Below are 144179 nucleotides of genomic sequence, written 5' to 3'. Positions count from 1 at the left end.
AAAAAAAAAAAAAAAAAACACTTTAACATTTCTACTTTAAACATTTCCCCCCCTCAGAGCCCATGTTGCTGGTTTACTTACATTTTCCTATGATGCACTGGCAGTTGCACCACTGCTGGACACTCCCTCAATGCGCTTCACCGGACCCCTTCTCCTGCAGGGCTCTCACCTGCCCTCAAGCGGGGTATTTCCAAGTGGCCCCCGAAGCCTTTAGCCGGTTACGCGTTTTTCCGGTGGTCTTCAGGTGCAGGCGAGGGTCTCACAGCTTCCTTGAGTCGGCGGCAGGGAGCTCAGTCCATCGCAGAGCTTGCGCAGGCAGAGCTCAATTACCCATGTTACAATGAGCAATGAGCCTTACAGAGGGCACCAACTTGTCGGGGAGAAGCTGGATCCCCCCCCACCCCCAGGGCAGTGGGGGGCCAGCAGCCATACCCTCACCAGCTATGGGAGGCCCCAACACCTCCCATATGGCCCCCAGAAATGCAACAGAGTGGCAAGCAGGCAGCAGCATGTTTTCAAACTGCATTTATTTCTAGGCAAAAAAACACACAAAGCATTGTGCACACCGCGAATTCAGGCGCCGTCTCCCCCGGGGCTGTCTTGCAAGTAAGTTTTATAATCACACTGCAGGCTGACCTCACAGAATTGGATCAGCTCCCAGAAACCTATCTCCTCCTGTTATTGGCTGCAGAGTGGTGGGTTACATATGTAGCCCTTATAGAGAGCCTGATAATTGGATATTAACCTCCTGCGTCAGTGGGTTGATTTAGCTGTGCCAGCCCCCATTACCTAATTCTAATCTTGTTGCAATGTGACTTTGTTCCCATAACTTTTTAGCTGAACAAGCAGTTCGCACCTGGGCTCTGGCTTGTTACAAGTTATGTTTCAATGTTGTGCGTGTCCTTGAGAAAATGTCTTTCTTTCCCAGAAAGAAAAAAAAGCACACTGGGTTGCCGTGATTTGTTCGCATTTGTGGATAATTAAAAAATGTCTGTCTGCAGAAAGCAATTTTATCTTGAATTTGCGGCCTTGGCAGGTCGGACTTCTTTTGCAAGGAATGTTGATAAGGCTCCCGCAGCCAGTGTTCAGTGAGTGAAATGAACTTAGCTGTAATTTTCCTGAAACATAGCTTTACACTGTGCATTTAGACCATGTTAATTCATATAGGCATTTGCAAGCCTTTAAACAGGGATTTTTGTGTTTGTAGATTCTGATATTGCAGCATTGATTCTAATGTAGCATAGAAGTTGCACTGTTGGTGAAGTGGGTGTGTTTCAGCATATTTGTCACCCATGGGTGCGCTGGGGCCTGGTTCAAATGATAAGTGCGCTCCTTGTCCTTCCTGTTGTTCTTCTATGTAGGTGCTTGGGGTGCGGGGGCATGGATTTGGTCTCCATTTTCCCTCTTCAAGGTATACTTGTGAAGCAGTCGATACATTGGGAATTATGTGTGCATTTTTCAATGTTCAGGTCCCTGACTCTGTGTGCAGTCCAAGCTGCCCTTCAGGATCTAGGAAAGTTGCCAAAAAAGGAGCACCTGCCTGCTGTTTCCTGTGTGTCATCTGTCCCCAAGGAGAGATTTCCAATGGAACGAGTGAGTGATCAGAAACATTGAGCTTGCATAAAAAGATGTTTCTAAAAAGTTAGAACAATACAATAATTTTCTTTATTGGCTATTTCAGATTCTGCTGAATGTTCCAAGTGCCCCTGGAATCAATGGCCCAACCAAAAGCAAGATTGCTGCATTCCAAAGATCACTGAGTTTCTCTATTATGATGAGCCCCTAGGAGCCACATTGGCAACAACCAGCATTTCCTTTTCCATCATCCCTGTTATTATACTGTGCCTCTTCATTTATTACAGGAACACCCCCATTGTCAAAGCCAACAACCGTTCCCTCAGCTACCTTCTGCTCCTGTCACTCGCCCTCTGCTTCCTCTCCTCCCTGGCTTTTATTGGCTATCCTACAAAAGAAAAATGCCTCATTCGACAGGCAGCCTTCGGCATCACTTTCACTTTTTGTGTCTCCTGCATCTTGGCCAAAACGATCATGGTGGTTATAGCCTTCATTGCAACAAAGCCCAACAGTGACTTAAGGAAATGGATTGGGCCCCAACTGTCATACACCCTCGTCAGTGCCTGCACACTCATCCAGGTTCTCTTCTGTTTATGCTGGTTGACTCTCTCTCCACCTCTCCCACAACACAACATCATCTCTAAGCCTGGCATATTAGTACTTGAATGTAATGAAGGGTCTCCCATTGCTTTCTGGTGCATGCTGGGATACTTTGGACTTCTGGCCACCAACAGTTTTATAGTGGCCTTCCTGGCCAGAAAACTGCCTGGCAGCTTTAATGAGGCAAAATATATAACCTTCAGCATGCTGGCCTTCATCAGTGTCTGGTTCTCATTTATTCCGGCTTATCTCAGCACCAAGGGCAAGTACATGGTGGCCATGGAGATCTTTGCCATCCTATCTTCAAGCTTTTCTTTGGTTTCCTGTATATTCTTCCCCAAGTGCTATATCATCCTGTTCAGATCAAAGATGAACACAAAGGAACACATGATGGGGCAGAGAGCAGGTGAAAACAAGAAGGAGAAAAGGATGTAAAGCCAAACGTTCTGCCCCAGTTCAGTTTTCATTACTTCCTTGTGAAAGGCTAATAACCTAATACCCATGGATCTATAATACAAGGACAAAAACAAATAATATCACTTTTAGTTGATTTCGTGAGAGCAGGATCCAGCATTAAAAAACAGGATACATCAATGAGGAAATATCTCCTGATTCTAGGTCCCCCAGCTCTATTGTGAGTTTCCTTTAAACTGTTCAGTATATTTTCAAAATAATTTGGTAGAGATCATTACATGGGCAGGTGCTGTACCTGACAGGCACATGACACGTAATCAAAGGACGCACAGAATATGACATATAACCTTGCATTTGATGAATAATCAAGTTTATGGAGTGGAGACCTATAGATACACATTTCAACTATGCGTGTCCAGAGATAATCATGTAGACACTATTTAGCCTATTGGTATACAAACTTAGAAGTATTCTTTTTATGTTTACTGCTTATTGCATTTGTAATGCGTGTAAGCCCTGTGGCATCTCAGTAGCTGTCGATGATTCCTAAAAGTACAGTTGTAATCCTTTTCCGCAATGTACGAGGTTGGAAAATGCCATGGCTGTCTTCGTAGATGGAATTCCAGGACTTGGAGACCAGGAACTGAAAGGAACTATGCACAGCTTTGGTGCATTTACATCAGACAATACTCTCCCAGGAGGAACTGTTGGAATGGATTTCTCTGCCTGGTTGATAACAACTTACTTTGTAGGTATACTGGAGCTGGAATGTACAGACTCTTACAGACTAGGATGATGCCATAAATGACTTCAAGGGAAGCCAGTGCAGTTTCCTCTGGACTGGTCCGGCATAATCTCTCCCAGATGCATTTCTGATAATTCTCACAGCAGTTTTCAGGAGGACCTGTAGATGACACAAAAGGCTTTGATTTGTCCCAAGAAGCTGGGCATTGCAGTAGTAATACCTACGGTGGTACAGCTGGCCCCAGAAAGCAAAGGGTGAATCTTGGTCATCATGAGATGATAATATGCAGAACTCAGTTTGGCAATATCCAGGGCAGACATAGATGCTCCAAGGAAGCTCCCTAGATTTCACGTTATTCTGGTTCCAAATTGAGATATCGGGGATAGGTACGAGCAGGAATGTGCAGAAAATCCTGGCTCTTCACTTTGAGGACTACTTTCGAAAGATCCTCCACCCAGACATTATTTGCCTTTTAACAGTTGATTGCTTGTAACCCTGTATCCTGCCATGAAACTAGTGACATGATGCCTGCAGGTTTGTGTGTGCTGCTACAAACGTACAAATAAATAAATATATACATCCTTTCCCTGTAATCACTGGAAGGGATAGAAAGGCAAGCCTGTGTTTGGCCGGTTGGGATATAACCAGCTTGGCTTCATTCTGGCTTCAATGTTGTCATAGATAGCATTGGTAATTAAAATGTACATTTTAAACATGTTTTTCTTTTAGCCAACCAATATCTCTTAGATTCCATAACTCCCAAATGCCATTTCATCATTCAACCAACCATCATCCTTCGCTATTCAGCATGTACGGATGCTTGAAGCTGGCAAGTATCTCTCAGCGGCTTTGAAATCTAAGCATGCAAAGATACATGAAACTCTGGTGTAGTTCCACAGTATGGGCAATGTTATGGAGTCAAATGCCCTGCGGTGTATTTGGTATATTCTCACGGACATTAGAGAAGGAAAGGGGTCATTTTGAGGTGCTTATAACTTTGATGTCATTTGACCTATCAGCACATTTTGGGGAAGAGTTCTGAAGTTCTGCCAACGGGCCAAGGTTGTAAAGGGTCCAAAACTTTCATTTCCCATTCATGTTCCCAAAGAATATGCTTGTTTTACCTACAGAACAAATTATTGGAAGAGTTGTCATCTGGTTCCGAAAAAGTATTTTCATCAATTGTGGTAAACATCTGTGAAGAAGGATATTTTTTGAATAAAGGAAAAACTCAGTTTGATCGTATGGATGTGGATCTGTGCATATTCACAAATGCCTCTATGGAGTTGCACCCAATCAATCCACCATGGTAACCACAGCAACAGTAACAGAATCAGATGTGTTTGTGTGCAGGGATGTAGAAATTGACAGGGACACCGACAGTGTATCCACACCCCAAAATATGTCCTCCTAAAACGGTATGTGTCTATCTAAACAGTATGTTACATTTAGATAAGCTACATACAATACACTTTCTAACAGAACATTCATTGGTGTTAGGAGCTGAGATATGTGTAAGGTATTTGGCACAACACAGAGGTATAAAAGTGGTTGGGTGGGGTGAATTAATACATTTAGGAAGGAAACAGCTAGATGGGAGCCTGAGGAGCAAAGAAGCAGAAGGTAGTGGAGAGTAGAGAAATGTATTTCTGCTCGGTTATTTAATTGTGGAAATGAACAAAATGTAAAAAAATTAACATATTAATGAGGTGAATCCACATTATGTGAGAAGGGGAGGACTCAATGGTGGTGTATAATGGGAAATGGTTAGTCAAAGGAACCCAGCACCCCAGATAGGGAGACATCAGCATATTTTATGCACATCAATTACAAGCCTTAGACTTGCAAGTATGTAGAAAAATGGAGTTCCATGACTAAGGTGGATACATGTAAGCAATTCCCCATGGAAATCGTACTTGGCAAATCCTTTATATTTATTGAATGCACTACATGATAAGAAAGGATACATCAAACTAAGATAATGGGAAGTATTTTAAGCTGCTTTGGGGAAAGTAAGGTTCATAGCAGGAAAGATAAAGAAACAGAGATGGGAGCCTGTAGGAATGGCAGGGTCAGGTACACCATTCCAAAGTATCCCTGTTACAACATAGATGGGGAAAGAGGGGAGAATGCCAATGAGTTTAGGTGCAGCAAAATTAAACCCCAATCCTCCATGTGAATCAGCTGCAGCAACAGAATCCCGGCACTAGAGCAGACAGCAAGGGCAACCCTAATGCATGATTATTCAAGCATGCATAGCCGAATGCAAATACAAGCCTGAGACCGGCAAGCAATCAGCACATCTGCATCCCCTACTATATGGAAGTCCCACCGAGACAGTTACCAGGAGCGGGTGCTAAAGGTGCTGGTAGCCTCATAATAGTACAACTACCATGGACACCTGGGGATTTGAGGACATTTTTTTAGTGAGTTTCCATATATAAGATAAGATCCAGAGAGGTTAGCTGAGGGATTAAAGACAGGAATCCCATTTTGCACCCCGTGCTAGGCTGATATGAATGAGATCATGAGGGTGAAAATGGCTGCCAGAGGTGGACCAACATTTGACTAAAGAGAGATGCTGACCGACCAAGACAATATGATACAGGAAATCCAAACAGTGTGCCCAAGTAACAAGGATTGGGCTAACATTGATAACTGTAAACAAAGAAAGACTAATTGTATTTATAAAATCTTTTGCAAGTTATATTTTACTCATCATTTGGGTATAGATAATCCACAGGAGATGTCACAGAAGGCTGTTGCTGTCATTTGTGTTGTTGGAGTTGTTACCAAAATTACAACAGCAGTTGGAAAACATCTGCAAGGGTTGAAACGGAAAACCCTGAGGGAACTGGTGTCTGTGGAGAATCATGGTACTGAATGTGAGGAACACAAGAAAGAGTTAACTAAGATTAAGATTAAGTTAATGTCTCTTCAGTTACAGAACTTGCAACAGTTTATCCAGCTATAGATGTGGGCTGTTTATGCAAACATGGTTTGTGGCGAGCCAGAATCACAAGACATAGTGGATGACCAAGGGAAAGGGTCTAACTTCACTCATTTGGACTCAAAGGATAATTAAAATGTATTTATGACAAGGACTGCATGTCGCTATTGTAAACAGGAAGGTCATTGGAAGTTTAAGTGTCAAATAAGCTTCTGCTGGACATACTCTCTGAACCTATATTTCCAAACATAAAAGAACAAAAAATATGTCTGCCTCATGTCAACCAACAACACAATGACCCTCATTTCAGTTTTGCTGATATCCTGGTGGTAATTCTGCCAGGATACCGCACATCTTAATACTGTGTCTGGCATGCGGTCCTGTGTTATTACTGCCGGATCACTAGCACCGGGTTGACAGAGTGGTGAAAGAACAAAGAAATATCGAGGCTGAGTACCACAAAGGAAATACACCAATCATGGGCTAAAAAGATTCACAGATCTTTTTTTACTGTACAGTTTACAAAGCAAAACAGATAGCTATCTGGCTCCCAACACATCGCAGTGTGTACCAGCCAACAAAGAGATGTGAGAGAGTGCTGAACATCTAAACACTAGCGTATTTATACATTTCATGCAGTATTGTCCAGCCTCTCTTCAGGTTAATTATTCGTGGTCTAGAGTTCGTTCCTAGTTCACATACAGCTTTTACAATATTATGCAAAGTATTACATAAATTTGCATTTCTATAAAGACACAATAGTGATGTATGTTCTCGGATCCCGTGGTAAGCCTTATTCCAAATTTCTTCACAATGTAGTTCACCTAAAGCATACACTCGAGGTTTTTCTTCATTGTCCCAATGTTTATACAAGAATGAGGCTTGTGAGCGCAGACAACACTCGAATGACAGTTCATATGAAGCTCAAGGTTTCTTTGCTCAGTCTAAACAGTCGGCTCTCGGACAACCTTAAACATTAACAGAACTCAAAGATCAGAAGGCTTGGCTGCAAGTCGAAAACATAGTCCACAATTTTAGAACGTAGAACAAACGAGTGGAAATTAAAAATGGCAGGTGAATCTTAAAATGGCGGCGAAGTTAACCCACAAATCGGAACTTTGCAACATGGTTTTTCATGTAGCGCAAATAGGCTTAGGCCAATATAAATACTAAGGAGGCACTATATAATTACCGTTTAACAAACCCTCCTTTTGGCCTAAGCCAAGAGCCTTACTAAAAATATTTGCTTTACTCGTAACTCCACGTTTCAATGTCCGTACATCCTGAATCACATTCATCAGATATATCGATTGTCATCAGATCCTTGACAGTAATATCCTCCATTACAAAAACATGAGTCATCTTCTCAGGTGTGTGTATTGTTGGTCCTAATATTCCTACAGTTTGAGCACAACATCCTCCTAACATCGGACATAATGCAGGAAGACATTGTATGAAACAACAATAGAACAACAGAACACCAAGGATTACTATTAAGACTGAAAAGAGTTTCCATCCCCAAGACTGTAAAAAGGCCCAGAACCAAGTATTAAGATCCCAGTTTCCCTCGGGAACATGTACTTCTGTACTCAGGACGTGCAGATTTTGTATTGCCTTGAATATGGTAGGGGAGGAGTCAGGTACGAAAAAACAACAAGCAGATCCCACCAATTTACATAATCCACCACGCTCAGCCAGGATGACATCTAACACCATCCGGTTCTGTAGAGCCACTAATCTAATTGTTTTCTGTTCTAACATCATGTTGTAGAGTATATCGGTGGTCCGGTTGATGGTTCTCTCCAGTACTCTTGCTAGTCTTCTAATATCCTCGGAATTCATGATCTGTCCCCAAAATGCCACAAAGGATTTTGCTACATCACCCATGACTTGTGAAGGAGTATCACTGTTCTCGTCCCGCCTTGGACGAGCCCTGGAAACCTCAGAGGTGCTAACTACATATACCCCTGTTAGCAAGATACCCAAATAACAATTATCCTGCCAATCCCTACCCAAGGATAAGCTCCATTGCCACAAACTAAATAAACAGGATCACCTAAATACAAGGGTCTGTCCTCACTAGTCAAGTTTGTAATATTAGTACAACCCTGAAAAGTATCCATTGACTGAGACCCATTCCTTTGTATGCAGAAGGAAGCAGAGTTGGGGCTGTGATTAATAGTGTAGGAAGGAGGCGTGGCACCCCGGTTGCCTACGGGAACCATCTTGAAAGACATTAACAATTGGAAAGGTCTAGAAAATCTATCAGGAGGCCTGATAGAAGCGACATTAAGCTTGCTCCTATTTTCGAAGAGGGAGCATCCCAGATGCGTCAGGACTCGCCTTTCAAACTCATTTTAATTAGTCCCATCAAAGTTTCCTGAGATACTGTCATTACATTACAACGACCAAAGAATAATGCCTTTAGAGAGGCATAGCATGCAGTAGTTAGAGGCAAAGGATTAATATACCAGCCCAACCCTTTTTCCCCATGTTGTGTATAAGTGATTTCAATCCGGCACACAGCCAAGTCAACGCCTAGCATGTAGTGCACAACGGAAATCCTTATTTATTTTTGTCTAAAAATTCTTTATTCTGAACGATATACCACTCCTATCACGCCCTTCTCCTGGAACACCCCCCACCCCCGGTCACACTGAACCAGGAATCAGGCTGGTTTGCAAAGGTAAATATTTATTTATGTATATAAAATGTAATCATAATATGTTAATAGGTACACAACAATCACCAATGGGTTGATGTAACATTCAATGATCTCTTTAATACACGAGGAGTAAGTAGTAAGCAAAACAATTCAGCACAGAAAATAATACTTTTGTGTGGGTTCAGATCAGATAGCACTGTGGTTATAGGTTTACCCTGCACACCCCTCAACCCCCAATAGGTAATGTAAAGAGATAGGAGGAGAGAACAGGTTTCAGGAATGGCAGAATTCAAATAGAATATCAATCCCACTTTCCCCCTTTCAAACATCAGAGAAAATGGCATTGACTGTCAAGCTGTCAAAATGGATTTTAAATGTATCCTTAGAATGTACTGGGCAAAAACACCAAATATGGTCAAAATGACTGAAATTGTGATAAATTCTTATGGGAGCCAATTTAGATAGTTGCACACAAACACAAGCAATGAGTTAATCTGAAGAAAATATTTGAAATCTTAAAATTCAAGTCGGAAGCAATCACAAGCTCTTTTACATCTGTGAAAATTACCCCAAACGAAAATTTGCTGCAAACTTTTCACTGTGCGATATTCACGATAACGCATTGATCTGGAATGCCGTTTTAGGTGTGATTGATAGATATGGATGTTGGCTACAAGCAGAAGTTGAAACTTTGTTTCTATAACAAAAACTGAGGAAGTAACAGACGTTTTAGTGGAGGTCGTTTTTTCGAGATAGGCGCGAGAAGGGAAAAAGGGAATGCGCTTTTAAAAATGACAAATGGGTTTTCTTAAGCTAGAGGATAACTATGAACAAAACGAATACCACACAGGAACACAGTCACTTGATCAGGTGACTGCCTGCTAAGGAACTCGCCTTTTTCAGATGAGAAAAAGATCAGTGCAGAGATAGTTTTAACAATACTGGTTATGAAGGAAAGATAGGATGGGTTCGAGAGAGGTTTCAGACAATGCAAATATACTCCTAACGATACAGGTTCTGAATACAAGAGAGGATGGTTCTAAGATAGGCCTAAGACTATGCAAAGTACATATGCTAGTGACACAATTCTTCCTATTTATACTCACTGGATAACTTTTAAATGGGACCGTCAGTTCTGGTCAGGGGATGGGATCTAGTTTAGGAAAGAAAGCTTAGCACATCGGACTGGGCACTGTCAGCAAGGCGTTCTGGTCACAGCACGGCACAGGACTGGATCGGATCTGCCCTTCTTGGTTCTGAGGAGATTTATTTTCACACAGCCCGGCTGTATTATGATGCTCCCCCTTATGCTTGTGGGGTTCTGTTCTAGAATTGAGGCCTAGCTGAGAATGGTTCAGCTATGCAATAGGTCTTTTGCTTTGCCATGTTTCTGGAGTCTGGAGCAAGGAAGATGTAGAGTTCAGCAGTAGTGTGCTCTGCCAGCATCAGGATAGTGAGTGAATCTGTCTCCTTATGTGTGGTGAGCTATCTCTATTTATGCTATGAAATTACATCATAAAGGGGAAGTGTGGGCTGGTTTAGCCTAAGCTTGCCCCTTTGAAAGGTGATTGGGTCAGAGTCTGCTCTCTGCCTTGATAGGAGGAGAGAAACAGAGAGTCATCTTTATGGTGTGATTTTATGATGCTGAGAATCCACCCCTAGCCCCTGGAACACAAAATCTACTTTTGGCAAAATACATGTTTCCACATGTGAAACATCTCTAAAAATCACATATACAGATTACATATTTTACATAGCTGCAATTCCTTAAAACCCCGTAGCTGTGGGATGTTGTCTCCGCTTTTCACAGAATGTTGCCCTTTTCACTAGGAACACAATCTCCAATTTTTAAGCCAATTTCTACAAGTGTGCGTGTTGAACATGGGAATAAGTGTATAAAGTTTCACACTTCTAGCGGAAATACATTTTGCGTAAAATCACATTTCTTGTCATTGCTGTCCAGAACATGTCACGCAGTTCGAGCCCCTCTTCACCCGTGTATCCAGAAATTACATTAACAACTCTATTATTTTTATATTTTTTCACAATTTTAAACAGTAAGTTATCAGTCATTTTAAAATATGTTCTTTGTACATGTTAAGCAACAAATGGTTGTTTGGCTCCTCCCCTTGGTCTCCCCCTGGAAGCCCAAGAGCAATCCCCCCTGTTTGCTCCTTGCAGAGGCCATTTATGACTATCTTCACACTTCCAATTTCCTGCTCTGCAGCTTGTCATTGTTCCTTTTGCCTCTGTAGACCATGTTCTTTCTTACCCTGTGATTAACACTTCTATGTGATTTCCTGCTGGGGAAAAGACCTTCCTTCTGTGAGAAAAACCTGTTATTCAAGTTCTGCGGCTTCAGCCAGGTTTAAATTAATTGTTAAATTCTGTGGCCTTTTCCTTAGCACAAAACAAACTTGTTGGATCAAATAGCAGCTAGAATTCTCATTCACGATTTTAAATCATGGGATCAAAACAATTGCAATATGTGTTACTATTAGTAACAGGCCTCTTAGATTGCAAACATTTGATTTTTCAGTTCATACTTGTTAAAGTTTAATCAGGCAGGCCCCTGACAGCTGTCATCACAGCAGCCCTCTGCTGCACAGAGATTTTTGATAGATCCACAGGCAGGCCACTTTTGCTGTTGAAGTCTCTTTATGCTCTCAGCTTTTCAGGACCTTGTAAGTTCATAATAATTTCTTAAACTAAGTGAACTGTAGCACCCAGCAAGAATTTTGAATATTTAAAAGGTGTTCTGTGCGGGCATTCTGAAGTTTCAGCAACAAAGAAAAAGTGATTTCTAGCAATCTTGGGAGTTTCAGTTAGCAAAGCACTGCTTTTTCCTTCTCCACTCCACTTTCAATTGTGGTGGAGCCCAGTGACACATTTCAGAAGTGAGAGCTCTGTTCCACCACTGACAACATGCGTGGCAGATTGGGCAGCCATCTTTTTGTGCGTTTTCAAAGCGTGATTTTCAGGGGTTTTGTCACGCACAAGGGTTTTGCGGCCATTTTGCTGTTTCTGATCCCATCATATCAAATTTATACAGCATAGCAGAGCAAAAATGGGACAATACATCCCGCATGTGGTACATGTGAACATATCCAGAAATTAGTTCTGTTCAATATCGCATGAGTCGCATTCATGATTAACAAAAGCGTATTGTTGTGATAACTCTGTCCGTGTTGGGAATGCCTAGAAGATAGAGTGTGCAGGTGCACGAAAGGAGAAGCAATAGTGGGAACACTCGCAGCGGGTATAAAAGTTTCAGGTAGACGCACCCCCTCGATGTACCAAAACCCAAGAGCAATTACTACTGTCAGACCAGTTAATATAATTACAAGAAAACAGTACGCCCTCACGGACCATGTATTTTTGTGCCCAATGTCTTTGTTAGCCACACAATCGATCGGTTGCTCCATACGGGTAGAGTAGCGACAAGCATTGTTCCTCAAAGCTCTTTCCCAGAACGTTTCTGCAATAGACTCCATAAGTTTGTTGGTTGGTGATCTTCTGACCACGTGATTTTTCTTAATTTAACATAGTTCTTGCGGGTCCCAGCCCCTTACTTGTGTTTCAGCACGAAAGTGGCAAAGGACAAACTCAACAGACATTTCCTGTAGGCACAGCCGTGCTGTGCTGTAAGTCTAGTGCCGTGGACGCAGATTGTACCTGAAGACTCCAGGCACTGCGTGATCTGCGAACAGTGTGTCGTTGCTTCCTGATGGAAGTGGTGCAACAGAGGCAAGGTTGCTCAAGAGTGCAGAAAGATCCAAAGAAGAATTCAGAGACAAAGCAGCAGTCTCCCTGAGCCCTACAGGCCCAGGAAGAGTCTCCGAAATACCCTTGATGTTATTCAAGACAGATTGATCACCAGAATCGGAGCAAGTAGTTTCCTTCTCTTCTTCTCCGTCATGTGGCAAAGGGAAAGGTATCCTCTTGATGTGTGTAGCATGTATCCAGTGTTTTCTTCCAGCTACTCGTACAGCAGTCTATGTGGCTAACAGGACCTGAAACGCTCCTCTCCAGCGCGGTGCAATTCTGGATGCTCTCCCAAATTACTTTGTGAGCACCCAGTCACCTGGTCGAATTCTGTGACCTGGCCCCTCGTATTTAACTGGGAGGGCTTCTCGCACCTTTTCATAAATCAAATACAAGTTTTGAGTTAACTGGTCACTGTATTCAGCAAGAAGCAAATGCTCCACATCTTTCAACACTTTGGGTCTCGGTACATTCCAAATATTTGCTTGCCTCCCCATTATAATTTCATAGGCGGAGAGTCCAGTTCTAGTCTGTGGGGTTGTTCACATGGATAGTAGCGCTATAGGTAAGGCGTCTGGCCATTTCAAACTACTGCTGGCACAGACCGTTGCAAGTTTATTCTTCAGGATACCATTATGGCGTTCTACAAGTCCAGCACTCTGAGCGTGTCTAGCCAAATTGAACCGATTATCGATCTGTAATCCCACGCATACTTACAGGATGACAGCAGCGATAAAATGTGGACCATTATCCGAACAGATGACCCTTGGCAAACCAAACCTAGGAAAACATTCCTTAAGCATGGTTTTCGCCGTTGTCATTGCTGTAGCATCTTTCACAGGGAAGGCTTCAACCTACTTGCTAAAGGCACAAATGACTACCAAGACATATTTGTAGCTATAACAGCGCTCCATCTCGATGAAGTTGAAATGAATGACTTCAAAAGGCACAGAGGAGGGACCAAAACTACCCCTTGGTGTCGTCGTACCCTTCCCCGCATTATGCTGTAAGCAAAACATACAATTCTGGACAAAACGCTCAGCAGTTTTTGAGATGTTGACATTCACCCAGACAGATTCTGGTAATTTACAGATTTTCCTAGCACATATGTGAGTGGGACCATGAGCCATTGTGACCATGGCGATGACATATGCATCGGGTAGCATCCATCTTCCTTTTGAACTGTCTACCCAAAACCCTTCCTCGTCCAAACTTGCTAAAACCTCAGCCCAGTGTTTAGGTTCTTCTGGAGTGGCATCAGCTTGAATATTCTTTATCGAGTCAATCCCTTCATCTACTGTACAAGTGTTTGCGGCTTCCTTCGTAACATACATTTCTGAATATAAATCAGTAGGAGTCTGTTTAGCTATCCTGTCAGCAAAAGCGTTCCCTCTCCCTACATCATCTACTACTTTCTGATGTGTGGCACACTTCTTGATTGATAGTTGAGTAGGAAGCGCAAGTGCTGAGAGTAGCTGAACTATCAAGGTGCCATGTTGGATTTTTGTTCCATGTGAGGTCAAGAAACCTCATTCTGCCCATAATCTACCAAAGATGTGAACCACCCCAAAGGCATACTGGCTGTCGGTAAATATATTCACTCTAAGCCCTTCGGAAAGTTCACAAGTTCGAGTCAGTGCGATAATCTCTGCGGCCTGCGCAGTTATGCAAAATTCTCTTAGTTTCCATGATCGTGCTTAGTGTAGTGTTGGCATAAGCAGCAGTGGATGTACCATACGGAAGTTTGAAGCAGGAGCCATCTCAAAACGGCTCCCCTTGTGGATCATTCAGAGGTGTATCATTTAAATCAATCCTGCCTTCAGTTTCTTGCTCTGTGGTATAAAGGCAGTCATGTGACATTTCGTCATTGCAAGCAATTTCTTGCGGACGAGGTATCAATTCAGCTGGATTCTATACGCAACACCTCTTAATTTGGATATGCTTTGCAAATAAGATCAGTTCATATCTTGTTAATCATGCGAAAGTAAGGTGTTGCGTTTACGTTCTATTTAATAGAACGTCTACAGAGTGAGGTACCATCACGGTTAAAGTATGGCCTAGAACCCTGCCCACACTTTGTTTTTCAGACGCAGCAGCGACAGCTCTCAAACATCTCAGCAAATTGCATGCAACAGGATCAAGTGTGGAGGAAAAATAACCGCACCGTCTATTCTTCCCCCCATGTTCCTGTGTTAACACAGCCAAAGCACATCCATCATGTTCATGCACATACAATTTGAAGGCCTTATCATAATTCGGTGTGCCCAAAACCGGTGCTGAACACAGTGCAGTCTTGAGCAGATCAAAAGCTTTCTGGTGTTCCAAGTTCCACGTTAGTGGCAAAGAAATGCCCTTCTTTGTCAATGCCAACATTGGTTTTATCACTAGTGAAAAGTTTGGGATCCACTGTCTACAGTCAGAAGCCATTCCTATAAAGGCTCTGACTTCCTTCTGTGTATTTGGGTCAGACATGCTAACAATGTTTCTAATTCGTTCAGGTGTCAATCTTCTTCCCTCCTTTGACAGGAGGTACCCTAAATAGGCGACCTCCTGTCGAGAATACTGAAACATTTTCAATGAAGCTTTATGCCCATGCTTTGCTAGATGAATAAGCAATAATACAGTGCCTTCCTTGCAAGTACTTTCTGAGTCTGCAGCTAGGAGAAGGGCATTGATGTATTGCAGCAATGTACAATTAGAAGTCAACTCAAGTGTATCGAGCTGCTCTTTCAAATCCCTACTATAAATGCTCGGACTCTCCGTGTACACTTGTGGTGCATGGGTGAATGTAAATGAGCGTCCCCCTTGGGTGAACACGGCCAAATATCTACTATCCATGTGTATGAGAAAGCTAAAGAAGGCATTCTTAAGATCCACCACACTGAAATGAGTAGCAGAAACTGGAATCATTGTTAGTTTCATCGTTAGATCAGGCACAATTGGAAATTGTGGAGCAACAATCTTATTGATAGCGGGAAAATCGATAATGAAACGGAACGGAATTGCATTATCCCCTTTTTTATGCACCAATAAAATCGGGCTATTGCACAAACTTCCTGCAATTTATTCGATTACTCCACCTTGTACAAAATCGGAAACTATACACTTCAAAGCTTGCTCACCATCAACTGAAATCTTCTATTGTGGCATTCGTGGCAACTTAACTCCTGGTTTCAAAACAATTTTAACAGGCTCAATTTGCAAAATACCAACATCATTGTCATTAACTGCCCATAAACACGTCGGAACTTCACTAAATTCTGGCGGAAAAGGTCAGTCAAAAACTGTGAGGCAGAAGATTGCTGAGGTGAAATCGTCAAGCACACTCCTTCCGAAGAACAATGAATTACCACATTTAATTCCTTCAACAGATTCAACCACAACAAATTCTCTCCACAGTTCGTTGTCAGAAGAAACAGACAGTGATCCGTGAATAGCCCCAGTGAAATCGGTGCCAGCCGAGAAACCGGACTAATCACTGGCGTGCCAGAAAACCCTACGGAAACGTTATTCGGTCCTGACCGTGGAATGTCTGGAATCTGTTAATGATCAATGGAACACTTCTGTGCTCCTGTGCCTATCAAAAATAGATGCTTCTTATTCCCCACCATCATCTCAACGTAGGGGACTTTCCGATTAACGGGAATAGGGGTCGGTTCCAGACCCTGCTTCGGGCTGTCCTAATGAAACAATATATCGTCAAAGACAAGATCATCAGAAAGATAGGCAGTTGAACGATTAGCAAAAATATTTCTGCTATCTATACTAGGTTGCTGATAATCTTGCAAGAATGACTGAGAATTTTGAGCGAACTGGCTTCTACCAAGACCCCCTACCGCAGGGCGGCCTATGGATCGTCTACCCATGACACCATATGTGTTATTCGACCTTTGCTGAAGGATCGGGCATTGTGCTTGCCGATTACCCTCTTGTCTGCAATAAGCACATTGGTTCGCATGTACAGGAGCCAACGGCGTATTACTTTCTGGAACGAATTGACCTCGGAACTCTGTACTTTCACCTCTAGGCCCTCTGACCATCTGTTGCAATAATACCTTGTTTTTTAGATCTTCCCTTTTCTTTTACGATCCTTTCTTTTTCATTATGGACTCTATTCTCATAATACTGAGCCATATGCAATACTTCGGACTGTGATTTAGCTTGCTAAGCACTCTCGGAAGTCATAATTCGTGACTGGATATCAGGCAACAATCCACGCACAAACTTATCCACAAACAATCTTTTCCCTGACTCACTGCTTAAATCCTGTCCGCTAAAACTGAGAATACTTGTTCGAACCGATTAAAGAATTTGGTAGCACCTTCAGATTTTCCTTGGGTACAAGCAGTGATTTTGTCCGAAACAATCCTTCTCTCTGGAATCAAAGTCTTACATTTCAGTACTATCCTATCGGGCAAAGTCAGTATCACTTGCGGTGGTCTTTCGCCAGCTTTCCTTTCTCCATCTAACCTAATCAAGTTAACCCACGTATCACCCAGCCCTGCTGGATCATCTACAATCCTAATCGGTTTCCATAAATTAGCAGGTAGGATCACAGGAAACAACAAAATTATATCACCCAAAGTGAAAACTGACGAATGCAGAAGAGATTCTATTTCCTTGTAAAACCCTGTTGGATTGTTCCTAATGTCTGAAATCGACTGTCTAATAATATTCACTTCCTGTCTTGAGAATGGGACGTGAACAAACTGTGATACATAGTGAGCTTCAATATCAATGGCTGCTGCCCCTGTTCTGACATTAGCCGAAATCTCAACTTTATTAACAAATGCCGGAGGAACCTCTCTCATAGGCAGCTGAGAAGTAGGCAACTCCGAACATTTACTAAGCAACAGAGCCAAATCGAGCGCTAAAGTGGTGGAAGCAGTATCAGACGCAAAAGCTCTCTTATAAATATTCAATAATTCTGCGGGACAACAAACCTTTTTCTTTATACATTCATCCTGTAGGTATTATACCATTACCTGTAGCACGTTTCTCTGCATTTCTGGAGTATACTGACTATACGTATCATATACTTCTACGGGAGATATCGACATATCTGAAATCCATCTAAGCGCATCCCTTGTGCAAATTCGCGTTTCTTCACTCATTGACTTACAAGGAGGAAGAGACTGCTTCTTCACATAAAAAGCGTTCAAACTATCACCATCTATTTCATCATTCTGCAACCATTCTAACTTCCTTCTAAACTCAAAAACCCTCTCGACATGCTCACGTACCTTCTCTGCAGTGTCCCTTGAATAGGCTAAAACCTTCAAATCCCTCAACCCTTGTGGGACATCTGTGTCCATCAATCTATACCACATTACAGCCAAATGTATCCCCATCCCCTCAATAAAGACATTCTGATCGGGAATATGTTTTAGATTAAGGAGTGTAGCTAAGACAGTAGATTTTTCACCTTTCTCTATACATTGCTTGGCCCATGCATTCAAATCTCTCCTCTTCTCTTTGGAAACTGTGTTCGAGTTACTACTTTTGATTCAGCACTCACCCTTTTATCAGCTACAAGCGAAGCAGAACCGCTTGGGAAAGAGAGAGTAGACACATCCTATACAACAGGTAGTGAAGACACTACCGCTGGCAACAAAGACGGATTTACTGGAACAGTAACAGTCGGTAAAGGTGAAGGTACAGGCAGAGGAACAACAATAGGAAGCAGAGCAATAACTGGCGGCGGAGGAGCAACAGGAAGTACAGGAATTGCTACGTGAGTGGGAGCGACAGCGGGAAGAATAGGTACATAAGGAGGTGGTGCAGTGGCACCAGGCCTACGTTCATTTAAAAGTTTATCAATTAGTTCATCTGAGGCATGAAAATCTTTAGACGGATATATTTTCTGTATACCAAGTTGAAAAGCCCTATCTATGTTTCTAACAGACTCTGACTGTTTTTGTTGATCATACAATAATGCCTTTTCTGAATTTGACATATGACGACGTGCATGCTTCTCTTTACTCTTAAGTTGCTGCATAGCTTCTTTTTTCCAATTCTATATCACATCAAATGCTGCAGGTCTAGATTTTCTCTTTAACAATATGGATTCTAAATACTCTATTCGGGCAAGCTCAAAACTACCATTGACTGGCCACTGAAGTTCGGAAGCATGTCTAGTTTGTCTGTGCCAAATATCGTTGAATACTATACTACCAATGGCGTACTTACAGTACATAGTACATGCCGGCGACCCCTCCTGTGGTGCCCGTCAGCCAAATTCCAAAGATTGTCTGTCTCTGCTGAATAACGCCCTGAAACAGGCAGACAATTTCCTAGGCATGTCAGATTACTGGTGTTACCTGGAGTCGTTTGTGATCGCAAGTACAAATCTACAACCAAATATCAGGATACTTAGGAATCGGGGCACGACTCACCTGATTCAAAGGACAAAGGGAGGTCCGATCGTATTACAAATGACAAAGGACCCTTGTGGTTGGTGATTTTGGCAAAACTGCCCACCTCGTTATATGGACCCTCGTCAAGATGCCGTCTCGGACCGCGTGCTCCCTGTTCAGGGTTCGGATCGTGCAGAACTTTTGAGGTGTCGCGTGTCATCCAAAAGGGGCCCCAATTTTCCCACCGTCTGATCCCGGTCTGATAGCTGCATCTACTATTCAACGAGGTGGCATCAATCTTGAGGGTCCCTATTCGGGCGTCATCTGAAAGAACAAAGAAATATCGAGGCTGAGTACCACAAAGGAAATACACCAATCACGGGCTAAAAAGATTCACAGATCTTTTATTACTGTACAGTTTACAAAGCAAAACAGATAGCTATCTGGCTCCCAACACCTTGCAGTGTGTACCAGCCGACAAAGAGAGGTTTCTATATTTCTTTGTTCTTTCAGACAAAGAGAGGTGAGAGAGTGTTGAATATCTAAACACTAGCATATTTATACATTTCATGCAATATTGTCCAGCCTCTCTTCATGTTAATAATTTGTGGTCTAGAGTTTGTGCCTAGTTCACATACAGCTTTTACAATATTATGCGAAGGATTACGTAAGTTTGCATTTCCATAAAGACACAATAGTGATGTATGTTCTCGGATCCCGCGGTAAGCCTTATTCCAAGTTTTGTCACAATGTAGTTCACCTAAAGCATACGCTCGAGGTTTGTTCTTCATTGTCCCAATGTTTATACAAGGATGAGGCTTGTGAGTGCAGACAACAAACGAATGACAGTTCATATGAAGCTCAAGGTCTCTTTGCTCAGTTTAAACAGTCGGCTCTCGGACAACCTTAAACATTAACAGAACTCAAAGGTCGGAAGGCTTGGCTGCAAGTTGAAAACATAGTCCACCATTTTAGAATGTAGAACACACAAGTGGAAATCAAAAATGGCGGGTGAATCTTAAAATGGCGGCGAAGTTAACCCAAAAATCGGAACTTTGCAACGCGGTTTTATGTGTAGCTCAAATAGGCTTAGGCCAATATAAATACTAAGGAGACAATATATAATTACCGTTTAACAATGGGGGATTTGCACCAGTAATTTGGGTAAAACTTAAAACAATGTGCTTAAGGCAAGCCCGTCTGTGCCTGTTCGTGCTCGGACAACACAGGTTGGGCAGACCCTTCCCGATCCTTGCTCAGGCTAACACTATGGAGAACATTGTTTTAGAACGCAGCACTTTGCTGGCACTGGCACCTCCAAACACTAAATAGCCGTTGGGCTTTATTAAACACTGCATAATCATGAAAACAAAATTGCCTACGAAGCTGAAATGCAGGCTTCTCAATACACGCTCACTAGTGGCGCATTTTATGGAATGCTTTGAGTTAGTCTCTCATCTTCTACCTGATTTCTTGTTCCTGACTGAGACATGATTGGCGGAGGCTTCTGGCCCTTCTATTGTGCAAGCTCTTCCTTCTAATTATGCATTCACCCAAGTGGATCGCATGGCAGCCCATCCTGGTGGTGGGGCTGCCATGATCCATAAAGCTAACTATACAGTTAATTGCACAGTCCCTAAGCACTCTTTTAAAATGGAGTGCTTATTAGCTGGTATTACCATTCCTCCCACTTCAACTTTTACTATTTTGGTGGTCCATCGGCCCCCTGGTGACAACAGTGTGTTTTGCACTGACTTCCCAGCGTTGGTGTTGGAACTTCAGGGCCAATACCCCGATTTGCTCGTTGTGGGCGATTATAATCTTCTGTTAAACCCTGCTTCAGTTGGGCAGGTGGCTAACTTCATGGCTTTGATGCTTGATCTAGGTCTCCCCCAGTGGGTTGTTGAACCCACCCACAAAAGGGGCAGTGTCCTGGACCTGATCTTCGCACCAGTGGAGTCTATCAGCACTGGTTCTCCCAGTCCGGTAGTCTGGTCTGACCACTGTTTGGTCCCTTGTTCTATTCTTCACAGGTTACCTTCTCCGCCATTGGCTAAACCCTCAATATTTAAGCGCAGCTGGCGTATGGTATCTAAAACTGAGCTCACCACTTCTCTGATGCACATTGTGGGCAGGCAGCAAACTGCTCCCTGGCTACACGTAATGCTGCGTTTAAAGTGTCTGCTTACTCGTTAGCGCCTCTCAGATTATGTAAACCGAGAGCCCACCCCCTGGAGTCCAGGTTCTCTGAGGAACTAAGAAGTGGTAAATTGCTGTGTAGACAGGCTGAAAGGAAATGGTGCTCTACATATTCCCCTGACGCCAAATCCGCTTTTCGTTATATTCTTATGGCCTACCACAAAGCAATCATAAATGCAACAAGGCACAAAGTGCCCTCAACCTAAGGCCATCTTTGATCTCGTTCATTCTTTGTCTACACCCGAGAAGGCACGTGCGCAGGTGCCTCCATCACAGGCCTTAGACTTTCTCTCCTTGTTTTTTGTGACCAAAATCACCACCATTCGTGATGATGCAGACAGGGAGTCACCTCTGGTCCCCTGCCACATGGCTCATGCTGAGCCTCCCCGGCCCCAGGGACAATGGTTTACATTCCCCACACTGATGTATTAGAGGCTATGCAGCGCCTTAAATCAGCTTCACCTGCTGAAACCATACCCTTAGCTCTCCTGAAGGAAGCCTCGGGTGGCCTACTTACTCAAATTACTACTGCCGTTAATGCTTCATTTATTACTGGTGAGATCCCCTCGACACTTAAGCATGCTTTGGTGATCCCCTTGCTGAAGAAGCCCTCTTTAGATCCTGAGATGCTGGCTAACTATCGACCCATTTCGCTTCTTCCCTTTCTGATGAAGCTTCTCAATATTTTGATCTGTTTCAGTCTGGATTTTGGCCAGGGAGTGGCACAGAATCGGTCTTGAACTCTGTGATAGATGACCTAGTGCGCTTGGTGGATCAGGAGGGTGTTGGAGTGGTTCTGCTGTTGGACCTGTCAGCCGCATTTGACACGGTTGACCATCGCACCCTGATCTCCCGGCTTCCTGGTGCTGGTCTGTCTGGCCGTGTGCTCGACCCGTTCATGGCCTTCCTGGCTGATCGTTCCCAATCAGTTTCTATTCCCCCTTTTCTTTCTCATCCAATCACACTGTTCTGTGGTGTTCCTCAGGTTATGCACTGTCACCCATTCTGTTTAATGTTTATATCAGGCCTCTTTTGCTTCTCATTCTGTCTCACGGGTACCGCTATTATTCTTACGCTGACGATACCCAAATTCAGGTTCGCCTTGACCTTACTCAAGCCGACACAGCTGCACGGCTGAGAAAGTGTCTCGAAGATCTCAGAGCCTAGATGAGAACCAATTGGTTAAAATTAAACGGCAGTAAAACTGAGGTCCTGGTCATTGGGCCTACCTCCCTCCTCTGTTTTTGGACCGCAGAGTTCTGGCCCTCTTCCCTTGGCCCTCTCCCCGTGCCAGTCTCGTCGGTTAAGAACTTGGGGGTCAGAATTTTGGCATCCCTAGCCATGGACGAGCATGCAGCAGCAGTTTGCAAAACTGGGCATTTTAAGCTTGGGATTCTGTGCAAGGTACTTCCCTTTATCCCAGAAGAGTGTCAGGCTCCGGTGGTGGCAGCGTTGGTTTTGAGTGGGCTCGATTATTGTAACTCACTCTACTTGGCTCAACCTCGTTACCTTCTAAATTGGTTGCAGCTACTCCTAAACACGGCTGTCAGAGCTATTCTTTGCCCTCCTTTTGGTGCTCACATGTCTCCTTTGCTAAGGAAACTCACTGGCTTCCTGTTGAAAGTCATATTCTTTTCAAGGCCATGTGTATGATATATCAGGCTTTTTATGGCCTCTGTGCTGAATATCTGCAGGAGAAATATGTACCTTATGCTCCTACATGCTTGCTGCGTTCTTGATTCGTCCTTCTAGTGGCGGTTCCTCGGATCCAACTTTCACGGACAGGTGGGCGTACGTTCTCAGTAACTGCTGCCAAAGCCTGGAACGCTCTGCCTTTTACCTTACGTGGAATTGAGGATCATCTTACACTCTTATTCTAGTTTGTACATAAATATGTTAATCCTTCCTCTCAATCAGCGCCAAGAAGCCTTTGGTGTATATGCGCTCAATAAATTCCTTTAACATAACATAACAAATAACACAGTACAATAGCACACACACAGTTTCAGTCATTAAAGTGAGGTAGATCGCCAAAACCAATGGGTCATTATCATTACTCTATGAGCACTGATTGAGCCTACATCCCTCCTTTAGTAGGGGATTCTGGATCTCCAGCATCTTCTATCTGCACAGTGCAGCAACTGGCAACCACACTTAACATGTTAGATGCACAACATCATGGAGCAGGCTTTTACGGTACTAGAAACAGGTTTTTGTGCATGCGTAAGACTGGGCGGACCTCATAATACAGCCCTGAAATGTGGGCCCATTTTGTAATGACCTATTGTATGCTGGCCATCATTGCAATATAGTGCAATTTGCCCCGAGTGCCCTATGAGGTGGGTCAGGGCAATGAGGATGATATCCATATATGAAGAAAGTGCAATGTTGCGGATGGCAATGTGATGAGAGACAATGGGGGTCATCATGAATATCCTAGTATCCCTCCGGTAGTTCTATCAGGATACCGGGAAAATGACCTTCCATTCCTGGAGCCTGATATCCTGGTCATTTGGGGATTTTCCAGGTGCTGGAAACAGCATTCATTCCCCATTTCATGGAGTCCCATAGGCCTCCAAGGGGGAAATTGGCCGATATTTCCAGCACTATCAATTCTGTGCTGAAAAAACCGGCTGTTTTCTGCCGGTGGGGGCCTCCCGTACCTCATCCCTTGGCTGGACGTAAATCTGGTATCCCACACGGGCAATTTGTAATTTGACAGTACGGAGAAATTGACAGTCACAGAATTGCCGTCACTTTTACCACCACTTTTCCTGCACCGCCAAACTTGTAATGGGGGCCATGTCATTAGGAACTTTTATCATTAAAATATTTTTATCAAAACAAAAAAACAACTATTTTTCACATTTTTATTCCCACATTCACGTGGTTTGTCTCTCTTAAAATACTTTATGCCTGTAGTAGAATTGTTAGATGGCAGATCTGAACATGATTTGCAAAATTATTTTCAGTAACAGTACAACCGCTTGGTGTGACAAATAAATGGGTCCTTTCCAGTATAACAGCATAGCATGGAATAAGTCATTAGTTGTCGTGCACCCTAGAGGCAATTATCAACTGAGTCATTATCCCCATTCCTTTGAGACCATCTATAGAAATCCCTTTATCATCCTTGCAATACATCATATTCCTATAAAAGGAGACCAACCCAGGGGCCGCTACCACACTCTGTGATGGCTTCTTAGACTGATGTGGGCAGAGCACCATTCTTCATGCAGGTAAGAGCCGGCTCATGATTTGCACGAGAAAACTAATTACCCAAGCAATGCGCTCTGTCGAGCCCAAATAAAGGAGTGATTGCTGTTATTGTCTCTCGAAGACTGGTTTCTGAGCAAATCAGTGGGCCAACAAATTGATGCACATTCCCCGCTTCCACGTTGATAGATGCATGTATGTATATGTGTGTGTGTGTGAAGCTCTCCCTTGTTTCCCAAGGCTAGGTTCGAAATCAATAAATAAATAAATAAAAACAAATACACATGTTCTGATCTGCTGTGCCCGCCAACCTCTCATTGGTCATTTGATTAAAGTGTTGACTTCAGGAAAGAACTAAAATAATGTCGAAATAGCATGACAGCTCGCCCCTCTTTTTATTTCACCCTGAAACGGTGGCATTACCCCTCTGATAAGCGAACAATACACCTTTTTTTAAGTATTATCTAACAGTGGCACTGGTGCTAAAAATTGAGCTGGTGAACGGAGTACCAGCCTGATTCTATAATACGGAAAAGGAGTAAGCGGCCTTTGCCCAAATCCATTTTGCATATACTGATTTTTTAAAGGAGTGAAATTGTTTTACCCATTTGTTGCGCCAACGTGAGAGGGGATAAACCATACATTGCTCTCTCCAAACGTGTCTGTGAGCCTACAACTTAATTTTTGACCCCAGCCAAGGAAACCAAACACGCGCAATGTCTTTTGCTAATTTCTGTTTATGCAAAAAGAAACAAAAAACAATGTCGCTGAACTTTTCATATGTGAAATGCACATTGCTTGAGGGAAACCTGTTTTCTTTCCATGCCACACAGAAAACTTACTACAAGAAGCGGACTGCTTCATTTTTACCCCAGTGCAAAACATGGTATGTAATTAGGAATTTTGGGACAAACCGTGTTTGGTCGGTTCCCTATTGAAATTGATTCCATGTCGCTTTTCCGACAGTAGCTTTTGCGATGGAAATCCATCGAAAAAACTCATCTTCATTTTTTAAATTTATTTATGCCCCCACCATCCCTCGTTTGCCTGTTTTTAACCTCAGCATAAACTCCTCCACATACCTATTAACACCTTACTCCCCCATATATATGCATTTTTTATGAGTTTTTCCATGGGGTGTTTTCAGTAAAAATGCAATGGGAAAAACACTGTCGGCAAAAGGATGTTGTAGCTTAACACAGCATAACTGGTGCCAGTTGCATTCTCTCAATGCTTTCCAGGGGCGCAAGTCCACCAGATAATCTGACCCCAGTCCATCCTAGCATTGATCATCTCAGGTCATGTATGACTTTGTTTCACAATTAGATATATTGGAGTTTGAGACATACCGACCTATATTACCCCTATAAATTGTAAACGGAAGCACACGGTATGATATAATATGTAAGTCAATTACAACACCTCTCTTCTTGTCTCGGGAAGATAGCTCAGAGGCAACAGGCTCACCTTGGAAGCAAGAGGACGCAAAACAACACAGGTTCATACCCCCCGTCCATGCTTAGAAACCTCTGGGTATTAATAGCGTTATATTAACCCATTACAATTACAAAATTACACATATTAAGTTTATCAAAAGGCATTTGACATTTTCATATATAGCAGGAGATAGAGTAACATGAGTATTACATTGAGGGAGATGGACAAAGTTCAAAGCAGGACAGTCAACAGGGAAATGCAAATTGTAGCTCAGAATTTGAGCTGTGTCCTCACACCGCCAGTGTTACCAGGGAATAATGGTGACATTTTCTAAATAGTTAACAATAGCAACATGTATCCTTCATGGCTGTGTTTTTTCCATTATCACTGAGGTTCTAGCTTTCGAAGGAGAGTCTACATTATTTGTGAGCATACATTATCCTATTCTACTGTATCCTTGTATACTGCTTCTGTTCCTTTCCAAACTTTTCATTTAGAGCCTTACTGTGAGGGAGATATGATACGTCATGTATAAGGTGCCTGTACACAAGTATTTCTAAGCCTGACAAGACAAGGGAGGGAAGTCAGAGGGAGGACAAGACAAACGATCTTACTAGGCCTTGTGTCATCCAGATTGTGCAAGTGCGAGAACGAGAAGTGCAAGGGGAAAAGGAGGGGGAAGTGCAAGGGTGAGGGGAAAACAGGGCTGCAATGCTCTGAGTAAGTGCAGCCAGGGCAGTGCGGCTCTGGGTAGTACAAGGAGAACAAGGGACTGTAGGGTTAGAGTTACAGCCCCTAAGTGTGTGGTAGGTCCAGAGACAGTGTAAGGGTGACTGACCAAGAAAGAGCCTGGTACCCAGTGAGACTCTGAGGGTAGCCAAACAACCAGTCGGTACAGCAGACATGGAGGTCAGGTAGGTCTGCAGAGCAAGGAGAGTGTGAAAGCAGAGAAGAGGAACATTTTGAGCAGCTTCCAGAACTTCAGGTGGTCAGGCTCCATTTTGAGAGGAGCGGGAATGCCATTCTAGAGGTAAGCACCTACAGAGGAAAGGGATATAGCCCCCAATCTCTGCCTGGAGAAGCGTCTAATCCAGCAGTGTGGAACCAAAGACAATCAAATCCAACGATTTGCTCCATGGTGTAGCACCAAGTAAAGTAAAGGCAGCAGAAACACCGCAACACTCACCCCAAACTGTGACCAGAAAACCAATGTGACATTGCCCTCATACTTCCCCCTGGTAATCTGGCTTAAAAGGTTAATGCAGAACATGTGCAATAAAAAGAGGAATCTTGCAACTCCCTGGAAAGTGAGCACACCAGCTTCTCAGACAGGACCAGCCATTGAGAATGACATGGCTGCTGTGTAATCTGGGGATAGAGTTGAGGCATGCACCTGTAACATGTCTTTAAGTCTAACCTGCTGGTGTGTGATTGTGTGCATATTCCTTTCTGCTCCACCCATGGCCTAAAAGCTGCAACAACCCCCCCATACTCCTCAACCATGCAGGCACTGTGTGTGCCCTCCGTGAATTGCACAGTGGTGCCACACCGACCCCCTCTGTCCCATGCTAAACCTACTGGGAAAATGGAAATTAAACACTGTTTGTGTTCTATGTGGCAGTAATGACACCTCACAGCACTGAGGAGAGTTGGGAGGACAATGTCACATGATGGTCACGAGCCATGTTTATTTGTTCGTTCCCAGCAAATGAGTATAAGATTTGATGTCTCCTTGCAGTAACTCTTCTATTTCTTTATTCATAAAGGATGTCAAAGCACATTGATTAATTAATCTACAGTCACCTTGGAAATGGATGCCTCATTTCTCTGTTTCTTTGGAAGTATGACATTTGGATTCTTTGGGAAGGCTTTCTTGCTTCAGAGAGCCTATGCCTACTGGCTGACCTGCTGTCTACTGCCTAGGTGCGTCGCCAGTCACGAGGCGCCTGTGTGTTACCTTAAAAAAAACACCATCAGCGGCTTCTCCAGGGACGGGGATATACTCATTGGCGGTATGTTTCCCGTCCATGATGCCAGGATGTACGGGGCCATCACATTTAAAGAGAAACCAACATCCTCCACATGTGAAATGTAAGAAAACGCATTATTCGTCATAAATGTATTTATTCATTTACATTGTGTATATAGCATGAACTAGACAAACACGTGTATCAGAGCACTCTACAAATAGTCATAAATATGAAATGTTACACATAGATAAGACCTGTTGCATAAAGGAACCAATCTTGTAAATGTAAAAACTAATGTCTGTAGTAACATAAAAAATACACTCAAAATGTATATCATAACAGCATATAAACATCATTCATAAATTGAGATTAACGCAACCTATGTAAAAGTCATTTTCTAGAACCATGTTTTGACCTCTTTTTTGAAATTTCAAATACTCTGGGATTATTCATATCTCAGCAGGGAATGCAGCCACGTTTTAGCTGCAGCTCCTGCAAAAGACTGGTTCATAGTTGTTAACCTTTCTAATCTGGGAATTTATCATGGCTCCAGAGATTTTAAATGGTTCTGAAAGATATAGAAGAGTCTGGTAGAGGAGAAGTCTGTCTACGTTTTTGTTTGAGTGGAGGATCATCTTTGACAAAGGATATGATATGATAGTCTATTTGTATAGCGCCTATACACAATGGGGCTGATTCATGGAATTATTTGCACCGAAAAACAATGCTTTGTGCGCCATTCTCGAATGAGGATATCACAAGGAGTTCACAAATACTTGAGGGATCGAGTCAGGACTTAGATGATGCCCCTCTCTCAGAATCAAAATAAGAAGAATTTAGAAGACTGGCTCAGGTGTCAAATTAGCCGAATGGTGCTGGAGATAGTGTTGTGGACCTAACTGAGTGGTTGAAAAGGCGTTGTTAGAGAAGGAAGCAATGACTAAGACCTGCCGCAATGGGTAGAAGCGCAAACGGAAAAATAAGGTTCATGGTGAGGGCCTTAATACGAATGATCTCTGTCATGAACCTAAATCTAAGAATCAAAAGTGCTGAAAAATAAAGAATTCAGGTAAATTCAGGCTCGAAATTTCATCACAAACAATTCCTAAAAATGTGCTTGTCTCCAATCACAGGAAAGAGTTGACAGAAGTTGGTTGAGTAACAAATCAGGCAGGCCTTCTGGCTAGCTACATCAGCTCCTGGAGTGCAGAACTCCTCATATGATATTAAGAAAAAGTGTGGTCTTTGTTGCTGGAAATTCTGAGCCACATTTTTCAGAAGCTAGGTGTGACCGAGGATAACCTCTAGTGAAGCCGGACCTCCCCGGATGTTGGATTGGAACAAGAGAGGGCATATTTGGCAGCTACGACACATCCTATTTCAGGAAACATGGCAGACCCATCATTTTAAGATAGGTGGCTTTTTGATAGTAGAGCAATTAGCGATCCAGGATAAGGGTGGGAGGCAGGCTGGAGGACTTATGATTGCCATTTGGCACTATAGTTCAATTGATACCAACTTCACTTTGTGGTATACTGGTAAACTAGCTGTCATAGTATCATTAAGGTGAAGCACGTCCATGGAGGAAATTGTGGTGATCAATATCTACTGGTCAGAATATAACAGTCTTTTTGGAGACACCATCTGATCTGTTGTTGAGAATAAAAACCACATACAGTTCAGCAGGCATAATATTTTCAGGTGATCTCAACTCCCAGTGTACAACATCATGTCTGGTGGGGTCTACACCAGCATCTAGAAAGCCTACTATAAATGGTGGTACATGGTTGGCTTTCTTCTCTGACTGGAACCTTTTAATGGCCAATGGGAATGTTCAGGGGATATCCCCCCATCGTTAACTTGGTCCAGGGTCCTGCAGGGTTCAACCATAGACTACCTATTTCTTTCTGAAAATGTGTTTACTAGGTGTGAAGATTTCCGTGTCATCGCTGGGGGCAGCAGTGATCACAATATGCTGTCAGGTATCCTTACTGACAGAACATCGGGGGCCGCATTAGGACATCTCTCTGATCTGAGATTGAATAACAACTTAGAAAGAGCGGGCAATGTCCTGACTGACTGGGAGTTGACCAGAGCATGCAATCTAACTGGCTTTTTTTTTTGTGGGATCTGGATTCTCGGGGATCCTATGGTTCAACAAAGAGCACACTCTTTTCACAAGGAAACATGGCTCAGGAAAAGAGTCCAGAGGAAATGTATTAGGGGCCTAATACACACAACCAAAACTCACCAAGGATACCAATCAGAATTAACGATTGTGCGGAATAACTTTAAATATTGGCCTCGCTCACATAGACATCTACGTTACCACCAAGACGGGAAATAATGTTGAGAACTCTAGCGAATAATAATTCACAGAATTGTTGGTCACTGGTAAATCACTTCAAGGAATCATGAGTAACGTTATAGCAGATTCAGCTTTGTGGGAATATGTTGGTGACATTTACAGGCGTCCTACAACCTCAGTAATTGTAGATAGACCGCATACAATGTGGAAGTTGACCCTGTGCGAAGATATTATATGACATCTAATTAAGAGATCTTCATCTTCCAGGGCAGTGGCCCAAATGGATTGACCATTTCCATACTTAAAATCTAATGTAGATTTATGGTCAAAACCTTAATGATTTTTTTGGCAAGGTAGTGAAAGGTGAGCTTCTATCAGACTCGTGGAAGTTGGCTATTTTTCTTTTTTTTTATTCTTTATTGTGCATTTGGTAATTCAACCTTTTACACATCAACATATGGAGTCCACAGGTGACCTATCACGTACAAACAAATGCAAAAAAATATTATGGGACCATGGCATTCAGCAAATAGAAACTGCTTTCATATTATAAAATCCACGGGATAGTAAAAGAAGCATCAAAAATGTAAAAGCTGTGATAAGAGGAAAAGGTTAAAAGAGTAAAATACATTAGTATGGGTTCATAAAAAAAAGAAAGGAGAAGCAGCTAGAAGCAGGTTGTTATAGGTAAAACAGTCAGATAAATGTGTCATTGATGCAGTTCCAGATGTGGCAAGCCGTCGCCGTGATAACTAGGGATTCGGCGCAGTATATGGCATGGCACTCCAAAAGTGGTTGGTCCCATAATCACCAAAGTACAGTTTGGTCACAAGGCTACAATTGGTGACCACGTGTCGGGCAGTTTCAATTTCTCAATTGCATATCCTGCACAGACGTTTCTCCCTGGGTACACCAGTCCAGGCACCTGCGTTAGTGAAGACTGGCAGCTTTTCAATGAGCAAGTAAAGTATAAATCGTGTGAGCGGAGGAGAATGGCATTTAGTGAGGTAACTGTGGGGTTCATTGCGAAAATTGCCTTGGTGAGTATATTTCTCGTACTTGACTTTGCCTGACAGGTAGGTAAGTGACTGGATTTTTTCCCATTCCTTCTTCCTGTTGACATGGCACAAAAGGTAAAAGTCAATGAAGGAAGCCGAGGGCTTGTCCACCCCTATTTCAGGAAATTGCTTCTAACCATGGGATTTATCTCAGTGAACCAGCAGCTCTCCTGGTGGGCTTTGACTAACACTTAACAGAGGGTTGCCATTTCCCTCGGGGTAAGTGATATTTGCCCAATGTCTGAAAACTGAGATTTTCCAACAGGCCAGGAGTGATGGAAGACCCAGCTCAAGTCTGATGTACTCCACCAGGGTGGCAAAGGGTAGGCCCAGGAAGGAACGTAGTATTTTAGCCTCTAGGGTCATAAACCACTTGATGGAAAGTTCCGGATAGGTCTCTATTCCAGTGGGTATGATGGACATCCTATATGCTCAAACCATGGCCTCAATAGAACCTCCCTCAATCTTATTTATAGTCCTCTTGAACGCCAACCACTTCTTCCAGGCCCTAGTCTGGGTGTTGTTTGACAGATGTGTGGTGAAACGGGTGTTCCGTAAATGAACGTCCAAGTATTGGTACTCACTAATACTCTCAATGGTGGGGTCGCCCACCCTCCAGATGTAGTTTTTATGTGTTGTGGTCTTCTTCCCAAAGAGAACAATCGTAGTTTTATTGGAATTTATCACACGGCCATTTATTTTGTCGTACAGTGAAAGAGTATCCAATGATCATTGTAGGCCAATCAGGGTTTTAGCTAGGATCGCTGTGTCATCCCCATATGTAAGGCACTGCAGGCTCTTATTACCACAGGTGGGAGGATGGTTGTCTCCGAGCCATTCAAGATGTTAATGAAAATCTGCAGCGTAAAGGTTGTACAAAAGGGGTGTTAGGGCACAACCCTGTTTCAGTCTCTTGTTTGTGGGGTAGAGTTCAAATAGGTCCCCCTCCAGAGATAAGTGAATACAAATTTTCGTATCCGAATATAGTAGTTTAAGGAACTAAAGGAGGGCGGGATCAATGCCCCAGCTGGCTAGTTTCTCCCAGAGATTATGCATGTGACGCCATCAAAGCCCCTAAATAGTCCACAAAACATATATAAAGTGAGGAGTCAAGATATTGCCAGGAGTCTCAAATGAACGTCTGTATAACCCAGATTGGGTGGGAAGTGCTGTAATTCTTTCTAAACCCCATTTGAGAGAAATGAAGAAGACCCCTTTCGGTGGCCCAGCAAGTCAAGAGTTCCAAAAGTATACTTGCAAGCATTTTTTCGAGGAGCAGTCTAACATTGCGAGCATACAATAGTTTGTGGGGATCTCACGGGGGACCATTTTGTGTACTGGGACCAAGATTGAATGTAACCAAGTCTCGGGAATTGACCCTGTGTCACAGACATGGAAAACAAAGAGTAAAATAGGTTGGCCCAGAGATCAGGGTCAGACTTAACAACCATGTTGTTCATGCCATCAGGCCTTACCAGGCAAGAAGATTTCATTTTGCCAATGAGGCCCACATAATCTGTTTCTTTACATTGGTGCAATACCAGTGATCTAGACATAGGTTTTTTTTGGAACTTTGTCTGAGGCTTCATTAGGTTTCCAGAAGATCTTTGTTAAATAGAAATCCCAGACCCCCTCATGAATAGGTGTGATTTCCCTCATGGAGGCAAAACTGATCACATGCCAGCATTTCTTGGAGTTGTTGATGAAGGACCAGATTGCACTGGTGGTGCCACGGCGATGGCCACTTAGCCATTGCTTATGGTGAGATTTAACAACCCTTCTCTCTTCAGCTCCAAGGTTGTTATTTCGGGTAATCACCCTCAGGGCTTTATTTTTCTCCCTCTTCTTTTTTACTATTTCCACATCGTACATTGCACCAAGAGTGGGACTAGGTTTCCACTATAGGAGGTGTCTACCCTTGGCATGGCAAAACATGCTGACCAAGTGATCAAGTTGCCAGTCATGTGCCTCCAGCCTCTTTAATTGATGTTTGCTGTTGTTGGCCACCATCTTCTTGATATTTCTAATACTGGCAACCGTCCAGAGAAGGTGGTTTCCCTGTAGATTGCCCACTGGGTTAATAGTCAATTTAGCCTTAGGCTTGTTAGTGCAGGCTAAATCAATGGAAAGAATTGCGTGGTTGCTGACTTTGGTGAGGCATATGTCTAGGCTCGGTTACAGTTATGCATGGTGTTGTTGATAAAAACAAATTAAATTCTGCTTTTAAAGGGTCCATACGACCATGTGGGTCTATAGCACCCCTTCTTAGTGAGCACAATGGCCATATCAAATTCTGCAAGGACGTTGCTCCAAACCCCTCCCCATTTGCCACGTTGTGTCTTGAAGACCCTCACTGGGCCCGGGGCTGTGTCAGCCACTCAATCCACATTGACGTCTCCTGCCAGAATGATGGGACCATTGTGGTTGGTCGCACACCACTCCTGCAGGCTATTTGTGACTGCAGAATTAAGGCACACAGTGCAATCACCTCCCGGGGTTCGTAAATTGTCATTAATAGTGAGGGGTGTATGTGGAAAGGGGGATTTTGCATGACCCTGCAAAGAAGGTTGCTGTGTGTCCACTTACCCTTGTGGGGTTTCAGGTTGTATTCAGCCTTAGTACCGATGCACAAGCTGCCTTAAGGTCGCCCTGAAAGCGGGTTCCTTGACAGATTGAAGAGCAACAAAAAGCCATCCAGATCAAAAGGGCTTTTCAGCCCAGTCTCATGAAGAAAAAAGGTATTAGCATTCAGCAATTAAGCCAGGCCTTGTCTGTGGACCAAAAAGGAACGATGGGCATGCAAATTCCAGGAGATAAATCTGGTTTTGGGAGGGGAAGATATATCTGTGGGTGTTAGGAGATATGTTTAACCACATGCCGGCTAGTCGATTGCCATTCCCTATATGTGTCTTTTTTAAGGTGGCTGTGTGGGGGGCATTGGCTAGACCCTTTGGTTTCAAGTCAACTACAGTGTCCAATGCTTTTAAGGTCTGAAGATAGCCACCTCGAAACCAAGTTTGGTAAAATCCACAGTAAGCTGGCAAATCAGCTCCTCTGCGTTGCTAGAGGCCACGTCGCCAGGGATGCTAGCTCTGGGCAGTACAAGAGATGCATTGTCAGCATTGGTCAGATTGATGAGTGTTGGGATTAAGCTGAAGAGTTGGAACCGCCAAGTGATGTTTAGGAAGGGGCTGGAGTCGGTGGGGCTTTTTTCAACAATTTTTATATATTTCAGCTCCAAGGACTGATTTCCATCAGATTGCCCAAACTCAGCCTGGTCTCTACGTTGTGTTGATTCGGCCTAACAGAGCTTAGCTGTTTGCAGTCCCGGGTGGTTCAAGTCGACCCAAGCACTACTCTGTGTAGCCTTTGCCACATTTATGCAACCTCCAATGTGCTGATGATTCTGCTCGAGGGCTGGTTTCAGACTCTCACCAGTTCTTATTTCTGGTACCCCAATGCTGCTACCCTTATCAGGCAGTCTGGACGTTGATCTAATGGAGGAGGCGGTAGGATATGGCTGGGGACTACGGTTATGATCAGCATTGGTCCTATTCCCCCATCCAAGCTCCTTACGGGATTGTTCTGGCTTCAAGATCTCCAGCATCCTTGAGTACCCTGGATTGGTAGCCCAGCCATCTAGGGGGACTTGTAAGTGTACCTGCTTTACCATGCCATCCCCAGCTCTTTGGTAATAGTATAGAATCCTTGATTTTGCATAGGGTTTACTTTAGGTTCAGGTGGTCCATGGGCAGCTTTCTGGTGCCCCTTGGTTTTAGGTACATTCCTTGGTTGGAGACTTATGTCCACTTTGTCAGGGCTCAATGCTGCAGGGCTATACAACATGAACAATTTAGCGCAGAGCCCTTTCAACGCTTGGTCCTCGGTATATGGCGACAATGCTAACCATGTCTTCTTCTGAGACAGGTTCTTTGGCGGGATTCTTTGCCCTCGAGGGCCAGAGATTATATGGGGTATAGTGACAGTATCCCATTTGCTGCTGGGGGTTTTGGGCCCCAGGGTCATAACGCTGCATATTCTATTTCAGCCGCTGGGCTTTTTCCCTTGAGAGGGGTCCCCTAAAGCCAGCCACCGTAGAACCTCTCCAATAAGCGAATTGGTGTTAGTTTGGTTTTAAGCCAGTTTTGTGATCAGCATAAGTAGGGCTTTCAATTTGGCCTCAATAGAAAGGATAGTTTGAGATGGGCCATATACTTCCACCCCATAGCTTTCACAGTTGTTTGCTATGCTGTCCTCTGTCGCTCCATCAAGGACAGTATCGTCATTGTTCAAGAGGGGGATTGTGTCCGCAAATTTTGTAAACCACGAGACGCTGAAAGGTTGGTCGCTGGAATCTCCCCCCCTGCAGCGCAATCAGGGCCCAATGATTTCCCCCTAATGTTTTCAAGCAAATTTATGAGGGACCCATTGTTGTCAATAGTAAAGGAGTTGCTGGATTGGGAGCTAAAGTGGGTAGGTCTAGAGGTTCCTGTACGTCAGCTTCTGTGGTGGTAGAGCAGTTGGGGCTAGTTTCTGATTAGGCAATGTTGCCAAAGTTTTATTGAAGAAGCCCATGATGTTTGACTGCCATGCTGTTCCGATAGGGTCTCTTTTCTTTCTTTTTGCATGTGGGTACATATTGTTTTTTCAGGCTAGGGTGGGCGGGCTGCGCCTTGCTTCTCTCTCAAAGCCGTGTTACTGCGTAGGCCATATCTGGCTTTTCCAGAGTCCGTCATTTGGGTGGGCTATAGGGCTGATGTAGGTGAAAATACGAATGTAGATGCCAATTCCTAGTAAAGTATTAGGAAATAGGCTGAAGCTACATAGATCAGGTAGTGCAAGAAGGATTGCCGTCCTAATATAGAGACAAGCTCTGCAGAAAGTGTGCTGCCCAAAACGTTCTTCAATTGTGTGGCATAGGAAGTCCAGGGGCCCCAGGCGGCACAGAGGGTTCAGAGCCCGGAAGTCACTGTCACTGAAAAGGGCCTGAGACCCCCCCCCGCACAATTTCCTACTACCCCTGCACCAGTGAGTGAATCACTGCGAGCACCAAGAGACCAAGAGATGGCGTACTCCTCTCTTATAAGAAACACTGGCCTCACAACTGACCCCCAATTGCAGTAGTGCTGCGTCATCGACCATATCTGACTCTAGAACAGGTTGCAGAATGCACTCACTGCTGAGTGTGGAGTACAGTCAGGATTGCCACTAATGGTAGATGGTCTTGTCAAAAGGAGAGGGGCTAGGGTTCACGCTTAGACATCCAGGGGGTCAGAGCAGGTCCAGGTGGGAAAGCAACAACCATGGGAACAGGCTGTGTGCCAAGAAAAAGTGCCCAGTGTCTGATCCAATGCGTTTTTCTTTCACTGCCATTCTGTTTGCAGCCACCTCAAGTTTCCTCGTTCTTAATCATGGACGGTAGCAGCAGTGGGCTGCTGCTGGCTGCTGCTGCGGGCTGCTACAAGTGCTCGTCAGGATCCAGGCAATCCGCTGCCTCCGAAGGGATGCTGGAGGACTCTGACACTGAGTTGAGGAACAGCCGAAGGGAATGCTAGAGGAAAGCACATAAAGACAACCAGTGTTAATATATCAATGTGTCAAGCCCACCGCAGCTAATCCGTAGCCACCTCTGACACACCTAAAGTTGGCTATTATCATCCCAATCTACAAGAAGGGCGATCAGGTAGATCCCTCCAAATATGCCAGATAGCTCTTCTGGATTCTGATGGCAAGATTTTTATGGGGGCTGTTTGGAGAGATTATGAAGTCTAGGCAATAAAAAATAAAATCCTGTCTAAGCAAAATATTGGCTTCAGAAGGAATCTCTTCACCTCACTTAATGGCTTAGTGATGTATATCGTGTCAAATAAGTCTATGATGAAGGGTGGTCCCACATTATATGAGGCATGGATAGATCTCTCCAAGGACGTTGACACGATTAACAGGGAGAGCGCCTTTTGGTAAAGCTGGACTCATGGGGCCTGCCACATTTTTTTTCTGGCAATACTTGTGAGTATGCATGAGGACTCTAGCTAGTTAGATTAAATGCTCGGGGGGGTGCATGTCTGGCTCTGTTCCAACAGGGAGAGGTGTGAGGCAGGGGTGTATTATTGGCCCCTGCCGCTTTAACCTTTATTTAGCTAACTTATCAGAAGCACTAGACCATCACTCATTGGCTAATCCGAATATAGGTTCTGAATCTATACATTGGAAGCCTACAGAGATGATATAGTCCTCAGGGATTGTACACCAATAGGCCTACAGTGTCTTTTGAGTGTTTTTGGTAATTATGCCTCTATAAATGACCTCCTAATAACACCAACTAAATCTAACATTGTTGCCTTTAAAAGGCCTCTGAACTCTTCCCCAAACTTCAAGTGGACTTTCTTAGAGCAATCGGGTCCTTCAGTAAAAGAAGTCACATATTTGGATTTCAAGCTGTGCTCTTTCTCAACACATGTTCAGTTTGAACTTGACGTTGAGGGCAAATTGGCTCAATTGGTATGCTAAATGAAAAAACAGAGCCATGCCAACTGTATCTTTTCAATATCTCCCCTGGTAAAATGTTACAAATTAAAGGTCATTCCATTGTTACTCTATGGATTGGATATAAAATCTTAATCCCAAGTAATGAACTGGTCCAGAGTCGAAGGACAGAAATGGATTCTTCCTCAGAGACTTCCAATAGTAAGCGTAAGGTACCAATGTTGACTACAATCCTTACAGATGTATATGGATTGGAAGATCATCTTGTTAAACAGATGTATATTGGTACTTCAGTTTGATTCTTTGTATGAAGACATATCTTCCTTGTTAAAACAGAGAGCTTGCCCCGTCCTGTTTCAGTTGGAAAAATATGTGATTCAAATCTTGCAAAAGAGTGATTGAGTGGTGAATGACCTAATTATGAACTCAGTGGGTGTTAAGATGGCTTTGGCACGCATTAGCTCGATTCGAGCAATAACACACATGCTGTTATGTATTTCGTATATGTGAAAAGTTGTATCTTCGACAAAATCACAATAAAAAAATAAAAATAGAGGAGTCTTAGTATAATATGATCTGTGTGTAATGCAGTTCATACTGAGTCCTCGGATCAATCAGGAGCCAAGGCATCAAATAAAGATTTGAATGTGAATGTGGACTGGCCTATTGGGCTTTGGTGGAATTCACTTGCAGTGTGCAGTCTTGACTAAACACCCAGAATGGCTGCAGAAGAATCAGCGGCTTGTGACCCTTTCTGTAATGTTACCACAGACATAATAGGATTTCAAAAGCACTAACCTGTTCTAAAAAGACCTAAATGCTGGATTATGGCTGCCCCGTCTACTTATGTTAATTGTGTGTACAAACCACAATATTTATCAGCCATAAAAGCTGACTTCAAAACTGGATTCTCTTCACTAAACAGTACTTGCATACAAAGCTGCAAGCCTTAAATTACCCATCCAATTTATTTTAAATTGAAATAAGTCCATCTTAAACTATAACTGCAATTACTGGCGTAATATGCATTTTCGTGATTAAGGTACAAGCTAGTTGGAAAATGTAAACATCAAAAAACGATAATTGTCAGTCCATTTTACATGTATAGGAATTAATGCACCAAAGACATGTTCCCAAAAAATCCAGTAATTACTTTAAATATTCCTATAATTGCTGCACGTAAGTGTCTCTAGACACCTAACATCAATAATAGACATCATGAAAAGACGTCTCTTCCTCTTGGCTGCCCCATATTCACCAAACCAACAGTGAGATCTTCCAAATTCTAAGCCCATACTTGCCCTTTGTACTAGCTGAATACAAACAGTGGCAGAGCCCAATGATCTCCTCATGTCACCAGCAAAATGAACTTTCACGTTCTTTCTATTTCTAATAAAACAGTGTAATAAAACAGTTCTAATAAAACAGTGTAGAAAATGTGTCTTACAATTTTGCAATTGGGTTTCTCTGTATAGGGATTAAGGCCTGTGCCACATGGGGCTACCATTGGCAACTACAAACATAGATATGCAATATAAATAGGTTGATGGAATGTACTTACATAACATCAAATACAATACATTGCTCTACAATGTTCTTTATATTGAATTCAGTGCACAGAGGATCTAATCTCGTTTGAAAGACTAACCTTATTAGAGGATACTTCTTTTACTCCCACTGTCTTCGGCCTGTCATACAGTGGCTAAAGTCTTGCCTTGTACTAACCAGAGGGGGCAGACCAGCATTCAATGAGTAGCTAAATCAATCCAATTCCCACTGAAATGTGTAAGAATAATCCAGGTCTCAAAAATATGGCTGTATTCCATTAAGATGAGCAAACTTTGAAGGCCCTCTCCTTCAAAGCTGTATTCTGCATTATGCTCTGATATCTTAGGCCAAGGAAGTTGTGTATAATACACTGTATTACTGTAGGGTAGTCATAAAGCCTGATCGAAATATCAAGTCAATGAAGCAATAATGGAGCGCACGTTATGCAAGAAAAAAACAGCTTTAATGCATGCAGATTATGTCCGGGACTATGTCAGTCAGCTCCTTACAACTGAAAACTGGAAACACTCCCTGCCTGCCCACATTAAGTTACTGCATGTAAAGATAAAACCCACAAAATGTAAATACATTTCAAAATATCAAACATATGCTAGTCCTGCTTTCCATATTGGCTCCTATCTATTTAAAAATCTAAACACGACCTACACTATTCAACATCATTGGTTAGTGTATTACCTGTGTCCATCCTAAATACAGCTCTCTTCAAATGGCCTAATTGTGCAGTCAGCAAAAAATACTCAAACCTGATTGGCTGGAGTTAGACATGCAACATTTAATAAAATGTCATCACATCACTGCCCAGAATACATTTATCGAACTCCTCGAATCCCCTCGAAACAACCCAAACATGTAGTAAGTGTGAACAGCTAAGCCAGCTCCCATAAATTCAGTCAACTTGGGAATTCTCCCAGTTCCAAGGCCTTGTAGAAGTCCCTTTTTCAACTCCAATTTTGAAACATGTTACTATCCCTGGTATAAATTCTCCTGGCTATCTCTTGTGAACCAGGTGGCTCCATGAAAACATGACTGCATTGAAAACTAATTGATTCATTTATTCATGCTACCATGCCATTCTATTGTAGACCCAGTTGCCCCAGCATCCTCTAGAGGGCAGTATAACCATGATCTGTGACCATCATGAAAATATGTCCTTCAGCTATTTTACTTATCTATCATTGAAAACACAAACCGTTATTCTGCATTTCACTCGAGGCTCCTGAGAACAGCTTAAACATGCAACAATAACTAATATGTATACTGCTCCTCACCATCCCTCCAAGGCCCTTGGCCCACTGAATGTTCACTGCGAGATGCTGAAATGATGTTTTATTGAGTGGGATAACAGAGACTCAAATATGCCATCTTAATGCAAAATGGCACAATTCTAGCAAATGTTGTAAGGGGTCCTTATAGCAATGAAAACCAGTAACAATAACTTATGATGGCCACCATTCCACCACTTGCTCAGTGGCCCGATGTTCTCTGATATATGGCAAAACTAAATTCTCATCCAAAATGGCCTGTACTGCTGTAAGAAAAAACGGGCACACTAACAATAAGAAATGACACAATAGAATGTCCACAGCATGTACTTCTAGGGCATTGAAGCTGCATTCCAACATTCCCCCCATTAGGCAATTCATTAACTAACCTTCAAAGTTCTTCCTGCTGCTTATCAAAATCAGTCTTGGGTACCCATACCTGTCTGACATTACACAGGTCCCCCCCTTGATATTCCCCTGGGGCATATGTCAGATAATATTAGTCCCCATTCCCATGAAGGGTTAATATACTCTTCCCTTTAGTTCTCTGTGCCCGAAGGGGGATCAAAACATGTTCCTAGTGGGCCAATTGCTCTACCCTAACCATGCACATTACCTTCTCACCATTCCATTCATCTGTCTGCGTGTGTACATGTTTCAAAAGGGGGGTGGCTTCAACTGTTTTAAGTGTGAGTGACATCAAAGGCATTCCCTTGGCCACAGCTTTTTTTCAGCAACCCATAACCAGCTGGTAGGTGCAAAAAACTACAAGAAACAGAATGAGCACAGGAATTAGCACTTTGAATATGTTGCCCATCCATGATTATACCAATGAAAACATGGACATGAATCAATCTTGTCCAGTTGCCCCTTCTTCCTTCTCCATCATAGTGTGTAAGGTGTGTAGTGAGTGCATATATTGTGGTAAGGAGTCATTATCTGCATCATTTGAAGATATGAAAGTACATTAGGAATTTCATATATAAGTATGCTGCTTCGTTTGCCATGGATTGGCAGCATTGTTGCCATACACAATTGGGTCGGTATTGTTGCTGTGGGCTGTGCACTTTACTATTGCAACTACTGAGAGACAAGTTAGCACATTAATTAATGCTGCATGCTTTACAGGTGAGCCATATGATTTTTTGAAACCTCTCCTGTGTCATCTTAATAACCCTGAATGTACCGTGGAAACCACATGTGCTGAAAGTGAATAAATGGTAACGTGGCACCCTTTTGACATTTCCAATGCTTCTGTAAGGGCTATAGGTTCTGCTGCCTGTGCTGAATAACATGCAGGCAATCTCTTTTTACCATGACCTCTCATTGCCCATCGACAAAGCTTCCTACCACTCCACCAGTGTGGCTTTTTCCCGTGTTCTGTTCAATTGTCGATGAACCATCAATGAAAAGCACTTCCCCTTCTTTGAGTGCATCCTCCCTTATATTGGTACCCTCATCTGTCATGCCTTAACACGTTGTGCAATTGTGTACAGTCTCATCTAGCTTTACAGATTCAGCAATAAACATTGCAAGGTTTACTGTGTGGCATCTGACAATGTGAATGGAGGAGTTGAACAAATTTACTTGATAGCTGGACGCTCTTTGTTTGGTGAGGGTAGACTTGGATTTCTACAGAATAGAAAAAACCTGCATGTTCCACCTAAAATGTTTCTAGGCATCCCATTGTGATTGTGCAGGATATCTGTGCAGGATATCTATATTGTGAAGGTTGATGCTGTAAGAGCCTGTTCGCATGGGAAATTACCCTGCATTACTGGATCTAAAAGTTCACTGTAGTAAGCCAGAAGACCAGGGCAATTTTGACAAAAATGGCATCCGTGGGGGCTTTACTGCAGCTGCGAACGCAGCCCGTGGTAAAAGCACACCACAGTAGTTAAAAGTAAACCACTGCCACCAGCCTTTCATTGAGGAAAGAGTAACATACAATTGTTACATGAGAAGCTAGAAAAGGGGGATACTAAGTAACCCCTCCAGCACCCTATTGTAAGATAGTGTGTGCTGGGTCTAGAAAGTTACAAATGTCAGTAAAGTCAAATTCACTTAACTGCTCTTGGAAACATTAGTTTATCCAAGAGAAGGTATTTAAACCTTTGGGAAAGCTGAAAGACTTCCTTGTGCCACTGCACTGAAGGTGCCGTGTGACACAATGGAAAAGCTGATGCCTCTGGAGCTTGTCAGACTCCACAACCAAAAGAAACACAGTGGTCACAATCTCATTAAAATACATGAGAGAGTACAAAAAAAGGGTCTCACTCTCTCAGGTTAAAAATTTAAAGTTCTAAAACCCAGCAAAGTTGCCGGGGGTCTCTAAGGTGGAGAGGAATTAGCACATTTCTGAGAATTCTCCCTAACAACCTGAACACTCAGCCGGTGGGTGCCGTTATGCCCGGCAGGTCAGACCCCCGCTCTCAGAGATGTAGTGTGGCATTGTAGTTTGGCGATCTAGAAAGCGTGCTGGTATGGTGCAACCGGCACCCTTATTACTCGACCACCACACTTGTAATGGGTTCTATAGTCTATACTGGGACTGCACTCATCCCCCACTGTAAACCCTCTTCATCTTCCGCTTGATCGGGAAATCTCTCGCTCAAATCCACCTTGCTATACTTAATAATGTTACTATCTCTATCTTAAAAAATATATGTCACACCCTCCATTCGTCTGTGCCGACAGCTGTGCCGACTCTCTCCTTGTCCCAGCATCACTCTTGCTAGTTCCTCCTTGGCTTTCATTAGTGCAGTTTCTAGGTCCCTAGGTTCTTTATCCAATGTGTTTCATAGGTTATCTTTCTGTTCTTGCGGTGTCCCCTTCTTGAGGTCTGAGGGGGGCAAATACCAAGGATTTGTTTACCCTGATGCAGTCTGTAAAGGAAAGCACCCATAAGTGGGCGGTGGGTGGCTGTACATATGCCTGATTGGTTCACTGAGGGTGGTCATGGGGGCGTTCAGTATGTCATCAAATATTTTCCATAATTCTAAAATAATCTGCCTTTACTTCAACTGTTTTCCTTTATAAGGTGATGCCAAATATGTACACATATGTTACAATATGTCCTTCTCATTTGTGGATTCCTTGGGCCACGATTTAAACATTCTGCCTTCAGTCCCCTGAACCCACTCGGGGTGGTACTCCAGGATTTTCTTCCCGATAGTTCGGGAGCACATCACACGTGTTTTACTAGAGTACTCATACTCCTTCCTAAATTTAATCTGTTTAAACCATATTCTCTATAGACACTGATCATGCAACGTCTTTATTTCCACTGCCCCTACCAATAACTAAATCCAGTCTATATTCACACAACAAAAAATCAAACCTTCACCCCCCAAAACACTGCTACTAATGCAACCATCCCCAAATAACCCTGTCCAACCAACAGGCTACCAATGCCCCACACCAAACACTTCTATGTGCACAACTGTTAGCGAAAACAATAATAAAAACACATTTATTTTTACAATGGTGTAGACCTTCCTCTGTCTCTTCTCTCGAAATGAGGGAACTCAAATCTCCACACGCCCCCTACACTCTGGGATGGAGGGATACTGGGTCTTTTGTATAATTCTTTCCTCCTCAAAGGGGCTATTTCCCACATCAATTGTTAAACTTTACTACTACTTAGGACTTCATCTTTCACAGCGGTGGAGGAGCTTCATCTCACTACTAGTCAAAATGCATACATTCTTTCGCAATCTAGCCTTCCCTCATCATTGAGGGGTTTCCCCTTCTCCTTCTGTTCACTCCTCTTCTACAAAATAACAACAAAGCCAACAGAAACTGTCACCCCACTTATCTTTTCCCACAAGAGTGCACTCACATTCTAGCCATTCTTCGGAGGTCCTCCGATGCTGCGTCCCCTTTAATTGCCAGCCCAGCTGGTCATAGCACCCTTTCCCTTGGATCAGGCAGGCCTTCAGAGGATCACGGTACCTATGAACCTCCTCGGGGTATGCAAGTAGACTGGTCTTTGCAGATAGGCACTGTAACTCTGTGTGTGCAGCAGGGGAGCCCCAGCCTCTCTGTGGCTTTGGAAAATGATCTTGGAGTCATCAAATATGCAGATAAACCCAAAAACCGATCACTACATAATAATCCATGGGGTCAATAAGCAGTGCATATCTTTGCAAGAAAAAACAAGTTTTATTATTTGCAAATATGGCCTGGATGGTCAGCAAGCTCCAAAGAACTGGAAAACTGAAAGCACTCTCAACATGTCCATTTCAGTTACATGTTTTAAAGTTGTAAACCAAAAAATCTACATTTGCAACATTTATCAACTGCAAGTCCAACCCACACCTCCTATTGGCTAGCCCATATACAGAAATCAAAACAACCGCTATTGGTCAGTGGAGTATCGGTGCCCGCAGGAGTACAACCCACTGTGAATGACTTAATTGTGTAGTCAGCAGAAAATACTGATTGGCTAATTATATTCAGGTAATTTGTTGCAACAATGGACATCCCCTATTGGTCAAAACAACTTCAGATAATGTGTGATGTGCTTGCCCCTCAAATAAACCCAATTGTGTGAGTGTGTGCAAAGAAAACAATACTCTGAGTCAATTAAGTGGGCTTTCTCTTGAGATGAGAAAACCTGGAAACCCCATGCAGCTTCCTCGATCTTGCAGCTGTACTCCTTTGCAACACCTATTGTGACTCCCATCTTAAGCCACGTTTCTTCCCTAGCACGCATCTTCCCTATCACTCTTGGGAGCCAGATGGAGTTATAAAAAATGCAGCTGAGACACTGTTCTTCAGGATTCAATTCTCAGATGTATTTTCTCTATTCTGTGTGTGTGCTGCAGTTCCAATGGTGTAGCCTCCTTGCAATGGGGGTAGTATAACTCCATCCTATTTCCCTGCCTTGGTAATGCATGAACACTATTGTTTTCAGTAATTTCCATCCTGCACTAATCTAATCATTGAGAAAGTGCTTTATTCACTGCTCGTGTGGACTGCTTGGCCTTGTGTTAGGCAGAATCACCTGCAGTACCCTTTGGGAACACTACAGGCAATTAGGACTACAGGTGTGAGCACAATTTCACCTTTGGTACAAGTCTGTACTACACAGTAAAGTGGTCCTGATGGCTGAGCAGCCAGACTTATCTCAAGAGTTTAAGTGAGCAGTAGAACAAGTTACACAAAGGACCAACAAATACATTGATTCAAGTAAACACTTACTCAACATTTCTTAGTAAAATAATATACATTTATTTACTCAATCATTTAGAAAACATTACACTAGCATAGGCAGCTCAATATCACCCACTAATACACCACAAAAATCCAACCGGTAAGTACCTGAACAAGTTTAGCTAAAAAATGAAGTAGGAGCAAAATGGCACGTCAGATACTTAATAAAGGGAGGAAAAGACAAGGTTATAAGAATAGACAGCCCAAATGCATTCATAGGCAAGGCAAAGGATTTCAGTTAAATACAATCAGCAATTCCTCTCAACAGGCCAGGTCCCAAGTCAATGATTCAGAGTCTTTTGTATAGGATAGCACAGTTCTGGTTTATAACGGTTAAGTCTTTGCCACAGATTTTTAAAGAATTTAGCTAGGCGAAAATTTTGACAAATGTTAAGGGAAGGACAAGCCTTCGTAGTTGAGGAAAGTTTTAGGCACTTTCTCAATGGCCGAAAAGATTTCCGGACCGCGTTTGCACAGTACCTTTTTAAATGAAGAAAGCTGTAGCTGAGGCAGTTGTTCCTGGCAGTTCGAGCAGATCTCGCTGTTCCTGTGCTTCAGTCGTGGGGACAAGAAGGAGGGTGTCAGGAGGTCCCTGCACTGCCCAGGGAAGAGGCCAAAAGCTGTAGAAAGAGGTTGGTTTAAGTTGTGAGTGCCTTAAAGTCCCCCTGGTATCCTTCCCTCTGGCTATCTGGTTTTCAACAGCACTCTGACCAAAATAGGACAGTGTCCAGGTGGCTTGCGAGTTGGTTGTTCCCACCAAACTCAAAGAAAAGAAGTTATCTTTAAAGGGCTTCTCCGTCTTTGGATTTTCAGGCAATTCGGACCTACAGGAGGGCTTCACTGGTCATCCAGGAGTTTCAGCAGTCCTCTTCCTTCCTCTCCTCTTCGGTTCTTTCGTTCAGTGGTCGACTCTGCTTTCCAAGTCCCAGAGACCTGCTTTTAAACAGTTTTCCCCCCATTAATTCAGCCTGGCTGTCACTCAGCCAGCAGGGTGGCTGTCCTTGCTGGACAGACAGGCAGCCAATCACACCAGAGTGTATTCAGGTCTCCTAGGAGACTAAGCACAGGGAGTTTCAGGCACCTCCCTCACATCAGGTCCACCCCAGAAACTCTGGCACCAGAGAAGGGCTTCAACACAGAAGCCCGCCAAAGGGCAGGAACAAAGGGACCAAACCTGGTTTGGCCTCGCAGAGTTACACACAAGAAGGACTTTTCCTAAAAGAAATGGCAAAAAAAGATGACCTGTTTTTACAGATAGGTCTGGGGCGCCATATTGAAAAACATGGCTACCCTGATTTTGAGCTACCGTTGTTAGCGGTTGTGAAAAATCATGGTAGTTGATGTTAACCACTGCCACCAGCCATTTAACATAGGAAAAGGTAACATTTTACTGTTACATGAGTGTTTTGACTCAGGGGTAGCTATGCAACCTCTCCAGCACTCTATAGTAAGATAGGGTGTACTGGGTCAGTACATTTAAAGAGACTAGTAAAGTCAATTTAACTTTACATGCTCTGAGAGACAGTAGTCATTCTCAGGGAAGGTATTTAAACATTTGGTGAGTCTGAAAAGACACCCCTGTGCCACTGCACTGACGGTGCTATGTGACACACAGAAAAAGATGATGCCACTGGAGTTGTTTAAAAACTTCATAAACAGAGAACACAAAAGTAAAACACATTGAAAATGAAAAGGTCAAATACCCAAAATATGGCAAAAGAGCTGGAGGGATCTAAGGTAGAAGGAATTAAGCACTTGTGTGAGAAATCTCCCTAACACTTGTCCCCCCCAGACTAAGGGACAGGAGGATCTAATCCCCACCACGATGGATCTCCTGTTGCAAGTCAGTTAAATGGCCTGTTGAGTACACCAGCAACCTTTTGTAACCCTTGCTACGAAAACTTTTATCAGTGGTTTTAATTTGTAAACTATATGACCTACAAACCTGTTGTGGTACATCTCTCTTTTTTAATGTATAGGGGATCTGATCTAACAGTCTCTCAGAAGTTGTAACAACAACCTATGAACCTACCATAGGCTTTTTCAAGCAATCCTTAGAAAGGAATCCCTTAGATCTAGAGGGGCCACCATGTTTCCTCAGTACCTCTCTCTCAAGAGCAGGTTGGGTCTCAGGTATTTTGGCTGGAGGGGATGTGGTCAAGCAAGGTACATGCTTCCACTTCCTCTGAGATCTGGTTTTACCTGGCTTAGAAGTTTCCCTCCTAACACTAGGATTTACATTGGAGTCTTCAGTAGAAGCTCAAACAGTTTTAAGGTGTTTAGCCTTAGACCTATTGTTCCTGGTTTTCCACCAGCTTTGAGAATTACCAGTTCTCACAGGCCTAGAGAGGGGAACAATTGGTCTATCCACCTCTTCCTCAGAAGCAGGGGGAGTCAAAGACTTTACAATTGGATGGGCAATGATGGAGCTTGGTTGGGGCTTCTATTTCTCTACTATACTAGCCTCAGATTTGCCTGGGTTAGTGCCAACTTACTAACACCAGGGCTTGCAGTGGGGTTCTCTGTAGAGGTTCCCACAGACTCAGAGTACTCTCTTAAGGTTGCCTCTCTAGCCAATTTGGTTTGGTTCTGTTTTCTCTCACTGGGAGGCCTGGGGGTACTGGATATCACTCCTAGAGCTTTTAAATCATTCCCCAACATGACTCTCCCACGCATCTAATTCTGGACACAGACAGGGATCCTCACTGTCATATTATTACACTGAATGAGAGCTGGTAGAATTGGAACCATTTGCACAGGGCCTCCAGAGAATTTAGTGGGACCTTTGGGTGCCTTAGCAACATCCTCAGGCTTGATAAAGCTTTCATCCACTACTGCTCTGCTGGCCCCAGGGTCTCTCCTGGCAGGAGTATCCTGGCCATTGACAAGAACACTGTCCATATAATACCCTCTAGAGTTCTCTGGAATGGAGTTGTACACATCCATATTCTGTTTCTTACCCAGACCTATGGACTCTAAGGATACAGTTGCCCAAAGACCCAAGGGTGCTTCTGCAAATAGTTGAAAGTGGGCACTAGCCATTTGTACTTCTTCCTCTGGGGAAAAGGCTAATGAGGCAGTGCTGAACCCTGCAGGTTTACCCTTGCATCTGGGATCTCCTTGCACATGGTCAGTTGCCCACAGACATAGCATTTACCAAATGCTCTCTGGAATGGGGGTTTCTGCTGACCTCCCTCTGGTTGGCAACCAGAGGACTCACTAGTCCTATTTGGTTTCCCATGGGGCTTTCCTTGGCTATGCTTGGGGCCCTCTTCTGATTGGATGGATTTAGATTTATCTGTAGTCGCACCCTTGTGCTGCCTCCCCCATCCTTTTGGGAGTTGCCTCAGAATCCTTATGAGTGGCCCTGTTGGCTACCCATGAGCCAGCTGCTCTAGCTAACTTTTTTGGATCTAATTCCTTAGAGTCAGCCAAGTACTGCCTCGGCTCAGGAGAGCAGGCATCAAGCATTGTTTCCAACATAAACAGATTCCTCATACCTTCATAAGTGTTAACTCTGTAACCCTTAACCCAACCATCTACGTTTTTCAAACATTCAGTCACCCAGGTAGCCCAAGGGGTACCATCATGCTTTTTGGGGGTTCTAAACCTCTTAAGATACTGAGAAGGGGTCTTCCCAAATCTAGCTATCAAAGCTAGCTTCACTGTTTCATACTCCTGTTTGTTTATAATGTCACCCAACTCCATTACCACATCAGTTGCAACAGGGGGTAGCTTAGAAAAAAGCCAAGGAATCAACTGATTCCCTGTAATGTCTTGAATCCCATGGTTATATTCAAAAGCATCCAACCAATCCAAAATATCAAGCTTAACCTCATACATACTTACTGCATCTTTGGGCATGCAAGGCCTCTTAGGACTGGAAGACCTAGAAGACTCTGGGAGAGAACCAGTTTTAACAGATAACTTTTTCATCTCTAGTGCCTGGTTCAATTCCATCTCTCTGAGTTTAAGTTCTTGATGTTTGCATTCAGTTTGAGTTTGAATACTTTTAAACTCTTTCTAAAGAGACAAATGAAGGACTTAATGTTAGACCTGGTGGGGTCCCCGTGGTCAGAGGTTGAAGCCTATGAGCAGGGAGAGGTAAAACAGGGCCTACATTTGAAGACTCTTCTTCCTTATCCAGCTCATTCATAACATTAGAGCTGGGCTCTGACATATTATCATCTTCATCAACATTTTCCACATTTGCTGCACGGGTGGTGGTTTCAGACCGAATCCTCAGACTTTGGTATTCTAGCAACTTTTCTATCAATTCAACCTGTTTGCCTTTTACAGTGAGATTCCTAGCTTTACACAGATCTATCAATTGATAAACAGTTAAAGTCACTAGGGTCTACTGTCTGTAGCTTTCCATATCAGACATGATAAAATAATTGCATTACTAGTGTTGCTTTGCCTTGGGAGGATTATTTGAACAAAAGTAAAAGTAACACTCTAAATGTAACAAGTATACTTTATCCTCACTGCTGTAAACCATTGTTAAGCAGAATCACCTGCAGTACCCTTCGGCAACACTACAGGCAATTAGGACTACAAGTGCAAGTACAATTTCACCTTTGGTAAAAGCCTGTACTACACAGTAAAGTGGTAGTGATGGCTGAGCAGCCAGACTTATCTCAAGAGTTTAAGTGAGCAGTAGAACAAGTTACACAAAGGACCAGCCAATACAGTGATTCAAGTAAACACTTACTCAAGGTTTCTTAGTAAAAGAATATACATCTATTTAATCAATCATTTATAAAACATTACACTAGCATAGGCAGCTAAATATCACACACTAACACACTACAAAAATCCAACCGGTAAGTAACTGAACATGTTTAGCTAAAAAATGAAGTAGGAGCAAAATGGCACTTCAGATACTTAATAAAGGGAGGAAAAGACAAGGTTATAAGAATAGACAGCCAAATGCGTTCATAGGCAGGGCAAAGGGTTTCAGTAAATACAACCAGCGATTCTTCTCAACATGCCTGGGCCAAAGTCAACTGTTCAGAGTTTTTTTGTATAGGATAGCACAGTTCTGGTATATAACGGTTAAGTCTTTGCCATGGATTTTTAAAGAATTTGGCTAGGCGAAAAGTTTGACGAGTGTTTAGGGAAGGACAAGCCTTCGTAGTTGAAGAAAGTTTTGCGCACTTTCTCGATGGCCGAAAAGATTTCCGGACCACGTTTGCACAGTACCTTTTTAAATGAAGAAAGCTTTAGCTGAGGCAGTTGTTCCTGGCAGTTCGAGCAAATCTCGCTGTTCCTGTGCTTCAGTCGTGGGGGCAAGAAGGAGGACGTCAGGAGGTTCCTGCACTGCCCAGGGAAGAGGCCGAAAGCTGTAGCAAGATATATGATTAAGGTGTGAGTGCCTTAAAGTCCCCTTGGTTTTCTTCCCTCTGGCAATCCGGTTTTCAACAGCACTCTGAAGAAAATTCGACCAGAATAGGACGGTGTCCCGGTGGCTTGCGAGTTGGTTGTTCCCACCAAACTCAAAGGAAGAAGTTAACCTTTAAGGGCTTCTCTGTCTTCGGAGTTTCAGGTCGGAGTTTCAGGCAATTCAGACCTGCAGCAGGGCTTCACGGGTCATCCAGGAGTTGCAGCAGTCCTCTTCCTTCTTCTCCTCCTCAGTTCTTTCGTTCCAAGTCTGAGCTTTTAAACAGTTTTCCACCCATTCATTCAGCCTGGCTGTCACTCACCCAACAGGGTGGCTGTCCTTGCTGGACAGACAGCCAGCCAATCACACCAGAATGGATTCAGGTCTCCTAGGATAATTAGCACAGGGAGTTTCGGGCACCTCCCTCACATCCTCACATCCTGTTCACCCCAGACACTCTGGCACCAGAGAAGGGCTTCAGCACAGAAGCCCGCCAAAGGGCACCAACAAAGGCACCAAGCCTGGCTTGGCGCTCAGAGTTGCACACAAGAAGGACTTTTCCTTAAAAGAAATGGTGAAAAAAGATGACCAGAGTCTGTTTTTACAGATGTCTGGGATGCCATATTAAAATACATGGCTTCCCCTGATTAGAGCTACCATTGTTAGCGGTCGCGAAAAATCACAGTAGTTGATCTAAACCACTGCCACCAGCCATTTAAAATAGGAAAAGGTAACATTTTACTGTTACATGAGTGTTTTGACTCAGAGGATGCTAAGAAACCCCTCCAGCACTCTATAGTAAGATAGGGTGTGCTGGGTCAGTAAATATAAAGAGACTAGTAAAGTCAATTTAACTTTACATGCCCTGAGAGACATTAGTCATTCCCAGGGAAGGTATTTAAACATTTGGGGAGTCTGAAAAGACACCTCTGTGCCACTGCACTGAAGGTACTGTGTAACACACGGGAACAGATGATGCCACTGGAGTTGTTTAAAAACTCCATAACCAAAGAACACAAAAGCAAAACACATTGAAAATGATAAGTTCAAAGACCCAAAATATAGCAAAAGAGCTGGAGGGCTCTAAGGTAGAGGGAATTAAGCACACATCTCCCTAACACCTGGTACAGTCATTTACTATCTCCATGGCACCTCCCGTCTATTTAGGGACCTTGGCTGGGTGAAACACCAGTACATTTCTAATTAAATGAACAGAAGCTTCAAACTGCACTCTTACTGACAAAAGCTGCAACTTCTAACTGGGCCAAAAAACTCTTGCTAACGTTCCCATTAGCCGTTATGTTATTAACAACTCAGCCTCTCCCCTACATAATGCTTGCACTGAGTAGCACTCCAGCCACCCTTTTCAGTTTAGGGCCCTTCAGGAACATGCATATGTAATGGATGGGATCATACAGAATAATTCTTAGTCTAAATAACAGAACCAACTCGGGAAGATGGCAACGTACTGTTTCATTAACAATTATCTAAAACAGGGAGTTTACAACAAACATCAACGGATGTATGCTCAGTTTCTCAGTGATCTTTACACCAAACATAGTTTGTATTCCAAAGATACGTCAGAAGTGACATCATACTATATAGCAATAATTAAAAACCTATCAAGGGTCGAGATTGGCTAAGGGAAACATCTAAGTATACTTTTCTACAGGAGGCAGGATTGTGATTGGCTGTGCATTATCAGGTGAACAACATGTGCCTACCTCTAAAACATGTAATCTCCAGAAACATTAGGTACACAGTTTCTCATTGGTCTTCACACTATAAGGTCCTTCGTCATATGGACTAATACAATTAGTTGGCATGCTTTTGCCAGGTCTGGAACATTCGGTTCATTTAGCAGCACGTACGTCCAGACCCAGATGCATGGAGATGAGGCACAACACTACCTCCCCACCCAATTAGCCCAGCATCTCTCAGCCCCCATTTGAGGTTGTTCTAGGTGACATTTTCTAAAACGGACTTTCCAAAAAAGTTCAGAGGAAATGTGTTTGATTCCTTGTGACGCTGGAAACTGTCAAAATGAGGTAAGATTGCAGAGTAGGTTCATGTATTTGTTGCAGATAGCTATGTGAACAGGACAGTTCAGGGGTTCCGTGCTAGCAATTCCTTCTTTAAGTAATAAAATAAGTACCACTGAGGTTAATGAAAACAAACCTTGATCACAACAAGCCAGCTGACCTAATAATAAAGGTAGACCTTGCCTAGACTTATTTAGGAGGTTTCTGCATGGCAGCAGTGGCCGGTAAAGGCTGAAAAAGACATTTCTTTCCAATCAGTCCATGTTTGTAACAGTGAATGCAATGAGACAATGGTCTGTTATTTATTCAGCAAAACCATTTCAATTGCCAGTGCTTTTCTCATTTGTCATAATTTCATCTATTTCAATAATTCTGAGAGTATGTACTGATTGCAGGAACATCCAAGTCCACAACTGGTCTCAAAAACACCTAACCAATCCGAAGAACCCCTTAGAAAATAAAGAGGGATTTCCTGCGTTGGTCAAAAACACTTGTTTTACATTAGAGGCCTTGCTTCATTTTTTTTAATCCTTAAGTGTAATATTCTATTCAGTTGTCAATGAGGGGTTGTGTTGAAAATCTGTGGGAGCTCTTTTACTGTGACTGCTGCTTCCTAGTATAAGGAGGGGCTTCATTTTAAATAGAAAGTGGTCTGAGTATCCCGAAGAACTTCTGTGACTTTAAGTACATGTTTTAACCTATTAACCTATATTTACGCTCTATCGTTTTCAAAATGTGAAAGATATGTGCTTGTTTTATTAAATGCCTGCTAAACATGTACAAGGTATCGACGCATTTCTAAAAATATTATTTTGAATTCCAATTCATATGTGTACATGCATGATGGGCTTCTTCTTGGAAAGATGCCTCACCGGTTCTTCATGTGCACTGACAACTATCTCAAATGTCCTGATGCTTTTAATAAAATGATATTGTATTAAATAAACGTGAAAAAAACTGTTTTTCATATAATTAAAAAAAACGTCCTTTGTATTTAACTTATGTCAATTACTTTGGAGTGGTTATTAACACAATAATCCCAATTTAAAATAGGTTGTATACAATGTTTAGGATTCCCAAATGCAAATAGGAATTTCATCCAAAATAAGCAGGACTTAACTTCTGAAGGATTCTGCAGGTATAGGTGTGCAACCCCTGCACCAATAAAGGTGCAAAAAGGCATTTGACAAGGTTGGGTCCTGGCCCCAACCTTGCTCCTGCTATGGATAAGTAGAGTAATAGAAAAAACATGTTACAGGCCTTGACTAATGCCCCAATCCTATCAGGAGAAAGGTACCCTCTTCTTTTATTCGCCGACAATGCAATCCTTTTTTTAATAACTCCCTCAGGCCTGAAGAAACAGCTTCAGTTATGCTGTGAGTTTTGCATGGCCAGGGTTGTCAATATCCATACCGGCAAAACAACAGTCCACGTTATTTTACCACAAAAAAGAAAACAGAGGGCCTCATTAGGACCCGTGTGGAATGGGTTAACGTGTTCCGCTAATGGATGCGGACTCATTAACACCATTCCGCATGATTAAGAGGTCCCCTCACAGGACACGGTAAGGACGCCTGGCAAAACCAGGCATCATTACCGGGTCCCGCAAGGATACCAGGGAGCTAACAACGGGCCGCTCCTAATCGGCCCGTTGTTAGCTCCCTCTCCCATTCCCCATGAGCCCTATGGGGGCTCAAATGGGAATGGGGAAGGTCCGGGCCCAGGTTCCCTGAGGGAGGAATTACCGGGCCTTCCGAACTTGGAATGGCCTGGTAATTCCCCATTCAGGGAACCCGGTAAAGGAGCCCGGTTTGGCGGCAGCCATGGAGCTAATAGCTCCATGGCTGCCGCCAAACTCAACTCGTAATGAGGCCCAGACTCCTTACATAATCATGCGAGAAAGTAAAACTATTGAGCAAGTCACTTCATATGAAGACCTCAGAGTGAGATCTGCAGGCACATACCAAATGGGATCATCATTTGGACAAGGCAGAAGCCACACTATCTAGATACTGTGGGGCAATTACAAAATGTGCATGCACTCCTGGTAATTGTGTTATGACTGAGACCATTATTGGATGCCTACAAACTCCAAGCTAGTCAGGCCACCTTAAGCGTGTTAATTGCGGCACGGTATAAGTAGCGGAGAATGGATTCTTAAAAACATATTTGGGGGTTACCAATCAATACATCCACTTTATTACTACATGAAGAACTAGGTCTGCTTTATCTTGGACATATTGTGGCCCTCAGAGCGGTCTTCTACTGGATCAGGTTGTGGTGCATACATGAATTGCACAAATGTAGAGAGGCCACAATGGATGTGCTAAACCAGATGGGCGGGTCTTCACTAGCATGGTGTGAACATGTTAAAAAGATCCTCTTTGAAAGAGGGCATCTGGTTTATTGGTTACCCCCCACTTGTATTAATGTCAATACTAAAGAAATTAACAAGAGTGATTTCCGTGCACACAGTGCCCATGATTTGCAGAATGCAATCTCAACCTCATTGTCCCTGAGTACCTACTGGGGAAACATGCTCTTTATGGGCTATGAACCTTATCAAGATTCATTGAAAAACCGAGGTATATGCATACTCTATATATTAAATTAAAGTTTGGCACACTCCTGGTTAGTTATAGATCGAACTCATGGGACGCTAGAATATAGAATGTATCGTATGCATCGCATGTATAGCACAGATATGGTTGAGAGATAAGTACATTTCCTCCTTGCCTGCCCTTTGTATTTGAACTTTAGGAGGTTTTATCTAAGACTGAGGTTTCTACGTTTAAAAGTTGCTATACTAGTGAGGCCATGACTCTCTGTAAAAAGGCCAACGATACAGCAGCAATAGCAACATTTTAGCACAGATCATGGCTTAGAAGAGCACAACTCTTAAGTTCTGTTAATGAAGCTTTGTAAATTGGCTAGATGCGGACCATTTGCCCAGTATAATATTACATTGTGACATCAGGTCTGTTCCGTTGGTGTGTCTGAAACTCACTGTAGTTGGGTGGTTTGACTTAGCTGTCGTCTTGGCCAGATACTGGGGAGGTATTAGGCTAACTTCTCTCAGACTGCAACTGTACATCTAGCTCCATAACATCTAACAATTGAGACTAACTTTGCAAAAGTATGTTTATTGAGTACGTTCACTTTGTTAGTTCATCTCATTAGCTGGAACTTCCTTGGGGTGTATTGGGGTATTGAGTGGGGCCTGTGCCTATGAATTGAATACTGCTTTTTATATCCAGGCTGTGTACAATTTTGAAGGGTTTGGAATGTTTATATGTCAACGGTTTCTCTTGATTGTACACATTCATGGCGTCATGCCGGATAAAGTTTCTGATGATGATGAGGATAACTCAACGGATTCTGCAAAGTGTGCAAGATTCCAGTTGTTTTCAGGCGCTCCTAGGGATTTGTCATTTACATTTATTTTATGCCAATGTTTGGGAAAAATAATGCTGATATTGTGGGATATCTCATGCTGGCCCTGGGGGATTTCAACACTGTTTTTGGGTGAGTGTCATGACATGTTTTTTGGTTGCTATATTTGACAGTTTTTCGAAATCGGAATGTCTTTTCTAAATGTATCCATTTGCTCTGTTTTAATAAGGATTGTTTTGGCAGGATCACTCAAATAAAAACACCCAAAAATCGAAATCATTTAGCAAGGCAACTTCTCTGACAGTATTTTAAAGTGGCACATGTGTTCCTCATTGTGGAAATAATGTGTGGAAAAGCATTAAAATAAATGTAGTCACTCAAATAAGGTTCTATGTGTTTCAACTGAAATGTAACCGGTCATAACACATATCCTCAGCAGCCCTCCCATCGAACCCCTGTTCTGTGATCCCGCCCAATGAAGACAACCCCTAAACCGAGCTATTGATGTATTTCCCTAGGGGGGGGTGTCATCTCCATGCCCTCCTCCTTGCCCCACCCACTTCTGTCCCCTATTTATTCTAAATAGGGGCCCTGCCATCAAACCCAGCCTGCACTAAGCCCCCTGCCAGCATTCCCCTTCCCTACCTCCCCAGCACCACTAACCCCATGCTATGCCCCAAACACCCCCTCCAGCCCCACATCCCCCATTTTCCTTACTTTCTCAACTGCCGATCTCCCCGCTGTACTTCCTGGCTCTGTCCAATGGAAAATAGATTAAAGAAAGCAGACTTCACTTTCAATTCTTCAGTGTTGTTGTGAAAATGATCTGGGGTTTTGTCTACCCATATTCAGCATGGATGGATTTCATGAGTGTATCTTCCCTGAATATGGGTAGATCCCACAAATTAGTAGAAAGAAATTGAATGTTATAAGGAAATATATGGCTAGTAAAGGAGGTCATTCCATCGAAGGCTTTCTTGAGGTATATAAGAGCTGTGTCATTCCAAGTATAATGTATGCTCTTGAAACAGTGGAGAGTAAGCATTTGAGCAAACTCGATCAACTGGAAGGGAAGCTTTAGAGACCTGTTCTAGGATTACCTAACGCTGTGCCTATACAAGCAATAAGATGTGAACTGGGGCTGATTTCCCCTTTGACCCTGTGGAAAATTGAATGCTGCAAACGTTATTTCAGAATAATATCGGGGGACGGGGAAGAAGGAAAACTTCTTAATCTTATAGGAAAAAATAAAAGCGAAGGCAGGTTCAAGAACACATATATTGTAAGTTTACAAAATACAGTCCTACCCTTCCTTGAGGCTTTAGGCTATAAAGACGCTTCGGTGAAAGGCAACAGTGTATGTATTTTGAAAAGTCTTAAGGAAAAAGCTGGTATCTGGGACTTGAGTGAAAACCAATCTTAACTCTATACTAGGTCACGATACGCAGCTTACGCTCTACAAGGTCTTAAACCTGCAATTCCGAGAGAATATCTATTAAATACTGGTAATAGGGCTTTATGAAGATTAATTTTGTAATTACGCCTGAACACGCTTCCCTGTAATGAAGTAAACGGGGCATGGACAAATACTCCCCGAGTGGAAAGATTGTGCAGGCATTGTGATATAGAGGTAGAGACTGTAAGACATATTCTTACTATGTGCTCTAAGCTAAAGAAATGGTATTATAAAGGGTATGCTCACATAGTTGGAGATCTTCTAATGATCGAATCTGACCAATTTTGGTCAGTTATCTATGATGGAGAGATAAAGGTTTTTATTGGGTAGCTTTTTATATTTGTAAGCAAGCAATCTGTTAATGTACTATTTTACCTGTCTTTTATAATTCAAAATGTAGATGTTTTCCTTATCCTGATTTCTCTCCCTTTCATGATGTATTCTTAAACTGGAAATTATTGTCTATAATATGTTTGATAATTGGTTTTATGATTGATATGTAATTGTTTTTGTTAAAATATTTCTTTTTGTAGTGTATAAGGTTTTAATTAACCAATTGCACTTTAAACTAAATAAAAAAAAAAGATTAAAGAAAGCAGACTCCACTTTCAGTTCTTCAGTGTTGTTGTGAAAATGATCTGGGGTTTGTCTACCCATATTCAGCATGGACGGATTTCATGAGTGTATCTTCCCTGAATATGGGTAGATCCCACACATTAGTTTGACAAAATGTATAATGAAGTGTCAGTTTTGCAAACACTTCTGATGTGTTTTACCATCAAACATCTTGGATATTAATGTATTTCCCTGGCTTACCTACCCATACCTGTAAAGGAACCTTCTGAGTCAGCCAGTTGATTAGATTCCTTAATACGTTTTGTGTGGTGTTGCAGTTCGGGGTGGTTGAGCACCACCAGTAGTACACAAGGAGTGGCGGTGACAGCAATATTATAGCAGAGGAGCCTTCACATCATGAGTGTGGGACTAGCGGAGCGTTGTTGCACCAAGACCATTTAGGGATTTTGCTGGTTATAATGGGGCTCACGGGAGGGACATCTGTACACAGTTTTGAAAAATAAATGATATCATTGTATAGAGACAATTCATTGCAAAGTTCCATATTGCAGATTGTAAATAATGTGTCAACCACCAAAAAAAGTGACTCCTCATGATATAAATTACAGGTTGGTGCCTGAGAATTTCCGGTGGCTCCAGGCCATGGCTTTTGCCATTGAAGAGATTAACAAGAACCCCAACCTCTTACCCAACATCACTTTGGGCTTCAGGATCCATGACTCCTGCATGATCATAGCGCGATCTCTGGAAGGGATCCTATGGATGCTAACAGGGCAAGAGGAACCAATCCCCAACTATCAATGCTGGAGGAACCGCCCACCTGCTGCTTTTATTGGAGATGCCACATCCACGCGTTCAATAATTATGGCACAAATTCTAGGTCTGTACAGATACCCTCAGGTAAGACTCTGCAACATTTCAATTTCATACTGAGTTATTACTAAGCGGATATGATTTGTTTGACTGGGGCAATCACCAATTGACTATAAGTCACTAAACCTGTGTGTTGCTCCTCTTTTGATGTGGTTCTCCTGTGAACAATATATTGGCCCTCATTACGACCCTGGCGGAATTCGGAAAACGATGGCGGAAATGCAATACCGCCATCGAATAGCGCTCGGTGCGAGTATGACCCGTCACCGCAAAGTACGATGCCATTAGCGACACCGTAGTGAACGCCAACGCTAACTGCACCAAGCACGCGCGCGCGCGCCATGCCAAACCGTAAACACCACCATGGCGCAACGGTACGCCAATTCCGACCCCAGCGGACATGTACCTAACGCCATCAAGCATGGCGGAATGCACCATTCCGCCATGGTGAGAAGTACGGCATCGCGAATCAACCGTAAACGGCCCCACTGACTGCCCGTACACCGCTCCCTGCCCACAAAGTACAACTCCCCGTAGGTGCAACGAAGCCACAATGCAACCAGTGAAATGCACAAGTCACCCATGCATGCCAACGAACAAATGAACCTCAAGAGGGGCCAATGGGAGCTGCAGGGCACAGATGGCACGAATACAGAAGCCATCCCAATGGACATGACCACAGTCCCCCACCAAGAAACGCACGCAAACACAGGCACCTGTGACCAGCAATATTCAGAAAATCACAACATTCCACCAGTCCACCTGGCTGACCGGCATCTGTCACACAAAACCCAATCCCCCGCCCCTGAGCATGACAACATTCAAACTGTCATATTGGCAGCCCCCATCCCTGACCTCACGGGCTTCGTAGGCAAACGCGCCCAGTACAGGACCACGCAACAAAACTCCGAAGCTGGAACCCAATGCAGATCCCCTCACAATACATCGCTCCCCAAATAGGAATATGCCACATCACTTGCAAAGAAGAACGCTACACGGCCCATATCAGAATAGAATTTTAATGCACATCAATATCACCAAGCCCATACAGCCATCAGGCCATGAACTCCAAAACACATTTCACCATTGTGGGCTGCATCCGCAAGAAATGACCAGCCACTACTTGTGTGACGCCCTGTTCCTTCATGGTACACAGGGCCACATTCACGTACGAAAAGGCAACATGGAAGCGCACAGAACCGCAGGGCCGTCCCAATGGGGAGGCACTAGTCCAGCTGAAAGGCCGAAATGTTGCTCCGAGCCACCAGTACTGCGTAAGGGCATGTGGCCCATTGGCGATCGTCCCATAAAATCGTAATGCTGCTCCACTGATTAACACGAAGCAGCAGGTGTCGGGAGTAAAACCCATCTGCAGGAGTGGCATACAGATGGCAGTGGCAAAAGGGGAGGAGATACCTGTCAACCAAAAGAAAAGAAACAGAATAGAATGGCCATCAGAACTACATTCGAACAACTCACTTCAATGATCACACTAGATCCACAGCCATATGCATGCAAGCCCACTCCAAAGGATCATCACCACCCCAAAACCACTTGCGAATCATAACTATCTATATCGAGGTGAAAACACCATCACAAACGAGTGTACCTGTGCATGCGTCTGTGAAAACAGAATCCTTCAGATGGGATTGGTAACGTGCATGGACACAAGTGTCTGAAGGCGCGTCGAGACAGGGAGGGCTCAACAAGGCCAGATAGACGATGGTCCCACTATGGCAGCCCTGCATCACATAGCGCAGGGGGGGCGGACAGATCCCAAGAAGCCCTGTACATGGCAAACTCTGTATCAAATCACCTGCCCATGCATCCATTCATCATTCCCTCATCCCGTAATGAAAACGCCTGAATATTTACTCACATAACATTAGAAATATCCATTGAGTCTGTGCGTTATGCAGCCTGCAAAATCCACAGTGCCCCAGCACGTAATTCCAGTCTAGTGAAGTAACATGTATTTGGGAACGTCCTGCCTTATCGTCCACTACGCAATTGCGCATCCCATACTATTCATATCAATAATAGCATTCTCGCCATGGCCCCTGTCCCAAGGACATTGAACAATAGAACGTTATATTTGCAGTCAGACCTGTGGGCATCTCCTCGCCTGCAGCTGAAAACCGAAAGCGCCGCCCTTCGAATTCCTCATTTGCAACATCACGTCGAAGAGGCATCTGTGGCCGTTTGAAAACACTAATTAATCCATCGAGTGCGGCTGTGTGTGAAAATGGCAACTGCCTTCACCCACGAATGGGACGCCCCGCCCGTCGTTGCAACTCGGTACAGTGATGAATGAGGGCCCACCGTTACTCGAGTACTACGTTCCACTGACCCTTCACAACTCTGTTCGCGACTGCACAGATAGTATGTGAAACAATGGGACCACAGCAGAATGAACATATCAACCAATGTTACACGGCCATCGGGTACAAATACAAGATTGCAATAGCAAGATGCCATTCCACGAATTGCAGCGTTGTGCGCGGGACGTGCTCGGCCAAAGGGGAGAGCAGTTTGCACAGGTGGAATGAATCACCACAGGTGGAGGCCATTCAGCCTGAAAACACATAAATTGCACACCCAGTCTCCTCCCACAACCACACCCACTCCGAAATGCTACCGGCAGGACTCGCGATGTTGGCCCTGGGGGACCTGATAGCACTGCAAGTACTCCAACTCCAAGAAGAAGACGAACACCAACTACAACCGGCCGCACGGAGGAGACGCAGGAGGAGGAGGAGGCCAAGGCAGGGCCAGCAAGGGCCGCCAGCACAGCCACTACCACCACGCAGGCAGCCCGCAATCCCACGCCTCCGAGCACATCCGTTCAACCTCACTGATGAGCAGATCCACACCCTCTACCGTCTGGACCGGGACACCATAACCGCCATTGTGGACATGACACAGGCTGACCTTGTCAGCATGATAGATAGCCCAACCGCCATCCCACCCCTACTGAAGGTGGTGTCTGTACTCCACTTCCTGGCCACAGGCACCTACCAGCACACAGTCGGACAGTTGCATGGCATTTCTCAGCCACTGTTCTCACGGACACTATTGCAAGTGCTCGATGCCCTCCTGAAGCACGCAGACGACTACATCTCCCTACCACGCTCGGAGCTGGAAATTACCAACACAAAAGTGGGATTCCATGCACTTGCCGGCATACCGGGTTGCATTGGTGCCATCGACTGCACCCATGTGGAATTGGTCATCCCACATGCCATGGAGGCCCAGTACCGCAACCGAAAACAATTTCATTCTCTGAATGTACAAATGGTGTGTGACTCCAACAGGATCATTACACATTGTTGTGCCCGATTCCCTGGATCAACCCATGATTCTATGGTCTTGAGGAACTCTACAATACCACGCTACATGGAGCGACACGCAGGGAACAGATCCTGGCTACTCGGTGAGTCTCATTTCATGCATGTTGATGTGGGGTATTTGATTCGGCAATGACCTGGCAGGAAGGGGGCGGGTGGGGTGTGCGTACGTAGCAATGGCATTCCACATCATACGTTTATCGTCCACATACAGGTGATGCTGGATATCCACTGAAGAGATGGCTCCTCACACCAGTCCGGAACCCACAGAACCAGCATGAGGAGGACTACAACCATGCCCACTCACGTACCCGTGTAGTCATAGAACAGGCATTCGGCCTACTGAAGACTCGTTTCCGCTGCCTCAGCAGGTCTGGCGGGGCACTCCTGTACCGCCATGAGAAGGTTGCAAAGATGGTGATGGCATGTGTCATGCTCCACAACATGTGCGTACGTAGAAATGTGCCCATGCCCCCTGACGCAGAACTGCAAGCACCTGAAGATGGTCATGATGAGGGTGGGGATGTGGCAGCACCTCAGGGAGTCTGCGAGGCACCGGAGGCCCGTGACATTCGTCAGCATCTCATTGATGTATGCTTCTAGCACTCACGCCTGGTGGCTGATACATGGACACGGGACTCGTGGCACTGTGTGTGTCTGGGACATGCACAATATGGACTGTACGCCTATGATGGCCTCGTACACAAAGATCAATGTCCACACATCTCATTGGTTGATCGTGCACTTTTTATGGCATATGTGATATCATGTTGTACACCCTATCGACCCGCCACCCAAGTGAGCCCAACACACCCCCTCCACCCTCCCACCTCCCCCCCGAACACCAGTGTCCAAAGATGCTCATCGTCAGTGGGCAGTCGCTATTGCAAGCCCCCTCTGCGGGTATCAGGGGCACCCCTGCCTGTGGAGCGCAGGTTCCTCCCAGATCTACGTTGGGGGCTGCCCTGGACGGAACTTGCAACGGATGATGTCTCTGCCTGCTCACGTCCATGCATGTCCCTAAGGGTTTGTGAGAGCTCAGTGAGCACACGGCGCACAGCGGCAAGTTCACCACATACGTCTTTGGACGTCGCATGCAGTTCCCCCCTCAGGCTCTCGGTGCTTCTCTCCATTTGGACTCTCAGGCTCTCGGTGCTACTCTCCATTTGTGCCCTTAGTGTCTCTGTACCTCTCTCCATTTCTGCCCTAAGTGTCTCAGTTGATGTTTCTATGTCTGCCTTAGTGCCCCCACATTCATCGGCATGGTCCTTGAGGAGCGTGGCCAGTTGCTGCTGTTGCACTATTAACTGGTCGAGGGACTGTTGCCTCTGCTGGGCCATGGCCATTTGCGGGGGTGTCACAGAGGGGCTGTTGTCCTCATGTTGCCCTGCCACAGGGCTTGTGGGGGATGGCCAGTCGTCGTCTTGTGGGTGCCCCTGCGTGGTATCCTCATGTAGTACGGGATGGGACAGACAGGGGGATTGGGACAGGTCATGGATGGATCTGACTTCGACATCCCCGTCTTCTGTGTCGGAGCATGCTGCCATCAATGGGGTGTCACCTATGGTGCTGCTGCCACCGGAGGCAGTGCCTTCTGTGGCATCCGTTGGGGGGACCTGTGGTGGTGGTGTTGTGGGCATGCTGGCTGCTGGGGTGCCTGTTGATGTTCCCTCCTGTGTGCTGCCACCTGATTTGTGCTGCTGCCGTGTCTTGATGCGTGCAGCTGAGGTGGAGGGTCTTTGGCCGTTGGTCTTGGCCCTCTTTGCAGGTGTGCTGGTAGGGGTGTCCTGCAGCTCGTCGTTTGGATCGGACCCTGTGGTGGAGTAAAGGAGGGCGAGGGTTATTGGTGGGTCTGTGGGAATTGGAATGGCATTGTATCACATGCATTGGGGTGGTACCTGAGGGTGATTTGGGTCGGGGCCTTGGAGGTGCTTCCATTTGTGTGTGGAGTGAGGGTGCAGTTGTTTGGCAGCCTGCAGTTAGGGTGTGCCTGCTGCACGTGTAGTGCGTGTTTTAGGGGTTTTTAATTATTTATGTATTTATTGTGGGTTTTAACGTGCGCTATCAGGACGATGTGTGTGGACGTTCTCCTGGACATGTGTTTCTGTTGCACTATGGGGACACGTGGTGCTTCACATGGATGGACTTTGTGGTTTTGGCATTGTTTCATTAGGCCCACCTACCTGATTCTTCGGATGTCTGCACTCCTTTCTCCATCCCTCCGACTCCCTCTATGCTCTCCATTCCGATGGTGGAGGCACAGATTTCTTCCCAGGGGGTCAGCTTGATGGGTGATTCCGACCCTCCCCCGGTGGCTGTGGCAATGTTGCGGTTGGCAGAGAGTATGCTGCGGACGCGTATCCGCAGGTCGTCCCATCGCTTACGGCATTGCTGTGGGGTGCGGGGTGCGGTCCCCACCGCACTTACCCGCTGTGCCACCAGAGCCCATATGGCCTTCTTGTTTGCGAGTGCCGTCCTGGTCATTTGCGTGGAGAAGACGACGGCAGCATTCTCCTGGAGGGTCTCTGTTAGCACGGTGAGTTCCTCACGGGAGAAGTGGACCTGCCGCTTGCGGTCGCACGCTTTCTTCGCTACTTTTCCCATTTTTCTTGGTTTCGCTAGGGTGGATGACGGGTTGGGTTGTGTCTCAGGGTAGTGATTTTAGTGGTTGTGTGGTTTTAGTGGTTTTATAGGTGTACGGCGGGTTGTTTCCCGTTCCGGGCCCGTGTTTTAACTTCCGTTTCCATATATTTCCGGTCACCGTACTTTACGGTAGGCGCACACTGCGGTGTCCGCTGTGATGGGTGGCGGTATTGCACCTAGGGCGCCGTACGGCGGCGGTGTGGGCCGTTTTGGGTTCATTTCCGCCATCGCGGACTTTGCACTTCCGCCATGCCGTGGTGCTCGTGCCCGATGGGTCGGAATGGGCCGCACTTTGCTCCTTCTTGCAATAGCGGAAACGCTATTTACGCTGTGGCGGTCCGGTCAGTCACTTTCCGCCAGGGTCGTAATGAGGGCCATTGTAATTAGCTAGTGTATGGAGCTTCTCCTGTTGCCAACTGGGTTGTTTCTGTGCATCTCTTATATGAGCATTTGCAATTGTCAACGCAGCGAGAGAGAACTGTGCACTGTTCATATCAGTTCTACACTTATGTGGTGTGTGGACACCTGCATATAATATATTCTGAATCATCCAAGAAAGTTCTTAACAACTTCTTGGACATACACCTCAACGAAGCCCCCTGAATATAGCGCCTTCATTGTAGGGGATGTAAACGTTCATTTACCATGTCACCACTAAACCATTGACTACATGCATATTAACATTATGAGAGGGAGGCAGGGGGTTCACATATAATCAAGCCCACCTCTCATCTCTTGACAAAGGGGTGGAAAGTGGAATGGAGAATCAATATTCTGACCAATATCCTGTATATCCAAAAGGAAAATGGTATTCAGGAGGACAGCAATGATTTCATGATTAGCACCAGGGCGGGAGAAGCCAGCCAATCAGGTGGCTAGGAACGCAGGCATGGACCACTGATGCAAGCCTGCATTCCAGCCAGCCTGACAGCCGGCTCCTCCGTACAGAGCCCCGCCTTTCCTTATCCATGGCTGCCATTTTTGTAAAAGATTTTACTTCATTGAACGGGATGCGCGCGGCATCCCATTGAATCAAGAAAAGTCCTTTTTTTTTAACCACACTGGTTACCGCTTTGGCAACTCAGGGTATTAATAGCATTAAGCCCCGGTTGCAAGGGCTGGAATGGGGGTTAACAGCCCTGAGCCCTTGCTGTGCTTGGCCCGATAACTTGGGCTGCCGGGCCGGTAACGCCCTATTATTTAATATGTTATGTGGTATGCTCTCACTGTGGGACAATAGCTTTGAATTGGGATGCAGAGGAAAGAGAGTTTAAGGCATCTGGTTCTGTAGAGAAGAGAAAATGTGCCACTGACAAGGAACACTGTTAACTCTTGTGACATCTTGGAGGACTGTCATAGAAAGATAGGGTGCTAGCAAAGGGACGTAACAAAAATATCCCTTGCTTGATCTTTTCATTCCAACTACTGTCCTATCTCCCTTCATCCTTTGCCATCTTAACTCTTCGGATGCGCTGCCAATTGCAATTGTCTCCCCTGCTTGATTATAGCTCACTTCTACTGCACCCTAATTTCGTTTCGACATGGCTCAGTGAATGGAAACTGTTGTTTTACATGTTACTGATGTTCTTACCTCCAAGCAACCTTCTCTTCTCATTCTCTTCAAATTAACTACATCGTTCTATGTGATGGATCACTCTCTTCTCTGCTCGTCTTTTTCCTCAGTTGGCATATTTTGCTCTGCTCTCTCTTGGATTTCCTCCTTTCTTAGCACTCACTCCAAGTCTATCTCCTGGGCTGGTGATTCCTTCTGCCCTCCCTTCCTATTTCACTGTTAATGCCTCCAAAAGTAATTAATGATACCGCCAGAGGTAACAGTGATTCTCCATCTGATTGTGAGATTTTGTGAATTCATATTTTGAAGTCCTTCATATCGCTGATGGGAAATTCCTCCAGAGGAAATACAATCCCAGGTAATAACTAATGTCTTTTGTAGAACAACCGTTTGGTATTACGCTTTAATGCGTTTACTAAACTAGAGTTATGAATACACAGGATGTAATGCAGTTATTTCCTGTGTTCACAGTTACCTCTAAACTCACAATGAGGTCCATCATCTATAAAAGTCAGCATCTGTTCACATGAAAAAACAGCTTTTCACACATAGTAAAACAATTTTTGGAAACGCAAGTGCAGATGCTTGTTTTTCATTTATTCCTATTTCAGTTTCCTTACTGCTCATTCAGGATGTTTGTCATTGTAATTTTAATAATTGCGATTGTTGTTGCATCGATTCCTTGTCTGCTTTAAAATGGTTATAGTACTCTCAGCACTTTCATGCTGTTAAATGTGTGACCAAGGCACTATAACAAGACTTAAAACCATATGGCATAATTTGCAGAACTCACCCTTAAGCTATAATATGAAGTAGCCTCACAGCATCCAGTAACGGCTCCAGACACTTCATTTCATCAGCCAGTATCTGCAGTACCACCTCCATCAGCCAGTATTTTATTAAGTCAATCATAATCCTGTAGCTGCAGTGGTTACTCCATCAAGCAGTCAGTATCTGCTGTGGTCATTCCATTTGACATTGTCTAAAGTCAACACTTTATCCTTCATTATCTGCAGTCACATGATTACGCTGTATTTGCAATGATCACACCACCAAACACCAGTAGTACTAGCCTCTGCATCTGCATGTGTCTGTGGTATTCACTCCATCAGCCAGCATAGGCAGTACTCATTGTATCAGCTAGTTTTGGCAGTGGTTACTGGATCCCACAGTTTCTAATCTAGTCACTCCATCAGATTGTATCTGCAGCTGTCGGTCCATTTGCTATTGTGTGCAGTACCTAGTTCATAATATGATTTCTGCAGAACTCACTTCATAATGGGATTTCAGCAGTATCTGCAATAATTTGAGAATTAGCCTTTATTATATCATTAGAAAGCAAACTGTAGGAGTGGGCCTTTCATCGCTGTCACCCAAATCAGGCCCACCCTTAAAGAGTAATTGCATGTTTTGTCCGTAAGGCAAGTTTATTGTAAACATGTCCAGGAGGGGTTAGATGACATCAAAGAGTCAAACTAACCTGTCTCCTTGAACCACACAAAGAACACACATTTTATACAATTTGCAACCGTTAAAACACTCCCAGAGGTCTTGTTACAAAGTCAACCTCTCCCACATGATTGGTTTAACCTATACAATGTAACCATAATCCGTTTAGTTCCCACACTTCTTATTGGATACATTCATCTAAGCACAATCCTCTTTAACTTATTATTGCATGTTTCATATTTACATTACACCCCTCTCTGGGGCCTTTCCATATTTGGACATAGCCTCATATCCTAGTTACACAGTTTGCACAACTTATAAACAATTTCAATGATCACAGATCTCCATCTGGTTGTAAACCTTTACCCCTACTTGTGACGCACACATCTATTCTATAGAAATTAAATTGCTATAAAGAGGAAGGGAACAAACACATTTCCTTTTGATCTATTGTTGCTGGTTTTATCGCCCACACATGTTGGTGTCCACATTTCATTCTAAACTATTAGACTTACCATTCCAGCCCACATGGTCCCACCCCACATCTTGAAAACTCAATTGAAAATCCATGATATATCAGTGCTCCTTTCCCCACATCAGATTTAATTGTCCGGCCATAAAATCCAGCCCTACCAGGTGGCTGGAATCCCTCTGTGATTCATTAACAGACTCCCATATACATACAGAGATTGCATCTCCCCTTAGCAATGCACCAGAACGTAGAGTGGCCTGCCCGAAACTGACCATCTGATATTCATTGCAACTGCTGTTGTATTTCCCCAACCTTGTAAAACTAGTTTATCAGTCACACAAGTTCAATTGCCCAACCCAGATTTTCTGCCAGCACAATTCCTAACTTATCAGGGCATTCTGCGGTAAAACAGATCTGTATATTCATACTGCCCAAAACCTATTTCCTTAGAGACCCCCATGTATGTGTACCTATACTTGTTTGTTCAGGACTATCTCACACTCATTTTTCGATTGCAAATCTCCTACCTTGCATGCACACGTAGAGCTCCTCGCTGCCCGATTGTTGGGTGCTACGTTGCACAACACACCTATATTGTGTTTATATTGTATCAGCGTTCTGACATTTATCTTGCTGCACACATGCAATTCGAAAAAGTATCAACTAAAACACAAAAAACACTAAAAATAACACATATCTCATTCCCATTAGCTATACTAAATTGCAGCATCATGTCAACATCGCTGTCATCGCAGCCACCAATATGGCGCGCGCAATTCAAAATTCTCTTTACCCGTGGGACCCTTATCAACTACCCCAACAACTACACATGGTCACCCAATCAAGCTGTATCTGCAGTAGCCGCTCTGCAGAAGTCATTTCTTCAGTCAATATCAGCAGTTCTGATTGGACAGTTCATCAACCTCTACTAGCAGTAGTTATTCCATCAGCATGTATCTGCAATAATCAATTCCTCAGCTAGTAACTGCAAGTCACACTAGCATTAATTATCGTCAGTAAACCCTACATTAGACCATATTTTCAATAGTCACTCTATTGGCTTTTCTCTGCAATAGTCACTACATCTATCATTATCTGCATCATGATGCCACAAGCTTGTCTCTGCATTCTCTCAGCCACTGTCTGCAGTTGTCCTTCTATCAGCCAGCATCTGCAGTAGTGACTCCATCGGCAGCTGCATCTGTCAGCATCTGAGGTGCTTTTTCATTCATTAAACACTCCATTAGACATAGTCTGCATTAGTCACTTCATCAATCAGCATCTCCAACAGTCATGCCACTGGATTGTAGTTGCATTTCCTAAGCCACTATCTGCAGTAGTCAACCCATCACCATTATCCACATTATTCATTCTGCTAGCCATTGACTGTATTAGTCACTCACCAATCAGAAGCTGCAATGGTCATGCCATAAGCCTATCGCTGTCAACTGCTGTCATTCCATCAGCCAATATCTGCAGCAGTCACTTCATCAGCACTTATCTGCAGGAATCACTGCAGCAGTCAGCATCAGCAGTAGTCCTTAAGTCATTGAGTATCATTAGTAGTTACCACATTAACTACTGTCTGCTAATCAATCAGAATACGCAGCAGTCATGCCACCAGGCTGTATGTGCATTCCCCCACCAACTATCAGCAGTTGTCACTACATCATGGTTTCTTGGCAGTAACAACTGAGTCAGCTAGCAACTGAGGTGGACTTTTATTCATCCAGTATCTTTAGTTGACACTCTGTTGCACCTTGTTTGCATCAGTCAATTCATCAATCACATTCTGCAAAAGTCATGCCCCCACCTTGTATCTGCTCAACCACTATCTGCAGTAGACACTCAATCCATTTTAATCCCTCAATTAGCGATTGACTGCAGTAGTCAATTCACCAATCAGCATCTGCAATGGTCTCTATCTGCAGTAGTCGTTTTGTAGGCAAGTGTAAGCAGTAGTCACTGCATCAAACAATATCTAGAGTAGTGGCCCCAATAACCTATACCTGCAACAGACATCCAAACATTCGGTAACCACTCTAATCACTCCATAAGCAATTTTCTTGAGTAGTAATGGTATCCAATAGTATTCCCAATAGTGAGGCATTCAGCCCATATTTGCAGAAGTCACCACATATACCTGTATCTGCAAGGTCACTTTGCAAGTCACTATCAGAAGAAGTCACTTCATCAGCATGTATCTTTCTTAGATACTCCATCAGCCACAATACGCAGGAGTCACTGGAGCAGGCAGTGTATGTAGCAGTCACTTTGTCAATCTTTATCTTTTGCAGTCCTCCCATCAGCAACGATATGCAGTAGTTATTCAGATAACTTCTGACCTCATTCGTCAATGCTCAGTCAGTTTTTGCAGCAATCACCTCAATCACTAGGTAGCCGCTATCCCCGTAGACCAGTATTGTGCAGGAACTGGTCCTACAGCGTCCTAAAGACATGACACACCTCACTTTGTAGGGTGCAGAACACAAGCCTGGAAGACAATAGACTATAATCACAGATCTGAAATCACATGTTTATTTGTTTTAAATTACTGGTACTAGTCCAAATGTTTAAATGTCTTAAAGCTTTGTGATTCAGATCTATCTAGGCTCCATGGCAACTGAGCACAGTCATTGTCTATGCTTAAAAAATTAAAACACATTTAACACACGGTTGAACGTTAGTCAACTACTCTACCACAGCTCCAGGAGTGGCAACGCATACACAAAATGCCTCCAGACATTTGTTTTTTCGGTTTGTTAATTTTTTGGGGTGTTTTATATAGAGCTAACATGTCAGTATACAGCTGCTTCTGGGCACCTGGAGACACTGTAGTATAATGCAAAGCAGAAAATGACATGGCTCAGACAGCCCATGGCAAGCAGAACAATAGTCATGAACCCTCAGGACCTAGGCATCTGATAAGGACCCTGAGAAAGAACCCCAACATCAAATGGTCTTCAGCGCACTGTTTCAAAGGGAGGGGTACCAAGGAACCTCTAAACCACTCTCATTTAAAGCTTGCCTTAAATCTGTACATTCTCATTCAGTGCTCTTCCCTGCAACTGTCCACTGGCGGCCCTCCAAGTCCCCTATCCTTCGTCTCCTCTACCGGCAGCCTGCTTTATCCTGAATGTTCTGGGGCGAGGGTGGCGCGGGGGCAGAGCGAAGGTGTTCCATTGGTGTTTTGAAGACAGGTCACATCTTTTGCAAATGCTGAAAATAGCTCTTCATGTGTTGTCAGAATGGCATTCAGATGTATGATAGTGCACTAAATATATATGTTTTATTTAAAACAAATGTCATTAACTTGTTTGTGGTTACAACATAACCTTAAAACACCTTAAACTAACAGTTTATACGGTGTATTCAAACTTATCACAATAAAATGAATACACACAAATGACCATACAATTCCTTGTTACAGTTCAATATTAAACACTTTTAAAATTGATAATCTTTATTAAAAATGGCCAAACATGGTATGTGCTAAAATTCAAAAACACTGTTTCTCCTCAATAGAAACAGGCCATTGATTGGTCACTTTGTAGGTTATCTATGGCCATGTAACCATTGTATCCCTTTCTATACAGTTCTTTTAGCTTGCCACAGGCAGTCAATTAATGTTGTGCGGTTTCTATTTCCAATTTACAAATGCTATATAGGCACTCCTGTCGGGTATATATTCCCAAGCTCCTAGGCGAGCGAAGGTAGGTAACTGTTCTAAATGGAGCAGGACCAGGAATCTCCTAACCTTGGCATTATCAATTTTAATCAGGGGTGTTGCTAGGTCCAGAAAAGATCAGGGTCTAAGCTAATGTTGGGACTGGCGGGACTCGGGGCTAGCTAGCATTTTGGTTGTAGCACCTGAGCTTCTATTGGGGGCTATAACCAAAAGACATGGGGCTATAGCCCCATTAGCCCCCCCACCCAGAAACGCCTCTGATTTTAATCAAATATCTAGTTGGAGCATTAATCGGGAAACTCTGTTTTACGTAATTCGTAAAAGAGATCTTCTTGTTCAACTCGGACAAGTTATTATTTCTATCCCAAGTCAGGGCCTTCTGCTTGATATCCTTTGAAGTTCTAGCTAAATTAAGAGGGTATGTGATGGTAAAGTCAATCTCATCAAAGAAGGCGCGGATTTCCGTCAGTCCAAGGTTTAAGGGATTTATGTGGTGAACTGACTTCTAATACCTGCAAAATATTTGAGTGCATAGATCTGCCAAGTTCTCCAGAGAGCCTTTTCAACACAAAGATTCCAGTCGTGATTTCTTTCCGCATCGACAAGGAAGTGAGTCCCGGTTTGCATTGTATCGACTCAATCGGGGTGGATTTGGACAGACCTAATGTGGGAAGCTATAGGTTTCCCGTCCAGCGTCGTAAGCCACTGGATCTCTTTGCTCATATACATTTCAAAACCATACAGTGCACAGGAAGTGATGCAAGAGCCAAACACTTGCAATAGACCTTCTAAGGAGTAGCCACAGCTGTGAGAGTCACATATTTTAACTGCATTACATTTCCTTTGCACTTTTACCATTAGATCACGTGCTCAGATGCTCGTGCTGAGAGAGTCTGTAATGGGAATGCCCAAATATGAATATTTCTTAATAACTTCTACTTGCTCATCATTTAATCCACTATTTAAAATGTTCTTTTTTTTTAATTCCCTTTTTTTCCGGACTTAACCACTATTCCTTTAGGTTTTCTATATATAATTTAAACAGAATGATTAGTTTGAATAGTGGAGGTAAGCAGGCCTTCCTGGTTTAATCTGAGCTGCAATCTGGTATCTGAGTACAGTAATCTAATACAAAATAAAACACCAGGGTGAAGACCCCAACAGTTCAATTTCGCCCATGATGGACCGTGACAAATGACTTACTATAGCCTATGATACATATGGTAAGGGAAATTTCCTTGCTCAAGAGGGAGATGCGAATCAAACACGTTAGAGACCATAAATTAGCCAGAGTTATATGATATGATAATTGGTTATTTATAATGTGATTAATACCCCAGGGTTTCTAAGCGTGGACCCAGGGATCTAATCTGTTTTGCTCTGTGGCATCTCGCTTCCAAGACAAGCATGTTGCCCCTGAGCTATCCTCCCTATGCCCCTTCTGAAACCGGTCTGTTTTTTACTAAGTACTTTGAACTCGACCATGCACGAGTTAACCTTTTCTAGCAGAAAGGAGGATACAGTCTTAGTTATTGTACCATAGCCAGTATTCTATAGTACTCTGGTGCATCACAAGGACCCTTTTTGAACACTGGGATAGGTGTGGATTTCCTCAAACTGGAAGGTATGGCCCCTGTTGCTATAATAATGGTAACGATATTGTGTATGAAACGGGCCCAGGTCTCAGGATCATCCTTAATTAAAATATTGGTTTTTCATTCTAAGCCTGGCGGTGCAGAAATAAGGGTGGCGGTAGCAACGTACCAGCACCCTTTTTGGACCACCAGACTACGAGAATGCCTGCAAGAGCCAGATTTTCCAGCAGGTCTGACCTACCGGGACTACCGGCCCCTGCAGGCATGTTTCTCACAGAAGCAATGGCACCATTAGCAACTGTGCTGGTCCTTCTGTGTCCCCATTCCCATAGAGGCGTTTGTGTTCCCACTGCCGGACATCCTGGGCTGCCGCGACTTGTAATGCCCCGGTGGCACGGGACTATCAGGCGGTGGGAACAGTGTTTCGAAGTTGGCGGAAACACTCCATTGGCACCGGCGGGTTACAGCCAACCTCATGATGAGGCCCATTGTGAAGGTCGTACGGCCCTGGAGCTCTAGAGACTTCTAGTCTATTAATAGCCTCCACAATGTCCTCAACCGTAATGTCAGTGAAGTTTCTTGCCTTTATACCTTCATAGGCCAGAAGATGCTTTCAAGCTCAATACGCGCCAACTCCAAGCCCAAACTTACTAATGGGGACAGAGTACCAGAGCATGTGGAGAAACACGTGTTGTTGCAATTGTATTGTTGGGCTTTATGATGGTAAGGAGTCCCAAAGGAGTAATTAAAGATATTTGCTCAGAAAATGTCATATTTTTATTTTAAGAATGTTAAAATGCCTTTGCCAATTTCTGGATAATGGGAGATGGGTGTTGGTTTGATGTTGACAGTGTGATTTAAATACTGCAGAGAATGAGGACTGGATACATTTATCAATTATCTGAAGTAGTCTGCCTTCGTGTTCATCATGATGATAACTAACAATGGTCAATGTTCAGTAATTAAACACTCATAACATTTTCAAAACATTGTGATGGTAAATGCTGCTATTGATTTTTGTTTTTAAGATCAGTTACTATGCATCCAGTCCCCTCCTTAGTGACCGGAACCAGTTCCCTTCCTTTTTCCGCACCATCCCTAGTGATGACTACCAGTCTCGTGGGCTGGCCCAGTTAGTGCTGCACTTTGGATGGACCTGGGTGGGTCTCCTGGCAGATGATGATGACTACGGCCAACAGGGAATACGTCTACTGCAGGAAGAGCTAGCCAGGGCTGGGGCTTGTGTTGCTTTTTCTGAGAACATCCTCACAAGTAGGGCTGACAAGAATGCCTTTCACATTGTCCAAGTGATCAAACAGTCAACGGCCAATGCCATCATCATTTTCTCTGGTGATTTGACGAGGATTGTGGAGGAGATGCTGAGACAGAATGTGACTGGTAAGATATGTGTTGCCACAGAGGGTTGGTCAACCTCAGCTCGCCTGTCTGTGGAAAAATACTCTGAGATTCTCACTGGCACAATTGGTTTTGCAATCCACAGTGGAAGGATGCCAGGCTTCGAAGAGTACCTCATCAGCCTTCAGCCATCCAGCACTCCAGATCCTAAGTTCCTTCAAGAATTGTGGGAAGAATCATACGGCTGCAAGTTTCAGCATGGCCCAGGCATCTCACTAAATGTGCTGCATAATGACACTGTACTATGCCCTGAGCCAGAAAAGTTGGAAAAACGTCAATTAAGCCCCAGTAGTGACACCGCATTTGGATTCCCCTACAAGATCTACAGTGCGGTTTATGCCATTGCATTGTCTTTACAGGATCTGAGCATATGCGTGCCACAGGGTGGCCCTTTTCAACGGGGGACTTGTGCTGACATCAGGAAGTTCCAGCCATGGCAGGTGAGAATGAAGACTTTCTTTGAGGTCCTCACTGAACACATACCATATTGCTAATGAAACGGCAGGGTTTTGTGTAACAATGTTTTAATAGCCTTATTTGTTTAACACCTGTAACCCAATGGTGGAGGGTTAACCTTGCCATCAGCACCTATTTTATTTTGAATGTTCCCATTTTGATTCATAATAACACCTTCAACCAGGAATTTCATTAACACGTTTGATTTCCTTGGATTATAAACCAGATAAATCGCCACCCCCATGTGAAATAGATTGCTCTCACATAGTAGTGAAGACAAGAAAGGCAAGAAAATAACTATGCAACACTCATTGAATTGAATAACCCAGAATTCCTGATAACAATAATGAAAGAAAGTAAAATCACCTTCCAGAGAAGAACTGCAAAAAAGTATTAATACCAAAGGCAACAAACCCTACACGGGTGTGGAGCATAACGGAGCATAATGTTCAAGTTAGTGGTAGGGGGAAAAGGAGTGTATGGGAGAACCCCCTCATGAAGAGTACAAAGAAAACTACTCGAATTCAGGAAAACACAGCTGTTACACATGGAACCCTTTTCTCTTTCTTTCCCTGTATTTTAAAGTATAGTTGTAGTTCTGTTCCCCACTTTGCTGCAACAGATTCTCAAAACTATTTTTTTTTTGGTGCAAGTGAGGTGATGTGCTAATGCAAGAATACAGTGATGCTTAATTAATGTCAGGTCCTATAGGAGAAGCTAAACTCAAAAAGAATTCACTCTACCACTGAGCACCCCATACCACTCTGTTTTATGAACGGATGCCTTTAGTTGTTTTCCCTTTGGTGCACATTACTTGTATTCCTGTAGCTGAGCCCATTCTAAAAACAGAAAAATACTTCAATTCCGCAGGAGCAGGAAAGCAAGAACCAGAAGACTGCCCTTCTCGGTCTATGCCCCCAGACTCCGGAACCTACTCCCCATTAACACAAGTCTTGGCCTTTGCTTCTACTTTTCACAAATCCTCCTCTTTAAGCAATTGCGCTCTAAAAGGTAGGTCTACACACACTCTCCACCTAACCTGACAATGCTCTGCCTGCTGCTTCCTCCACTGCTTGGTTGGTTGCAGAACCTTTGCTGTCAAATTGCAGTCCCTCCCTCTCCCCTGTAGTAAGCTCCCTGCTCCCTTGTATCTTCGCTTCGCTCACTGTGTACTATCCCCTATGACTTGTAAAGCACTCTTTTCTTTCAAAAAGCTATGTCTGTGCACAATCAACACCCTAAACATTAATAATACATATGCATTTCTGTTTGTAGTAAGAGCAGTGACACATGCTTAAAATCCAGAAGCTATTTCCTAGCTCAGACAGACCTGCTGTCACTGGAAACAGGACAGATATGTGTTTCTATATCTCCCCTAATCACCCATTCACACTGGGAACAGGGAGCATATTTTTATTTGTTTCTAACTTGAGTGGAAATGGAAAGATGTGAGAGAGGAGACATGCATTGGCGTTCTCCTCAGCTCATCCTACTGTCTTACTTTTCTCAAACTGAATGAGTACGTAGCATGTCAGGGCACGATTTGACAACATATTGGTGTAAGAGGATTCATTATGCACATGCCTGCCCTATATAGTGACTACCTCCTTTGAATATGAACATATAATATTAATTTTCAAAGACAAAGATAGAGATTACATCAATACAGCAGACACAAAGTGCAATAAATTCTGCACCATTCAAAAATTTTAGATCGTTTTGATGCACCCCAATGGTGCACCGGACACTCTAACAAAGGTGATAGTCAATGAGCCTTAAGATTCAGATAGACATTTGGATTTTATCCAAAATGCCCATTCTCAAATGCCCATATATGTTAACATGTGTTTCGGCCGCAATAGGGTCTTTTTTCAAAACTGGGTTATATCAACAGAAAAATCTTCTGAAGCTTAAATTACCACATCAACCTTATTATCCTATCAGTTCATAGATCAATTAGAGGTGAAAATTTTCCTTTGGCAATAAGAGGGATTGTTCTCTTGGTCCTTTTTACGGAAGGATTGTTTTCCAAATTATTTTGTTTCTCTCTATTCACTAATGTCAAACTTGTGAAAGAAAACAGTCAGGTATTTACCTTTCTTATAAAGGTTACAAAAAAACATGCACACAATCTTAGTTAAATTGGCTCAAAATTCCATAAACGAAGATCCAGAACTGAAAGGAGACCACTTGACCTCGAGTACTTAATGCTTGGAACAACAAACAGAAATTGGTTAGCCGTTGCAGAATGCAATGTTTTTTAAGGATCTGCAGGAGGGATTGTGGGACGCAGGTGACTGCATTGATCTCAGGTATGAACATAGACTGGGTATTAATGATGAAAAAATATACCTTTGTTTTATTGACCAAAATAGATGTGTCATCAAGCCAACTGAAAGGCAGAGCAACAAGTGTTTCTGTTTACCTTCATTCAGGACACGTTATTGCTGTACCTCACAAGTATATGCACCTTGTCATGAGACACCAAGATCTGGTGTTGGCTTAGGTATACCAGAGGGACTGGGGGGGTCACACTACGAACTCACTCACTGTGCTAGCTCCCACAGCCCAACAAACCCTCCCCCAGTGCACAGACGGAGGACTCAGCCAAGGGCAAGTTAGAACTGTCAATTATTACACAAACAGACAGGGATCATACAAGACATTTGAAATCTCCCGGACTCACAGCTCCCGAGCCTTTGTCGGGCCATTTTTTTCATTTCTACATCACAGCGTGGGGCTCTTCCTCAAAATCCTATGAGGAGACAGGATTGGGTAGTTGGGGTGGCAGTGCCTATTCATGGCACTTATAGATACTACTATATTGGTCCTAACATGTCAGGTGGCTTGCCTGCCCCTTCCTCAAGAAACTATCTATCACTTTATTGCAGGGGCATAGGATTACCATTGGCCCTTGCCCTCTGCCATCCACCGCTGGATTTCTGTTCCCTGACTGGCTGGAGCTGGTCTCCCCAGGCCTGGGACCCAGCTCTGTTCTCAGTGCTCAGCGCACCTTCTCAAGGTGATGAGAAAGACTATGTGTTCCCAATGTAAACTTTAGTGCCACCACTTTTGCCTGTGAGAGTGCCATCAACACTGCAATGTTGTTAAACATTCCATGTTTCACTTCATGTCTGTGTTACTGAGAACCGTTTGTCTTCCCACCGTGGGTTAATGAACATTGTCTGGCTCGGCTGCATCACTTGTTTGAGTACCACAAAATCGAGCTCTATGGTCTGCAATTTATGAGGATGTATTCCTCGTTTCTGCAGATGGCTTTGTGTCTCTTAGCCTCTTAGCTTTGGAATGTGCTGTTTGTCCCTGACCTTGGCTGGGGGCCCTCACCTGCTGTTCTGTGCAGCCTAGTTCTGCTTTCATTTGTCTCTCGACTGTGGCGTGGGGCCTCATGTGACCTCACTATAGTTATACTATGATTCCTATGCATGTATACCATACTGTTTCCTAAAGGTTAGTAGTATTCGGTTCTTCCAGGCTTCTTATACGAGCTCTAGTTCCATAGGTTTAGTCGCGATAAGCGTCTGCAAGCTTGCTCTGCATCTCTTCTTTTGCCTTGCCTTCAGCGTTTCTGCACTTGGTAATGAGAAAAATAATAAAAGCTTTTGACAGTATGTATATGGATCTGTCCGGTATCCAGTCATAATTTCGAATACAATATATTCGAAAGTAAAAATGTCGAAAATATTTAGTCGAAAAACAAAAATGTCGAAAAACAAAAATGTCGACTTTTTTTCGACTTTTTTCGATTTTATGTGTTAATAATAAATATTTTATTAAACTTTTTTTAAAAAATAATTAAAGGTATTTCCATGGGGGGTGGGGGTGATGAGGAGGATGGGGGGGCGGGTTGGGGATAGGGGTTTGGGATGGTTTTTTAAATAATTAATTAATTATTTAATATTATATTAAAGATTTTTTAAAAATAATTAAAGGTATATCTATGGGGGGTGGGGGGGATGGGGAGGAGGGGGGGGTTGGGGTAGGGGTTTGGGATGGGGGGGCTGGGGGGGACCCCCCCCATAATAAATGTTACTATCTGGGTAAAAAAAAAAAAAAAGTGTTTTGGGTTTTCAATTTTTTTTTCGACATTTTTTTTTCGAAATTATGACTTTTCCTATTATATGTATGTGTTTTCGACTTTTTTACATTCGACATTTTTTTTTCGACATTTTTGCTATTCGACATTATGTTTTCGACTTTTTGTCTATAAACCGATCTGTCCTCTATCTACAGAACTGTGTAAGCATCTTTGTGTGAACATGTGTGTGCCAGTGTACTTTCGTGCATGCAAATTTGCTTCATGACTAACGTTGCTATGTCGTAGTTTCACTAATGACGTCAGCACAATGGTTTTTCGTTGTTAGTCCACCTGATCCATCGAGGCATTTGGATCCATTATCAGGGTAGCGGCACCTTTATCCATAAAGAAATGACTGGAGAAGGTTTGAATGGCTGTCTAAGAGAATATCTGTTTGCATATGTGGATGTCACCTGCCCTCCTGGGGGCTGTCCGAACAGTGAGTTGCTTAGTGCGTTCTTGACTCTTCAGGCTGTCATAATGATGGGAGTGAGGAGGGGCATTCCAAGATCACTCTCTTCACTGGCAACACAAAATTAATTTGACTGCAAACATGTCAAATACAAAAGCTGTGTCGATGCTTGTAATTTATGGAGGTAGAATAACACCACAGGAAATAGGATGTTCCAGTTGCATAAACACAAAGGAGGATACCTGCAGCTGCTCTGTTGCATACGGTATAGATTATGGAAGTTAAAATTCTTCATGGACAATCTGAGGGTGAGCCTGCTGAAGGTGTGTTTACTTATGTAAGTTGTAAAGGACATGTTGGTCACAGTAGAGCTGGGATACAGAGAGCTAATGCAGGGAACATGTGAGATCAGGTTTGGATGGGGCTGGGTCAGTAGGTGAATTGTCTTCTTAGAGCATCCCAGTATTACCAGCCCCGAATTCTGGCTCCAGTGCCAGAAGAACAAATATTTCTCTGAAATTAACAGAACCTGCCAATGGATAATATCCATCCTCTCTGTTATTTCCATCTCTAGCTCCTTCACTATATTAAAAAAGTGCATTTGCAAGAAAAGGTTGGGCCAGGGCCTTTCTTTGATGATCACGGCAACCCTCCAGCGCAATATGACATCATAAACTGGCAACGGAGCACACATGGCACCCTCAAGCAAGTGAAGGTGGGTGGCTACGACTCCAGCGCCCCTCCCGGTGAAACTTTCATTATCAATGCCACCACCATAAGGTGGATTGCAGGAGGACCACAGGTAAGCGATGTTGACTTCTGAACATGATTTCAAAGCTTCAAATGCATTTCTCAGATGATTGTAGAGCTGCTTGCTTGTGTAGTCCGAATTGAAGTCTAAAACAATTCCAAACTACCATGCACCACAAAAGTGGACAATGTAACACGTCCTTTACAATTGTATCAAGCGCTGAAGGGAAATCAAGGAATAAAAAACAACACCCAGGCCTGGGCAGCATCATATGAATATTTCCTGAAATAATTTTTCCTACTCAGAAAAGTCTTTTCGACATTACATTTGTTTTTGAGATTGTGATTATAGATGTTTTTACAGCATTAAGGTGTGTTTGGGACAGGGGTGTTCCTTCTTAGGACACCACTTCCTAGTTCTTTGATTACTCAACTGCGTGTCAGGGTTATTGTGCCTCCGCAAGGCCCAAGTCTGTGTTAAAATTTGTGTTTTCATTTGTATTGAATTTTCCAAAATGAGTGCACTTCAACACATAACCCCAGCATGTACCGCCTCCCATTGCCTGCAAGACTGATTTTTAGATGTTCTGTTACCCCTTTTGAAATGGTCAATGAGGTCCTACATTAGACATGTACACAGTGCTATGCTTCACAAGATCCATGGCATCCATGGCTCACCGCCGCCTCCATGGACTTGAGGGCATTCTCTAGTGCTGCCACTCAGTTGTGGACCTCTTTGCCCTTCTTCGCCCATGCAGTACAGTGTAAATCTTTGTTTAGTGAACAACTGAAAACTGTTTGAAGCCAGTGGCATAGCACATCCCCAACCATTTAAAAAGTAGGTCTAGGTAAACAAGTGGGGTCACATCTGAATCCCCAGATTTTGAGCCGATTCAGTCAAATCCAAAATTCAGGGTTCAGGAAAAGTGCTTTGAGAGTGGTGAGGCAAAACGTATGTGAAAAGGGCATGTGGTGTTTGAAGTCATCATCAGATTGAAGACAGAAACAGAATATTGCTAACACGTTTCATATGGAAATTAGGAAATTGAAATTACAATACGATTCAGTTGAGGGAGAGGTACACATTTATGAAAGGACATGTTGCCCTAGAACACCCTTTCTCTCTCTTCCTCCCTTGCTCTCTCTCTTGCTCTCTCTCACTCTCTTGCTCTCTCTCATTCTCTCTTTGCTCTCTCTCTCCTCTGTCTCCATCTCTCCCCCTGTCTCATTCTCTGGCCATCATTCGAAGTTTGCTGGTTTCCCGCTGGTGTTACCAGTCCTGATACCGGCAAACTGCCCTCACCGTCTCCGCCGCCCGATATTATGGGTGGACGAGTGCCTGTGAGTTCCCATTCTTGGTAATTGCGGCATTTCTTTGTTGGTAGGTGCCAGATCTACTGGCAGGTCAGGCCCGCTGGGTTATTCATGGCTCCTACCAGCAAACTTGAAGTGTGCCGGTCCTGAAAGAATGCCAGAGCTGGAATTACCAGCATTTTTCTGGCATTTTTTCCAGACCGGCACACTTGCAATGAGCCCCCAAGTCTTTTGCTGCTATGTGGGCCAGAGTAACATAGTCAGGTGTGCTAGAGCCACACCAGCCATTGATCATAGCCACAGGACAAGAAGGAAAAAACGAATATCTTGAGGTAGGGGATGTTGTGTTTTGCAAAAACAAGCATTTGCAAAGCTAATAGGTCTTTCTTTGCACATTGATTTTTCCGATGCAACTTTTTATTTCGTTTTGTCCGACAGGTGGTGCTAAGCTATTAGCATAGAGGTACATATCACTGCAAAATGCCATACAAGGAGGGGCAGCTGGCCTTTGATTATCTACCCACCCATTCATGCCCATTGCAATTAAAACCTGTGTGAATTCAATCCCATATTTGGAATGATGCTTTACATTCAGATTTGAAATAACTGTAGTTAGAGATTTGGGCCAGAGATAATTTACTTACATGGGGGCAACAAACATAATTTGCATTTTCAGAATACCATTTTCTCCATGTATTTTGATAACTAATGATTGTATTAAATATGTTTACAAATGTAGAATTTTGCATATACATGTTGGCTTCACTGCCTTTGCTTCCTTTGTATAGGCTGTATTCACAGAAGACGGAACAAGCACCATTCTGAAACGGCTCCCGCATTCATATGACCTCCCCCTATTATTTTTATGGGTATGCAGTGGCCCTTACCTACTGCCTATTGCAATCACATGAGTGATAGGATACATTTGTGCAACGTGAGAAAATGATGGCACTTTTTAATAGACCGCTGTCGCAGTTATGTTACATTATAAGTGAATTTATATAGCGCACCTTTACCAGAGGGCATCATGGTGCTCACTAGACAAAAAGATTCAGAACAAAAAAGTCTTCAAAGCCCTGCGAAAAGAAAGATGGTCAGAGGTGGCACGCAGGGACAGGGGAGTGAATTCAAAGCCTTGGCCGCTGCTACCGAAAAGGCACGGCCACCCATACGCGAGAGTCTAATTCGAGGGATTTGAATCAGGAAGGCTGATTGCAAACAAAAGAATCTCGGGGGAACATAAGGAGGGTATGTGATTTGCAAACAGCCAGCGCCACATTTATAAACAGCTCTGTGCACAATACAGAGGGACTTAAAAAGGACAATTTTCTCGACCAGAAGACAGTGAAGCTGGCAGAGAAGTGGCAACATATGAGCGCCGAAAGGAGGGCGAGTTACTGACCTAGCTGCTGCATTCTGAGGAAGCTGCAGATGGCGCACAAGATAAGCAGGCTGAGCCAGGCAAAGTGTGTTGCAATAATGTATATTGCTAAGCACAAGGACAGCTACCACGGATGCCTGACATTCCAGAGGAATAAAAGGCAAGACTTTCCATGAAATGTTAAGTTTGAAATGGCCAGATTTACAGACAGAGGTGACCTGGCCGCACATGGAAAGAGAGATAGGAGATGTTTACCCCAGATTCTTCACAGAGGAAGCAGAGGAAGGGAACGGGCAAAGAATAGCAGGCCAGAAGTCAGGGGTCCAGAAAGACAGAGGGCTGGAGTTGCCAACAACCAGAACCTCTGTATTTTCCCCATTCAGCTTCAACCAGTTCTCGGCCATCCATAAACCCCTGTCCTCAAGGAACCGCTTAAGCCGTGTAGCAGTTTCAGGCCTGGCAAGATCCAGACAAAGCATGATCTACGTGTTATCGGCATAGGAGTAGCACAAGAAGCCATGGGAATTGATAAGGCAGAGAAGTGGCCGAATATAAATGTTGAACTGAGTAGGAGATAGGGCAGAGCCCTGCAGGACTCCACAGGACAAGGAGACAGACCTAGAGCAAAAGGGAGCAAGAAAAACAGACTGGGAACGGTCAGCCAAAAAGGCAGAGAACCAAGCCAGGAACTGGCCAGAGAGTCCCGCAGACGACAGTTGGGAGATCATGGTGGGATGGTCCATGTTATCGAAAGCTGCTAACAGGTCTAATAAAATTAGCGCCCTGACACCACCCTAATCAACCAGGTGAGCGAGGTTATCAATCACGGACACTAGAACAGATTCAGTGCCCCTCCCAGGGCAAAGGCCAGATTGGAAAGAGTCAAAGAAGCTAGAAGTTTCAAGAAATGAGGAAAGCAGGGGGGAGACCAAAGACTCAAGAAGCTTCATAAGAAAAGGAAGAAGCAGAAATTAGAAAGAAGAGAAGGATCAAGAGAGGGTTTTTTAAGCAAAGGAATTACTAGAACATGTTTCAGTGCATTAGGAATAAAGCCAGAGGAGAGAGAGGTATCCACTGCAAATGTAATCAATGATACAATCTCCCCCGAAGCCTCCTTGAGAAGAGCGAGGGGAATAGGGCCAAGTAGTGAGGCAGATTTAAGGCAGACTTAAGCTGATGAACAGCAGCCAGAACATCATGATCAGAAAAAATAGGTTCCATGTAATAATGTCGCCACAAAACTCACGCCATGCAAAAATATCGCCGAACAATGGCCGTTTTTTGTGGCGACATTATTGCATGGAACATGCGGGGGACACCCCCGCAACCCCCAAAACTTTTTTTTCATTTTTAAAACATTTTTTTTGCCCCTGTCCCCATATATATGGTCATCCATATAATATCGCGGCAACCTTTTCCATGCCATATTATTTACGGCGACCATATATATGGGGATAATATTACCTGATACCAAAAAATAGTACGGTAGACCAACTAGCGTCAAAAGTGGAAAGAGAGGGGTGGTGAGAGAGAGCCACAGACCGCAAGCAGTATTAACAATTTTCTGAGTGATGATGTTAACCTTATTGACAAAAAGTCAGAAAGAGATTCGCAGAGATCCTGACAAGGCAGAATTTGTGACCTAGCTTCGAGAGGGGAGGACAGCGAGTCAACCAAATTGAACAGTACTTTAGGTTGGATTATTACTGCCTCAACTTTCACTCTAAAAATAGATTGTTTGGCTAAAAAGATGGCCTTCTGATAAGTAGCAGTGGCCAGGGCGGAAGAGAGTCTTAACAGCCACACTGTAGCTAGCTCTCCACTTCCTTTCTGCCTGCCTAGAGATAAGTTACAGATAAGTTTATAAGCATTTGGAACTAGTGTTCTGAGGGCCGTAAAAGCCAAAGTCGTCAGAGCACAAGGCACACTCTGAGCACATTGGGAGGTGAGACAAGCCACAAGATTGGGTTTGGAAGCAAGGTATCAGCTGAGTTTAACAACGTCCTGTCTGACCAGAGGCGGAATAGCAGCCAGTATTGCAATGGAGAATGACACAACAAAGTGATCGGACCAAGTTACAGGGAAAGAAGGAGTAGTGGTAAGAAAGGTCTCAGGGGCAAAAACAAAATCGAGGATGTTGCCCAACTAATTGGTAGGGGTCAATGACCTGCTGAGGCTGACCAAGGTCTGACATGGAAACTAAGAAAGTGGAGAACTGAAAAGCACTAGCCATACTGACAGGGAGATTAAATTCACCAACGATCAACAATGTGGTACTTAAGCTGTAGTTTGGTCACAAAGGCAGGAGACCCGGCACAAAAGATGCTATCAGGGCCCAGAGGTCGAAAGACCACAAGAACAGACAAAGTGAAGGTAGGTGAGACCGAAATGCAGACTAATAGGCTCTCCATCTTCAAAGTGTGGTCGACCATGATAGAAGAAATAAACAGTCATTAAATGCAGGTTTTATATGTAGAAGTTTACACCCTAACTTCCTGCGCAGTCTGTAAACGCTTAATGTCTAAACCTCTTACTGAGATGGGCCACTCCACCCATTAACATTGTCACCCACGTTCCTGTTCACGTTCATATCCTCTGTAGGCTGTTTAGTGTCCTCTTATGTGTTGAGGTGCTGCCTATGGAACTAACACTCCCGCAATAAATGACTTTGCAAGTTATTGTCAAGAACAATTTAGGGCTTTAGAGATGACAATGGGCACCCTGATTTATAATCCATCCAAGGTGAAAGCCACTGTGATATTAAGAGATTAGATTATATCTGGGGAGGCCCTATGTCAGCTCACTCTGAATGGTCACTTGAGAAGTATTAATAAGAGAGCGGGAGTGGCAGAACCTTATATAATATTTCCTGACCAGAGCTATCAGAGCAATTTGATTTTGTTTCAACTTGTTATTGACGAAGGAGATAATCTGCATCTGAAATAAATTACCCAAAAATGCAGGTTTTGCTGCAATTTGAAGGTAATGGAAGACTTTAAACATCTATTGCTACCGTGTCCTGTGCTGTGCTGCTGCCAGGTGCATTGTATCATTCAGGAAGTTTGGCAATCATCTGATGTATGTAAAGACAGAGAACCTATGGTTCAGCATGTTGGGGAACAGATCTGTAACTCTGACACTGGCTGTGATGAGATTTATAAAGATTTTAGATTTATGTAAATGGCATTTTGAGTTTTATGGATGTTTTGAACATTTGCGTTTTACTTGGGAGTCATGTTACTGTTATTTTTATCCATTTTAGAAGTGCAAAATTTGAGATGAGGTGGAATGCAAAAATCAAATATTTATTGTCCATGGTTTAACATGCTGAATTGTAAGGGTTTGTTTTAAACTATAAACAATAACAAAATAAATATCTTAACACTATACCCCTTCCAGAACACTTAGGTCCAGCAATACGGTACAGCAAATAACGGCAAGGAGGATCTTCTTTTTCAGATCTGACCATGAAACTGTGGAACACCCTATTCAAACCTCTCTGCCTGGAGGAGAACCACCAGAACTGCAGGAAAGAGCTCACAACTTGGCTTTTCAAACAAACAATTTGAAAGAAATGAAAAATAATAGCAACCAGCTAAAAACTGTGCAACAGAAACTTGGGCTAATTTACAACAAGCAATTTCTGAAACTCTTTGCACTACCATCTGCGGGAAACCAGTCTGACTCATGGAACCTATCCCGTGACACACTGGTCCGCACCTTTAATCTCAGTGAAATCTACCAAAAAGAGCAAGGAATTGAAAACACCCTCATCCCCCTCTCCAACCACCTCGTCCCTCAACATGCTCCTCACTACTAAAATCTTCCATCCTTACACTTCCCACACTTCTGCAGAGGAACTCCTAGACCTAGGGTTCTTTACCAATTCAGACCCTATCCATCGTCATTCAACAACCATGCTGTTTATTTTTGCACTTCCCAATTTGGGGATTCCCATATAGCTAACCTTCCCAGTCGGTACCTACCACAATCAACAGAGATTTTCATATCAACACACAGGTAACAGGTGCTTCCAACCTGCACCCATCAACACTAAGGGGTGCTGCACTTGCCTCCCCACTGTTCGACTAACACACCCTGCCCTTCTTTCTTACAGAGCGATGCCCTGCAAGGCCAACATTTTTGGCAGAAGGGCGCTATATAAGTACCCTTTACATTACCTTACTATTAACTATTTCTTGGTGGTGGTTAACAAGTACAGTTTATCACTGAAGAGGCACATATCAGGGGAGCTGAAAGTGTATCTGAACACTTAGCAGTTATGAACACTGGACCGAGTTTCTGCAGCTTTGTTTATGCTGTGGGTTTTGTTACAATTAGCAGACAGGGCCCTCTTTTCCCTGACCTCCAGATACATCTCCAGTTCCTTTCATCACCTCTGGGACAAGGATTCTCTGCACCAGCAATTCACCATTCAATGCTGCTGACTCCTCCACTTCCTACTAAGGAAGTAGTGACACACCTTTCTTTGACAGCCTCCAAATCCATTCCGCAATGACTCTCCTACCTCGGGAATCACTCAATGTGGCTGTGCAGTACTTACAACTACATCAGGCTCAGAATCCTTCTCTAACCGCGGGAAAATATCCCCTTCCTTATAGTTAACCGTTTTGTTCTGCCACACATCTCCCTCCTAATATTAAACCCGCTACTGCGTCATGATTTTAAGAATTAGGCTGTCTGAGGTTGTCTGGAGTGGATTTTCAAGTTTCCTATGTCAGACTAGAGGAGGTGCTGGCAGCCCTTTAACTGGAAGAAGCGTGTTCAAAGCACAACAGAAAGGGAAGTCCAGCTGTGGCAGGGTGTCTGAGGTATCTAGAGTGGTGCCGCAAATTTCCCAGGTCAGTGAGGAGGAGGAGCACATAAGCCATTTAGCAGGAAGTCACAGGCACAAAGTGCTGCTGAAAGGGCAGTCCCATTGTAGCAGGACATCGGAGGCTGTCTGAGCCAGAGCTGCATAATCCCCAAGTTAGTGAGGAGGAAGAGCCTGGCAGTCCATTAACTGGAAGACCTGGACGACCTGGAAGACACAGGTGCCAAGCTCTGTTCGAAGGGTTGTGTAAAGGGCAGTCCACCAGCAGTCAGCCGGTGGGTAGATTGGGGCTGACAGAGTTGTAAACTCTGACACCTTGACTTTAATATACAGGATACAGCAGTAAAAGAGCAGATAATGGTGACTGCCGTGCAGTCAGTGACTATTAGTGATATAGGAGGGGCCAATATAATCTTATACAGCGTCATCACTCGTATGAACCAGTATAAGCCTGACCCACTAATACATACTAAGAGGCTCTGAGTCTCATGAGAACGCCTGAACGTTCAGATTTCTGTTTAGCTTTCATATTTCATTTTCTTTTTTTATAATTATTTTATTCTTTATTTTCTTAATTTTTTTAACACATGGTTTATTAAATTAGTTGATTCGAAAGACTTTTGCAAGAAAAGTCATGTCTGTACCTATGTACAACCCTATGCATCGTATAGCTTGCACTTTGCATTTTGTATTCTGCTCTTTTGCACCTTTGCACTGTAATAAAAAGTGGTGATAGTGATTGAAAAAGGTGGCTTGACCGCTTCCATAACTCGTTATGCCACTAACTAAAAAGTCTAGCAATGTTGCTTATTATCAAAGCAAAGAAATTCAACAATGAAAGTGATGTTCTTTTTGAGACTTCCAATACTACATCAAAGACCATGATGGAGTCCCCTATATCACTATGCGTACAAAAAGGATAGACAAATGTATATGTAAGGGCTGCTGAAGCGGTGCTATTAAGACTAGTTATAATGAAATTGAAGTCTGTGTTAGCCCTATTTCTAAAAAGAGTTCAGAGATTTTTGGAGGTGAACAGAGGGTATGCTCCAAAGAGAAATATAGCATTCTGTGCAAAGATCATGTCTCCACCTAAGAACAGCCACATGACACACGCCAAGAAGGTGGGACGCAATACAACATCCCATAGGGATACTTGAGGAAGTAGATTTACATCTTTGGGTAAAGATGAAGATAATAACTGGAGTTTGGATTATTCTTTAAAAGGCAAAGACATGAGTAAAGACAATTCTTTTTCACCAAGATGCTTCAGAAATGACTTATCCATTAATAGTGTTGAAAAATAGCTCTATACTGCTTGCTCAAGTTTGTGGTAATCCATTAGAGGTTAGGAAGATGAGGTCCCTTAACTAAACACAAGTTTCAAAAGTAGAAATTTAAAAACATAGCCAAGGGCACAAGGAGCCACCAAAAGTTAGTAGGTCCTGCTTAAGAATACTTTAAAAATGATAGGCAACATCCACTATATAAAGTATGGGATGTGTTAATGGTGTCGGAAGCGGCCTCTTTCCTTCACAATGGTAGAGGTATAGGTGCGGCTTGACGCTGTAGGGTCCTTTCTTCGAGTGTGGGTCCGTGTGAGCCGTCATTGCACTGGCACATCATAGTGTATGGTGCTTCATCATTTTGTTCTGTCCTGTCTGTCCTGCTACTTCTGCATGCTGTGCAACCCCCTGGTGACCCTGAGGCATTTGCTGAGAAATCCTTTTGCCGCTGATTTAGGCAGCTGTGCACCGTGGTCGTCTTAGTAGGCTCACCGAGGAGACCATAGCTGACAGCAGCAGACTGATGATAGGCCTGCATCTGCCAGCAGACTGCCATGCGCTGAGTGCCATAGAGTTGAGTCTAAGGACTAGTCAGAGTGGTAGAGGCGCTGTGGTAGCTGTAATACGTGCACACTACCTTACCATCGAATACGACTGCGTGGTTTGCACTTACAGGAACACAGCCTTCTTATTGAAGGAAATTGCCCCCATATACGTATATTTGGGGGCAAATCCTGAAGTGGTAGGGGAGAATAGACACCCGGTCTACTTCACTCATTGCCTTATATTTTCGATCTGTGTGGGAGGATAGGTGGTTCTTAGATCTAAGCCCAGGAAAGTGGGGCTTGGGAAACTGAAGCAGCCCCTGCATGTACAAAAATACAACTTGCAAATAAGTATTCACAGTCCACAATAAAATGGGCTTTGAGAAGCCAGGGAGTGCTAGAACGGGTCAGTATGGCTCAAAGGGAAATTTCTTCTGCTTCAAATTCAGCTTTCACTCCACTAGAGTCAACCGATACCCAAGGTGCCACTTGGTGAATTCATGTGCACTGTGCAGCCCCTCTGTTTATCTCTCTCTCTCTCCTCCACTATTCCCATGGCACTCTATATCTCTTTTATCTATTCTAACTGCTGTTCTATCACCTATCCTACCTCTCTCATGAAGTCTGGAAGGATAAAACTGAAAAAAAGCTCTCCTGGACTCTATTCCAGGGATACCTATTACTGACACCTACGTCAATGCCACTTCCAGGCAGACTATTAAAGACATCCTTTTCTCTGTCCTCTCTCCTGACCTATGGACTCCCAATCTGGTCTCTACTCTATCCCTGTTCTCCTCCTCACCCATTAATTGTGGCACTAGGTGGGAAGTATTCCTGGAATTAATCTCATCCTCTAGATGCATCATTAATATCTATCACCATGGCACTATCATGGCCCAAAGTTCTCAACCTACTCTTCTCCTTCTCGGCTGGTGCCTACCCCCTCTCATCAACTTCCTCCCTTCTCCTGCCACCCCTTCTTCCTCTCCTGTCAATTCTCCACCCTCACGAATGGGAGTACCACGTCCCTGTGCACCCCTCAGAAAACCTTCAAAGTTGGTAACCCACTTCATTTAGCTACTCTGAATGCTCCTTTTTGTGTCAAACACTCCTCTGACACATGTCGCCTTCTCGAAGACTTTGACCTGGATGTCCTCACTCTTATAGAGACATTGTTCAATACCAGCTCTGTCACTGCTCCTGACACACAAAATCATCTCCAAACCCAGACCCAACAGGCCTGAAGGAGGAGTGGCCTTGATCTTCCCTCAGTGGGTCCCTTCCTCCATCATTCCTGCTCAGTTCTACTCCTCTTTTGAATGCCTCATCTGTAGGCTTGGGGCCTCGCCTACTCTCTCTCTCTCTCTCTCTCTCTCACCCTCGCCACTATCTACAGACCCAATGGCCCTATCTCCGTCTTCCTCTCTGAATGGGTAAAACTTGCCTCATCCCCCTCAATCTCTCCTTCAAAACTCCTCTTGGGTACTTCAACAACCACCTCGACTCTCTTGAATCATCCACCTCTCAGTTCCGAGTCCTCTGTGATTCCCTCTCTCCCACTATTCTTCCTTCAGACGCGGCTCACCCTGCCAGTCACACTCTAGATGCCCTCATTTCTGGTGACATCCTTATCATATGAGCACCACCCCCTCTCCTGGTCTGACCACTTTCTTCTTTCCACCCACCTTTGGCCCTTGGCCCACTATCCGAGCCACACCCAGTGTTAGTCGCTGCCTTTGCCTTCAAATTCATCCCCCCTCTCACCCTGCCTCTAACTTGCTCCCTCTTATTCTATGCTTGCTAAACTGCACCTCGCCACCCTTGACATAATTGCCCCTGCCATGAGGATCTGCCTAAAACCTGCCTCCAAGAACAACAGCTGGTACGACTCTGATCTAGCATCTCTGAAATGTAAGTGAAGACTTGCTGAACAGAAGTCGCAGACCTTGGGCTTATCCTCTGACAAACAGTCCTGCCAAAGGCAATATTGCTTCTCTATCCATTCGAAGAAGCAGGCCCACATCCAAGCCTGCATCTCTGGAGCCACTAACAACAAGGATGAACTTTTCAAAATCTGCAAAGAACTCCCCAAACCAGTTGCAGTTTCCACCTCTCTCCTTCCTTCCCAGCCTCTCTGCACTGCCTTGGCCCTCACTCTCATCCACCCCCATTCCCACTCCCACACCTGTTCCCTGCCTCCCTTAGCCCCACTCCACCAACCCCCTCAATCTCCTCTCTCCTGCCCATAGCATCGGATGAGGTATCTAAAGTGGTCTGCTATATGACACCATCTCCTCTCTCGCCAAGGATCTTGCTGACTTCTGTAACCACTCATTCACCACTGGCTCTTTCCCTCTAACCCTCAAGCACTCACTTGTGCACCCTCTCTTAAAAAAGCTGTCCACTGACCCCTCCGGCCTGGCTAAATATCACCCTATTTCCACAACGCCGTTCCTAGGTAAACTGTTGGAGAAGTTGGTCCTCCCCCAACTGACACACCACACTGAACTTGTTGGTTGCCTTCATGACCATGAATCTGTATTCTGGGCATCCAGAGGCATGGAAACTGCTCTCCTGAAAACCTGTGAAATCATGCTCCTAAATCCCCACTCCAAATCTCCTGCTGTTATCATGCTCCTTTATCTCTCCTCTTCCTTTGACACAGTTAACCATTCTATCCTCATAAAATGACTCTGTGACACCCTCGGCATCATTGACTGGGTATTGGATAAGCAGGCCTCTTTCCTCACTAACCATGTTTCCCAGCTGCAACTGAGCCCTTTCTCTGCCACCACCACCGTCTGTACTTATGGAGTCCCACAGGGCTCTGTCCTATCACCATAGCTCTTCAATATCTACCTCACCTCTTTTGCTCACCTGATCTCCTCTGTCTCTCCTCATTTCCAGTGTTATGCCAATGACACAGAGCTTTCCTTCAAACTTCCCTCTACTTCCCCACTTCCTCCTATCATCCCTGACTGCCTGTCCACCATTTCAGGCATGGTGTGCACTTAATAATCTCTGTCTCAAAGCCAGTAAGATGGAGATCCTCCTCATCAGGACTCATGTGCCCTCTTTTCCTCTTACCCTCTGGCCACCCTCTTTGGGCCCTCTGCTCCCATCATCCTGTGAGGCCAAAAACCTTGGGGTTATCTTTGATTCCACTATATTTCCTTCACACCTCACATCATGGCCCTTATCAATAAGTCCCACTTCCAGCTCCACCTCCTCAGAGCTCTGGTCCTGGACTAGGCTGAACTACTGCAGAAGACTCTTTTCCAATCTGCCTCTTTCCTCCCTTCACCCCCTCCAGCTAATCCAGAATTGGGCTGCAAGACATATCCTTGGCCTCAAGCCCAGGGATCGTATCTCTCCAGCCCTACAATCTCTCCACTGTCTCGCGGTGGCTGTAAGGATCAAATTCAAGACCCTCTGCATCATCCACAAGGCCTTTTGGGGCCTGGGACCATGCTGTCTCCAACTTTCCCTCCCTGAATAGTCTCCTGCTAGCACCCTACTCTCCTCTTATTCAACTCTTTGACTGTCAAACGCTTCTCCAAGCAGAGAGTGGGGGGGCAGGTCTCTCCCCTCGGCTGGTGCCACCCTCTTGAACAGCCTCCCTGCTCCTCTCAGACTTGAGCAGGACCTCCTTAAGTTTCGAAAAAAGCTAAAAACTCTGCTCTTCTCTACCTCTTTCCCTTTTTCCTTCCCTGTTAATCACCACATTTCTGCTGTGAGTGGTGGCCTGATCCTCATGAATCTCACAGGTTCCCAGGCCCTTCCTCCCAGTCAATATCTGCACCCCCGCACCCACTGCACTGCCCCTGTAGGCCCCTGCTTGGCAGCTCCACATCCCACCCTTGAGAGTTAACTACACTAGCACTTAGGCCAAAGTTCCCCTCCTTTGCTGTCCAAGGACTTCGCTCCAGGTACCCCCTCTAGCACTTGTAGAGTCCTCTGCTCCCACCTCCTTCCATCTTCAGCCCCTGAACGTCTCCTCAATTCCTCAATGCACTTGCATGACCGAATGCCACAAGCCCTAGTAGAATCACGACAGTATATTTAATGTTTTGCCATTGTTATCATTCCCCCTGATCCCTTCCCGTTCAGCCTTGTGGCACTTTGAAACACAATGCCTTACAAATGCTCAATAAAATAAAATAAACAAAAGAAACACTGGTGTGTGTTACTCCATCCAATGCCAACACTCGAGAAGCAGAATTACATCAGTTGCACCATTTGTGCTCTTCCAACTCAGTGCTGTCGGTTCACTCAGGGCCTAAAGGTACCAGTAAAGCTCAACAGAGATTTGGGGTAGATATGTCTACCCCTTTTGCTCCAGTCACTGTTAATATAGAGAAATGTTTGAAGGATCTAGAAAAGGCCATATGGGCTCAAGATGAAGCAAGGAACCAAGAGTGCATTTGGATAAATGTCTAGAAATTAAGAGGCTTTCAAGAGGGCCTCCTCTTCCAAATGACAGGTATGACATTGGAGCAGGAAGCATTCTAGGTTGTGCTTCGTGGAGCAAGACATGAGCCTCAAAGTGACCCTCTGGAGGGTTGGAGAAGCACTCATTTGATATGTACTTTTAAGGGAAGGACGTATGGGAATTTTGGAAATAAGAATGTCAGTAGGCGCACAGTGGTAAAAGCCCTGTCAGAAAATTTAGAAGGTAATGACATTACAAGTGGCATCTGTATGACCTGTTGAAGAGTTTCTGACTGTTTTCTTCGGGGGTTGTAACATCAGATTTGGGCTTTTAAATCCTATATTAGGTCATACCTAATTAACTGTAAGGAGGCTCTAGCAGCAAAGGGGATTGTGGTGTGTCTGGATGGATCTTTTAAAATCTGTCACCTCTATGATATCGGGCATGACCCCATTTTAGGGACTCAATACACGCAGCTAATTTTGGATTGCCCTAGTGAAGTATTGGAATGTGCTTTGAGGGCCTCTCTCTCTCTCTACAAACTAGATCCAACTCTCGCAGTGCTACTGAGAGTGTGTACCTTTGCAGACATTTTGACCCCCTGATACAAGTATAATGGCTGTCATACGGGTAACAGGAGGAGGGGGGTGTCTCAGCCTTCCTTGGCTCCGGTCAAAAATCGAATAATGGTTTTAAGATCCTCTCTTCAAACCGAAGGGTACTTGGAGCAAATAAAGACGATTTGGATTGGAATGGGTTTGTATCCGCCGCTCAGATCAAATGGCTTCAGGAGACAGTACATAAGCAAGGCTTTCGAGAATTGTATCAGCCTGTTACTAACGGTCTAAGAGGGCGCCCACAGGGTGGGCTGATTGTTTGGGTCCTCTTAGCTATTGAAGCAACGTGTAATCTTATGAAAATTCGTTCTTCATCTGATGTTTTGGGTGTTAGTGTTAAAATAAAGAGTACATGGATTTTGTATCTTTTGATTATCTATCTCAGGAAATTGCTGGTATTTGTGGGGAAGTTGTATAATATTTTATCGAGCACAAAGGAAATGAGAAAATCTGCTGGTAATGATCAGGTGCTGGTAACTGGGGATCTTAACTGTCAGTTCTAACCTGATCCTGTGGTTAGTAGGGAACAGTCATTTGAAGATGACGTGGGGTATCCAGGAACTATCTCCTATAGTTCCACTGCAGCACTACCTAATAGGTAAAAAGGTAGCTAGTATTTTTAATATCTATGGTCTGTGGAACACAGGTTCGAATCTGCTTGGGGAAAAGAAAGAGATAGAAAAATGAGCGTGTAACAAATAACCTGCCCTTCCACAATGAAACTAGCGCCTAGATACCTATGGCTTATGTGCGCTGCAAATAAATGCAAAACATACAAATACAATTTAGGGCTTATAATGGTCGGGTTAGGGGCAATGTCCCGGCAAAATGAACATATAGGTCGAGATCAGCACAGTCTCATATTGATTATATTCCGTGAGACTTGGCACAGGGTGATTTTGATGGAGATTATAGAGAGATCAGAGAATGATCACAATCCATTTAGGCTCATTTTTACAGGCTGATTCATGGAATTAATGGGCGCTGAAAATTTCCACGCAAGCGTGCGAAAGTGTGCGAATCGCAGCGCAAGTGCGAAAATCTCAGCAAAACTCATGCACAGCGATTCATGGAAGTCTGTGCGTGTGTAGATCCATGGATGTGCGCTAAAATCCTGGTGGCACATGCTGGCGCACACGTCTTCAAACAGCGTGCGCTTTGCGCACAGCGAAAGCGCACATAGCGCAGCGCACACAACAAAAGTAGGCATAACACATGGCGTAACACGCGGAATGGGAAACAACGCGTGAAAATGTGGGCGTCACGGGGGAAGTACGGGAGGCAAATGCGCGGAAGGCCCACACGCGCACCCAGAACACGTATTTGTGGAATCGAACGGGGATAACGTGTGTGCCAAAAAAAGACGCGCTAATATGGCAACACGTACGCTAGAAGGAAACAGGTGTACTTGGCCCAGCACAGCATAAAAGTGCGTGCAAACAACAAACAAGCTCAGATGCTAAAATGAATATACCGTTCCTCGTAGCAGTGGTCGTGGGATACCGCAGGAGGAGGAGGAGGATAGTCAGGGCCAGAATTTTTACACCCAGAACCAGCCTTTCTGGGATGCCTGATGACCAGGTGTATGGGAGGTACAGGTTTCCACCTCACATAATACTCGACCTGGTGAGTGAGTGGGAGGATGACCTCACATCACCCACCCTGTGCTCCCAAGTGGTAGGTGCCATTGACTGCACCCATGTGGCTCTACGTCCTCCCAGAGCAACTGAGCACATCTAATGAAACCACAAGCACTGGCATTCCATCAACGTGTAGGTAGTATGTGATGCCAAGGGAATCATCACCTCAGTATATGCCAACTATCCAGGGTCCACCCATGACAGTTTCATTTACAGAATGTCAACCCTAAACCGGGACCTAGAAGCTGGGCGGCATAGCGATACATGGCTGCTTGGTGAGTATAAATGCCCCTGCACATGCATACATGTTAGATACTGAGTAATGTCACAACCCCACTAATGATACCCATCATCACCTCCCCAGGGGATAGTGCTTCCCCTCTGAGCACCCACATGATGACGCTGATTCGGAACCCCACCACACCACCCGAGGTAAGATACAACACAGCCCATATTGCTCAAGTCACACTTTCGCTCCCGTGAACGCTCTGATGGGCAGCTGCTATACGCGCCCCAGTAGTGTGCAGGATCATAGTGGAAGCATGTGTCCTGCACAACGTTGCAACACTAGGGGCCTGCCGGTGGACAGGGTGGTGCCCCCACATCCCCAACCACATGCACGGCCGCTGCGCATGGGAGGGGAAAGGGCACGTGGTGAGGCAGCCCGTACGCAGCTGGTGGCTAATTACTTCACCTAAAATCACACCCCTGTGGAGTGCACACAGCCCTGGCACATACCAGCTGACAATCAATGACGGTGACATAAGGGACAGTCAACTGTCACAACCATACCAGCCTGAGATTGGTCACCTGGAAGTGTTACATTGTGTACATCCCTACCTACCCAAAGACAACCAATGCTGTGTCACAAAAAGACACACATTTATGCTGCAAGAATGACTACCCACTTGCAAAATACAACATGAAAATAGCGCCATGTCACCCAACCCCTCCCCATCTCTGCCACCCAACACACCATGACATGTCCTGCAATGTGAAAGCAAACAAAGGAATGCACAACACATGACACAAGTGTCACAAAGTGCACTGTGCCAAATGGAAACAGGCCACAGACAATATGCTCCCAGTAATCAATAACAAACAGCACACATGACGAAATACTTACCAGCAACTCAATACAGCAACACAGCATGAAACATTGCCAAAATATGACAGTACAAACTCAAAGTAATGTAAGTCATACAACCTCAATAAGCCAGCACATCGACCCCTTCCAACTCCAGAGTGTTGCTGTCAGGCAAATGTGTCAGTGTACTGCAAACAACATGAACTGCATCTGCAAAGGAGACGGCCTTGTGAAGACCTGAAGAAGGTACCTGCGGATAAGGAGGAAGACATGGATGCACAAGCACATATCAATACACCATGCAGTGTTCAATACAAAACAAACCCCACTAGGGATGTCCACACAGTTATGGCTACAGACTGCCCACACAGCTCATGGGAGCCCAATGTCACTGTGTAAGTCACTGTCACTTGGTCAGACCCTTTGAAAGCCCATGGAAACGGGAAGCAGGAGGGGTGTGTGTGTCAGGAACCCAAGAATCTAACCCAAACACAGGACAAGCCTGCATGTGCCCAGCCGGAATACACAGTGGATGCCCACCGGAGCCACACAAGGCAACACACTGCAAAAAATATATATATATATATCAAAAATGGCCATGTGGGGGCCGGGAGGGGTGGAGGCCAACCAGGAGGTACGAGGACAGGGTGCACACCAACACCCAACTGTGTGGATGTTGGGAAAAAAAAAACACCTCCATGGGCTCATGGCCTGCACGCTACGCTACTGTGGGAGAAGTGCTGCTGTCGCTCTCATCACCCTTTGCTGCTCCATCAGGAGGTGGTGGTGCTTTGAGAGGCAGCCCACGCAAAGCCCTGGTATGGTCCTCCATGCGGGTGTGGAAGGTCTCGTTCTGGAGGATGATAGTTCGGAGAGCCCCATGCAGCACCTGACGGGTTGCCTGCATTTCTGCACGCATGGCCTCCCGTGATGCCGGATCTCCTCCCGAGTTGCCTGCAGCTCAGCTGAGAGCGAATGTGTGAGCCGCTCCAGCTGCTGTTCTGTCCTCAAATTTGTGGAAGCCTCAAGTTCGACAAGAGTCTCCCTGAGGTTATGGAGTTCTACCCTCAGGGCTTCCCTGTGGCCCTGTGACTCTATAGAAATGGCTTCCCGCAGAGTCTCCAGTGCCGCCCGTTGGTCCCTGTTGGATGCCAACATGTCTTCCCTGTGTGATTAGCAAATGGAGTCTGTTGCCTGCTGTTGTTGCTCCATCTGCCTTTCAGGGGGGATAATGGAAGTGGCCACCCTCTCCATTGCCTGAGCCATCATTTCAACTGATGCTGCCTGTTGGGTTGCCATACCGTACATGGAGTTTTCACATACAGTATTGCCTGGTGACGTATGGCCACCACGTCGGCGGGCACAACACCTGTTTGGGGCAAGGCGATCTGCACCTTGCTGTGCTGGCACTGCCTGAGGCTGCAGGACTGCATTCCCCCTCTGATCTGCTGGCCCAGGAACAGGATCAGATGTTGTGAAGTGTGACCCTACATCCGTAACCGCCAAAGGCGGACTTACCAACACTGACATCCCCATAGAGTGTTCTACCGCTGGTGCAGGTGGGTGGGACAGAGCAGAATCCCTGCCAGAAACACTCACCTGCGATGGCACATAAGTCTCATCATCCGATTCAGCACCTGAATAGAGGTCTGGGGAGGTGCACCCAGAGACACCCCTGGACAGTATGGTCTGCAGTAAGATTGGGTTTTCACCCACCACCACACCACGTCCCCCACTGGTGCCCGGTCGTGCCTGAGATTCCTCCTGGGTCTGCACCATCTCCTCAACCTCAACAGCATCAAGTGCGTCATCACCTGCAAAAACATGAAAGACAAAAAATTGAAACAGGCATTAGCACCATAGCACACATATAGGCCTGACAAGCCAGAGATCCAGTACATGATTTACACATGACCCACATGACTATAACCCTGGCATGCATGCACTGTCACTGAGTTGGAAGGGGAGGCAAAAAGCAGACACTGATGACACCAAGATGGAAAAGCAACACATTTGCTGCATGCTGGGTAGCACTGGCATCACACATTAGCCTGTGAGTGGCATGTCCAATACACATACACGACACATGCCATCACACAGATGGCATGTAGCATAGCCATGGTACCTTTGACAAGTACAACCATATGTCATTGAATGAGTACTGTTAGCCATCCATGTGAGATGGACATGATGAGATGAAAAATGCAACATAGTGTGACAAAATATGCATGTGCCACTCACTGCAACACATCCAGTGTAGAAGAATACAGTGATTGCAGGCAGATGTACACATCAATGGTTGGTCACTTAAACTTGACAGGAAACAACTATCATGTTCCACATACAAACAGGCACCAAAAATCAATGTGAGCAGGCCAATATTCATTCAGCCTGAATGGTCTAATCATTCACATAACAAGGTAACAAATGTGGGCCAATGTGGGGTGTAATCAAAGACAGAAGCATGTCACATATGTGACAATAGGGCTGAAAAATGTGTTGCAAAAGTGAGAGAATTGAAACAATCAGCCTGAATGAACACTGAAAAATTCTGAACAATGTTGTTGCAAGATGACAGTTCAAGGGCAACTGCAGTAATGTGGTGCTAAATGGCTACTGTGGGCAGAAGGGAAACTGTCATACCCAAATCCAAGGCCGGTGAATGTTTTGGAGGAAGCACATGGGTGACCCATACCACTCAGGTGCACACACCCTCACCTGGCACTCAATCAGAACCCGTCACCCACACAACATACACATGGATTACACACACATGCATGGGCACTCACCGGACAATGCATCGTAATCTGGAAGGTCTCCCACGCCTTGGATCTGTTCCTCTGTGATGAAGGTTCCAGCAACAGACACATGTTCAGTGAGTTGGTTGTCCTCTTGTGGAGACCCACCGCCAGTCACCAGAGTAGAAGCTTGTTCTTTGCTCTGCGTTTCAGGTCATTTCACCACTTGTAGCAATCATCAGCTGAGCACCTCACAAATCCAAGGGCACCAATGATGTCCGCGATGGTCTGCCAGTGTGCCTTACGTTGACCAGGTGTGGTCTTGCACCCTGCAGTCACCATCATTTTGCAGCTATGTGCCGACACATAGGCCACTAGTGCATCAAGTTCGGCGTCATTAAAGCTAGGCTTCCTTGATGTGCTCGAGTGTGTAGCCGTATCTGGGGTCTCAGCCTGTAATGCCAGCGCACCCTTCTTCCTCTTTTTCAAAGGTGGTGCGGATCCTGAGTGGCTTACGCCGCTCTGGTCAGTAGGGGCAGAAGCACCGGTGCACTTGGTGCAGGCATTGGCTGCAGGGTGATGTTGGCAGCGGCAACGTCGGTTTGATGGACCGGGACCGACACTGTCCCGGCTGGGAGACTCAGAGCTGGGGTGGATTTAGCTGCAGCTGCCCCTGCAGCCTCCCCACCCTGCCTACTTGGGGCAGCAGATGACATAGCTGCTGCAGATCCACCTGGTCTGGTGACACCAACTTGCACTGCCACACGTGGTGTAGACTTGCTCACCTGGAAGTCAGCCTGGGAGTCATCCTGTGCCGGTTCAGGTGCCAAAATGGGCTGGTCCAACAAGGGCTGAGCTGGGATGGTGTCAGCTACATTTCCCACAACCATGGGGGGGGGCATAGGTGTCCCTGATTGCTCCTCCACACATGGGGGTCTAGGGGCACCCTGCAAATCATGGCCACGTCCCCTACAGCACCCACCACGCCCCACCTTTTGGAGGTCGGCCACCTTTGCCTCCCTTACTGCTTGGTCGCCACCCAACCATGGCACTGATGTTGTTGTGCGTATGGGAGTAGCAGTAAACGATTGTCCTGGGCAATTGGGGGCGAAAGGGGTAGGGTACTAGATGGAATTCGTACCCTAGTGCTCTAGCAAGGCTGTCTGTGACCCCTGGGGGAGGATGACGGGTGACGCAACGCACAGGCACCCCGAAAACAAAAAATAACGTGCACGCAACCCCTCGTAGACCACGTGCATAGAAAAATGAACCTGCACTACGTTGTGGCACCCAGAAACACAGAAATAAGCGTACGCGTGTTACACGCAGCCTACAATGACCTCTGAAGGGGTACGCGAAACACGGGCCAAGCACAGTTGGTAATACGTGCATGACTCACTGTCTGCCTGGAAAAAGAACGTGAAAAATATGCGCGTGTGCGCGTTGGCAACACCCCCGCCAAAAGAAGAATGGTACGGTGTCTGAGGAGACAGGACAAAAGAAGAAGTGAATGCTGTTTAAGGAAACAGGCCCAACAAAAAAATGAATGCTGTCAGAGCTAACAGGGAGTTCGAACTTGAAACGCTGTGAAGTAATCGCGTGTGAACCGACAAGAAGTACAGAATTCACCCACTCGCTCTCCGCGAAAAGCCCTTACAAGGAAATGGGGTCCTACACATACCTTTTAAACGGGCCCACATGTACAATGTCACTTACGCGTGTACGCGTTAAGGCCCTTTCCTCCAATTACACGAGCTGACACTCGGACGTGCAGTTTGCATCATCCATCTGCAGGGGTGCAGTTGTTGTGACCACCCCTGCTGGAACTGAAGACTCCCGACTGGGATACCATCGCTCCACAGCCCAGCCCCAGGACCCAGTTGCCCACCCACACCTGCCTCCGGGGTTGCCATGTCGGGCACACCACCATCTGGCACCACTGGCAACCCCCAGCCAGAGAGGCAGAGAGCCACCAGCTTCAGTGCCAGGGAAGTTGGTGCCTGGTGGAGCAGGTCCTGGGGCAGTATGATGCCCTCTTTGGAAGTTCTCGCGCTGACTATGAAGGACGGACCAGGATCTGGATGGACATCGTGACTGCCATCAACAAGGAGGGGGTGGCAGTCCTCGACATCAAACATGTCAAGAAGCGCTGGGAGGACTTCAGGTCCAGGACCCTCGACAATGCCCGGCGCCTCTTGAAGGCAGCGGATGCCAAGGGGCACCGGGGCCACCTGTCCGACCACCAAATGAGGGTCCTGGAACGCATATGCCCAGCGCTCCACGTCCAGGTCCTTGAGAGGCAGACCCGTCTGGAGTCGAGCGGTAAGTGTGCATGCATATTGATTGGCCGCTGTGCGTGTCGTGGTGTGCCAGTAGTGTCAGGTTGCACATGTGTTTTTCTAGGGCCATGTATTGATGTGTATGTACAGGGGCATGAGGCTGACACATGCGAGTCCTCTCATGTGTGAGACATATGGATGGTCTATGTGTGGGTAAGCATGCAGGCCAAATACAGATGTGGGAGCACACATTTTTGAATTACTGTGTATGTATGTTGGCATGGTTGTGGTGTCACACATGGATGTTGGTTCCAGCTGCATGTATCTGCACTGTGTACATGTGCATGTGTGTGTATTTCACAAGTGTGCAACTGTGATGCAACATGGATGCATGTGACACTGATATGTAGAAGGCTGAATGCCAGATGTGACATGGATGGCGATCTCATCACTGCGACAGTTGGTGGAGATGTACACATGCATGTAAGTGTGGTGGCGTGTGTGCATGTCTTGTGCACTCCCTGTGTTTCATGTGATGTCAGGCTCACCTTCGGCTGCTCATGCTGTTGTATGTGTATGGAAGTTCCTGTCTCCACAAGGGCACAACCTCGTCTCACCCACATCTCCTTCTCACCTTTTGATGCTCTCTCTTGAATTTCAATAATTTTAATCAGAGGAACTTCAGTTTACGGGACTGGTAACTGCACCTGTTGGGACACGGTTTATGTGATTTGGGAATCAGTAAATGGTAAATATGGGTCCTCCAATGCCGCTCTGTCAGCCGCATTATTTCCACAGAACATTTAACAATGGATATATCAGCTGGTAGTGTTAATGTTTCATTAGTCTGGATAGAAACACAGCGTGTTGGACAGGGGACCAATCATATCTACTAAATCCGCTCCTTTGCCATCTCAGCAGGCATGAATGCAATGTGGATGTGACGCATGCAGAGTCAGAGTGAATAGTGACTTAATTTCTCTTACTCATCTCTAGCATATCTATGAGTGCTGCCAATTCTGCCACTTGCGAAATATAAAGTGAAAGCAATCTTTTTTAAACTTTAGCTTGGTACTCACCATCCACAAGGCCCGCAACTGCGGCTCCTTTTTGCCTTTCACTCGTGTCGTGATCAATTGTCGATGAACCGTCAACAAAGGCAAGTCCCCTGCCTCTAATGCATCTTCATTGACGTTCATACTCTCATCTCCACTCCCTCATAATTCAAACAATCATGTACAACATCACCAGGTTTCACTGGTTCGGCTAAGAATGTTGCAGGATTGACTTTATGACACCTCACTGGATGTATGAAGGCATTTGACAAGATGACATCATATCCCAGAGCACTCTGCATGGTGAGGGTCAGTTAAAATTTAAGCAAGATTGCAAAAACTGCATGTTCTACATACAGTGTCACCAGACAGCCCATAATAATGGTTGAAGACTCTTGAATAGCAAAGGCCACTGCTGTCAAGGCTTGCTCACACAGTAAATGCCCTTGCATAACTGGATCTAGGAGTCTGCTATAATAAGCCAAAAGCTTATGACCCACAATGTTTTCTGGTTGAGGACTGCCATTATTAATGCCCATTGGAATGCAAAAACAAATTGTATAATATGGAGTTGCCAAGATTGGATCATTACAGATTGCAGTACTGAGCTCCTGGAAACAAGTTTTAATTTCTTCTGTCCACTGACCAGCCTACCCTACCCACTGCCCATGCTAAGCCAAACTGCTTCTCCCACCTCTCCTACCCACTCTTTACGATGTGCCTTAATAAGATTCAGGCAGACACCTTACTGCGCCTTATCACACCTTTATTGTGCCTTACCATACCTATTATTGCCTTAAAAATGTCCTCCACAAAAAATGCACCCTGTCCCACCGTGGACAGAAACAATAGGCTTCGAGACAGATTACCCCGCCTTTACGAGCCTATATGCTACAACAACAAGGACCCTAACCTTCAACATAGACCTACCTCACGGCACCCTAAGGTATGTCCCAACTTAACTATACCCAGCAACAATACCACTCTACCTAAACTCATCCCAATAACAGTCCAGAATATACCTAACACAACTATCCTATCCGGAACCTTGATCAATGCCAGGTCAATAGTGGCCCACGCCACTGAAATAGCTGATACATTATCCGCTAACAACCTTGACCTTCTGGCAGTCGGCAGTCACTGAATCATGGCTGCATGAAGCAGTAGGTCCAGCATTCTCTCTAGCAATCCCTGAAAATTACCAAATAATCAGAATGGACAGAACTAATAGTAGATGAGGTGGTCTGGCCATTATAGCAAAAAACAACCTCGCTCTAAGACTACTAGCTCAACCACCTCTCAAATCATACAAACTCCTCACAGCCAAATTGCCCATTTCCAATTGCCACACCTTAACCATCTACCTAATATATAGGACACCTGACCCATTGGATTTATCTAGCCAATAACATAAAAAAACCTCTCAAATCCTACTATTAGGCGACTTGAATCTAGGTTTCAATGACCTCGATGACAAATCAGCACAAGCTATAGCCACCATGCTAGCTGATCATGGCCTAGCCCAAAAAGTTCTCACCCCTCCCCACAATAAAGGAAGGACTTTGGACTGGGTGGCCACCTTGAATTGTGACACCACCTTCACCAAAACCACTCCTCAACACTGGACAGACCACTACCTTATCGACTTCACTTTATCTCTTAATAAACAAATCAGTAAAGAGAAAATTATGGCACCACCACTGCCCACTAGAACAAAACAAAATATAACTCCTGACAATCTCTTGCCATTACTGATGCCAACCATCAATGCTCTTCCTGATAACCTGCATCTAGAGCGCTTGGTAGAATGTTACAATAATGCTATGAAGATAGCACTAGACATTATTGTCCCTCTAAAACTTCAAAAAAGTAAACAACAAGCACACCTAAACACCTGGTTCACCCCTCACTTAAAAGAACTAAGAATACAAAAAAGGAAACTCGAAACCAAATGGCGCCACACCCCAACTGAAGAGAACAAACTGAAACTTAAACTAATAACTACAAAAAAGAAATCCTACTCACAAAAAAAATCTCTTTAATGAAAGAATCTGTAACTCCAGCTCCCACACTAGGGAACTATTTTCCATCCTAAGGGAGCTGGAATCCGTCATACCCCCACCCAATAACATAGCCAAAGATAAACAATGGTGCACATGGATCCAAAACGCTCTAGCAAATAAAATCAAAACTCTCCAAAATAAAATCTCCTTAAACTTACCCTCCAAGGAACACATTTCCAATAAAAGAAGAGAACACAAATGGCTCAAAATCAGTGACAGAATTTCACTTAAAACGGCATCACTCACCTTCAAATGCCTAAACAACGCAGCCCCTATCCCTCTACCTGGCAGCTAGAATAGTAAGAAAAACTTCAATCCGCCCTACCAGAAACGTCAACTCCTACTGCCTACAGGTACATACATTTAGACAAAAAAAATGGGCGGCAGCAGCTTCCCAGTCAAGGCAGTCCAATACTGGAATGCTCTCCCACTTAACATCAGAAAGGACCAATCCTGCTATAGCTTTAGGCGGAATACTCTCACTTGGTTACGGTCTAACAACACCCAAGATTAACCTTGCCTCTATTACACCAACAGATCCTACACAATCTGACTGTATACATGTATATTCTTTAACTGATTTGCCGAAATGTAACTTGCTGACTGTATATATGTATATGTTTTAATCTGATTTGCCAAAATGTAATATGCTTATATTGTACCTTACCCTGTCACCAAGCTTTTAAGTACTCATATTTTCCTGTTTTCTGTTGCACCCTGTTACCTTTGGGTTTGGCGCACCATACAAAATCAATAAACAATCAGATCTTTCCCTTTCCTTGCTCCCTTGAGTCATTGCAACAGGGCCATCGTGTAACTAGAGGAGTCAAAAATCAAATATCTACAATAGTTACAGAGTACCAAGGACTGCTGTATCTGTTTTTCAATTTCTGGTTGTTGTGGATGTTGTGTATTTTGTACTGCAACAGCTATTTCAGGCATAACTTTTCTTCCTGCAGGTGATATTATTTCCCACCGGTACACTAGCTCTGTATGATAATATTATAATTTCTCCATGTCCACCATGTATCTCTTCTCGGCGAGCAGAGTGAGAAGAGTGATTGAATATGCTCAACACTATTCCTCTGAACTGCTACATACTAGCAAATCATCCACACACTGAATCTCTGTACTGGGTATGTGTATATTCCCCAAATCGATATGAAGCACCCAATAAAAAATTCTGCGGGGTTCACTGTAGCCCTGTGGTAACCTTGTTTTCTGAAATTGATGACCTCTGTATGTAAATGTGGTAAGGTACTGATTGCCAGGGTGCAAAGGAACCAAGAAAAATGCATTCTTCTGATCAATTACAGTAAAGTGAGAGGGTCCAGTAGGGATGTTACAGAGAATGGCAGCAGAATTTGGAACCACTGGGAACTCAGCTTCAAAAATATTATTCAAAGGGTGCAAATCATGTACCATCCTAAAACTGGCCCCTTTTGCTTTTTTCACAGGATAAATAGCTGTGGTACGTGGGAGCAGAGAAGGCCAGATAATACTTTGCTTCCACAATGCCATGATGGTATCATAAATCGTGTTATCAGCCACCCTAGACATGGGGTACTGTCTCACTTTTATATATATATTATACCAGGCTTCAATTGTATCCTCACCATTCTTATGCTCTTCAGCAACCCCACACCATGAGGATCACTAGTCACCAAGTGACGGCAGGTAATATTATTTTCCCCTTGTACAATACCTCTATCTGACAATACTGTAATTTCTCCTTGTCCACCTTGTACCCCTTCTCAGCAGAGTGAGAAGCGTGATTGAATCTCTTCAACACTACTCCTCCAAAGTGCTACATATAAGCAAATCATTCACATACTGAATCCATGTAATAGGCGCATGTATACTCCCCAAATCCATTTGAACCACCCGATAAAAAATAATTGGCGATTCACATTAGCCCTCTGATAACCTTGTGTGCTGAAATATTTGACTTCTGTATGGAAATGCAGTAACCTGCTGAGAGTCAGGGTACAAAGGAACTGAGAAAAATGTATTCTTCAGATCAATAACAGTAAGGTGAGTGAGGTTCAAAACATGTACAATCCACCAACTGGCCCCTTCTGCCTTTTTCACAGGATAAATAGCTGTGTTACATGGGAACATGGACGGCCAGATAATACCTTGTTTCCACAATGCGATAATGGTTTCATAAATCCCTTTCCCAGCCTCCCTGGACATGGGGTATTGTCTCACACGTGGCAATATTGCTCCAGGTTTTAATTTTATCTGCACCATTTGTATGCTCTTCAGCAACACCATGTCATGCGGATCACTAGTCCACAAGTGACCAGGCACCTTTTCCAAATCTTCCTTCAAATATGGCTGTGTAGTTCTAACAATAGACATTCTGAGGTAACTCCCTTTGCTCTATTGTTATCTGATAAGGGATACCAACATCAAAATCCATTTCTCCTGCATCCTCTGCATCACACCTCCCTCAATGATAGTGCCTAAATCTATGCACATTTGATCTCATGAATATTAAAGAGGGATACCCTGAAAAGCCATCAGTATTCTGGCCCTCGAGGCCTAGAGTTGGATAACCCTGATCTATGGATTGTTTGCAAAGTTCACTAAAATACTTGTTATATGCTTTACACACAACAAATTTATAATCATGCCCCAACTTTACTTTTACTTTACTTTTAATGGACTTATAATGTGCAGCAATGGACCCGTAGGCATGACTGGACGCAGCCGGAGAGACAAAATAAGCTGAAGCAGGAAGATTAGTCAAACAACCACGTCTTTAGCTTTTTCTTTAAAGGCTTTAGTTTGGTTTCAAGCCTAAAGTCTAATGGCAGGTTGTTCCAAGCCGCCAGAGCCACTATAGCAAAGGCTCCCTTTTGAGCTCTTTTCAATTTGCTTCTCGGGATCATAAGCATTTTGCTCTCATTTGATCTGAGTGATTGAGAGATGTTATTGAACATAAGTTCATTCAGGTAGCGAGGCATAATGCTCAGAAGTTTCTTGACAGCACAGAATTATTCGATAAAAGTCGTAGATTCAGTTTTAATGCAGTTTTTTTTTTAATAACTTGGAGTCATGAAAGGCAAAATACCCTTTTCTGTGATAAGAAATCATGCATTCCCTACCAAAAGACTGCAAGTTCATATGTTATCCAAAGCAATGGTCTCAATTTAATCATATATTCAATACTGAACCATCCGAACTCCGTTTTAATCTCGGGTCGATGGAGGAAAGCTCAGAGGCAGCGTGCTCGCCTTGGAAGCAAGACGACGCAGAACAACACAGGTTCGATCCCAGGTTCCGTGCTTGGAAACCTGTTTATGTTTATTCATTTGTAGTGCGGCCCCGGTATTGTAAGGCTTAAGGGCACAGACATAAAAACGGACAAGACAAAAAAACATAAAGAAGTCCTGTAGGTTAACAAAGTAACCGCTGATAAGCCAGAAGAAAGCAAGGGTGACTGGTGAAATAGTAGGGTCTTCAGTTTTTTTCTTGAAGGTTTCTATTGATTCAGTAGTTTTGATATCAAGTGGCATAGTGTTCCAGGCTGCTGGAGGTGCTTTATAAAAACACATCATTGAGTTTTGGCTAACTTGCATCGAGGAGTAATTAACAGATTTGTGTTATTAGATCTTAATGATCTAGTGTGGTGTTTCCTTTCAATTACATCCATTAAGTAAGATGGCATTTGCCCTTTAAGGCACTTATAAGTTATAAGAATAAACCTAAAGCGCACTCTTGCCTGTACTGGCAACCAGTGTAGGCTCCGTCTTGCATCTGAGATGTGGTGCCTGCGTCCAATACCTTTCACCGCTCTAACAGCTCCGTTGTGAATAATCTGGAGTTGCGGAAGTTCTGTTTGTGCAGTCCCAACAAGGAGGCAGCAACCGTAATCCAGTTTGGAGTCAATTATAGTTCTAGCTAAGGTCTCCGCATTTTTCTCTGAGATAAATTGGCGGAGATGCCTCAGCAACTTAATAAAATATGACGAGGAAGAGACCAAGCTATTTACCTGAGCCTTCATGGTCATGTTTTTGTCCAGATAAATGCCTAGGGTCTCAACCTTCGACTTGACCTCTATTAGACCATAATCTATGCTAAACTCTTTGTATGATGAATCAAGTTTAGCCAATCTTGTGTTGGTACCGACCAGCATAAGCTCAGTTTTTTCACAGTTCAAGGCCATTCCATTCAGAACCATCCAATTTTGAATGGCTTGGTATTCCTTATTGATGATTACTTCATCTTCATTGTATAGACCTATAATGGGGATGACACATTGAGTGTCATCAGCATAATTAACAAAAAAATCCCTTCTTGTTCCAAAATATGAAAAAACTGAATCATGAAGACATTGTAGAAGCAAGGGGGTATGCATGCTCCTTGAGGGACTCCGAAAAGCAAGGGAGAAGGTTTTGCTTCAGCGGTCTCACTTGTTACTCTCATCTGTCTTCCACCCAAAAAGAAGTCAGCCCATTGGGTGGCTTGGACTGAAAATGTGCATAGTGTTTTAACCTGGTGAACAAGATGGCATGATCCACCAGGTCAAAAGCCGCTGAGAGGTATAAAATCATCAGTAGGGCTACTTGGCCTTCATCCATTAATTGGAACAACTTCGATTTTAAAGAGACCAAGGCAGTCTCTTTTCCGTGGGCCTGTCGAAAGCCTGTCTGGAATTTATGGAGAATCTGAGAGTTATTGAGGTGGTGTGATATTTGATTGTATGCCACTCTATTCAATATATTTAGCACAAAAGGAGTGTTGGTAATCGGTCTATAGTTGCCTGGAAGTCACAGGGCAAAGATATGGCTTTTTTAGTAAAGGAGTAATCCATACATTTTTGATGTTATTCGGATCCTGATTCTGCTCAAAGGAAGAGTTCACAAATTTTGTAATAGCCGAAATGAGTACAGGTGAACATTCCATGATAATAACAGTGGAACACAGGTCCTTCTTACAACTTGTAACTTTAAGTTGTGCGATTGTTTTTTGCTAAGTCTGCCTCTAAAATAGGTAGAAAATTAAACATTTGAGCCTTATTGTCCTTACAGGGTGACAGAGTAGGAAACTTAATACCCCTGGGTATTAAGCGTGTTATGGATAACCTATTAGACTTACAATTAGGATATTGGGAGCACTATTAGGGAGATTAAGGAATCACTTAAATATCTTATTTTCCTCTATCACCAGGCTGCTCGCATCCTAAAACCCCAATAATTTGTTTCCAAAAACTGCTGCGGGACCGCCTGCATTCTTTAAATGTCCATATCATGGGATATACTTTCACCACCATACTGATTAGCAAAACTTATCACCGCCATAGCCCTTCTAGCCAATGTGATCGTATGTTTTGCTAGCTGATTACTCAAACTGGCGGTAAGCCAAGGTAACCATATCGCTCCACCTGCTCTACTTTAAGATCACCTATGAAAAATTAACAGGCTTCAACTTTAAGAAATGTATTCACGGTAACAGTCATTATTTTAGATTTCAAAATATTAAAGTTTTGCTCTTTTTTCCCGCATTTAGTTGATAATGCAGTCATTGTTTTTGGAGGCTTGAGAGCAAAACCGCATTATTTGAGTAGAAGAGAATGCCCCATTTTCTTCCACCCAAAAGCAGAACGCCAGCTTACCAAGTTATTTATACTGACAGCAATATCATTTACAAATAATGAGTAGAAAAGGGGATCCATCACACACCCTTGTCTCATCCCCTCTTGGATGGGAAATTGTGCGGTACACTCGCCAGCCGGACCCCAACATACCACAGCGAAATGATCTGCACACAGTTTTGAGATTGCACGAATCAACAGGGAAGGGACCTCCAGATTTTTTAACAATGCCCATAATTGTCAAACATATGTGTCCAATAACAGGAAGAATCTGAAAGAGTGGTCAATTGTCAAAGTTGCTTTTACAAACCCAACCCGCGTTGGGGATAGCACACTATTGACCTCACACCACGCCTCTAACCTGGAAGTTAGCACTTTAGCACATAATTTAGAGAGAGAATACAAAAGAGGTATTGGCCTAAGATTAGCACGGTCACTTAATTCCCTTTTTTATATATTGGGAGAATAATTGAACCCTGCCCACTTCTGGGGATCATATCATTTACACTCAATTCATTGAAAAAAGTAATCAGACTGAGTACCCAAATTTGTGGCTCAATTAGGTAAATTGGCAAGTAATCCAAACATGGTTTAGTAAAATCTGTCTGAAAGAGAGAAAGAGAAAGAGGATACTAACATGTATAAACAATTCATGGTCACCTATAAAGGAAGCCTACCCCCTTAAGGTTGTTCCTTGTGTGACTAACCTTCAAGGATTCCCAAGGCTTCTCTTTTTGCAGATCTTGTTTCCTTGCTAATAATAACTTATACTCTAAGCGCTTATTTTTTACCTCATCCCAATTTCTGCCCAAGGATTCTTAAGCACCACAAGAAGTTTTTTTTGTTGCCGATCTACACTCTTTACCATATCACCTGAGATTATTTAACATTTTATTATGGGGATTTATTTTTCAAGTGACATATCCCTTGGTAGTATAAGCTTACTGCTCATATACGTTTAGATGATTACAATGCGATTAGCCCCCAACACATTCACTCAGAGTAGGTAATAAATCAGTATAGAAAGCTGGCAAAATATTATGCTTGTCCAGTAGGGGACCTTTTATGGGCTTCTGCACTACAATGGGTTGTTTAATGTATAGGGTAAAGGTATGAATCTAGCCAGCCCCAGTTGCATTGGCACATTATGAGGGTAATTCATAGAATTCTGCGCACAAGTGGCACACGTGGCTGGCGCACAGTGTGCGCGTGCGACTTCCTGCGCCAGCCGCGTGCACTAAAATCCATTTCCGCGCACAGCGTATTCATGGATTTTAACATCCAAAACCAGCCGTGGCGCAGAGTGGCGCATCGACCCTGCAGCAGCGCCAGTTACGCCCCCAACCCCTCCCTATGCGCCATGTACATACACAAATCCCGTACATGGCGCACAGGCTCACAACCTCGAAAACGCCTGTAAAACTCCCCGCGCACCCCTCCGAATACACGTACCCCGCTGCACGGGTAGTCTCACACGTGATTGGCCCTGTGCGAGCGGGGTACGTGTATTACTGGGGTTCGTGGGAAGTTTCACACGCGATTGGCCCTGTGCGAGCGGGGTACGTGTATTACTGGGGTTCGCGGGAAGTTTCACACGTGATTAGCCCTGTGCGAGCGGGGTACGTGTATTACCGGGGTTCGCGGGAAGTTTCACACGCGATTGGCCCTGTGCGAGCAGGGTATGTGTATTACTGGGGTTCGCGGGTAGTTTCACACGCGATTGGCCCTGTGCGAGCGGGGTACGTGCATTACTGGGGTTCGTGGGAAGTTTCACACGCGATTGGCCCTGTGCGAGCAGGGTACGTGTATAACTGGGGTTTGCGGGAAGTTTCACACGCGATTGGCCCTGTCCGAGCGGGGTACGTGTATTACTGGGGTTTGTGGGAAGTGCCACACGCGATTGGCCCTGTGCGAGCGGGGTACGTGTATTTCTGGGGTGCGCGTGAAGTTTCACATGCGATTTTGCTGTCAGAGTGGGGTATGTGTATTTCGGGGGTGCGCGTGAAGTTTCACACCTGATTTTGCTGTCAGAGGGGGGTAAGTGTATTTTGGGGATGCGCGTGACGTTTCACACGCGATTTCGCTGTCAGAGCAGGGTACGTGTATCCAGTGTGGTGCGCAGGGAGTCCTACACATGAATTGGCAGTGTGGGTCCTCCCAGGTGTCCCCTCTACCCCCTCCATGGCCCCTGCAGGCAGCCCACACCACAGGGGACTGCCCTGCACCCCTGGTCATGTCCCGCAGGCAGCCCATCCACCATGGGCATGCCCCCCAGCCAAGCCACATGTCACGTTACAATATGATCACCAACTCATGTCCCCCAGCACCCCCACCCCCCAGCAGTGAGGGGCACCTGCCAGCAGGCCCCCACTCATGTCCCACTCATGTCCCCCAGCACCCCCACCCCCCAGAAGTGAGAGGCACCTGCCAGCAGGCCCCCACTCATGTCCCACTCATGTCCCCCAGCACCCTCACCCCCCAGCAGTGAGGGGCACCTGCCAGAAGGCCCCCACTCATGTCCCCCAGCACCACCACCCCCCAGCAGTGAGGGGCACCTGCCAGCAGGCCCCCACTAATGTCCACCAGCACCCCCAACCCCCAGCAGTGAGGGGCACCTGCCAGCAGGCCCCCACTCATGTCCCACTCATGTCCCCCAGCACCCTCACCCCCCAGCAGTGAGGGACACCTGCCAGCAGGCCCCCACTCATGTCCCCCAGTACCCCACCCTCCAGCAGTGAGGGGCACCTGCCAGCAGGCCCCCACTCATGTCCCACTCATGTCCCCCAGCACCCCCACCCCCAGCAGTGAGGGGCACCTGCCAGCAGGCCCCCACTCATGTCCCCCAGCATCCCCACCCTCCAGCAGTGAGGGGCACCTGCCAGCAGGGCCTCACTCAAGTCCCCCCCTTACATGAAATAAAGATGCACAATCATGGCCCACTTCTACACCAAAATAGCACAGCACAACACCCCATTCTTGAGACACACTGATTTTCCAATCCACCCCACACTGACATGCCTATCTCAAGACACAAACCAAAAGTCAACTATGTAAATCAACACATGTCCGTCACACACACACACTGGTTGGCATTGATTGTGTAAACCCACATTTTCACATGCATTAACCCAATGAGCGAATCCCATACATGGAACTAAAATATGAAAATGTATGATGTACAAAAATAAAGCAATGAAATGAAAGCATAACAAAATAGCAAACATGAAATGAAAAGCATGTGCAAAAGATGAGGAAATGAAAAGTATAACCAATCCAAAGAAATCCGAAAGAAAAATAGTCCAAACTCTCCCTCCACCAACGCAAATCCAAAGGAAACGTAAAAAGAAAGATCCATTGATCCATGGTGAAATCAAAAGAAAAAGTTCAAAATAATCCAATGTCCAACTATGTACAATCCATTTTCCAAAAGAAAAATCCATTAATCCATGTTCAAAATCAAATAAAAAGTTCAAATAAATCCATTGTCCAACTATGTATAATCCATTGTCAAGGGTCCATGAGCCCAACGAAAGAAATGAAACCTACCTAAGAAACTACCTAATAAAAAAAACTATATACAAATGTGTGTGGCATAGTCCATTCACCACAAATCAAAGTAAAAGGAAAAGGAAACCTAACTCTAAAAACTATTTACAATGGCAGTGGGCTAGTCCGACGGCTCACTTCCCGATTTCCCGGGCCACGGCATCATCGAACTCCTGCTCGATGTCCTGGAGGTGGTCCTCTTACATGGCCCCAAGGGTTCGCAGGGACGATTACATGTGGACCTCCAACTCCCTGCGAATTGCCTCGAGGCACTCGGCCTGCCTCAGAGCCCTCCGCATGGAGTTCTCCCTGACCATTGTGAGCCGTGCCTCTTCCGCCCGCTGCCGCTCCGCATCTATGGCCTGGCCCAACCGCTGCCACACGGAAGACACTTCCAATCCTGGGTCCTCCTGCCCTCTGGCCGATGCCTGCCCCTCCGATGTTGAAGGCCCTGAGCCATCATGGCTCCCATCTTGTTGCTGCTGCTGCTGTGCCTGTGCCCTGGCTCTTGCTGCCTGCACGTCCTCCTCCGGCTGGGGTGCAGTTGTTGAGGTGGCCACCCCTGCTGGACTTCCGACTCCCGACTGTGGCAGGGATGTGTCCTCCACCAGCCTGGCCGCAGGGTCAGAGGCAGCTCCACAGGGTACCCAGGTGATACATGGGTGGGAAGATGGCATGGGGGACGACTGGCGCATAGGGGGTTCAGGTGAGGAGGGGGTCGGAACAAGGTCCAGCAAACGGAGGAATCCGGCCCTGGTGACCCATCCCAGTAGGTCAACGCGGTCAATGAGGCATTCGAGATGACGTGCAGTGTCCTAACGAAAACACTGCAGGTCACCTCGCATGCCCCATTGATGCAACGCCATCCCACTCAAAACAGGCTCAACCCGGTCCCGGATAGCCACGTCTGCAGGGAGAGGAAGGCCATTTGTTGTAAGCGGATCCCCTCCCTGAAAACGGGTCTGGACGTAGGCATTCCCTGCTGGTGCAGGATGATGCCGTCACAGGATCAAGGACAGGATTACAAACAGGCACCTTCATGGTGGCCTGTGCTGCCTCCTGTCCCTAGCCCTGCACTGCACCACTAGCACCAGTGGAATCCCCACCTCCAGACCCCGTGTCTGTCGCTTCCACGGCCTCCTCCTCCACCAAACCCCCCACCAACCTGGATGACTCCATGCCATCTTCCTCCGTCGGACCCTGTGGGGTCTCAGCTGCCCCTTCTGCTGCCGCGGAGTCCAACTCCGACCTCCGCCTCTTGGACCTACCCTCGGCAGCTGCGGCCTGGGACGCGGCACCGGACTCCTCACTCCCTGACGAGAAGACAACCTGGGAGGGGAGCCGGACCTTGCGCCTCCGGCTGGCGGTGCGATCCCTGCCACCTTGCTCCAGAGCACCCTCTCCGCCCTCTTCATCAGTTGACTCTGCAGACAGGGAGTGATAGGACACAGGCATTAGGGCACTGTACAATGGACTTATACACACATGACAGTTGCACACGAGTGGCAGTGTCAAACTTCAGACAATGCATCACAATCCCCAACACACATCTCTTTTCAACTCACACACATGAGCAATTCCATAGCAATATCGCACCAGGCAGCCAGTCTTATGACTCTGGAGCAACTGCATTATCCTTTGCACATGTCTTGGCAACAAATAACAGTGGAGCACTGTGCATCATGTCACCAGTTCAACAAAGGAAATACCATGAAGACTTTAAAAGGCACTTGGCCCGACCTTCAGGGTCCCTTAGAGAGCTCCACATCAACTATTTAGATTCATTATTTAATTGTTGTCATTTGTCAATTCTCCTGATGTCTTGAGGCTAGACCCTGAGGCTAGACCCTGGGAACACCAGCGGTGCAATTCTTGGTATGGGAGGTATTCCCATGGTGGGGTATATGCAAAATCTTGAGGCCCGACAATGGAACTCACTTTTTTAATGACCTTTTCACAGAGATAACTTCTTTATTGGGCATAGTGCACAGGTTGTATTCAGTGTATCACACAAAGGCCAACTGAATCATGGCAAGAATGAATGGACAGTTGCACAATAGGTTATGCAAGCTGTGTTGTGAACCTATAAAGTCATGTTGTTTTGCCTTTCTCCGGCACTGTTTTATTTAAGGACTCAACCGGGTAAGGATCATCACTTATCTGCAAGGGAGACAGAGAGAAGGATACATGTGCAAATCTCACCTACACGCTCAGCATCACATGCTCAGAAGTCCTCAGAGATTCTTGGAGAGGAGATTAGGGCTTACTTTAGGGGAATAACCTGAGCTGTCAGAATTATATCTTCACAGGTTTCTTCCTCACACCAACAGTTGGCTGCAAAAAAGCGCATCAATCAATATTCTGGAGTTCACAAATCTTCCCTGGAGAATGTGTGTGTCTGTTTGTTTGTCTGGTGCTGGAATGAGAGCTACTTTCATGGGCTGCATCCCATTGTCTATCCCACCCTGAGTGCTGTGAGAGTAGAAGGAAATAAACACGGGATACACTAACCGACGTGCATAAAGTTGTCCACGCAACCCCACCTTCGAAACAGCAAGACTCTAGTGGGAAAGAGTCATCAAAATAATATCGAAGTATTCCCAAAGAATTCAGGGCTCATTCCGAAAAGGGAATTTGAAGAGTAAAACAGACAATAAGTTTCTTATATAAGCATTGAAGAAATAGGTCAAAAAGTATGGGTGTTTGGATTCATGATTGGTTGTTGTTTCACTTTTCTCTTTCTTTTCCCTGTTTAGGTGCACCAATGGATACTGATATAGAAAATACTAATAGGTTTGCTAGTGTTATAGGATCTCATAAAATGTTAAAACCCTGCACAAAAAGAAATACTGACCCAAATGAAGGGGTGTGTTTGGATAGTGTGGTGAATGTTTATGGCTTTGCACTAGACAATTTTTGGTGTAGGCACATGCAGAGGGTAGGGAGAGAAAAGGCAGCAAACTCTTGCTATGCTATGTCTGTTTGCTCATCCACCATACGTCTGGCATTCAAAGAGTATTTATTCCTGACAAGTTGTCACCACAGATTATTTCAGGGACTAGCAGTTCAGGCTACCATCTAACCAATCAATGGAAAGCAATGTTTGGAAAAAGAGGAAAAGGAGCATGAAGATATAAGATGTTGCCTGCAATCATAGTTGAAATGCAATGGTTTTGTTTTCATACGCAATGGATGGGGGCATAGGGAGGAATGAGGAATGAGAAAGTTTAATGCACATTCATGAGAAATGTTCAGAGATATGGAATGTATATGTAAACCAATTCACATGGTTAAAGACACAAGACCAGTTAAGATCAAGTTACATACACACTTCTCTTTGTGTTTTAGGGGCAATAGCACCATATCAGTCAGGACTAATACTAACTGTACCAGAACTTTGCGGGTTGTGTAATTGGCCGGTGGGACCTCTGGCATCCTTGATCACTGGATCTGCGGAACCTTAGCTTACTTTCAACTCCCACCAGCATGGAAGGGAGTGTAAAGCATTGATACCCTGCACTCCCCAGTCCTGGTTGTTCCCAAAGCCCATCTGGTAGTTTCTAATGTGCCGCCCAAGCTACTTTTGTGTACCCTGAGTCCACTCCCTCGATGAGTGCACCTGCACTTGAAACTGTTGAAGGACATATAATGGTGGAACTTTTGAGATGATCTACCCATAGCAACTACCTTTCATCAGCTGCTTCAGAGGCATTAAAGAAGGTACCTGAGCACTTTAGACTTTTTAGTGGGATGGAGATGGTTTCACCTCTCTCCTGGCTCTGGGTGTCCAAGCCATTGTCAATGCTAAATGGCTCCCGATCACCCATTATGAACTGGTCAATCATTCAGAGGCTGCCTTTAATGCCATATGTGAGGAGATGAGGGACCTGTGCCTCATGACACTTCAGAATCGGTACACACTAGACCTTCTTACCACAATGGATGGCTGAGTGTGCCAAAAGATAGGGGTTTCATGCTGCACATTCATGCCATCTAATGATTCAGAAAATGGGACCCTATTTAATGCAACCAAAGCCTTATATAATCTGTGTGAGGCCATGGAGTTAGAGGCTGGAATCAAAGATGACACTTGGTTTGAGTCACTCTTTGCCTGGGTTCCATCATGGTTGAGTTTGATTGTGATATTGATGCCACATTTAGTTGTTCTGCTTGTCATGTTCTCATCCAACCAAGGAGGGAGTACCTCCAGCCCATACACCAATTTGAGAATCACTTTCAGTCTATAAAATTTGAATACTGGTAAAGAATTTGCCAAATTTACAATCTATCGCCCTCATTTGTCCTGCAAGGAGAATGGCTTTTTTTTCATCCACTCTCGTAAACATGTTTTGTTTAGATGGGCTAGTATGGGCACTTCTAGATATAATATTGATGATGTTACACCCAACTATTCTCCTTCAACAAACCAGGCAAACTGACATTTTTCCGTTTTTTACAAAATGTAATATTGTTTCTCTTCGATGGGTTAATTTTTAAATAATGTAATTTCAAGTAATTGTTATAAGCATCCAATAAACACTGTAGTCCAACTGGTGTCTTATCAAAAATGATAAAATCATTGGCATAAACTGTACATATAAAAAGTAATTTGCCTGCTTTAGAGTTTCAAAAGGTCTCCTTCTCTAGGTACTCTGCTTTATCTACCACATATAGGTTAAAAAGACAGAGGGATAAAACGCACCCCAGTCTTAAGTGCAAACAAGTATTACTTTCTCTTGACATGGTTACATCTATATTGAGTCTAACCTGCACGGAAGTATATGTATGCAGGTAGATCAGAATTTGGAGCAAACCCCAATTACTTAGCTTGGTCCATAATATGTTGCAGTCTACCAAATCAAATACCATTGTAAGGTCAAGGGCTGCCCCATAGGTTGGGGATTTGACACTCTCCCAAGCTATTTGTTGGATACAGGAAACCGAAAAGGTATTACATTCTGTCCCTATATTTCTGCAGAAACCTGTTTGAAAAGTACTTAAGATGCCCTTTTAATGTTCCCATTCTTCTAATTTCCCTAACACGACAGCAGAAAATATTTAGTTATCTGCATCTAGGAGCATTATAGGTATGTAGTTAAACACATTAGACTTATCAACCTTCGTACGTATAGGGATAATGAAATGTAGTGGGGCGGTTTATGCATGTGATAAAGGAGTTCATTGAAGTTGAACCAAACACGTGGTAATTCAACAATGGTTTAGATTGCAGACACATATAGGACTCTGAGAACTATGGGTTCATTGAGGGTACATGAGGACATCACAGAATGTAGGTTTTACCTAATTGAGGCTTTAGTGGGCCCTAGAGTCCATGGATACACAGGAATGTTTTTTTTCCCGGTTTGGAAAGCTGGATAACCAAAGTCATGGAAGAAGGTAAAAAGCAAACCGCATATGAGCAGCTGTGATAACATTGCAAAGGGCTAAAGATGAGAACGGAATAAAAAGCAATTTCTTAGATTTGTACGGCCGGACTGGGTTCTTAGATGCAAATTGTAATATGCATGGGAGCACAAAGGCTTTTTTTACATGACCAGAAAGATCCGGTTACATGGAGAGTTAAATTGAGAGCTGATGGCTTATGGGCTTTCAGGGAAATAAGTAGAATGTATGCCGCAGGCTATATGACTTGAGATGGCAGTTGTAAGTAGGATTACATGAAGGAATGGTGGAAAAATAGTATGGGACACCCGGGCATCTGGGAGGATAAGAATTTACTGCTGCCTCAACAGAGTGCTTATTTATTTCTTGAAGTGTTTATGGAAAGCCTTGAACAATCTCCATCTGGGTTAATGGGTTTCTGTCACATGGTCTGAAAAATGAACTGAGTTGTTCATGAATGATAAAAGTATTAGATAGAGTATGTCCTGACTGACTATGAAATAATATCACATGTCAAAGGGGCTGTACTTTGTGAATGTATCCAATGGGGTTTTAGAGCTAGGTTTAAAGTAATTTGTATTAGACTTAGCCAATGGGGATTTGCGATTATATAAATTGTCTAACTATGCATATAAGCCGCAACCTTGTTGTCATTCAGAGAGAATCGGGTTAGTTTTCGGCTAAAAGGAATGGACTAGCCCTCCTGATCATTAGCATGCAATAAACCTGCTTTTCTGATAAAGTGCATTCATTTCTTTGTGGAAGCCATTCTTTCTCATTAGAATCTTTGAGTCACTTCCCTACTATAGCATCTGCCTCCACTGGTACTTCCCATTTTGACCACTAAAATTTGATTGAATGGTACAATTTGACCGATTTCAGCCACTACCATTCAATTGATTTTTAAAAATACCAAAAATGTGGGTCAAGGGTTGCGGGGGTGTCCCCTGCTGCACCTATTTGGTATTTTTGGGCTTGGGGCTTGAGTGTGTATCTCCTACTTCCTCGAAATTGGATTTCAGGGGCAAAGAAAAGATAAAAAAATAAATTAAAAAAAGGGCCCCTGCGGCATCAGATCTGACCCGCATATGAGGGACGGATCTGATGGTGCAGGGTTGCAGGGGAAGCAGCGGCTAATGAGCAGGTAGGTAGGGGGAGGGATTGGGGGGGAGTGAAATGTAAATTTTGGGTTGTTTGACTGAAGTTCAAATTGATGCACAGCAAATTTGACTACAGTCAATTCTGCCATGAATAATTACACTTTGGACAAACAACCCAGGTCCCCTCTACTTATATCATAGATGTCCTCAAACCCAAAGGCTTCAGATTTGTGCAACTAGACCATCAAACAAAACAATGTCGGTGGAGGCCTCACCATCATTCACGAGTCAGCATGGCCATGCATCTAACAGGAGCTCACCACCATTGACTATTTTGTTTAACAATCGCAGCAGACACAGTCCATTTTCACCTCATCTGCAGACCACTCAATGCCTCATTCTTATTTTTATATTTATTTATTTACAATTATATATACAAACATGCAATTTAAACAAACCAGCAAATATCAGCAAAAAGGGGGGAAGAGGGAAGGAAACAAAAAAAAAACACTCCTGCCTAAAAGGAGTCATTAAATACATTCCAAATATTCTCATACAAAGACAGCTTATGTTTCAATTTGTAGATCAACTTCTCAGTTCTCGATAAATAGTACATCTCCTGGAGCCAATCTTCAATTAAAGGGGGCTCCCTGCTCTTCCAACCCCGCAATATTAACCTTTTCGCCACAATGGTAGCTCGAAAAAACAATTTTTTGAGGCCCGACCCAAGGTCAGACAGCCCCACTTCATCACCAAGGATCACTGTCTTGAAATCCAATACACATCCCCCACCAGTAATCTTATCACACACTTCACAGACATCACTCCAAAAACCGCTGACCCTCACCCAGCTCCACAACATATGTTCCAAAGATTCAGTCTCTAGTGCACACCCCTTAGACTCATCACTGTCCGACATTCCCCTCTTATGTACTGTTTCCGGACACCAGTATACACTATTGAGAATCTTAATTTGCTGCGACCTTTCTCCTAAATTCAACAAACACCAGGAAACATTTCGACATACATTCCGCCAGCAAACTGTGTCAATATCAGAACCAATACTCTCACTCCAAACTTCTCGAAGTCTGTCATTGCTTTGAAATCGTGACACAAACAATCTATAGAGTCTGCTGGCCAAACCACCTCCCTGTCCATTCGAACTACCAAGAAAGATGTTGAAATCCAGGGTTTCAGTCCAATCAACTTTACCTACAGACCTCTTCAGTCGCCTATAAGCAGAATCCGATATATTAACAAGACCCCTCCTTTCTCTCAGCTCAGCAGCTGTAGACCATCTACCATCCTTCCCCAGATCAGAGATCCGTTTAATACCTGCCAGGAACCAATCAGGCCAGAAAATCGTCCTATTGTTATCCCGAATCCTGGTATTTAGCCAAATGGAGGACCTCTGGCACTTAAAAGCGTCAAGACCCAACAACGCCAGCACTTTACTCCACGAAGTGCACACAAAAGCCATCACCAACAGTTTGTCGCCAGTACCTCTCGTATTGGTGGACAGCAAAGCCTCAGATCCAAGTGGCCCATAGGCATTTGATTCCGCCACCGCCCAGCGGTCCAAGTCGCCATTCAAAAACGGAAGAAAAGAATAAGATGAGAAGGCCAGGTGATAGGCCTTAAAGTTCAGGACCCCCAATCCACCCTAGTGAACAGGGAGTTGCAATTTCCATAAGGCCAATCTCGGGGGCATTCTGTCTCATGGAAAATCCTGAATGAGTTGATTCAAGTCATCCCAGTAGGAATTTTTTATTCTCAAAATTGATCTTCGGAGTCAAATTCAATTGTAAGGCATTCACCTTAACCCATAATGAAAGATTGAGAAGAGACCATCTGTCCAGGTCCTTTTTACAAGCACTAACCACCATGCGCATGTTCTCATCAACCATGAGCGAGACTGGACATGTCAATCAAACACCCAAATAGCGCAGACGCGTATCACACCACCTTAAACCAAAACCCATGACCAGTTCTTTATTACAGCCATTGGAGAGAGGCAAAACCTCTGACTTCTGCCAATTAATCTTGAATCCTGAACAGTCATGAAAATCTGCAAGCACCTGCATCAGACAGGGAAGGGACACATCCAAATTCTGAAGCACAAACAAGAGATCATCCGCATACAACCACACCTTCTGCATAACATCCCAACAACCAGCCACATGTAAATCACGTTCATTCTTGACGCATATAGACATGGGTTCAATTGCCAATAGAAACAAAAGAGGCGACAACGGACACCCTTGATGAGTGCCCAGCTCCAAACTAAATCTCTCTGAGATAACTCCATTAGTTTTCACGTCCGCCGTCGGATTGTTATATAAAAGTGCAACCCAAGAAACAAATTCCTCACCTAGGTTCATCTCCCTCAGCACAGAATACAAATAGTCCCAGCAGACCCTATCAAAAGCTTTTTCAGCATCAAGGGAAAGGACAGCAGCCCCGCAGTCCGCCGCACCAGCCATCTCCATAGTAAGTAACAATTTCCTAATGTTGCTAGACGTACGTCTGCCTTTCATGAAACCAGACTGTTCCACTCCAATCAAACCTGGCAAGAAGTTTTCTAAGCGCAACGCCAGGACCTTAGCCAGAATCTTATTATGTAATTTTCAAATTTGTTTATTGCCATTTGTTATCTTACAGTAAAACTTCTCGGCCTGCATTCAATAGCAGGTATAGTAATACTTGCTTAATAAACAGTAACATTTTTTTATAAAGTAATGTAACAACATTTAACTGTCTCCTTGTTTCAACTTCTTTGTTCAAAAGTCTTGGCAAACATTATGGTGGGATATCGGGAGCAGGGGGCGAGGGGGGCTCCAAGTTTCAGGGGCTGGGCGTGATCTGTGTCTGTCTCTGCCATGGGTGTTGTGTTCCTGCGACACGGTGTTGTCGGGTCTTGTTTCATTCATGGGGGTTTATCATCCGGGGAGGAAAGCATGCTAATGGTTATTTCCTTCCATGCCTCCAAGGTAGAGCTTGATTCGTCAGTTGACCTGTTGACGCTGTCCTCCCATGCTCTTGTTTCCGCGTTAATCCACCTGTCTAGTTCATTACGCCATGCCTTATAATTCGGGCCTGTGGGTTTTTTCCAGGCCATGGCAATGTGTCTTTTGGCCAGTATACAGGTCAAGTCCTTGAGTTTCACCCAGTGCTTGAGTTTGGCTTGCCTAGGGTGTGTTCCCAGAAGGCACTCCTCGGGGGACCACTTGTAGTTGGGGGACGCCGCTTTTTCAAAGGTCTGTTTTATTTTCATCCATAGGGATTGTGATTTGTTGCACTCCCAGAACATGTGAAGTAGATCTGCCCCGTCTGCGTTGCACCATGGGCAGCGAGCTTCCTTTTGCTTGCTAATTTTCGCTAGCTTGCAGGGGGTCAGATATGTCCGGCGTAGCATTCTCAGTTGTATGAATCGGAATCTATGGTTTCTGGACACAGCTTTGGGGTATGCTAGTGCTCTGTTCCATTCACCTTCTGAGAGTTCCCGTCTCAGATCTGTTTCCCATCTCTTTTTCATTCTCTCACTTTTTGGGTTGGGTATGTCGCTGAGGTGGCCGTATACCTGAGAGACCGCTCTCTGTCCCTCTCCCAGGTTGTATAACAGCGTTATAAGAGGGGCTGACTCTGGTTCCTCTGGCCAAACGTCCCATTTTTCCTTAGCCGTTTCCCATATCCTGCGGTACCAGAGGAATTGGCCAGCTTGTATGTCCTCCTCTTTTTGTAGTGACTCGAACTCCCTGAAGGAGCCTTCGTCATACAGGTCCCCCAAGTATAGACGCCTTTCCTCTCCCAGTGTCTAAGGTGGAGTAGGTCCGTACTTGATTTGCACATGTCTTGGATTAATGGGATTTCGGGAGAGTATGGGTGTTTCAGATGGGTTATCTCCTTCGCCCTTTGCCATATTTGCCTCCCCAGGGTAGAGATGGAGGGTATGTCGCTCAGTAGGTGTTGTGGGGCCCATATGAGTTCTCTCAGGTATATCGGGGAGATCATGGATTGTAATAGGGGTGTCTCGGACGTGGTGTCGTCGGCTAACCATTTGGACACAAAGCTGAGTTGAGCAGCTAAATAGTATTTTTCAAGGTTCGGGAGCTGGATACCGCCTTGCGCGTATGTTAATACTAGTGTAGAGTGTGCTATTTTGTGTCTGGCCTGCCCCCAAAGGAAGCCACGAATGATTGAATCAAGCAGACGAAAGAACTTAGGTTTGATGTAGTATTGTACGTTCTGGAATTTGTATAGGAACCGGGGGAGGACAATCATTTTAACTACTGAGGCCCTGCCCATCACTGATAGGGGAAGTTTTGCCCAGAAGCTCATTGATTTGCGTAGTGCGGGTATCGCCGCCACAGTGTTGTGCTCATGTATAAGCTCCGGGGTGTGCATTATTTGGATTCAGAGGTAGCGGAATGTCGTGGTTTGCCATTGTATACCTAGTGCGGGGAGCTCCTCCCTGTCTCTGCTTCTCAGTCCTGCCAGTGGGAACAGGCAGGACTTATCTCTGCTAAATCGTATGCCTGAGACCTTGGAGAAGTTGTCGAGGACCTCCAACATGGTTGGAATGTTAAGGTGCGGATCCCTGACGTACAATACAACGTCGTCCGCATAGAGCGAAATGATGTGGTCCGTCCCGCCAAGTCTTATCCCTGCATCAAAGAACTGTTTCCTGAAACAGATTGCGATGGGTTCCAACCCGAGGATATAAAGCATGGGAGACAGCGGGCATCCCTGTCTTGTGCCCCTACATATGTCCCATATTGCTGATACATGTCTCCCAGTTTTCACCCGAGCCCTTGGTCTGGTGTACAGTATTCTGACCTATCTAACAAATCCCGGACCAAAACCGAACTCCTGTAGGACTGCTAGTAACCATTCCCAATATATAGAGTCGAACGCCTTGATGGCGTCTAGCGACAGCAAGGCATAGGGCTCGGGATTCCCGTCTGTTTGTTCGACTATGTGTTGTAGTCTGCGTAAATTCATGTTTGTGTTGCGTCCCGGTATAAATCCGCATTGGTCTGTGTGGATAATATCGCCTATAAGTCTGGAAAGTCGTTTGGCAAGAATTGTAGTCAGTAATTTGACGTCATAATTAAGCATGGCTAGGGGTCAATATGATTCGCAGTGTTCTGCCGGTTTGTTTGGCTTGAGGACTGGGATCACAAGGGTTTCCCTCATGCTGTCAGGTAGGATACCTCGCTCGTATGTTTCCAGGAAGACTTTGTGTAACAGTGGGACCAGGGAGGAGTCGTATGACTTATAGAATTCTGAGGGCAACCCATCAGTGCCCGGGGCGTTGCATGTAGCCTGTGACTTAATTGCCTCAGTTATGTCTTCCGCAGTGATTTCAGCATCTAAGGCTTCGGCTTGTGTAGGGGAGAGCCTGGGTAGTCCTATTTCGTCTAGGGTGCCCATTATCTGGTCTAGGGGGATTTCAGCTTCGTGTGAGTACAGGTGCGCATAATAATTTTTAAAGGTGTCGTTTATGTTATGTTGGGCTTGATGTACGTTGCCGTCCTTGTCCTGTAGAGAGGTAATTGTGTGCCTGGGGTGTTCTTTCCTGCAGAGCCAAGCCAACAGCCTACCAGGCTTGTCAGCTTCCGTGTGTGCTCGGTTCGTTCTGGTGGTATAATCAAACTTGGCCAGTCTATCCCAGGCCTTCGTGCATCCAACTCTAAGGGCCTTGAGCTTGTCTTCCCGTTGTTGTGGGCTTAAGGGACTGTTATCGAGCCTCTCTCTCTCCCTTTCTCTTTGTGTTAGTTCCTCTTTCAGCTTCTTTCTCACGCCTCCGGCCTTTGTTATAATTTCACCCCATATTACTACTTTTAGGGCTTCCCATATGGTGCTCGCGTGTTCTAAACTCCCTGTATGTAGCTCTATGTAGTTGTCTATTGAGTCCTGGAGTTCTTCTTTAAAAACTTGGTCCCTGAGGGCTTCCACCGGCATTCACCACATGGGAATGGGTGGTCGTGGGCCAGCATGGTTCCACTCTATCACCAATGGAGAGTGGTCAGAGATCGTCCTACCCAGGTACCGTGCCTCCTCCATCTGGGGTAGGTGTTCCCTTCCTACGAAGACGTAATCTAGTCTTGTGTGGAGGCCATGGGGGGGCGAGTAGTAATAATAGGTGCGTGTCTGCGGATGTAGCTCCCTCCATATGTCTGCCAGATCTAGTCTATCCGTTACTGCGTTTAGTGAGGTTGTGGCCGCTGATGGGGTCCTAGGCAAGGGTAGGGATCTGTCTAGGTCTGGATTGTGGGTGCAGTTAATGTCCCCTCCCCAAATAAAAAGGCCATCTCTGTGTGGTGTGACTCTATCGTACATTGAATCGAGGTGGGCTGGGACATTACTATTGGGGAGGTAAGAGTTCACTATGCAAACTTCTTGCTGTTCTATGCTTCTGAGCAGTATCACGAACCTGCCCTCTGGGTCTTTTACTGCTTTCTTTAATTGAAATGGAAGTTGGGGATGGATCCAGGTATAGACCCCTCTAGCGTACTTGGAGTAAGCAGTTCCGTACCCCTGCCCACCCCAGTGTTCCTGGAGTTTGGCGATGGATTCTGCAGTGCAGTGTGTTTCCTGTAAGAGTGCTATCATTATCCCCTTTCTGTGTAGATAGGACTTAATTCTGTTCCTTCGAAGGTAGGTGCCGAGGCCCCTTACGTTCCATGTCATAATTTTTATTCTCATCGCCATGTCATGGGGGGTATTGTAGTGGTCGCGGTTTTCCAGGCGGGCTCTCGTGGTCGGGGTGTTTCTGGTAAGGGGTTTTGTCTATGCGCCCGTGTTCCTGGAGCATGTTCCCTCCTCCCGATTCCCTCCCTGCAGTTGGCATAGTGTAGTATGGAGACTTATCAACTTCTTCAACTGTCATTCTAATGAATGAGCTAACTAAACCATTTAACTGTGAACTGCCCCCAGCAGTTGCGTAGAACTTGCAGCGCTCGGGGGCTCCCGAGCCTTCTGGGTCTCTCCAGGCCTTCCGGTGCGGGCTGCGTGTAAGCATTTGACTCACACATCTCTTTTGGGGGGCACCCATTGGCGTGGTCGTGTGTGGTGCCTCGTGCTTCTGCCCGATAATGCTATCGTTGTGTTACAGTCTAAAATGGCTGAGTTGTACCTCTGTGTGGAGTTGATGGCCGGTGATGGCATTCGTGGCTTCCTGCTTTATCCGTTGTTAGTCCTTGACGGGTCCTCTCCGTGGTCCGCCAAGTTATTGTGCTCGAGCCACATGTTTGCTGCGGCTGGGGTCTCCAAGAAGAGTGCTTTCCCTTTGTAAAGGACTTTGAGGCGAGCAGGGTAGAGCAGCATGTATTTCAGATTAAGTTTGCAGAGTCTCGCTTTTACTGCTATGAATGAGTTCCTGGCACGCTGTACTGCGGGGGTGTAATCTGGGTATATGACAATTGACGAGACTTGTCTTTTGATTACACCTCCTTCCCTGGAATAGCGCAATATTGTCTCTCTGTCTCGAAAGTTTAAGATTTTTGCAATGATCGGGTGCGGGTTTAAGCCCGGTGGAGGGCGCTTTTGAAGGGATCTATGGGCGCGTTCTACTGAGAACCCTTGCGAGAGATTTCCTGCGCCAATTTCTTGTTGCAGCATTGTCTCTATAAATTCTGTGGGATCCGGGCCTTCCATATCTTCGGGAACACCTAGGATCCTGATGTTATTGTGCCGTGCTCGGCCTTCTGCGTCTTCGGATCGCGCTTCCAGCCTTGCCACTTGCTGTTCTAAATCTAGGACTCGCTTCTTCAGGTCTGTGGTGTTCTCGACATTGACCTGTAGGGTGGATTCATTGGCGTTGACCCTTTCAGTCAGATTGCGTGCGTCTTGTCGCATGAGCTGCATATCCACTTTAATTTCATCAATCTTGCCTTCAATGGAGGCGCGGAGCACTGCAATGGCTTGAAGGACTTGCGTATCACCAGTTGCCGCTGCCGCGTGTGATAGTTCATCGGTGGGTATAGGGTCTGACTGTGGCAGCTGTTTAGGCCTGACGGTCGTGTAGGTGTCCATTGTCATGGATTTCGGTTTGGTTCTAGGCGGAGACATCCTTTCCCTCTGGGCCGCCGTGTCAGCCTCCACTGTTCGTTGGGTGCCTATCCCGGCATTAAGTTTCGGTGGGGAACCGGAGCTTGGCCCCCCCCTCCACTTCTCGCGTTATTGTCGCGTCTAGTTAGTTTCAGCCTCCGGTGATGTTGGGGGGGTGATCCTGGCAGCGTTGAGTCTTGCCCCCGTGTGGTGTGGTTCAAGCAGTTCAGTGTCGCCGTAATCGAGGATGACTTATGTTGAGCAGGGCAGCTGGTCCTGGTCCCCCCTCCGCAGGCCCCGACGGTGGCAGCGTGGGGCGGTGGGGGGGCGCAAGGCAGCCACTCACTGTTATCGGCGTTGGGGGTCGTTGTTCTGTGTCGCAGGCCTGTCTCTGCGGTTCAGTCTGTTGAGTTCTGGCCCCAGAGCCGTGCCTCTGGAGAGGGTCGATTCCTTCCTCCTCACGTTCGATCACTGGTGGGGCCCAGCGCCTGTGTTGTCGGGCAGCGAGAGGAGGCCCTCATCTCCGGCTCTCGCTGCGCAGGGTCCCCGCTCGCTCCAAGCAGTCGGCGGTCCGCGGTCTGCAGGTCGCGGCGTTGCGCAGTTCCACAGTGTCCCCTCCGGGGGGCCGAGAGCGAGCTCAGGAGCTGGGTGTTAGTTCATCGAGGAGGGGGCGCCTGGGATCACAACGGTCGCCGCCATCTTGGATCCCCAGGGGCGTCTCTTTGCTCGCCTCGTTCAGAGTGTTGTCAACTCCGATTTTGTTCGGAGGTCGGATCGCTGCAGTTTCTCTTTCCTGTCGTATATTTTTGCAGGGAATTTCATGGCCGTAGTTGCCTGTTGCAGTAGTCCAAAAGGATCGCGGGCAGGAGCTTCGCAGATGCACGTCTTTACGGCATGCACGCTGGCCACGCCCAGCCAGAATCTTATTATCGGTGTTGAATAAGCTGATGGGACGATAACTTGCTGGACAGTTGCCGTCCCTTCCCTTTTTAAAAAAACAGAGATAGAAGCATGTCTCGTACTTTTAGGTAGAGTTCCAACCAATCTACTAGATGCAAAGATATCTTTCAAAAGCTCAAGCGCTGAATTTGGAAGAATTCTATAGAATTCACACGGAAGACCATCCGGTCCCAGAGATTTCCCTACATTTAACTTTAAAATCGCATTTTTGATCTCATCAACCGTCACAGCCTCCCCAAGAAGGCCACGTTCAACATCCTGAACCCTAGGAAGATTCAAATTCCAAAAGAAGTCCCCCCCTGCCAGAGATGCCAACCTCCTTGTTATATAAATTCCTGTAAAAGTCACGAAATATAGAATTGATTTTCTTTGGATCAAAAGTAATTTCGGCCATCCCCGTCAACCACAGAAGAAACGGCAGACTCTGAAGCTCTCTTTTTTAACCGTTAAGCAAGCCATCTATCACTCCGCTCACCATTTTCAAAGTAAGCACTGCGAGAATAGAACAAACTGCGCTCCGCCCGAAGTGTCAAAACATCCTCCAACTCCCTCTTAAGTTTCTTCAAGCTTACCCGGTCCCGCATCAAATCCCGAGAAACCTCACCAATTTTTTGATCAAGGTCCAATCTTCTCCTCTCCCCTCTCTTCCATTTACCGCAAGACCATCCAATGCACACCCCACGCATACTACATTTAAAAGCCTCCCACGTTGTCGTTAAACTGACCTCTTCAGAGCGATTCTCCTCGACAAAATAACTAGCCTCTGACACAATCCGGTCCAAAATATCATCGTCCAACAAAATTGGTGAATTAAGCTTCCACAAAAAAGATCTGTCACAGTGATATCTAAGTTTCAATCGCATCTCCACCGGGGCATGATCACTCAGAAGGATATTACCAATCACACAAGAACTAAAACTCTCAGTCACCGTTCCTCCCGTAAACAGCATGTCCAGTCTGGAATACACCCCATGGGCACCCGAAAGAAACTATATTGGCGTTCATTTAGGTTCGAGAGACGCCAGCTATCCTTCAAATCGTGTTCTGACAAGAGTGACAAGAGGGCCCTATGATGATGATCACACCACGACACTCGTCCAACTTGACTACGGTCAAGCAATGGATCAATAACAGTATTAAAGTCGCCTCCGAGAATAATGTTAGGTGTGTCAAATTCTAATAGAGTCTGAGCCACCATTCTAAAAAAGGAACCCTCGTCCACAGTCGGAGCATACACATTGCTAAGAGTCACCAGAACCCCCTGCAACTCTACCAACAAAGCAATCATTCTGCCATCCAAATCACCACGCTCACTCAAAATTTTTATCAGTAATCTTTTCCGACTTAAGATGGCCACACCCCTGGATCTCGAAGTGAAAGAAGAACCAAAAGCTGAACCAACCCATTCCTTTTCCAATTTAGAGATTTCATCACTTAAAATATGGGTTTCTTGGAGGCAACAAATGTCTGTTTTCATGTCCTGAAGCAATGTGAAGACTTTCTTTTTCTTCAGGACATTATTGACCCCATTCACATTCCACGAGGCAACAGAGAGATCTTTAGAAACCCCACAGGGAAGTGAAGACATTATTGAAACGGCAGCAGAAAAATCAAAAAAATGGAAAGGAGGAAAAACAAGAGAGAGACGCAGAAAAGAAAAATAATAAAAACAATAAGGTAAAATGAAAAAAAAGAAAAAAACAAAGAACAGCCAAGTCTGCCTCATTCTTAGAATACTTGAATCTTGAATCTTCCTCGGCAACTTCAATATCACTGGAAAGCCAGCAACTAAGTCAATGAAGGAAGGTCTCCCGTGCCTACTAGACAGACTGAATCTCACACAGCACTCATAGGTCCAAACTCACATGAAGGGTAATATTCTCGACCACATCATAAACGCCATGCACACACCCCATCACAGCTCCGCTATTCCATTTTACTGTTCGGCTCATCAGGTAATCCCATTTGACATTGGTCACACAATAACACATCTGGAGTGAGGTGCACTCCCTTCTCCTTTTCACAAGTGACTCCAAAGGAAGTTGAAGACATCATAAAGAGGCTAAAACCCTCCCACTGCCAAGGAGATATTTTCCCATCCTCCATCATTAAAGAGGGAGCAAAAAACCTAGACCTGTTCATCACCTCCTCGGACTTAGACAATCTGGATTCAGACACAGACACGGTACTGAGACAGCATTGCTAGATCTTAAGATCCAAATGGACAAGGCGAAGGATAATGACAAGCTAGCAGTCCTTCTACTTCTAGACCTATCTGCTGCATTCAACCTTGTCGACCATCAAATTCTTACCAAGCACCTTAAATCAGCGGCAGCATTCTCCACCAATGCTTCCGACTGGATTAAATCCTTCCTCTCTAACTGGACTACAAGAGTCTTCCCCCCTTCTGCTTCAGTTTATCCCACTCCGATACTGTGTGGCGTCCCTCAGGGCTCTTGTGTGTCACCCACACTATACAATACTTTTACAAAGCTACTTTTTGACCGCCTGGACAAGCTGGGTGTCGTCTACACCAACTATGCAGACGACACTCAAGTCCTCATCCCCCTCACTGGCTGTTATGACCACGACTCAAAATTGCTAAACAACATCTACAGCGAAATCCAAGCCTGGATGGACACCAACAGTCTCTGCCTCAATGACGATAAGACTGAGTTAATAATCGTTGGTATTCAGGCACGCCTGAACAAACTCGACACCATATACTCTTCCTTCATAAGCGGCGGCAACATGATTAACGTCTCCAAAGAGATAAAAACACTGGGGGTCTATCTTGATTCAACTCTTTCTCTTAAAAGACAGGTCAGTAGTGTTGCGTCCTCCAGGGCCTATACTAACAAATTGATCTACAGTTGCAATTCGAATCTCTCCACAAGTAGTCCACAAGTAGTCCTCTAACGCTAGCCAGAGCACTCGCAAACTTGATTACTGTAATACATTATTCCTTGGTACCTCTGAACAAAATCTAAATAGGCTCCAGGTACTCCAAAATAATTCACTAAGAGCTGCCCTCAGTCTCCCCATATCCTGTCACATACCCACTCACAGAAATAGTGCCAACTGGCTGCCCATCCGTGACAGAATCACACTACGCTCCCTCGCCATCACGCACAAATGCCTCACAAACTCAGCCCCGAGATATTTGGCAGACACAATTTGTATGCGCAAACCTACATGTTCCACCAGATCTTCTCCACACCATAGTTTGGTGGTACCAAAGTTCAATCTCAAAACAGCCGGAGGAGCGAGCTTCCCTGTCCAAGCAGCCAAACGCTGGAATTCCATCCCCATCTCTCTCAGAATGGAACCTTCCTTCCTCTCCTTTAAAGCTAGCATAAAAAACTGGCTCTCCACTCACCACTAAGATACTGCTATCTTGGTGTTGCTCATGGAACATGTATGATATCGACTCAATCAATGTAACCATCTCTACCCAATGTATGTAGCTATCTCTCTGTTATCCATGGCTTCTTCTGACCCATATGTAACCAGGGTCCCACGTATTTATTGTCCTCACTCCTGATTGTATACTACTGACTTCCATGTATGTAACCCTAAATTGTCAAGCACCCAGTACCTATGGGTTTGGTGCGCAATATAAATATTAAACAAATATAAATACAAATACAAATACAAATAACACCACATCCACCAATATGTGCATGAAACACGGATATACCCGCAGCTATCAGCCATTGCAGGCATCCACAGACTCAAGACCTGGCTCACATTGATCCAGCCCTGTATGTCCAGTGCTTACCTGATCCCCAACCCTTCAAATACAGATTTCATGAAGCCGACCAACAACAACACACATAATAACATTCCAACATGACTCGCTAATATGAACCTTGAGGGCTTCACATCACAGCAGGACATCTGTGCCAAGTATCTTGGGTGGATCGTCAAAAGACAACTCACATTCAAACAACGCATAGCAAGGGAGACAAAGGTCCTGATTCATGGAAATGTTTTATAATGGCGGAATGCCATAGGAAAATGTTCTGTGAATCAGGCCCAAAGAGACTTGGTAGGTACTTTCTGTCATCAGTAAAATGAAGGCCTTCATCCGTGAAAGAAACATCCTGCAAATACACTGCCACCCTTGAGATGTGTCCTTCAATGCTGCAGCAAGACTGATCAATGGACTCTGCAAATTCATCCACGTGACACCAACCCTCATCGGGCTGATGTGGCTCCTGCTGCAGGCACAAATCATGTTCAAATCCTGTTGCATCATCTACAAAGATGTGACCCTGAAGTCCCCAAGCTCCCGCAGTGAGAAACACTGCATCTCCAGATGCCTGCAATCCATCAGAATGAAGGTAGTGTGCAGATTCAAACTCTGATGGTGATGGAAAGAAATGACGGTGTCTATGCTCCATGATAATGGCACCTCCTCCCCATCAACATCAGACTTGCCACTTTGCTTTGTGGGTTTGGGATAGAGCTCAAGATCTTGAGGAATGTCTTTTCCCTTACGTGTAGGTCTACATACCCTTCCCTGTCTGCCCTACCTGGGACACTGTGACCTGTTCCCCACTGTCTCTCCTGTTTGCTTGTCACTCCATTGACACCAATTGCCCACTGTCACAATTTTGTGCTTGATCTGGGCTCCCTTTTTCTCTGCTTCCCTAACTTTGTTGTTCCACTTATAATTGTGAGGCACTCTGTTCCTTCCCGTACCTAGGTCCATGGTCAAATGATGCCCTAATGACAATTACAGTGGTGAGGTTGATTGGAGTCATTTTTGTGTTACTGTTTGTCATGTGACTGATTGTGTGTGTGTGATAGTTGATTTTCACTGATGAGCCAGATGTTGTCAAAGGTTCCAGATACCAGGACCTTGTATAAAGGGGAATGGTTCATAATGTAGCTATCATGCATGCATCTTGGTTAGTTGGCATTCACATGCATGATCTGTCCCTTGGCATCTCAGGGCACCTGCAAATGTATGGAATGCCAATATTTCCTATTGTGAAATATCTGCCCTGTGTGTCAGGGGGTTTGAAAGGCTACTTGGGTGCAGTCAATGGCTTCCACAACCTGTGGTAAGGGTGCAACTGCATAGCATTCCTGGAACACACACTGCCTTGCCTGCAATGTGAATTGCATGTGAATGTGTATATGCACAAGTGCTATGATGCAGCTCAAGACCTGGTGGAGGCACCTTGATTGTGTGGGCTGTGATACATCCCCAATAATGTCTCTTGTATGCTGGAATGATCCCCTCACTAGGAATTGAAAGGTGTGATGAATCCAATGAAGTCATCACAGATTCCCTTGTGGTAGCCTCCTCCCTTGTGGCCATGGGATGGTAACAGCTACTTCATCCAGACCTAGGGGGTGGCTACATGAGGGAGGATCACATGGTGGAAGACAGCCACTGGGGGATGTCATGGCTCTATTGGATGAGATGTGGTATCCACCACTTTCCCACGATGGAGACCCCCTGTTGCCCAATACCCCAATGACCTATTGCCATGCTAGATCGCCTTCAGGTAGAACTGATTTTCCAAGTGGACACATTAAGAAAGACCTTTCTAGAATTGTGCATCAGAAAACAACCTTGGACTTCAATTGCCACAAACCCCCAAGTACTGAGAAGAGGAGGATGCAGGAATCGACACAGAGCAGATAGCGTGGTGAACGTGCTAGTAATTGGATGAACGGGCCTGTCCACAAGACCTTTAAAAATGGTCACTGAGCTGAGAGAAGGAGCTTAGGAGGAGATGGCACATATCCAGGGAAGGTGGACAGAGGCTGGACGCATGGACCAGTGTGTGGAAGCTGGAGGCATGAGTTGGTGTGCAGAAGCTAGAGGAATGAGATGGTGTGGCTCACCGGCATAGAAGAAGGAAAGAAACGTGGTGCGAGTGAGGCATGCTGTCGAAATTCCGGGAACCACATGAGTGTCTTCCGGCAATCAAGAGAAGCAGCACTGTCTTTACCAGGAGCCAGAGAATACTAGGGTGCAGGTGCAGGAGCAGAAAAATGAGAGAAGAGTGGGAGACCAGCGGTGAAGGTGTGCCGCATAAGTGCGAGGAAGCCTAGAAACACTACAGTGAGTCTGCCAGAACAGAGTGGGGACCCTGGGGCATTTCTAGAACTGTGCAAAAGAGAATTAGAACCATGGGAAGGTATGAAAAGTGAAATGACAAGAAGATTGTGTTTGAATTAAAAGAGCACAAGATTTTGAACCTTGTGAAACTTTGAGAAAGTAAAGTAAAAAGAGGATTGTTTGTCAAGTAGATATACCAAGCCAGCAAGAAGGGTATATGCTACTTGAAAATACAGAGGAAAATGCAAGACAAATGAAATCTTTGAAGCGAATATATTAGGCCTTTGAAAGTGCAAGATCAATCCTGGCAGGAGAGTACACCAGGCAATTGGAAGTGCATGAAGAGCCCTGGCAGTGGAGTATACCAGGCAAAGTGCAAACCTACAAGGAGTGTCATGCAAAAGCAGTGTTTGTTAAAACAAAGAAGGAACTTTTTTTTAAAAGAAGAACTGTTTTCGTCTAACAGGATTGTTGTGTGCCAAGGGAGTCATAAACAACTGTTAGTCCTTAAATGTCCTTAGACATTTGTGATATCATTAGAGAACCTAGGGAAGGGAATCACCCATTTTCACATTTGTATAACATTTACTTTGGAGCCATTCTACTTTTGTTTAAGAACACTTTTTACAGGTACCAGGTTATATACATTTACCTTATCACTTTTTTATTTTATTTGAGTGTGAGGGCCAGGAAAGAACGTTTTGGACACAAGGACAGCTTTTGATTTATGACATCTTGACAAAGACAGACCCTTAGTTTTTGTTTTTTAGGAAGAGAATCTCCTCTTTAGAATAGGGTCAGAGGGTTTTTTTTTTTCCCACCCAATTTAAGTTGAATAAAGCTATATAACCAAAAACCTGACAACTTTGTGTCCGGCTTTCATTTCTGACTTTCCACTTTGATCAGATGTGTCACATCCTGTGAGCACATGATGGGTGATGCCAGGTCATTTTGCCACTCCCTACCAGGTCTAGGATGACATGGGGAGCAAAACGGTATCTTTCATGCACCTCCTCATCTGGCATCCGAAATGTTGTTGTTAGGGAATAGAATATTCCGATCCTCCTCCTTCCATGTAGTAATATCAGTGCTAGCAATGCTAGATCCGGCATTATGGCATTTGTTTGTTAGTTGGGCTGGATTGCACGTTTTATACATTGTCTTTCATTGCGCTGTGTGCTTTGCGAGGGTGATGGTTGGCGGTAAGATCGTACTCCTTTGAAGTCAGTAACGATTGCGCGATTACTTCTGTGCTAGGGTTTACTTCGCACTTGATTCAGCTTGTTTTTTGTCTGCATGGTACCTCCCTACCCACGGCCATGTTATCCCTCATTTTCTAATTTAATGAGGAGTTAGTATATTCCACCACTCTTTAATTTGTTGTGCTGTCCCTTCCTGTGCAAGCCGCGCGAAATGCTTGAGCGGGGTACAAAGTGGGAAGGGCCAGTGCAAACTTCAAAATGTGAATCGGAAAACATACATTTGAGGTGCAAAGTCACTTCGCGCCATGCTACCCTTTTTGTAAATTAGGCTCAGGAATGATTCTGTGTTTCACATACAAATGTATAGGTTTGTTAGGTTTCACAAACTAGTGGGAATACAAAAGGAAGCATGTTTTATTTTGTTTTTCTTTTTTGGATAAGAGGTATAAATAACTATGAGCTCCATTTTTGTTATTTTTCATTTTGGGCGATGATGAGGAGTCAAACGAGTAACATTTAAATAGAGAATGTAATGAAAATAAATGGAAGAAGTCACACAAGTCCTATTAGGACAAATAGAAAGCCAATTGGAATATGAAACACAAGACAGAAAATAGATGTTTTGAAGGAATTTGCAAATGTTTTGTTTTTTCTTTAGTTTTGGGATAACAAAAGAGGGGAAATAAATATGTGACTGAACAGGGAAACCGATTGGTGTTTTTTAATCATTTATTGCTGAAAAAAGGGGCTAACAAATGTCATATAAATTATGTGATACAATCCAACTCTTACATTAAAACAAAACTGACCAAATCGAAATATGCTTGACCTTTTCAAGAGCCACTGAACCTCTAGAATCTAGTGCTCTGATTGACTGGTTGAATAGCTCCAAAGTCACACTCATTCCACTGAACCATATGCTGAGATCCATTGACAATTTTCAATTCAGTTGAATATCTGCTGCTTCTGTACAGGATTCATTATATCTCACAAGATTGGCCAGGTCAGGGTGCACCTAGGATTATTCAAAAGAAGCGCCAAGAGAATTTTCTGATAATAGGGCATTCTACAAGTTCATTTAGCGCAACATTACATAATGTTTTCTTGAATACCTTATATTTGTGGGGCAAATGGAGGATGAAATTAGACAATTGTGCCTTAAATGCACAATAAAGAAGATGATGCAGAAATGCAAACAAACTTGGTGCTAATCTGGTCTTTTTTGTTTCTCCAGGTCCCTACCTCTGTGTGCAGCCCCAGCTGTCCTCCAGGATCAAGAAAACTTGCCAAAGAGGGAGAACCCATCTGCTGCTTTCTTTGTCTTCCGTGCTCACAAGGGGAGATATCCAATGAAACTGGTGAGATGATGAACATCACTGGAATTGCACTGCAAGATTTTCTGAAAAACCAAGTCATATAGAAGTAATTTTATTTATTGTTTTTTTCAGATTCCAATGAGTGCTCCATGTGCCCATGGAATCAATGGCCCAATCAGAATCAAGATCATTGCATTCCAAAGATTATTGAATTCCTCGAGTACAATGATCCCTTAGGAGCCATGTTGGCAGCAACCAGTATCATATCCTCCTTGATCCCAGTTGTCGTTTTAGCACTTTTTGTTCATTACAGGAATTCCCCTATTGTGAAGGCCAACAACATTAATATCAGCTACGTCCTGCTCATCTCCCTCACCTTGTGCTTTCTCTGCTCAATGGCTTTCATTGGTTATCCGACCCCTGAAAAATGTCTCCTTCGCCAAGTGGCCTTTGGTATCATATTTGCTCTGTGCATCTCTTGCATATTGTCTAAAACAATCATGGTGGTCATTGCCTTCAATGCAACCAAACCCAACAGTGACTTAAAAAGATGGGTGACACCAACATTGTCCTATATGCTCATTGTTGTCTGTTCACTGATTCAGGTTATTCTCTGTGTCTCTTGGACAATAATCTCTCCACCTTTTACACAATACAACGTTGTATCCACAACTGGAAAGCTAATAGTTGAATGTAATGAGGGGTCTACCATTGCATTTTGGTTTATGCTTGGATATCTTGGCGTCTTGGCCACTGTCAGTTTCATAGTAGCCTTCCTAGCCAGAAAATTGCCTGACAGCTTCAACGAGGCCAAATTCATCACCTTCAGCATGCTCGCCTTCCTCAGTGTCTGGCTCTCATTTATTCCAGCCTACCTCAGCACCAAAGGAAAGTACATGGTGGCCATGGAGATCTTTGCCATCTTGTCCTCCAGTATCTCTTTGGTTTCCTGTATATTCTTCCCCAAATGCTACATCATCTTGTTTAAATCTGAGATGAACACAAAGGAATATCTGATGGGACGGGGAACAGGCCTGAGAAAGGTTGAGAGGATTTAAAGACTGAGTTTAGATGTATTCACTATTTTTGTCTTCCTGATTGAAGACTCACAATTAAATCATCATATATCCAGGATGAAAAGACTTGGACACATTTTTTGACATGATTATTCAGTTTCTGTTTTGAGGTAATGGGGAAGTGGATGTAAATATAAGCAAAGGCGTGTTAATGGTGCCACTTCACTGAAAGGGTCATGATCACTTCCACTCTCCTCTGCCCTCCTCCAATTCTCCTGCATCCTGTCAGAACTTCAAAAGGGCATCAAAAGGGCATGGCAAAATTGAAGCAGACCCCACATTTTCTTGCATAGGATATTATGACACAATAAATTTCCATATATGTCTCAATGTATTTTTTGTAGCATGAAAATGGCCCATTTATGCCTGGGGTTTCTGTGATAAAACCTAAAGCTGAATGTCACGTTGACACACCTTTCTCCTATATGAATTTCCATTACTTGTGAGGACATTTCCATGCAAGAGTGCCAGAGCCTTTTTTCATAACTTACTTTAAAAGATACTGTTGTGATTTGCAGCCATTCAAAACTGTTATTAAGGGAAGACACCATGACATAGAACATTTTAGGACTGCAACTCAATAAGTGATATTATTACGTTTTGTTTGCCTATTAGAGAATAACATGTGAACTGGAATACATGCAAGCCCAGGGACCATATCTCTCCAGGACTGAAATCTCTACACTGGCTCCCAGTGGCTGTGAGAATTAAGTTCAAAACCCTCTGCATTGTCCACAAGGCCTTCTGGGGCCTGAGGCCTAAATACCTTCAACTCTCTCTTCCTAAATATCTTCCTTCGTGAGCTCTTCGCTCATCCGCCTCCAACTCCCTCAGGGTCAGCCGCTCTCCAAGCAACGAGTTGCGGGTAGATCTCTCTCTGCGGCAGGGGCCTCCCTCTGGAACAGCCTCCCTACCTCCCTGAAACTTGGGGAGAGCCATCTCCGGTTCCGGAAGCACCTCAAAACATTCCTCTTGCTTCTGCTTTCTCTCCCCCTCTCCCCTGCTAAATTCCTGACTGAAACTGCACTGAATGGCTAAATTCCTGACTGAAACTGCACTGAATTTGCAACTGGGCCACTCTCACCGATCTCGGTCCTGTTGGGTATTTTGTATAGATTTGGGGCCTAGCAGTATTTTCTTACCGCCAAAAATGAAAATAATTTAGTAATAATCACTCTTTGCATTCAGACTGGATTTGGTATATAGTACTACAGTATACATACATTATTTCAGCACACAGATACATTTAGTGGTATACATTATGTTGGTATGCGTTATTGGTGGTATTTCTGGTGAGCATAATTCCTTTGTTTTATATGTGACCCCAATATCCAGAACCCCTTATTTTTGTTTAGTTTGTTCGTGTGATCACTAGAGAGGCCTCAGGCTTACATTTCAGGAACACCACATTTTCATTTGGAGTGCCACCATGGGCTGTTCTCACTGACTTATCTACGACAGCGAGCTAACATCAGGTATTCATCACCAACCTACCTACATCAGTGAACTATGTCCAAGGCCTCTCTTTCTGCTGACTCATGTACCTCCAGCAGCAGGCTATTTCATTATGTTATTATTATGTTCCGTTCAGAAAACACACACACTTATATACTGAATGGAATCGTGCACACAGCTACCGCCAAATCTTATTTTTAGCTACCTTAAAAATGACAATTGCACTGTCTAAACATCTTCCCATATTATCTGTGCTATAATGGTAGATGCACAAAGAAAAGAGGAAAATTAAAACACACTACCCATCTGCTTTCAGATATTTTTGTGTATTATAAAAAATTGCATTTCAACACGATCTTACTCTTTTTACAGAAATAAATGGAAATTGCACAGTAACAACATTACCTGTAACACAATGAGAAGAGAGCGGCGATAACATATTCAATTTGCAACATTAAACATGTTGATAAAACACTGGAATTCCCTCTTCTACTCTGACTGAATAGTTTCGCAAACATACACACTGCCCCCGCATTCTGCAATATAATTACCAAACCTGTCCAGCATGTGAAATTCTTCGGCTGGTCGCCTTCTGGAGTGGCTCAATGGTTTTTTCTGCCGTCACTCAAACCGGGGCTTATTGACTGGAATTCCCAGTCTCTGCAGCAGTGCACTGGGATCTGCTATTTCAATCAGGAAACTTCCCAGCCACCAGCCAGGTCTTTCTCCGAGCTGTGTAAAATGTCTTGTAACTCTTTTCTTCCCCGAGATTCTACAGGAAAATTCTTGCTAACTCCCTTAATGTGACGTGCATCCAATAAAATCCATCATGTCCTATATTCATACTTTCAACAATGGCTTGGTTTATACAGTTGCAACTGTAACAAAACTGATTTCCTGTTTATTCGATTCTTTGCTTCCTGCAAATACTGTGGACAGAGCACAGATAGAAGCAAAGAGAAAAAAATCTGGATGCACGTTTAAAATGACTTTCAGAGCCTGTCTTTTCCATCTCATTTTGCACTGGAGAACACATTATATTATTAATGAGTTAGAATCATGTTAATATTGTTAATGAGGTTAGTTCATTAATCCTCAAATGTGTCTCCTGCAACAGAGGAATTTCAGGTGAGAAAAAAAAAATATGCTTTTAACTGTGAAAAAAATGATTTGCATTTTAGATGTAGAAATCGTTTTTGACTGATTAGCCTGTTTTCATTTACATGTCCATGTCACATTGGCAACACATGCCTTGCTGTACCGCATTATAGCAATTCACCAAACCCATGCAGTGGTGCTGCAAGAAAAAAAATGCTAAATAATCTTACATATTCCCTCCTTTTTTAGAATTTGGCTACGATCCAAGCCAATTGGAAAAAAACAACTTGCCCCCCGTTCTTCTTTTAAAATGTATGCGTATTGTGATATTTTCTCTTCCTGACGTAGTTACTAAGATTAGCAACATTTTCATTTTTACTGATAGCACAATCAACCATCCACCCATGATTAGCACCAGGACAGCTAAACCCTCTATTGAACGTTCCCCAATTAAATCTTTTGACCTCCATTATACCCAGATTACTAACTGTAATATTGTTTTTTCTCAGATTCATTTTCATTACATGTTTTTCTTTATGATTCAATAAAAACTCGACATCCGGATCTATTGGAAATGTGTCCCTTTCAAAAAAATCGATATTTT

The 144179-nt window shown here is 44.5% G+C and overlaps 1 protein-coding gene across 1 annotated transcript; it reads left to right on the top strand.

Annotated features, from left to right (window-relative positions):
* The first annotated feature begins 59284 nt into the window (after positions 1-59284).
* LOC138465757 (extracellular calcium-sensing receptor-like) lies at positions 59285-141004 on the top strand. Its single transcript, XM_069607225.1, has 5 exons — positions 59285-59542; positions 75311-76138; positions 81237-81464; positions 139865-139988; positions 140079-141004. The coding sequence occupies exons 1-5, from the start codon at positions 59285-59287 to the stop codon at positions 141002-141004; spliced, it is 2364 nt and encodes a 787-aa protein (XP_069463326.1).
* Positions 141005-144179: the final 3175 nt, after the last annotated feature.

This window comes from Ambystoma mexicanum, chromosome 1p (genome assembly GCF_040938575.1).
Source record: "Ambystoma mexicanum isolate Mex_15411 chromosome 1p, UKY_AmexF1_1, whole genome shotgun sequence".
Classification (NCBI taxonomy): Eukaryota; Metazoa; Chordata; class Amphibia; order Caudata; family Ambystomatidae; genus Ambystoma; species Ambystoma mexicanum.
This window is presented reverse-complemented; position numbering and strand designations above follow the sequence as displayed.

Excerpts from the sequence above, each read along its gene's own strand:
- LOC138465757 (XM_069607225.1), top strand. The coding sequence starts at position 59,285 with ATGGCTTTTGCCATTGAAGAGATTAACAAGAACCCCAACCTCTTACCC. Across the intron at positions 81,465-139,864 it reads GGATTGCAGGAGGACCACAG|GTCCCTACCTCTGTGTGCAG; the intron begins GTAAGCGATGTT and ends TTGTTTCTCCAG. Across the intron at positions 139,989-140,078 it reads GGAGATATCCAATGAAACTG|ATTCCAATGAGTGCTCCATG; the intron begins GTGAGATGATGA and ends TGTTTTTTTCAG.